Source organism: Salvia splendens, chromosome 12 (assembly GCF_004379255.2).
Source record: "Salvia splendens isolate huo1 chromosome 12, SspV2, whole genome shotgun sequence".
NCBI lineage: Eukaryota > Viridiplantae > Streptophyta > Magnoliopsida > Lamiales > Lamiaceae > Salvia > Salvia splendens.
The window spans coordinates 24129067-24273245 of NC_056043.1; the positions used below are offsets into that span (position 1 = coordinate 24129067).

The 144179-nt window shown below is 40.3% G+C and overlaps 7 protein-coding genes across 7 annotated transcripts; 3 read left to right on the top strand and 4 right to left on the bottom strand.

Moving 5' to 3' along the window:
* The first annotated feature begins 1608 nt into the window (after positions 1-1608).
* LOC121757340 (probable fructokinase-4) lies at positions 1609-3589 on the top strand. Its single transcript, XM_042152887.1, has 4 exons — positions 1609-2073; positions 2478-2810; positions 3215-3331; positions 3414-3589. The coding sequence occupies exons 1-4, from the start codon at positions 1672-1674 to the stop codon at positions 3534-3536; spliced, it is 975 nt and encodes a 324-aa protein (XP_042008821.1). The 5' UTR covers positions 1609-1671; the 3' UTR covers positions 3537-3589.
* A 17474-nt stretch (positions 3590-21063) lies between these two features.
* Positions 21064-23750, top strand: LOC121758532 (fructokinase-2-like). Its single transcript, XM_042153916.1, has 5 exons — positions 21064-21854; positions 21957-22326; positions 22511-22843; positions 23143-23259; positions 23413-23750. Exons 1-5 carry the CDS (start codon positions 21838-21840, stop codon positions 23545-23547), a joined length of 972 nt encoding a protein of 323 aa, XP_042009850.1. The 5' UTR covers positions 21064-21837; the 3' UTR covers positions 23548-23750.
* Positions 23751-38928: 15178 nt separating this feature from the next.
* On the top strand, positions 38929-40367 carry LOC121759583 (RHOMBOID-like protein 13). The gene is made up of 2 exons (XM_042155223.1): positions 38929-39113; positions 39198-40367. The coding sequence occupies exon 2, from the start codon at positions 39315-39317 to the stop codon at positions 40098-40100; it is 786 nt and encodes a 261-aa protein (XP_042011157.1). The 5' UTR covers positions 38929-39113; positions 39198-39314; the 3' UTR covers positions 40101-40367.
* Positions 40368-51946: 11579 nt separating this feature from the next.
* Positions 51947-53389, bottom strand: LOC121757748. The gene is made up of 2 exons (XM_042153245.1): positions 52987-53389; positions 51947-52914 (listed from the first exon to the last, which is right to left on the bottom strand). The coding sequence occupies exons 1-2, from the start codon at positions 53387-53389 to the stop codon at positions 51947-51949; spliced, it is 1371 nt and encodes a 456-aa protein (XP_042009179.1).
* A 2804-nt stretch (positions 53390-56193) lies between these two features.
* Positions 56194-61042, bottom strand: LOC121759560 (probable plastidic glucose transporter 1). Its single transcript, XM_042155194.1, has 12 exons — positions 60759-61042; positions 60545-60647; positions 60177-60371; positions 59653-59752; positions 59181-59293; positions 57947-58040; positions 57692-57848; positions 57399-57545; positions 57242-57315; positions 57004-57092; positions 56721-56835; positions 56194-56503 (listed from the first exon to the last, which is right to left on the bottom strand). Exons 1-12 carry the CDS (start codon positions 60967-60969, stop codon positions 56324-56326), a joined length of 1578 nt encoding a protein of 525 aa, XP_042011128.1. The 5' UTR covers positions 60970-61042; the 3' UTR covers positions 56194-56323.
* Positions 61043-68414: 7372 nt separating this feature from the next.
* LOC121757064 (protein SHORT-ROOT-like) lies at positions 68415-69966 on the bottom strand. The gene has a single exon (XM_042152543.1). The coding sequence runs from the start codon at positions 69841-69843 to the stop codon at positions 68620-68622; it is 1224 nt and encodes a 407-aa protein (XP_042008477.1). The 5' UTR covers positions 69844-69966; the 3' UTR covers positions 68415-68619.
* Positions 69967-108543: 38577 nt separating this feature from the next.
* Positions 108544-109194, bottom strand: LOC121757749. Its single transcript, XM_042153246.1, has one exon. The coding sequence runs from the start codon at positions 109192-109194 to the stop codon at positions 108544-108546; it is 651 nt and encodes a 216-aa protein (XP_042009180.1).
* Between the last annotated feature and the right edge of the window lie 34985 nt (positions 109195-144179).

Sequence of the window (144179 nt, forward strand, 5' to 3'; positions counted from 1 at the left end):
TGGAGGGCCAGAACAGCTGACATAAATAACAAAAAATCACACAACTTAATCATCAAACCTCTACATTCTTTGAAACATTTCTACGAACACATCAAAGACACAATTCCAAGCAACCATCTCTTACCTCAGATTGCCTTCCTCTTCTACTATGTCTCTTCATGCTCCGATCACAATTGAACGCCTACGTTGACCTTCCTCCGCTCTGCTTCATGAACTAATTGAATAGAATCAGAAAAAAAATTAATCAGCGTGCCTTCGTTCGACGAGTTGCGTGTTTCAACCATTTTTGAATCTGTGTCAGATTTGAATTCGCTGCTGCAGTTGTTGAACTCGACGGCTGTAGTTGTCGAACTCAGGAAACTCGATTTGGAGATTTGAAGATAGAGATGAATTCGCTGTTGTAGTTGTTGAACTCGGCGACTGTAGTTGTCGAACTCGCCAACTCAATTTGGAGACTTGAAGATGGAGATAAATTCCCTGCTGTAGTTGTTGAACTCAACGACTGTTGCTATCAAATTCGGCAACTCGATTTGGAGATTTGAAGATGAGATGAATCGGCTCTCGATTTGGAGATTTTGGGAAGAAGAAGAGGCGTGAATGTGAATTAGAGTAAATTGTTTGGATGTGCTTAACCCTAAAATTTTTACCCTCAATGCAAAATGACGTAAATACCCCTCGTATTGAAGTAATTTGTGTACACAATGAACTGAGAAAATTAACACTACAACATTTCATCTAATCCATCAAATTTAAGATCTAAGGGTCCAAATTTGATCTCTAGTTTAATTTTTAAGACTGGATTTGTGAATAATGAGACTTACAAAGGTATTAGATAAAATAGATAACACTAGATCAATAGGACCGAGATACCACGACTAATTGGTGAGGACAAGATAATTCTATAATTATTTTTGAATTACATCATAAGATGCTTTATTTAATCAGTCCATGCATGTCCATCTATATAATTTATCACATCGGGCTTAATAAAGAAAAAGTAATTTAACCGCGATTGCGAGTAACCACTCTCATTATCGATCAACATTAGTCCTTTCTAATTAATTCTAATCCAAACTAGTAACTTCTCTGTCTCCAAAAACTTACTTCCAAAGGAGATAAATATTTGTTCTCACACTCTCTTACCGAACAACCCGTATGCCCCAAATCGGATAACAAACACTTATAATGGATATGATTATAAGATTTTATCGGATAGAGCATATCATTGTAGTACTATATATCGGGATAAAAAATATCTTTAAAAATATCTCCCTTTTGAATCGCATTTAAGCTTATCTTCAACCATGACGAATTATATAATCAAATACAGTACTTTATTTTTTATTATTTAATAGTCGCTAAATTTAATTAATCATTATCCTCCTTACCGTGGAAAACATTAAAGTGAAATAAGCATAAAGGCTTGTTAGTTGTTACCAAACCCTAATCCTATATGGACATGACAAGATTAATTGGCTATAGATCTATGTAGCATTTTAGTGGATATTGATGCAATATTATGTCCATATCCAAATAATAAAAGAATTCTTGTAAAACTCTATATAACCTCGTCTTCCTCTAATATTTTCTACACAACTTTCTCAGCATTCTTCTACTAAATATATAGATATTTACCCAAATTTTTCATAATTCTTCAAAATCATTATAGCAATGGCGACTTCATCAAGCAATGGTGGTTTGATTGTCAGCTTCGGCGAGATGCTGATTGACTTTGTTCCAACGGTCTCCGGCGTGTCTCTGGCCGAGGCGCCTGGATTCCTCAAGGCTCCCGGCGGTGCTCCGGCTAACGTGGCCATAGCGGTGACGAGGCTCGGTGGAAACGCCGCTTTCATTGGCAAGCTCGGCGACGACGAGTTTGGCCACATGCTCGTCGGAATCCTCAAGAAGAATGGAGTTTCCACCGCCGGGGTCAACCTCGATAAAGGTGCGAGAACCGCTCTGGCGTTTGTGACGCTACGCGCCGACGGAGAGCGTGAGTTCATGTTCTATAGGAACCCTAGCGCCGATATGCTGCTCACGCCCGATGAACTCAATCTTGACCTCATCAAATCGGTATGTCTTGTATCGCATTGAATTAGTTCGTTGATTCATTAATATTAATTGCTGACTTTCAATCTCGAAACCCTACTAATATTCGTGAATCGACAGTTTCTCAAAACCCTATTGATATTCATGAATCAACGAACTATATTCAGTTAAGAACTGATATGTTTTATGAGGGCAATATGGTTCTCAGAATGCATATAATGTCTTCGTTCCAATTTTATAGTTTTTCTTGTTTCATGAGAAGTATCTCATTTTTTCCATCTTTAATAATACTCTACAATGTATGTGTTTTATTATCGTAATTAATAAGACTACGAATGTACAATCTCGTGTAATTTGATGATAGAGGACAAGAATTAGGGGAAACTATATAATGATTTTTGACATTAATTGGATGTATATGTATGTAGGCCAAAGTGTTCCACTATGGCTCAATAAGCTTGATAGTGGAGCCGTGTAGATCGGCACATCTAAAGGCAATGGAAGTGGCCAGGGAGGCCGGAGCTCTGCTCTCGTACGATCCAAATCTCCGGCTGCCACTGTGGGCCTCAGCAGAGGAGGCGAGGACCCAGATCATGAGCATCTGGGACAAGGCCGATGTGATCAAGGTGAGCGACGAGGAACTCAGTTTCCTCGTTCAAACCGACGTCGTTGATGATGCAGCTGCAATGTCTCTATACCACGACAAGCTCAAGCTCCTTTTGGTCACCCTTGGAGCCAAGGGATGTAGATACTATACCAAGGTATATATACACTACGGCTTTGTTCGCTTGCTTATACTATAAATTAGTAGTTGGATCGGTTGAAATGGGCTTTCTATAAGGCTTAATAAATATTGGAGAGAGACAATGGGGAACAAAAGAGAAATGCGGAGAGATAAAATAGTCGGAGGGTTGAAGCTCCGATGAATAGTCGGTATTTCAATGCAGAAAATTATATCATGTAGATGGGACGACCACCGGCCTTTATTTGTATTGGGCCGACATAATTTCCAATATTAGCATTTGAACACGTTAAAGGTGTCAGCCAAATTATATCATGCTAATCTCTCCAACCGAACGCCGCCTACTACTACTACTATAGACAAAAAATTAAATTAAATAAATTATGTAGGAGTATAAATAATTTTACTTTGGTGATTTGGCAGCATTTTCGCGGAACAATAGATGGTTTTCGTGTAGACACTGTTGACACGACCGGGGCTGGTGATTCTTACGTTGGAGCTCTCCTGTGTAAGATTGTTGATGACCAGTCTATTATTGAGGTATAATACATTTAGTAGCTAAAATACTATATGTATAGTAAATGTATATTAGTGATAATATAATTGAATAATTTGATTTTAGGATGAAGAGAAGTTGAAGAAGGTGTTGGCTTATGCAAATGCGTGTGGAGCAATTACGACTACTAAGAAGGGAGCAATCCCAGCTCTTCCTACTCCATCTCAAGTTCGTGATCTCATGAACTAGATTTTTGTTTTAGTATTAGTTACCTCTTTTAGTTAATTAGCCTTTTGGATTAATTACTTTTCAGTTTCCGTACATTCTTTTGAAATTTTCTTATTGCTATGGTTTTATTTCTTGTTTAGAAATTAGAACAATGTTCATGTGTTTTAGGATTCTTCTTTCTTTGGTTTAGTTTATTAGCGTTTCAATTACTAATATTATATGGGACATAGATAAATAATTTATTTGAAGTAATTAACTGACCATCTCGTTTCCTAGTATTAAAATTAAATTCTTTACTTACTTGATTCACTAAAAAAATGTATAAGGAAATTTTTTTGTTCCATTAAGGAAGCTAATTTGTGTTTATTAATATACCATCTATATATATTTTAGAAAAACGTCCATTCTTGGGGCATCTCTTAAAATCAATGGCGGATCCAGGATTTAATAATCGTGGGGTCGAATTAAACAAGATAATAAATATAATATTAGATATATTTATGCAAAAATACATAAAATATAAATATCACAATCTTTTGTTATGCGGTATAGTTTACTTTTACGAATATCAATATTTTGAAATCGATTCAAATTTTTTCATTGGGAATAGTTGCAAACGCCCTCCTTCTCATTCTATACCATTAAAATGGCATTCAACCAGTCATCTTTTATCTTATTTTGTAGCTCTGACTTCACAAATTTTATTATTGAAAACACTCTTTCAACATATATTGTGTTGTTTTTTCGTTACTGGTATAAAGTAAGATCATTTTAATCCTTCGACAAACCAATGGGGATTACTAAAAGTAAGATAACACGATCAATCCTCTAAAAAAATTATAATTTATATTCTCTCTTTAATACTCCCTTCGTCCCATAGTAGATGTCACACTTGGGAGATGACACGAGATTTTAGGAGATGTTATTTTGTGTGTTAAGTGGTGAGAGAATATATAATTTTATAATTGATGTGAGAAGGAACTTTTTCCAAAATAGAAAATGTGACATCTTTTGTGAGACAAATTAAAAAGGAAAGTGTAACATCTACTATGAGACGGAGGGATTACTAATTAATCACATTCTATAACATTTTGAATTTAATCTCATTAAGGATAAGGCAAATAAAACAATTAAATCAATACTTTAAAATTTAAATGCTTTATGAATACTTGTTAGGCGTTAAACAATGGGTGGTAGGCCCATTTTGTGCAAACTTAATTAGTACTACTCTTACTATATAAAATATATTGGAACTTGTGCCACCTTAATTAGTATGTGCGGTAGGCCCATTTTATGAAGCCCAATTACTTGGTAAGAATCAATTGTTTCTATCTTCTTCTCCGCAGCAGATTTAGCTCACAGCAGCGAGCCAGTCAGCCAGAGACTTGGGGCAGGGAGTTGGCGCCGCGGGGTCGGCAGTTGAGGGAGGGTAATATCCGGCGATTCTACGACGATGGTGGTGGGGTCGGCCGACCCCATCCGGATCCGCCACTGCTTAAAATTAAGGGACACAAAACGTTCCAAAAATACAAAACATTAAAGTGTAGCGTTTACTTACTCTTTCAACTTTTGTTATTATTCAAAAATTTCTATTGTGTCTCTAATTTGTCTCCCAATAAGTTCTTTTAAATGATTATTCTCTTGAATATAAAATAGTATATCTTGAGTAAATAATTAAAAAGTAGCATTTCACAAACAAATTATTCCTATATCAGTTTCTATGGATGCTCTCGTACTCGATAAAGTGGGATTCCCCATGGCTCATGGCGATTAAAAAACATATTGTACTACTTTAAATGAAGATTAGTTGATGACAGCGAGAGAAAAAAGAATAGAAATAGTAACATCTAATATCTACATTTTGTCTTTAATAAAGATTAACAACTTAATCATTAAGTTATACTCCCTCTGTTTCTATATAGTTGAGTCATTTTTTCATTTTGGGAAGTTTCCTCATAGTTGAGTCATTTCCCTATATCGTAACTTTTTTTTCTTTCTTACTTTACTCTTTCTTACTTTATTCTCTCTATTTTATTTACTTTCTACTTTACTCTCTCTACTTTTTTCCCTCTCCTACTTTTTATCTATTTATTTAACACATTCAACATCCCTTTCTTAAACTCTATGCCGAAAATTTTTACCTCAACTATGAAGAAACAGAGAGAATACTATATAATTAATATATAACCAGTATGGAATAAGTACCTATTACCGAGTAAAATTTACAAGGCGAGAAATCATAAGGTTTATTATAGTACTCCATTTCAAGAGATAAAAGTAAAAGACGAAACGCATCAACAATACTAGGACTATTGTTATTAGAACAACTTTCATCCAATTAAATAGGGATAACGGTCTTAAAAGTCACATATCTTTGCCCAAATTCTGATTTTTCCCACGACCTATAAAATTGGCATATAAAGTCACCAACTTTGCCGGGTTACTGGTATCTCCCAAATTAACCCGACCATGTGTTTTCCGGTAACTAAGTGTCCTATGTAGCATGCCTGAAAGTTGACATGGATGACATCGGAAAATCGTAAAATGATGTCGTTTCTAACACCTAAAACGACGTCGTTTCATCCCTCCAATATGCAATTAGGTTTAAATCAAACCTAAAATTGAACCCAAAATCAAACGCTCATCCTTCACATCGCGATTCATCCACCCACTATCGATTCCCAGAATCAAATCGCGATTCATCCTACAAATCTGCTGCAATCTCGATTTTCCTTCCATCTGTAGCGAACGATTCACCCGTAACAAGGTAAGATCATAGCTTCAATTTTAGGGCTTGAAATCCCGATTTTTGAGACATCACATTTGAAATCCAAAATTTTGAATATGTGATTAATTCTGTTGGTTTTAGGGTTCGGTTTAGGGCTTGCTTGTAATCCCGATTTAGGGTTCAATTTTGAATATGTGAATTTGTGGTTCCCAATTTGTGGTTGGATTGGGCAATTTTGAATGTGCAATTGGCAATTGGTATTTAGGGTTCATGACTATGGTTTTGAAATCCCGAATTTTGAATTTGCAATTTAGGATTGTGTTGGTTTTAGGGTTTAGTTTAATGTTCAATCCATATTTAGGGTTCAATTTTGAATATGCGAATTTGTGGTTCCCTAATTGTGGTTGGATTGGGCGATTTTGAATGTTTAATTGGCAATTGGTATTTAGGGTTCATGATTGTGGTTTGAATGTCCAATTGGGTTAATAGTTCAGGATGATTATGGTTTTGGTGTAGGATGTCCACGTCTTCCCAGAATTCGAGCAGAATGACTTGGCCGATGTTTGAGGCAGTGGTCTGTGATCACGACCTTGAAGCTGATGTGGTGACATCAAATACGGATGCCTTTTCCCGGACGACGCTTCTATCGTTGCTAAGTCTGGAAGGAGGACGATTGCAAATTCTTTTGTTGGATTGATCCATCGTTGTCACCGAATCAAGAGTACTTCTTTAAAAAAATTGAAGATGGATAGGGACAACGTGCAAAGAGCATTGAGAGATAGAGTTGCAAAGCAGGATGCACTTGACGAGAGCGTCCGTTCCAAAACTGCTGAAGTTGAAGCACTCCAAGGTGTTGTCGCAGATTTGCATCGTCAAAACCGGAACTTAAAGGTTGTCATTTACATTTTATGTATTGTCATTTGGATACTGTCGTAGCTTATCTAATAGAACTCCAATGTTATAGACTATGCAAGTTGAACTCCAATGTAATATACTACGGAACCAAGAATATTGTAGTGATTTTTTCCCTATGAATGCATTGAGTTATGAGTTCAAATATAGCTTATTGTTACTTCTGGGTCACTGCTTGGTGGCTACCTTTCTCGATTGTGAATATGCCACCGTTGTTATTTACTCCTATTAGATTTCAATGGAAGATGTTATACCAACATTTACCTGTAAATCTAAATGTGCATACCATTTGAAGCTCTAAGCCTTATGAACTTTGTAATGATGGAAACTGAAAGGAATTGTTGGTATGATGTAAGTTTGCAAAGATAAGGGTTAACCTCTATAGGCTTATGAAGCTTCACATTCGATATTCTACTGGATACAACTCTGATAAGACTTATTTCATGCATCGGTTTATGGGTAAAATGTGTACTACTTGATCGGTTTATCGCGCAAAACAAGTGTTAATTGTGCAGAAATGCCGCTTGACAAAGGCAACGAAGCCAAACTGATCAAGCAAGTACAATCGGCGGAAAAGGCCAATAAATCAGGGGAGTTGATCAAGAGGAGTAATCAAGCAGTTAGGCAGGGACCACTGGCTTCCAGGAGAAGGGCACGTGAGGAAATGAGCTGGATGTGACACACCATTATGTTATCAAGGACAACGTTCTAGAAGGGGACACATGCTGGCATATGAGACGCAAGGACATAGCTGAGTCATGAATCTGTTACTCAAAAACGTCGACATTCTAGAAGAAAAAGCACGTAGCAATCAATGAGTCACTCATCCTCAGCGTGAGTGAATATTCCCTGTCAAGATCGTTATCCAGCTGGAGGGCGAGTAGAGCTTATAAATAGAGGATATGCCATCACAAGAAGGGATCCGATCCTTTACTTTCCGTCCAGTTTAGCTTAGTTCAGTTCTCTAGCTTAGTTCAGTTCTCTAGATAGCTTAGCCTAGCTTAGATAAAGTGTTGTTTAGTTAGAAAGGGCGATTGAAGAAGCGCTACAAAATACTTGTTATCTGTCAGCGTATTCTGAAGTTTCCCGCCGTGATTCTTCTCAGTTTTACTTGCTTTCGTAGTTTCCCAAAGTGTTAGCTTAGTTTAAATTTCTCACTGTACTGTTCTCAGTTTTAGTTTAATCAAAGTTATTTCGTTTCATCCTCTCATTTACTGTTATGTTTTCTCCTGCAATTCACTTGACCAAGTAGTTAAATTTACCTTGATCAAGTCAACAAGTTTAATTCTGCCTAGAGTAAAATCAGTAGTTAAAAACTCCCAAGTTAAAGCGTGGCAGCAGCCAACCCCCTGTTCACTACTCACACACTCGACATACCAACTTCTCTGTGGGATCGACCCCGAACTTGCCGCTTTACTGTTAAAGTAGTGCAAATTGGGAGTTTACAAATTACTTTGATAGGAAACGAGCGAGAGCGATTTTGCATCGATCAAGTGGCAACGACATTTGCTAACTGATCCAATCGGTTCGGTTATCTTCAATATAACTTGGTCCGAATTCGCGCCCCTCTTGTGGTCCCTCCAAAATGGCGCCGTTGCTGGGGAAGCATGGTCTTACTTCATGTTTGTGCGTAGTGTGTAGGAGTAAATAGTTTTCTTTTTTTTCGTTTCTCATTTGTTTTTCCTGCTGTTGATGAGAAGGTACCACCGCGGCGGCCACTGGAATCACCCTCTTATATATAGAGGCGCTAACGCTCATTGGAGAGTCTAGGAAGCCGGCGTTGTCACCACCCGTTTTAGAGCAGCATTAGAAGCAGCAACAGCCGCTGAACAGAACACACTACCACCACCACCAGAACGAACTGAAGCAGAGATGGCCCTTGTTGCTGACGACTCTGGAATCCGCTCTCTGCACGCTCATGATGAAAAGGAGCCCACACATGCCATTGCCGCTACTCCTGGGATGCGGACCATCGCGATCAAATCGGGAGTACTGACCGTTTTGTCCCACTTCTACGGTCTTTCAAAGGAATGTCAGTACGCCTTCCTGGAGGAGTTCTGCCGATACTGTGACATTCAGCCCGTGCTGGCTGGATCCACATCCGAAGATTACAGGCTCTAAGCTATTCCCTTTGTTTTGAAGGGCGATGAAAGTGTCTGGCTGTCAAGAATGCCAGAAGGATCCATTAGAACATGGGCCGAGTTCCGCATGATATTCCTTGACCGCTTCTTTCCAGCATCAAAGATGAGTGCCCTCAAATGGGAGATTACCAAAGCCAGACAGGAGTATGATAAGCCCCTCGGTCAATACTGGGACAGATTCCAAGGGTTGCTTCAAGCATGCCCCAACCACAAGCTGGGCAGCGGGAGATCTACTCGATCTTCTATGGCGGACTTACGGTGGACAGCAAGAACGACCTCAACCGCACAGCTCAAGGGGATTTCTCGAAAACCCCGTTTAGCCAAGCCAAAAATATACTGGAGAGGCTGATCGAGGCTAAGCGGTCGTATGAGACATCTCGAGGCCAGTATAGAAGAGGCGTAGTGCGCGCAGCAGAGACAAGCAATGATGAAAACTTAGAGGCTTGATTTGAGCAAATGGAGAAGAAGCTGCTGGAGGCAGTAGAGAAAGCAAGACCGCCACCACCACTTGCACCAAAGGAGACACAGTATGTGCCGCAACCGTCCCCACCAGAAGAACATCATTATTATTACTGTGAATTCCCCCCTGAGGTAGAGCCGCAAGCCCAAGTGAATGTCGTAGGTCATTGGAATGCAAATGGCAACTGGATCCAAGGGAAGCAGAGAGATGCTCCATGGAGGGACCACCCAAACCTTAGGTGGACTGATCAGAATCAAAGCCAACCAACCTCGACGCAGTCCTTACAACTCACCGAAGGGCAGCCCAACTGGACTGCTCGGAATCAGGAAAGGCCAAGCACGTTCGTCTTGATCTCAATGGACCTCTGTCGTAGATTCATCACTATAGCTTGGGCTGGCTCACCATCTAGATGGGCAGTGAGCGAACCGATCTCCGGATCTGGATCGACTACCTGTGCCATGTCCCCAATTTCTGCCTTCTCTGTACTTGTTTCTGAAGACGATTTAGGATCCTCCCTTCCTGACGAACTCCAACTCTCGTCGCTTTCTGATCCAAACGGAAATAGATCCCCCGTAGATAATCCTGATCTGATGGTAACTGTAGATGTTGTGTCCTTGACTTGCCAAATAAACTGATCGTTCCTCCACTCAGATGAGTCACCCCACTGTCCAAACCGTGAGCCTCTGCTCATATACTGAAATAAAGAAAGAGAAATTAAAAAACTATGTACGCCAAAATCTCTAAACACAATCACAAATTACCCCATCCATCCCCGGCAACGGCGCCATTTAAAAGTGCTTGCGCGAGTGGTGTAGTGTGCGCGTTCTATTGTTCTAGGTCGAGATACTAACTCCAATGAATCCACTAGATCATTAGGTCTAGGAACTCAAGGGAATATAGAAGACTCAGTCGTTGGACACATAATTCTCGCATTTCAATGATCCCTCAACCCGTTATACTACAGACTAGTATAGAGAAGCAGGGGTCGATCCCACGAAGATGGACTCGTAAGAAAGCATCTAAAGATTTTGGGTTAGAAAGCGGCTGCTGCCACGCAAATTGGGTTGAGGTTAACTAGTGCTAGACCTAGGCACGAAATCAAACACTAGACCTAGGAACTGTAAACATCATGCTGACATCGAACATCCTTATGACTACGAAATAACCAACTCTCTTCCTAGACTGAGCAAACAGCTTCCTAATTTAACTAAACAGAAAGCGAGCAACAGTGGGGACCAAATTCCAGAATTAGCAAGTACGGAAGAAAAGCTGCAAATAACAAACTGAAAATATAACTAACAACATCATGCCTCTCATCAGCTGAATCAAACACGGACATGCAGAAAACAGAGCACATACCCAGATTCGAACAGAATATAAAAGTTCAGACGTTGGAAACTTGCGACTAGCCAGAAATAAAACAGATCTACATATACTAGCCGGAATGAAATGAACACACAAAAACTAGGCATAAATCACGATCACTCTATTTCAAATCCAACTCCGGATGCTTAATCCACTCCGGATCCAAGCAATCTGATCCCAACAACAACCAAAATCAACTCTATAGTTCCCGATTCAACAAATCTCCTCTGATCAACACTAGATTCCAGCGATTCTACTCAAACTCAGCAACCAACACGAAAATCAAACATCCAATTCAACAATCACAACTAGATAAAAAATAAATGACATCAATAGCCGAAATCAACGACAGCTCAAATACGGAAAACCGAAATTTCATAAACAACAGAAATTTAGCAGCAAACAGGGCCGAGCTCGGTGAAATTCACGACAGTAAAGTAAAAAGGAAAACGATTAAATTGTATCTTCGCCCTCTGTGAGGACGGTGTTACCCAACTGCCACAAACAAGCGAAAACCCAGACCCCCTAACTTCATATTAATCCCCTAAAGTGCGTAGAAGTGTGTGTGAGCTGAGAGCTAAAATGCCTAAATGCCAGAAATCAGAACCTCCTCTCGAAAGCATGCTTCTTCCTTATATAGGTGCGGGTTTGATCTTCTAGAAGCCTTCGGAGAAATCTCCATTCTGCCCTTCAGCTCCATGATCTCCTCCGTCTGGTAATTTTTCTCCACAACGCTCAATTTTTCGCCAGATTCCTATGGCCATGCAATTATCCTCTCTTCTTCCTAGACCTGGAGAAATCTTCTACACACCTAGCTTAAAACATGTGTTAGACCCCGCAAATGTATGAATTTAACCCCTAGATCTATGCATGAAATTAGCCTTATTAACAATATGCATGAAATTGGATAAGTGGAAGACTTGACTACTTTTTGGAAGAGTTAGAAAAATGATTCAGTATGCTTACATGTAAGAACTTGATTGAAAAAACTTGATCAGTTTGAACTACGCAAGTATGATGGAAACGCTCAATTTTAAACCAACTGTGAAGCCTCTCGAAATGTGAGTTATAAGCCAAAAGTAGAATCTTTCTACTATTTTTTACAGAAGAAAATTTTACGAGAGGCCGACTTTTAATACTAAGATGAAAATTGCACAAGTAGTAAGGACTAAAGGCACTAGGACTTAGCCATTTGAGCCGTTTCTCTTCCTTCGTTCCACGAACCCGCCTCGTTAATCAAGGCACCCCTTAGTTAACCACTTTGAGCCTATACACTCTTACCCGTTCTTTGAAACCTTAAAACCAAAATTCAAGTTTCATATCACATGAGGAAAGGGGTCAAAGAGATGAAATTTTTCAAAAAGGACAAAAAGGGATAGCAATAGAGTAGTCAAAATAAAAGTTAGCCGGGTTGATCAAGTTAGAAAAATCGGGTTGATCAAGTTAAAAAAATTGAGAAAAAGAAAGGGCAGGAAAAAGTTATAACCTGACCCAGAAAATCAAAAGTTAGGAAATAAGCCGAAAGTTAAATGCTAAAGGTCAAAATTTGACCAAGTATCCAGTAGAAAAGAATTAATATCCCACTCTGATCCAGCAAGTTTAGTCAAATCTTTGGTCTTATGACTCATGTGGTTTTCTTTTTACAGTTTAAATTTTTATCTTAAACTTAGAACCCCTAGGACCCTACCCTAATACGTTACTACCCTTGAACCCCGTTACGACCCAAAATAAAGACCTTAAGGAACTATCTTGTGCAGTCCGATTCAAGGTATTAAATTTGTGGCAATACAGAGTGATAAGTCCTAACATCTCTGGTGGGAAATGAGCAACTGAGTGAATCCAACAGTGGTTTAAATTGAGCAATCTTGACAAACTGACACCTTAATCAAGCAAACGCGAAAGAGAAGAAACATAAGCTACTGGCAAATGGATTGACCTCGACCTCGGGTATGACTGTTGGAAATTTATTCGGTCTAATGCATACATGTAAATATGTGTTTTTGGTTTTGAGTCTTGTTTTTCTTTTTCGTCTTCTTTTTTTAAAATGAGCAAACCATGCCTGAAATTTGCCTTTTCTTTTCTTTTTCTTTATACTTGAGGACAAGTATGTTTTAAGTGTGAGCAGTTTGATAAGGCCTATTTCATGCATCGGTTTATGGGTAAAATGTGTACTGCTTGATCGGTTTATCACGCAAAACAAGTGTTAATTGTGCATAAATGCCGCTTGACCAAGGCAACGAAGACAAACTGATCAAGCAAGTACAATCGGCGGAAAAGGCCAATAAATCAGGGGAGTTGATCAAGGGGAGTAATCAAGCAGTTAGGCAGGGACCACTGGCTTCCAGAAGAAGGGCACGTGAGGAAATGAGCTGGATGTGGCGAACCATTCTGTTATCAAAGACAACGTTCTAGAAGGGGACACGTGCTGGCATATGAGATGCAAGGACGGAGCTGAGTCATGAATCTGTTACTCAAAAACGGTGACGTTCTAGAAGAAAAAGCACGTAGCAATCAATGAGTCGCTCATCCTCAGCGTGAGTGAATATTCCCTGTCAAGATCGTTATCCAGTTGGAGGGCGAGTAGAGCTTATAAATAGAGGATGTGCCATCACAAGAAGGGATCTGATCCTTTACTTTCCGTCTAGTTTAGCTTAGTTCAGCTCTCTAGATAGCTTAGCCTAGCTTAGGTAAAGTGTTGCTTAGTTAGAAAGGGCGATTGAAGAAGCGCTACAGAATACTTGTTATCTGCCAGCGTATTCTGAAGTTTCCCGCCGAGATTCTTCTCGGTTTTACTTGCTTTCGTAGTTTCCCAGAGTGTTAGCTTAGTTTAAATTTCTCGCTGTACTGTTCTTAGTTTTAGTTTAATCAAAGTTATTTCATTTTCAGCCTCACATTTACTATTATGTTTTCGCATGCAATTCACTTGACCCAGTACTTAAATTTACCTTGATCAAGTCAACAAGTTTAATTCTGCCTAGAGTAAAATCAGTAGTTAAAAATTCTCAAATTAAAGTGTGGCAGCAGCTAACGCCCTTGTTCACTACTCACACACTCGACACACCTACTTCTCTGTGGGATCGACCCCGAACTTGCCGCTTTACTGTTAAAGTAGTGCAAAATTGGGAGTTTACAAATTACTTTGGTAGGAACCGAGCGAGAGCGAGTTTGCATCGATCAAGTGGCAACGACATTTGCTAACTGATCCAATCGGTTCGGTTATCTTCAATATAACTTGGTCCGAATTCGCGCCCCTCTCGTGGTCCCTCTAAACTCCTATTCTATTTGTTTTCACTTTGAAATATTAATCTCTTTTTTGGTTAAATATACCTTGTTTACACATAATAGTTTGGTGCCACAAAACACATGGTTTACACAAAATTTAGCACTCTATCACATATAGTTTGGTGCTAACAAAACACATTGTTAAGACATAGTTTGATGCTCATAGAAAAAACATTGTTTTCTTCCAAATACATTTCTTAAGGAAATTCCAAATACACATGAGGGGTCTTCAACCATCTTCAACCATTGTTGTTGTTACTTTGCTGCATGGGGATTGAGCCATCACCTATTCCACGGCCTCCACCACGTCCTCCAGTACGACCTCCACCACTGCCTCATCCACGGCCTCTCCTTCTTCCAGCTCTCCCCGTTATTGCGGTGGTACCACTTTCTGCATTGGATGGTGTCTTGCGAAGCCTTCCCACCTTGGCCTATAAGTTGAGTACTTGCAATGTTAGTAATGACTAGTAACAAAATAGGCTTATGAAGTTGAGTAAAACTAGAGTTTAATACCTTTGGCTTAGGTTGCACTTCAACTGGCTCGTTTTTGCAAGTTCTGGAGTTGTGGCCTTCTTGGAAACACTTCTGGCATGTCATCACACATATCTTCATCATTCTATTGGGTTTGGTTGGATCCTTCTCGAATGGATCCCTCCTTCTCACCTTCTTAGGCCTACCGGGCATCTTCTTCACAGGTGGAGGTACAACCGGGTACCCCTCAGCATGAGGCTAGAGCTTCTCACCATTTAATGCTGGCAACCCATATCCATAGGCCAACTTGTACTTGCTCAAGGAGAAGTATTCATGGACATAATCATCAACATTCTGTTGAAGAAATGAATAGCGGCACATGCATGAAGACAAGAGATGCCAGTCAAATCCCATTTCCTACACCCACATTGTCTTAAGGAAGGAGTCACTACAAACATATCCTCAAAGTGACTAACTTCAAATTTCCCCCCAACTGCAGGAATGGTGGTACAGTTTCTACTTTCATAGACCATAACTTCAATTTTTTTCCTCACTTTTGGACACACAGTTGAATTTGATCCCAGCACTCTCCATTTCTACACTCTTTCTATACTGTCTCTCCAAGAGTGTGGTTCTTCTTTCATCTAGCATGTCTAACACATGTTTACTCCTTGCCTCCAGAATATAGGCATTGAAACATTCACAAACATTGTTTAGAATGACATCAGAGAGTTGTCAGGTATTAGAAAAGCCTTACAGAATCTGCTTGGGTTCTTGTACATTAAATCTGCATGTGCCTGTCCATCCTTCTTCTCCAGCTCTCTGCATGCAAACTCATACTCTTCCATGTAAGTACTTCTAACCAGCTTCTAGAAAAGTTGCTTCAAAAGTGGACCTTTGTGTGTTTTTTTTCCAGTTTGCATAGATATGCCTTGCACAGTTTCTATGCTCAGCCAATGGAAGTCGACTTTGTACTGCATTTTCAAGTCCCTATCAAACAACATTGTAAGTGTCAACATAACAAATTAGACAACAAATAACAAAATAGACAACATAACAAATAAATTAGCATAGTATATACCTTTTGCTGATCACTGATAATGGTAATTCCTACTCCTTCACCCAAGGTCAACTCTTCAACAAGAATTTTAATGAACCAAATCCAGCAAACTTCATTCTCAACTTCAACCACTGCCCAAGCAATTGGATACATTTGATTGTTTCCATCAGTCCCTACAGCGGTTAGCAATATCCCAACGAGTTTTTTCTTAAGGAAAGCACCATCTAGACCCGTCACAGGTCTACATCCCTCCTTGAAACCCTTTCTTAGACCACTGAAACCAATGTACACAGCCTTGAATACAACACCTACATCTACATGTAGTTCAAACCTCCCTTCTCTGTCAGACTTACCCAACTCCAGCATATAACTCCTCAGCTTTGCATAATGAGCTTCCACTGTTCCCCTCAGCATGTCAATTGCCTTTCTCTTGGAATGGTATAACCTCCACTTGGTTGCATCAAATGCAAACCGCTGCATCAAGTCCTTACCCAATTCCTCACAACTGAACACTGGTCTAAGTCTAAACACATGCAAGTATTTTCTGGCCATCCAATTAGAGGTCACAATCTTGTTTCTCATAGCCTTAGAACATGTGTGCTCCGATTCAAGTTTCTTAATTACTACAGAACCATTTATCTTCACTAGATTCCCAGAACAGAACCATTTGCAATGACTTTTGCAACCTACCTCAAATGCCTTCCTACTTGCTCTTTTAAAGTGAATCTCCCAACCATTCTCAACTGCATTGTATCTCAGAGCATCTCTTGCTTGGAAACCATCAATAAATCCCATTCCTATACACAATTTCAAATTCTTATGATCACATCGTGGATCATACATCACTTTAGCATGCCTTTCCATCCTTCTTCTCCCTTCATCTTGAGAATCAGTTGAGCTAGAGTACATATCACCTTCTTCAGAATTCTCATCCTCAGACACATAGTCACTTTTCTTCCCTCCACTGACTAGGTCATAGAAGATGTCATCAGTAACAACAAACTATTTCTCCTTATTGTCTTTTGCTTTCTTCCTTCCATGTGTGTATTCCTCATCCTCAGACACTAACTCCTCAGCATCCATGTCATCATCAGTTTTCTCATCTTCAGAAGATGGTATATAACTCCCATCATCCTTAGTATCATATCCCATACCCACTCCCATACTTTGATCAGCCTTATCTCCCATACTCTCATCAGTTCTATCTCTCATTCCCACATATACATTTCGAGCTCCCACATCCTCACCCAAATCCTCAGCATCATTATTCATACCTCCCACTTCCTCACCCAAAACCTCAGCATCAGAATTCCTACCTGCCTCATCCTCAACCACACTCTTACCCACATCCTTAGCTGCATAATCCCTAGCTCTCACATCCTCACCCACTCTTAACCACCTCCTGAGCTGCAGAATTCCTACCTCCCATACTCTTACCCACACTTTCTACCACTGACTTCTGGGAAGACTGGAACAAACTCTTCTTCACACTGCTTTCAACACTCTTCTCCACAATATTTAGGGTAGAAACCGATTTTAACTTGCCAGCCTTTGAAGTTGTTTCCTTTCTACTCCTTGTGATACACTTACTCTTATTCACAGAGTCAACATTACTCCTTCTCATTGACTCAAACTCAACCACTCGATGCCTGACAGCTTCATCACCCATAGTGTCTCCCCCACCCACGAATTTATCTTCATCAATGTGCTCTAGGCCACCCTTCTTCCCACCAACAACATACACATCACATACTTGATCTTTAACTGTGGTTAGAAACTTCAGCATTAACATCACCTCTGCATTACCTGTGATGTTAATAAACTTCATTCCCCATTTTCTCTTGAAGCTAAGTCTATTCCAGCTATCTGACCCTAGTTTGTTCAGTTCATCCACTAAATCGAAGTAACCAAATCTATCTGGATCAAACCCACTGCCTTCCCACATTTCCCCACCTATGTATTTCTCGCAAATCTTCTCATCTGGAATGAAATTCCCCCCATGGTAAATCCGAAGCAGAAAAGGCTTACTGAAAAAATAAAAAACGGAACCAATGTATGTTCAAGATAATGTAAACTAAATTGATGCAAACTGGGGACCAACCAACGCTTTTGCACTAAAAAGGGCAAAGATATACTTACGGGTTCAGATTCGGCTTGTCTGGGAAGAAACCCGGCCACATCTCCATGTTGAGGAAACCTTACGCACAGCTCGTTGTCCGTCCATCGCCGTTGCAGGTAAGCCTATGGACTCGTCGTGGTCTTGCTCGTCGTCGCCTCAACGTCGCTGGTCGATTTCCTCAGACTTCGCCGTCGTCGTCGCTCGCTCGTCGTCGCCTCAATGTCGCTAGTCGATTTCCTCAAACTTCGCCGTCGTCGTCGTCGCTCGCTCATCTATTTAGTTTAATTAGGTTAATTCAATTTGGGGGCGAATTGGGGTGAAATTGGGGGTAATTTTGTTTTTAAATTTATTTTTTTATTTTATTGTACAGTCAATAATTGTTTACCATGTCAGCCGCCACGAGCCGCCACGTCAATTAAAAACGATACATCAGCTCACTCGTTGGCCGGAAAAACCATCATGGGAAATCGGCGACTAAATGCAAAGTTGGTGACTTTATACGCCAATTTTATAGGTCGTGGGAAAAACCAGAATTTGGGCAAAGTTGATGACTTTTAAGACAGTTATCCCAATTAAATACTCATTGCTTAACACACATTTGAAGCAAGAACAATTACCATAGAGTTTTATTCGACTTGAAGGTAAAGCTCATTTTCTATAGTATCTTCATGCTAAAATTAATTCATATCTCCTTGAAACGATTAGAATTGCTGGATTATTTGCGATGAAATAATATTAGTCAATTATGGATATTGTCTCCTAACTGTAAACGCTCCTTAATTAAGTAGTTTAGTTATTACTTTATTTTGTAGTAAATGTGAAAGAATGAGGTACATCAATCATATATAATCGCCCCATTTCCCCTACTATAACCAAATTGTGGAGTAACATTATAGAATAAAATTTCTTGATTGATATAATAAAACAAGATGATGTCATGGACCACAAAAATGCAGAATAACTTGAAGACTTAGAGCATCTCCAATGGTTTTAGGCTAGCCACAACTCCTCCTGCCACATCATCAGAACAAGCAACTGGACAAGCAATAGGCTAGCCACAATAAACAAAATTATAAAAAACAAATAATTAACAATCACACAAAATATGAAATTAAATTTACGACACAGATACGAGAAAATTCAATAATAATAGTAAAATTAAAAAAAGTCACATTAATTAAAAAAATTACATTAATTTAAAAAAAGCTCCTCTTCCACACACGAACCTCTGCCTCCGCCTCACTCCTCGTCGCCACCGCCGTTGTCGCCGCTATCCGGGACCCCCAACTCTGCGGCATCTGAGCCCGCGTATGAGCCCCCCAACCGTGCCGCGGCGGCATCCAAATCGACCCACATACTCTCGAGCATTGAGTGAAGAAACCTCTTCTCCACGGGGTCAGTCGCCGCCCTCCATTCAGCTAAGATCATATGCATCTGTGCCCGCGTTTGTTGACGCGTGAAGAAGGCGAGCTCGGTTGGCGATGAGCCAACAGGGGGGATGCCGACTGGGCCTCCTGGGACCCCTGGGCGACCCCCCTCACTACCCATTGCGCCCGCCTTTGCCCAACCGAGCGAGTGCGGCGAGTTAACGATGGAGGGGACGGGAACTCCAGAACATCCTCGTGGAGGTCGTGGGAACCGCCGCTGCTGCCGCTGTAATCACCGGCATAGTTCAGTCGTTGCTTCTTCGGCCAGCCAGCATCAACACCTGCCCGAAACTTCTCGGAGTCCATCAACACCTCATAGCAGTTCCAGTAGGTGAACTCCTTATAAAGCCCGGGCACGGGGAAGGCTTTCTCCGCTATCCTCCTGCAGTCCTCGTCAGTTTGGCCACTGGTCTGCATGCGGAGGGCGTTGGTGTACAACCCCAAAAATCGGGAGACTGCAGCCCTGATTCGGTCCCACACCTTCCGGCGCACCTCCCCACTGTGTGGCCTCCCCTCCGGGCAAAATGCCTTGTAGGCTGCTGATATTTTAGCCCACAAGTTGACGATCCTCTGATTGTTCGAATGGAGGGGATCATCACAAACACTTACCCAAGCCTTGGACAGCGCGACGTTCTCCGCATCCGTCCACTTCCTCCGTGCCAAGCTGTCGTCATCAGCCGGCTACGAAGACCCGCCGACCACCCTTCTGCCCTTCCCCTTGCCCTTCTTCTTCTTTGGCCGTTTGAACGGGAGTGTCCGCATCCTCGAGATCTATCCCCAACTCCTCTAAGGATAAAGTCTCACACCCAGTGAACTGCGCCTCCGATGGGGTCGATGTGTACGAATAAGCAGTCAAAAAATCAAAATTGGGGCGATAGACATTGTCCCCCCCCGGCGTCCCCTATATCCCGGGCTGCATCCCCTGCTGCCACCCCGGCATCATCTGCATCCCCGGTACCCCCTGCCCGCTCTGCATCCCCTGCCATCCCGGCATACTACCCCCGGCTACCATCTCGGGCATCATCTACTGCCAAGGGTACATGTTATAGTACCCGGCCATCGGACCCCATCCACCTCCCACGGGTACATGTTCTCCATTTTGCTTTATTGCTCTTGTACAAAAATTAAGTGAGAGAGAAAACTCGTTAAAACAAGCGGTGCGAATGAAAATGACGTGCAAATCGCGTATTTATAGTGTTTCGAAAATTTTTTAAAAAAAAGTGCTGGCCGATCGCTCGCCGATCGCCCACCTACAATGACGGCGAGCCGATCAGCGAGCACATCGGCCAGCGCCCGAGAATCGGCGTCCGCTCGCCGATTTTTTTGCCGATTTGGAGCTATCCGGCTACAATGGTTCGGCGAGTGGACCGGCTAGCGCTGGGAATCGGCTAGCTGATCCGCTAGCCGTCATTGGAGATGCTCTTACAATGAGTTGAGAAAGGTATATAATCAATTTTTTCAACACGTATACTTAATGAAAGCCGATAGATTCACGTAAGTAGCTTACAAGTTATTCATATTCCTATAGATATATTTGTGCGCGAGGTTTGATATGCTGCGCGTGTAGCGTGAGCGATATATGTGAGTGAGCGATATATGGGAGCATCATCAATATATTTATTTTATTTTCTTTCTTTCCCTTTTTTTATTCTCCAATTTTCTTTCTCTTTGTCTTCTTCCCAAGCGTTTTCTATGTAATCCTTTCTTCTTCAATTCTCTCTTCTTCTCTGCGACCTCTTCACCAAGCTCCTAATTGGCGGCCTCGAATTCCAATTTAATTTCTCACTTAATTGATTCAGCTCCTCTCCGATCATGACGAGTCCGCTGCCAGAGTTTTTGTCAAAGAGGGGAATATCAGTTCCTTAATCAACTTCCTCCATTTAAATGCTCATTTTTCGAGTCGGGATTTTTATTGAATTGTTCAAATCTGGCTCAATTATTGCTCAATCACATGCCCCTGACGTATGAATCGCTTTAGTACAAGTGGGAGCAACCCCTATTTTTTGTAATTAGGCAAGGGGTAGTTGTTAATTGCATCCACTTGCCGCTTCTAAGTTCTAACAAATTATAAATTTTACAAGGAATTATGTTGCAGTTAGTCTGCGATTGTATTGGAAACAAGATATGTTTGGAATTGGGGAGAAGACGGTGAAGGCAGGTTTAGAGATGAGTTGAAGGAGAGTGAGGTTAAAGTGGAAAGTTTGTTAAAATAGCAGCAGGCTTTTTGTTGTCAACAGTTAAATGTGTAAATTTGTCTTTTTGGGGTCCTAATCTAGCATCCAAATCTTGAATACTAAACACAGACTTTGCATACTCCATCTCAGCAGCTCAAATCTTGGCGGGCCTATATCCTGTGAATGGTGAAACAAACAAGGTGAACACGAGCACCCTATATGAGCCCCCTCCATAGCTAATTTTGACATACAAATACACATTTTGCTGGTGCATTTGCATACATATCCGCGATGACTAACAGCGGCCTTATCGTGAGCTTCGGCGAGATGTTGATCGACATGGTGCCTACAGTGTCGCTGGCGGAGGCGCCGGCGTTCGTGAAGGCACCAGGAGGCGCGCCGGCCAACGTGGCCATAGCCGCGGCTCGGCTCGGCGGGAACACAGCCTTCGTGGGGAAGCTAGGCGACGACGAGTTCGGGCTGATGCTCGCCGGAATACTGAAAGAGAACGGCGTCTCCACCCAAGGCGTCTGCTTCGACAAGGTCGCGAGGACCGCGCTGGCCTTCGTGACCCTACGCGCCGATGGGGAGCGTGAGTTCATGTTCTATAGAAATCCTAGCGCCGACATGCTCCTAACTCCGCCCGAACTAAATCTCCCACTTATTAGATCCGTAAGTATTTTAATATTTCAATAGTTATATATATATTATTTTGATCTCCCACTAAAATTGGTCTTTATATATATTTATGAGAAGATTCTCTCTCCAATGGGACTATTTTTTATTGCTATCTCTTTTTTACTTTATCAATTTAATACTATTAATTAGTCCTAAATCTAGATTATTAGAAATGCAGGCGAAGATATTCCATTTTGGATCCATAAGCCTGATTGGGGAGCCATGTAGATCGGCACATCTGAAAGCGATGGAGGAGGCGAAGGCAGCAGGAGCGCTGCTGTCGTACGACCCGAACCTGCGGCTGCCGCTCTGGCCGTCGGCGAAGGAGGCTCGGGAAGGGATGCTGAGTGTGTGGGACAAGGCTGATGTGATAAAGATGAGCGATGATGAGCTTTGCTTCCTCACACACAACTCCAGCTTCGATGATGAATCTGCATTGTCGCTTTGGCGCCCCAACTTGAAGCTTCTTCTTCTCACTCTTGGGCAAAAGGGCTGTCGATACTACACCAAGGTGAGGTGATGCTAGCTTTTATATATAAATATGTTGGTTGGTTAGTCATAAAATACAAATTCTATATATTGTACAAACTCCTCAACACAGTGTCAACATATTATAAAATTTCAAGATTTTGATGTCTAACACAGCATCAACCGTTGATGACATTTTTTGTTGCTGTTATTTTGTCATCTGTTGATATTTTTTAACGGTCCAGATCATAGTTTGGAATTTGTACAGTATTTAGAGTTTGCATTTGATTACATCACTATGATGGTTTGTTTCAAATTTTAATGAAGTTGATGGTGGTGCAGAATTTCAAGGGAGCAGTGGAAGGTTACAGTCTAAAGAGGGTGGACACAACCGGAGCAGGCGATGCTTTTATGGGAGCCCTCCTTCGTAAGATCGTGGATGATCTTTCCATCATCGAGGTCAAATTCCAACCTATATATACATGTTAAATGATATGTTGGTTTGGTAGGATAGATAACTTCCTTATTTTTGAGTCATACGATCTAAATTGTGTATACTTATCGTGTTTTGTTTTATTTATCTTTCCTATTAAACGGTTAAATTATGGACAGGATGAGGAGAGGTTGAAAGAGGTGGTTCGGTATGCGAGTGCATGCGGAGCTATCTCGACAACTAAGAAGGGAGCCATCCCAGCTCTTCCTTCTCACTCTCAAGTCCTCACTCTTCTCAACCAAGATCATATATAACAGGAAAAACCTTATCGGCTTTACACACTGTTTCCCCTTCGCCAACAAACACAACTAATAAACCAATGATCTACTATTGTATATTTCTTATTCAATATTTTATGTACGTGTGAAATTTATCAAGTTGTAAGTCTTGTTGTGTATTCATCTGCCATGCATCTTCTAATTCAATATACTCACATTTCGTGAGGATTAGTGTATGATCATACGTGTCTGGTTCGAGTCCACTCTAATATTACCTTTAACTTTATGTCCATATATCAATGAAAAAAGAGGAACATGATAGGAGGGTAATATTATGTCGTTCCACCACTCTCACATTCAATTCATCATATCCCCTCAAAAATCAACGTCTCTTGCAAGAACCATCTATGCCTTATTCCAACATGAGCAGATTGAGCCCAGACTCACAATCTTATCCATTAACACTACTTAATTATTTTTTTCTCAAAATCTTTCATACTGTACTAATTTCTCATAAAAAATCATGTCGTTCCCAGAAATCTCTATATGTAGTGTACGGAGGGATCATAACCTTAATTAGGTCATCACAATTCACTCTATGAATTTCAACATTCTTTTTTTTACCGCATCAAATCTAATTGTGTTGATCATAAGAGCATCTCTAAAGGAAAGAGATAAATTGAAAATTTACTTCATATTTACCTCTTCAAAAAAGTAAATATATACTTTCTTAAAAAATGCTAAATTCTAAGAGAAGAGGGTAAATTAGAAAAAGGTCTTAAAAACAATTAACATATTTACCTTTTGTTTGAAGAAGATGTAAATAACTAAATACCTATCACGACCGCACTTTGCTAAGGATAGCGAAAGCGGGTAATCCGCAACTTATAGAGGGATTAAAGAAGCGGGAAAAGAAAAGGGGTAGAACTCAAGGAACTTGCCAAAAAGGCCAAATCGATTGATACCATAAAACAGAAGCCAAATAATCAATTACATGGTCTCAGAAATAGAATAATCATCTCATCAACTAAATCAGAGTTCGATGGTGAGACTTGAAATTCTCACTTAACAAAAGTAAAGCGGAATAAGTCTTTACTAAACGACTTCGTGTATGATGACACGAAACGTCGAAAGATCCACTTGATTAATTAATAACATTGACTCCGATCATACTCCTTCCTCTTGACGTTCAACCTGCACATTTAGAAATACATGCAGGGTTGAGTACATGAGTACTCAGTGGACACGTGCTGAAAAGCAAAACATACAATATATAGTTGTCATCCATTAACAGTAACACATGGGGTTTTTTCTTAAAAAGACCCGAGCTTACTAAATTCTTTTGTGATCTTAAAAGTCTGACTGATTAGTCTAAGTTCTTCAAAACTCATACCATATCTGTAAGTCGTGTACCGTGAAGGTGGCCACCTTCAACGGACACCGTGACCGACCAACCTCTCTAGGATGGCTTACAGCTCTTGTGCACGTTATTTCGAACAGGATTTGTGGTCCCATTGGGAACCGAATTCGTTACTTAGTTTTGGCATCACCAAAACCCTCGGCATATAGCCCCAACAGACAGGCCTCAAAAATAAACATTTTATGGCATGACAACAACTTTAAAAATAATCGCAGCTCCATTTAGAGAAAAGATGATATTTCGTAACATCAAAAGTATTTGATTTATATCCACACTATAATGCTGGATATTAAAAGAAAGCCCACCTGATATGCTTATCTCCAATTAACAACTCTCGTCTGGCCTCACTTGCCCTTGAATAATTTATCCTTTGAAAATAAATAGCGTAACACGCTAATTAGTACTTGAACTATTTTTCCTAAGAAAAAATGCATGCATCCTAAAGGATAGCACCTATATCTTAGTCTTGGCTTATAGGAATTTTCTTAATCCTACCTCGGGCTTCACTGCTCTACAGAGTTTAATTATTCACTTTACTAACTTTGGAGAAATTATATTTTCTCTAAAATAAATATTTGGGCACTTATTTAATAAAATATGGATTCTTGGAAAATCTCTTCTTAAATCCTTTTCCTTCGGATTTTTCTCCCGCGACGCCGGTCGGCCCTTCGCGTCTCCAACTTTAATGTTTCCAATCTTCAGGAATCTTGATAAATTGTTCGGGAAAAATTTTAATTAATTGAACTCCAACTCAACTCTTAAATAATTTTCAGATTTTCTCATAATTAAATCTCGGCCCAATTGATTACAACCTTGGCCATTACTAATTTATTTCTCCACTCATTTCTTCCATCCACCAAACATCGGTCACTACTCGAATTAATTAGATGGAACTAGTCCATGTAATTGAGTAGTATTATTCCGCCACCCAAAATTCATTTAGGCCCAACTATAATTAAATTGTAGTCCAACAACAATTAATAAGCCCATTCCTTCATTCTACAAAATTTGCGCCCAACACAATTAATTCTCGGCCCAGATCACGAATTATTTACTGGCCCAATTCTTTAATTTCAGCTCATGTGTAGAATTAATTCTTTTTGGCCCAACCAAAATTTGCTTACTGGTCCAACTAAAATAAACTGAGTGGAATAGAAGCATGTCCAAATTCTTCTCCTCTAACCCATCGATGCTTCTCTCTCTCTTCCCACTTTCTTCTTTTTTTTTATTCAAATCCCTAATTGGATTCAAAGAGGCAGCGACGCTTCCCTTCCATCTCTCACCTTCTCCGGCGAGTTCGCCACCTCTCCGGCGTCGCCGGAGCTCGCCCCCCCTTGTTCTCCTCCTCCATTCCTTCCCTTATCACCTTCCTATTCCTTCAAATTTCAGCATGAGGAATCCTAGCCAGAAATAGAGAAACAGCCGCTCCTGCTTCCTTCTTCTTCACCTCCTCCGGCATCGCAGTCGACCGGCTCCGCCGAAACTCCTCCGGCGTCGGCTATCACTCCCTCTCTCTTCCTCTGTTCCTTAATTTGAACTCCTCCTTCCCAAAATTCGAAGTCCCTAAATTGGGGATCGAAGAATCAGCGGCGTTCCGTCTCCTCCGGCGAATACATCGCCGGTCGTCGCCACTCGCCGCTGCTTCACCATCGCCGACCGGCCCCGCCGTTCGACAGCGGCCTTCCCGGCTCCAGCCTTTCGACGGGCAGCCGCCTCCTCACTTGTCGCTGAAGTCCAGCGGGGTCATCCTTGCGCCGCCCCTGAGAAGATTATGATCTTAGCATCATCATGCTGGAGAGAAAAGTTTATGCTTCTGTTATTGATCGAATGAAAAGTTGTGTTTACAATAGGAGAGTTCACCTTATATACATAGTGAACTAACAAAAACTATCTACAAATTATCTAGTACCAACTAGGATAACCAAGCATAACAAACTATAACTAACTAACTAATATAGCAATTGAGCTAAGACTCTCGAAGCTTCCATCTTCTCCTTTACTTCACGTGTGCATGGTTGTTGTATGTGATGCTCGATGCGCGATGCTTTCATATCTAATAGCCCTCCTCAAGATGGACTATACACAGTTGTGAAATCCATCTTGGCCAAGAGTGTGTGAAATGGTGTGGAAGGCAAAGGCTTGGTGAATATGTCGGCAAGTTGTAGATTGTTATGGACATGGACAGGCTTAATAACTCCTTCAAGTAGCTTTTCTCGAACAGTATGACAGTCGATCTCTATGTGTTTAGTGCGCTCATGAAACACTGGATTGGAACTAATATAAACCGCAGCTTGATTGTCACAATAGAGAGGAACTGGTTTCTTCACATAAACTCCAAAATCTTTGAGTAAAGCTAAGATCCAAACAACTTCACAACTGCTAAGGCCATTGCTCTATATTTTGATTCAGCTGAGGATCTAGAGACTGTGTGTTGTTTCTTTGAACGCCAAGAGATTAAAGAACTCCCCAGAAACAAGCAAAATCCAGATATACTCCTTTAGTCAGCATCTGAGAAAATGCGTAGAGATGGATTTGCCTTTGCTGAGTAGAAGAGTCCATGACCTAGAGTGCGTTTCAAATATCTGAGAACCTTTTCAGCTGCTAGTATGTGGCCTGAACAAGGCTTGGCCAAGAATTGGCTGAGTTTATTTACTGCAAAAGTGATATCAGGCCTAGTTATGCAGAGATATACCAGACGACCAATGAGTCTTCTATAGGCCGTCAGAAAGAGGCTCCCCCTCATCTTGCTGCGGATTTTTAGACAAATCCATAGGGATATTAAAGGGTTTACAGCCAAGTAGACCTGCATCAGTGACAAGATCCAAGATCCAAGGCATACTTGTGTTGTGAAATGAATATTCCACTGGCATTTCTTGCAATTTCAATTCCAAGGAAATACTTGGGAGTGCCTAGGTCCTTGTATTTGAAATTATTATTGAGAAACTCCTTGAAGCTCACAATCTGTGCATCATCACTCGAGGCAACAAGGATATCATCTACATATATGACTATTCCAAAGTAAGATCCATCAGTGGAATGTCTGTAGAAGTATGAATGATCTGATGCAGATTGTGATAGGCCAAAACCAGATAAAACTTGGGAAAACTTCAAATACCATTGCTTAGAAGTCTGTTTAAGTCCATAAAGAGACTTTCTAAGCTTGCAAAAAAGTTGTTCAGACCATGTTGACCCTCTGAAACAATCAAACCCGGTGGTAATGTCATGTATATTTTTTCATCTAGCTCACCATATAGAAAAGCATTATTGATATCAAGATGAGCAAGCTTCCATCCATGTATAGCAGCAAGAGCAAGAACCATCTTGACAGTAGTGAGTTTTGCAACAGGGGAAAATGTGTCATGAAAGTCCACTCCAGCCTGCTGTGTAAAACCCTTAGCAACCAACCGAGCTTTGTACCTTTCTACTGAAGCATCAGCCTTGAACTTTATTTTATACACCCATTTTCAAGATATAGGAATTTTGCTCGGAGGCAACAGTGTAACCAACCAAGTATCTGTCCTTATCAGAGCTTGTAACTTCTCTTGCATAGCCAATACCCACCCAGGATGTTGGGCTGCTTGTTTGTAGGAGTTAGGCTCAGAGAGGGTGGAAAGGAGAATTATGAACTTGAGGTAAGGTTTAGAAAGCTTAGCAAGGAAGAAATATGAGGAAATGAGATATTTTGAATTGGAGCTCATTGAATTACATATGTAGTCAGTGAGGTGTGCTGGAGTTTTGACAATTCTCTCTGAAGTAGAACGGTGAGGAGCTGTGAATGGCAGAATATTAGCATTATCTGGCTGGAGAGTATCTTGCTGCGGCAGACAGGAAATAGGAGAGTGAGTGTTTGAGTGAGGATTTTGCTGTGGCAGAAAGGAAAGGGGAGAGTGAGTGTTTTGCTGAGGCTGAATATTTTCTGGTCTATGAAGAAGAAAATCTGGAAAGGATGCAGGTTTTTGTTGTGTGAGTGGAAATTCCTTTTCATGGAAGATAACATTTCTGCTGATAAAAATGTTATTATTATCCAAATCCATAACCTTATACCCCTTATAACCAGATGGATAGCCAATGAAAATGTGTTTAATAGCTCTTGGTGAGAACTTATCTCTGTCTTTGTCCAATGTTGAAGCAAAGCAAAGGCATCCAAAAACTCTCGGACTCGAATATGATGGGGATTTATTGAACAAAAGTTGGAAAGATGTCAATTTATCAGGTAGAACATATGATGGGAGTCTGTTTATAAGAAAAGAAGCTGTCAAAATGCACTCCCCCCAGAATTCTATAGGTAGATGTGACTGAAAGAGCAGACTTCTTGCAACATTCAAAAGATGTTGGTGTTTCCTTTATACTCTTGCGTTTTGTTGGGGAGTTTCAACGAGTGTTGGGATATAGTCCCATATGTGGAGAGTAGAGAAGAAAGGTTAAATTCAGGTGCATTGTCAGTTCTCAACACCTTTATTTTCTTAGAGAACTGAGTGTGGATGGTGGAAAAGAACTGAGACATTATAGTGGGAACTTCTGATTTTTGAGTAAACAGAAAAGTCCAAACAAACCGAGAGAAATCATCCACAGTTGTGAGAAAATATTTGAATCCATTGTGTGTAGGAGTATGAAAAGGCCCCCATACATCACAATGGATCAAATAAAAAATGGCTGAAGATCTGTTGTCAGAATCAGGGAAATGTAATTTTCTTTGTTTTGCTAATGGACAAATATGGCATGAAGAAATCTGAGAATTAGAAGGTGACAAAAATTCAGATAAAATCTTGAGTTTATTTAGTGAAGGGTGGCCCAAACGTTGGTGCCATACATCCATACTAACAACAGAATTCACAAAGACAGTATGCTGAGGAACATCAATAAGAGTATGAGTTTTTGCTATACTTGAATCAACATGTGAGGGCTGAGGTAGATCAAGTATGTAGAGGTTTCCAACACGTTTACCCTTCTCAATCATGATCCCTAGTGAAGCTTCCTGGATTTGTAAATGGTTGTGAGTGAAAGTAACAGTGCATGATGAATGTTTGGTTAAAGCACTGACAGAGAGTAAATTGAATGAGAAGGAAGGAACATGTAAGACAAAGTGAGGGTGATTTGTGGAGTGAGAATGACAGTACCTATATAAGTGATATGAGCTGTTTGGCCATTAGGTAGATTAACAGAAGCATTGGCTATTATAGAAGCAGATGTTAGCAAAGATGGATCATAACACACATGGTGTGTGGCACCTGTGTTTAAAATCCATGTAGATAGGCCAGAATATGATGAAGATAAACTGTAAACAGAAGGTGAAAGGCAAACCGTACCAGAAAAAGGAGTGGATGATTCTGCAGCTTGAGATTTTGGCTGTGCAACTTGAGCAGATTCAAAGGAAGTGAGGGAGTTTTGAGTGTGGAATTGGCTTTGCAAGAGATTCACAAGCTGCTGATATTGATCCATGCTAGGCAGGTTTGCAGCAACAAGTTGAGATCCAGGCTGAGATCCTTTCCAATTAGAAGAATCTGAATTATCTTCAATACAGTTGACAGATCTTTGCGTGTATGGACTAGATTGAGTGAATCCAGTAGGTTTAGGTTTATCTCTTCCATATCCTGGAGGAAAACCGTGAAGAAAGAAACATTTATCCACATTATGGTTAGTTTTACCACAATGACTGCATAGAAACTTGTTGAATCCTCTGCCAAAGGTTGACGCAGCATTAGCAAACGGTTGTTCACTTGAAACTGGAACAGGAACTGAAGAGTAGGTTGAAGATATAGCTTTTCCATCTATGCGTCGTTACCTTTCTTCCTGAACAACTAAGGAAAATACCTTAGAAAGTGAAGGCAAAGGAGTATTTGCCAGGATATTAGATATGATCTGTGAAAAGGTAGGATTTAAACTAATCAAAAACTGCATTGTGCATTCATGCTCCTGGTGTTGATTCCATCTAGCCGCACTATTGCATGTGCAGCGATTGCAACTACACCAAGAGAGGTTGAGAATTTTTGAATTCATCCTAAACTGATCTCAAATTGGTAAAATAGCTGCTAACATCAGAATTCCCTTGGTTAAGAGTCATCAACTGCTGCCTCAATTGATATGAACGAGCAGAATCTCCAAGTGAAAACCAATCCTTGAAATCTGACCAGATCTCGTATGCATTGTCCAGAAACGTGACACTTGAGCAAATATGAGGTGAAACTGAGTTGCGCAGCCACGCAACGACCATGCTGTTACATCCGATCCATGCTTGGTGAAGCATATCATCTCCATTCGGTCGAACTATAGATCCATCAACAAAAACCAATTTGTTTTTAGCTAGAAGAGTTGTGATGAAGGAACAACTCCACGTTGAGTAGTTAGATCCAATCAACAATTGTGGAACAAGGACTACACTAGGATTATCACTTGGATGGAGATAATAAGGACTTGAAGTATCATCTGAAGGAGGAATCGGAGCACGATAGCGTCCGTTCATGATGAATAGAATCAAAAAACAGAGAGAGATTTGGGAAAAAATGTTGCACTGGTACCATGAGAAGATTATGATCTTATCATCATCATGCTAGAGAGAAAAGTTTATACTTCTGTTATTGATCGAATGAAAAGTTGTGTTTACAATAGGAGAGTTCACCTTATATACATAGTGAACTAACAAAAACTATCTACAAATATCTAGTGCCAACTAGGATAACCAAGCATAACAAACTATAACTAACTAACTAATATAGTCGTTGGCCGTTGAGCTAAGACTCTCGAAGCTTCCATCTTCTCCTTTACTTCACGTGTGCATGGCTGCTGTATGTAGGGCTGGCAAGTCGTGCGGATTGGGTCGTTATCGGGTCAACCTGATAATGACCCAACCCAATAAGGCCTAACCTGAACCCGACCTGTTAAGGAAACTATAAATCCGAACACAAACCCGACCTGCTACCTTCAAATCCGAACACGACCCGCACCCGACACGAACCCGTTATCGACACGATATAATATGGGTTGACACGACACGATAACAACCCGAACCTGATATTACACGATTAAAACCTAATATTACACGATTAAACCTTAATTTTTAACCTAATTTACACAATTAAAATTCATTTTATACTATTTAAACCTAATTTATAAGAAATTAAAACATTAAAGTAATATATATTTTTTAAATAATAATAAAAATAATAATATATTATTTCTTAATGGGTTACCTGTATCCGACCCGCATCCGACCCGAACCCAACCCGAAATTATCGGGTTCTTAATGGGTCAACCCGATAAGGACACGGATCCAATAAGACTTGACCCCAACCCAATAATTTCGTGCAGATTCGTTTCGGATTATCGTGTCGTGTCGAAAATTGCCAGCCCTAGCTGTATGTGATGCTCGATGCGCGATGCTTTCATATCTAATCCTTCTCGGGCGTTGCTGCCCCGGTAGCGCCGCCTCCTTCGGTTACTCTCCGACTCCGTCGTCGCTCGATTCTCGCTGGACCATCCATGCACTAGCTAAGTCTCTCCCTATCCTTTTTACTCAATTCCCCGAGTCGTGACAGTAGCTATGTGAAATTGTTTCCATTATTCTTTTGGGGATTGACTAATCTTAAGGTGTCGATTAGTGATTGTCGGCGATGGGCTTGATATCTTTGTTCCATGATTAAGTTTTCATTGTTTGATTCGAGCGGCCTATGTGGTTTATGTATTGTACTTGTTTGTTGAGCATTGATCGTCTCTATGTTTCACCCTATCTCGTGAGAATTCTATTGCAAGTCTAAGATCTTGACTACTCACTATGGCTTCTCTACATGATGCAATATATATATGGTGTTGAGGTAACTACCTCGCTTGGTGAATCCTCTCGGTTTTCCCTTTTCACTGTCGCCGCCTTGCACCTCTGCACCTCATTCCGTCTCACTCCTCGCCTTGTGAAAATCTGGTAGAATGTAGGTATGGAGTGGGGAGGGGACGACTGTATTTAGAGCATCCACAATGGCGGCGAGCGGACCGGCTAGCCGATTCCCGGCTCTGGCCGGTCCGCTCGCCGAACCATTGCAGCAGGCGAGCACCAACTCGGTGAGAAAAACGGCGAGTGCACGCCGATTCCCGGGCGCTGGACGATGCGCTCGCCGATCGGCTAGCCGCCATTGTAGGCTCCAGATCGGCGAGCGATCGGCCAGCTGATTTTTTATTTTTTTAATTTAATTTTCGAAACACTATATATACGCGATTTGCAGGTCATTTTCATTCGCACCACTTGTTTTAACGAGTTTTCTCTCTATCTTAATTTCTGTACAAGAGCAACAACGCGAAATGGAGCACAACAACGAGTCTACTCCAGTGACGAGCGGGTCTCAAACTCCCACGGTACCCGTGGAAAGTGGATGGGGTCCGATGGCCGGGTACTACAACATGTACCCTTGGCAACAGATGATGCCCGGGATGGCATCCGGGGGTAGTATGCCGGGATGGCAAGGGATGCAGGGCTGGCCAGCAATGTCGGGCGGGCAGGGGGTACCCGGGATGCAGATGATGCCGGGGTGGCAGCCGGGGATGCAGGGGACGCCGGGGGGGACTGTGACATCCCTAACCCGAAACATGCATTATGTTGCATATTATCATATTATATTGTCACTGCATATTATGTTATTGTTAATATTATAGATATATTAAGTGGGTATCATCGGAAGAGGATACCTTATTATGCTATATCGTATTTATAAGTTGATATATTAATAATTGTGTAGTAAATTAAAAGATAAGAATAGTAGAGATTAAATTCTTATACATGCAGCTGTACACATCTTTTCCCAGTGAAATAAATAGGATACGTATGTGGAATTAAAAGCATCAAGTTATGTTTTTTTTATTAGCTAATATATATATATGGTAGCTTAAATATATTAAATATATAGATAAATAAGAGTGCATGAAAATATGTATATATACACGTGTTGCTTAATACACATCTTATGTAAATGAGATGACATTTTGGTACATGTCTACGTATGCATATTTATTAATTAGTGTCCAATACAAAGTAAGAGTTAATAGATAATCTTGAAGAAAAAAAAATTGAGAGAAGGGTGGAGGGACGAAATTAGAAGGGAAAAACGAAAATTGACAGAGAGAAGAGAAAGAAATAAATTCATGGTTGTAGAATGTGAAGAGAGGTGCTCGACTAGATACTATCAATAATCAGGTGTGTATAAATCACACTTTTAGTTTTACATGTGTTATGTGGTTGATTGTTATATGTTGAATTGGAGTGAATTATTGGATTATATGGTGTGAAATTGATATAATTATGAATTGTTTGATTTTAATGGTCGAATATGATATGCATATTTGATTGCTGAAATGGACGTGTTTGTTTAGATATATTGGATAATTTGATGGAATATGATATGGATATGTTATTGGTGCAAAGGATATGTTTATGATACTGTTTATGTGAATCATTGGATTAAAGAGGATCTGTGACAGCCTTGTACTGGATCTGAAATTTTAGAGGGACCTATGAGTCCAAATACAGAGGGACCTTCGGGTAAAATACAGAGGGACCTATGAGTCCAATTACAAAGGGATTTTCGGGTCAAATACAGAGGGACCTATGAGTCCAATTACAGAGAGGCCTTCAGGTCATAGAGGAATCCCGGGCAGATACCAGGCTTGACTGTTACAGAATAATAAACTGAATAGAGTGGCATATGCATATGTATATGAAATGGTTTGTTTTTAAATTATGATCTATATTGTTCTGATTATATGTATTGATAAAAGAATATGCTTGATGTTTGTATCATGTGAAATTAAAGATGGAAATTTATATACACTGAGTTGTGGCTCATTTAAACCACTAAATTTTTCAGGAATAAGATAGCAGTAAGTTTTGACTGACGTGGGTCATAGGAACTTCACGTGTTATCAGGTTCGGCGTCTGAAACATTTTGGCAACCTTCTCTTCCTCGTCATTTTGCATGTAGATAAATGTATAGTATATAGAGTGGTGAGAGGGTTCCACTACTTTACAGGATATTTTGAAATATGTATCGGATAAGTGTTGGTTTGAACTTATATAATATGGGTGGTCTATGAATTAGACACGTGTATTAATTGTTTTTATGTTAAGGGATTTATTTATTATAAGAGTATACGTCAGAGGGGTTGAGTTGTCACAGGGACAACGTCTATCACCCCAGTTTTGATTTTTTGACTGCTTCTTCGCACACATCGACCCCATCGGAGACGCAGTTCACTGGGTTTGAGACTTTCTCCTTAGAGGAGTTGGGGATAGATATCGGGGATGCGGACACTCCTGTTCAAACGAGGGGAGTAGGGCGGGGTTGGGGCGCGCTAAAGAAGAAGAAGGGGAGAGGTAACAGGGTGGTCGGCGAGTCGTCGCAGCCGGCTGATGATGAGAGCCCGGCACGGAGGAAGTGGATAGATGCGTAGAACGTCGCGCTGTCCAAGGCGTGTGTGAGTGTTGACGATGATCCCCTCACCTCGAACAATCAGATGATCGTCAACTTGTGGGCTAAAATAGCAGCAGCGTACAAGGCATTTTGCCCGGAGGGGAGGCCACGCAGCGGGGAGGAGTGCCGGAAGGGGTGGGACTGAATCAGGGCTATGGTCTCCCGATTTTTGGGCTTGTACACCAATGCCCTCCGCATGCAGATCAGTGGCCAAACTGACGAGGACTGCAGGAGGATAGCGGAGAAAGCCTTCCCCGTGCCCGAGCTTTATAAGGAGTTCATCTACTGGAACTGCTATGAGGTGCTGATGGGCTCCGAGAAGTTTCGGGCAGGTGTGGATGCTGGCTGGCCGAAGAAGCAGCGACTGAACTATACCGGTGATTACAGCGGCGGCAGCAGCGGCGGTTCCCACGACCTCCCCGGGGATGTTCAGGAGTTCCCGTCCCATCCCGCGTTTACTCGCCGCACTCGCCTGGTTGGTCAAAGGCGGGCGCAACGGACTCGCCAGGGGTCCCAGAAGGTCCAGTCGGCATCCCCCCTGTTGGCAAGTCGACAACCGAGCTCGCCTTCTTCGCGCGTCAACAAACGCGGGCTCAGATGTACAAGGTCTTAGCTGACTGGAAGGCGGCAACTGACCCCGAGGAGAAGAGTTTTCTTCACTCAATGCTCGTGAGTATGCGGGTCGATTTGGATGCCGCCGCGTCACAGTTGGGGGGCTCAGACGCGGGCATCAGACGCCGCAAATTTGGGGTCCCGGATAGCGGCGGCGACGGCGACGACGGCGAGGAGTGAGGCGGAGGCGGGGGGGCTCGTTGTGGAAGAGGAGTTTTTTTTTAAAATTAATGTAATTTTTTTAATTAATGTACTTTTTTTAAATTTTAATATTATTATTGAATTTTTCCGTATCTATGTCGTAAATTTAATTCTGTATTTTATGTGATTGTTAATTATTTGTTTTTATAATTTTGTTTACTGTGGCTAGCCTATTGCTTATCCAGTTGCTTGTCCTGATGATGAGGCAGGAGGAGTTTTTAAGTGCTGATGATGTGGCAGGAGGAGTTGTGGCTAGCCTATGGCTGGCCTATTTACCATTGTGGATGCTCTTATAGGCCATTCCCTTGGCTTCTTGTGGCAGTGCATGGGGCATTGGGGTTCCTTTTTTTTGGCTACAAGCTTAGCCCCCTTTTGAGCTTTATGAGTGAGTTAACTATGCCTTCTTGGTGTAACTTGTGGGCTGTTTGTAGGCTGACCTTCCAGCCTTGGATTTGTGGGGATTTGCTTTGCTCCTTTTGAGTTTGGTGATGAGTTCACTCTACTGGGGTCTTTTGTTTTGATTCCCCCTTTGATGATACTTGGATTGAGGACAAAAGTGGCTGATCTCAAGTTCTAAATTGCAGCCTCTTGGCTATTTGTTTAGCCTACTTCATCCCTTTCTTAATTGAGCTTGTGTCTCCTTTCTCTTTAATTTATGAGCTCACCTTCTACCCTCACTCTTGTGTTATTTTTGCAGGTACATGGCGGCCAAAGTTTGGGGTTTTATGGGATGCCAAACCCGAGAGGGAGGAGGGAAGGAGAGGATAGTAGGATTTGACTAGTATGTCACTTTGTCTCCTTGCCAAAAATAGTATAGCCTCCAAGTGTGTAGTGATAGAGTCTTTAAAGTGAAGGTGTTGTATCATATAATTGTTGCACCACATGATGCAAATCATATATGTATAGTCTCTTTCAATTCACCATCCCAAAGATAGGTACAATCCTTTTCACATGGTAATTTACCAATATATTTTCTCTTCCCTTGCATTAATAAAGTCTCACTCTTTATTTTCCAAAACTAGATGCTTATACATTCGGTGTTCAACGAGAGTTCTACTATTACAAAGTAACACGGCTTCTACTAGCGCTTAATAATACTAATTAAATCTGATTTATCTCGAGAGAAGGGAACGAAATTTTGGGGCGTCACAATACCCTTATTTAAAATTAAAGAAGATATAATACCTTCCTAAATACTATTTCCACTGGAGAATAATTTTTTGAAAAATAGGTAAATATGTTATTTATTTCTCTTTTATCTTTATATTTACCTCTTTCATTGGAGATGCTCTAAGTTGTTGATATTGGGACTGTCATCCAAAGTCCAAATTCTCTAGACTTTGGAATCTAAATCTTTGTGGTCCCGATTAAATGTCACATGTTTCCTTATTTGGATGGTCCTCAATAAATGTCTCACTTCACTTTTATTATTTTTGATAAATGGATCTGACATATTTTACTAACTCACTCTACTCACAATTATTATAAAACTAATACTCCATCCGTCCCCAAAGAGTATGAACTTTGAGTTCGGCACGAGTTTTAATGCATTATTGGTAATGTAAGAGAAAGAGAGATAGAAAATGTGTCTCATCTCATTAGAGAGAAAATAGTTTTCAAAATTGGAATATTCATACTCTTTGGTGACGGACGAAAAAGAAAATAGTGCATACTCTTTAGAGATGAAGGGAGTACTATATATCAAAGTGAGGTCCATATTCCACTATTTTTTTCACTCACTTTCCTTATAAAATAAAATAATTTTTAAAACTCACACCTGTTAAATATGAGATATTTAATGGGACTGAAGGGAGTATATTAAATTGACGTTGAATTGGGAAACTGGTTTGAGGGTTTTCATATAAAAGTGCTCTCAATTCCAATGATAAAAAGTGTTTGGTTGAAATGTTTGCAACTAGAAGTGTTTGGTTGAAATTTTTGCAACTAGAAATCAAAGTTGATTAGTTATCTTTTCATAATATATAATTTTTACCAACAATTTAGACTATATAGTTTGTGTATGAATTTATAAGTTGGCATGATTATGGATGGTGACAAAGTTTAAACTTTGAAGTAAAAATATTACTACTACCCCTTGGTGCCAATATTCATGGCTTATTAAAAAATTTAAAATAGTTGTACTACTTGTGAATAATAAATAAATTTATAAATGGGAATTGGAGTTAATCATCCCTCCGACCCGCTTAAGATGATACGTTTTCCTTTTTTATTTGTCTCAATTAAGATGGCATATTTTCTTTTTTGGAAACTTTCTCTCTCCAATTAATACACCAAACCACTTTTTCTCATTTCTATTAAAATATTTTTCTTTTTTTTCTTTCTCTATTTTAATACTTACCCCCACATTTTCTCCCTTCAATTAAATACTCCCTCCGTCCCCCAATTTGAGTCACTCTTTTCCATTTTGGGCCGTCCCCCAATAAGAGTCACTCTTCCCACTTACTATTTTTGGACATCAAAATTACCCTTCATTACACCAAAAGTCAAAGGGGCCCCACATTTCACTACCTAACTCCATTTATTACACCACACATTCAAACTTTTCCTTAAAACTCGTGCCGAGTCAAAGAGTGACTCAAATTGGGGGACGGAGGGAGTACTTTAACGGCCGAAATGTGTTATCTCGATTTGATTTAGCCAAGAAATGTGTTATCTCGATTTGATTTATAATCGTCTATAAGTTGTCTTATCGGCATATCCCTGTGATCCTGTGGGCCCCGGAGCAAGTAGAACCCCCCATATAGATATGTCCATAATTTCGCTCCCTGATTTTACCTTGGAATTAGGGGATCTCGATCACTGTAACTACTTTCTCGAATTTCACACAACTCAAAATTTTAATTTCTATTCTATAAATTGAGGATCCTGGCTCTGCTTGATGCTACTCTATTTGAATTTCGGTGAGATTGGACTTCCGTTATTTGGTTTAAATTTAATTTACTGAATTTGTGAATCTTATACTGGAATTCTGTTTATCCCCATAGTCGTCAATTCATCAAATGCTTCGCCCTCAAAGATTGGTGTTTTGTAGCATATGAATTAGTTGCTATAGAGTCTGTATTTTCGATAGCAGTCGAGTCAGGAAGTTCAATTTGGTGTAGATGGGGAAACCCTTAATCTATGAGATTTGGGAAAAACCAGCAACGAGTTGTATAATTGCGATATGCAGTTTGATTTGGTTCTATATTCAGAAAAAGGGGATTGGGTATTCACATGTGGGGTTGAAGTACGACACTGCATTGGAGGGCCATCATTGGCGGGTAATCACATCTGCATTCTCTCATATTAGCATCCTTCATCTTGTTTTCAATATGAGTGCACTCTGGAGTCTTGGGGTTATAGAGGAGTTAGGGCATTTAGGGCTTGGTGTCGAATACTATCTTCATTACACGATGTTGCTGGTTGTGCTCTCGGGGCTGCTAGTTCTCGGTATGTACCACATTTTGATCAATAAGTTCAAGATTGATTACTTCCGTAGAGTGACTGCTGTTGGATACTCATGTGTTGTTTTCGGGTGGATGACTATACTGTCGACAAAGCAGCCCTCTTCGAAGCTGGAGCTTTTCGGGTTCCTCTCCCTTCCTATCAGTTTTGCACCTTTTGAGTCCCTCATCTTCACGTCTATAATTGTGCCACAAGCAAGTTTTATTGGTCATTTATCTGGGATCATCGTTGGGTACGCCATTGCCTGGGGCGTGATACATGGGATGACCAACTACTGGGCTGTATCGATGTTGGGATGGATTGTTCTTGTTTTCATTTTTAGTTTGAAAAAGTCCGGTACGTACAATTTCAGCTTTCTCAAGATTGAATCCATGGAAGATTCTTCCTTACCATCTGTGCGGTTTCTTTCTTCTAGAAATGGTGGTGTTTTGAATCTTGTGTAGCTTCATAAAGAAATAGGTTCTGTATGTGCAACTATAAGGATGCCACAGAATATTGGATTAAGAATAAGCTTTCTTTGGCATGCTGTTTTCGATGTATCGAAAAGCAGCACTTTTATCTTGGATCTTAGTCCTCACTTGCAGCAGCCGTCATATTCTTGTATCACAGGTTTGTCTTCTCTTACTAGTAAGAAATAGGATTCAAACTGAATTATTATGCATCATATCAGTGGTTATGTTGTACAGATATAATAAAGCACATTTCTTGCATATGGAGTACCTATTTTTTTCTTTTAGAATTGATTGAGTATAGTAACCCTTACAAATGAGCTTTCATAATATAGTGAAACATGGTAGAAGAGAATATTCTGCTATACCAGAATCTGCCTTGACGTGATTAATAGTACTTGTTTTAGGTGGTTTTTGCCTTTGTTAAGAGTTGGTGTGCTCACTTTCTTAAATCTACTATATTCGGAATAACTTTAGTTAGTGTTGTGGCTGCATTTCTTTCAACAGTGAACCTCTATTGTTTGGAATTCATTTAACTCTCACTCATTCCCGTTGAAATGCATGCATACTTCCTGCTTTGGTTTTGTTGTTCTCAGTCAAGAATGCATCTAGTTTTATACTACTACTTAATTCTTTCTTTAGTTACTTGGATGATACTACAGCATTTTCTCTCTTGGCCATGTCAGTTGTTTGTCGATCCTTTTTCTTCATGTCGTGGGTCTGTCTTTTTTGCCTCTGGTTTCTTTAAGTATTACTCCCTCTGTCCGTGAAACAAGTCTCTTTTTTTCATTTAGTCTATCCCGGTTAATTTTTACTATAAATGGTAATATGGCTTCGCATTCTACTACACTAACTAATTCCATTCACATTTCATTGTAAACTAATATATACTTATAGAGTCCTGTTAGGTTGGGATTTTTTAGCTTAATTGAGAATTGAGATGCATTTTCAGCCACTCATCCACGACATTTTCGGAAATGTCAACTGCAAGTAGATTATGTCAACTCGGGGGTATTATCGTCAATAGCCTGCACATCAAATGTCAATAGTCTGCACATCAAATGTCAACAACTTATAGTTGACATTATAGGGTTGTGATCAATTGAGATTTTTAGCCTAATTGAGAATTGAGATGCATTATCAGCCACTCATTTTTATTAAATGAGTGGTCCAGAATTTACCACATGAATAATATTTTTATATTAATTAATTATGAAATGGCGGAATGATAATTTCATGGTACATTAAAAAAAGTATTTATTGAATAAAATGTACCATGAAATTTTCATTCTTCCCTTTCATAATTAATTAAGTAAAAAAAATTTCATGTGGCAAATTCTGGACCATTCATTTAATAAAAATGAGTGGCTGATAATGCATCTCAATTATCAATTATGCTAAAAAATGATCACAACCCTATACTTATATATACAAAAGAGAGATCTATATTCTATTAACCTTTTTCAATCCACTTCTTTTAACATTTTTTAAAACCCTTGTTGGAAAGAAATGAAACTCTTATTGATGGAAAAGCCTAGGACTAGCTAAGAATTGCAGTGCGCAAAGGTGGAGTAATCGTAGTTTCATTTCGGGATTATAGTCACTTTGGCCAAATTTTCCTTACCTAACCAAAGAGCCTTACATTACAACCTTTGAAAAAGACCTTTCGGATCCTAAATCTGTAGTCACAACATAGTAGAGGAGAGTCTAGACTTCGAGCAAGTTTATGGTAAGCTATACATTTTTTATTGATTTGAGAGGTTCATACTATACATATACACTTTGAGAGTGAGGGAAAAATAAAGAAAAAAAAATCACACTATATGCATCTTGTGAGGGCAAATTGGCAAAGTGGAATACGTGCTAGTAGCTTGAAGCAATGCTCAATTGGGTTTACTTGCATGCGAAGTTATTGATACATGATGATTCTGTTTTCTTTTACTGAGGCAGTGATGACAATCCAACATACTTATACGAGTTCCTTTCTCTGTTTTCTACTTCTTGTTTGAGGACAAACAAATGTTTAAGTTTGGGGGAATTTGATGAACTCGTAGTTTAGCAAGTATTTTGGATGTTTAATATGAATATTTCAGTGTTTTGTAGCATATTACTTGAGTTTGCATCCTTTTCCACTATTTAGGTGTTTTGATGAGTTTGTCGGGTGTTTGTAGTTAAAACAGGTGAAAATGAGTTGAAAAGGAGTTCGGGGCTGGAGTACAGAGAGTTCGCCCGACCGGGCGCTCGATCTAGTTAAAAATCGCCCGACCGGGCATTTCGTGACATAAGGGAACCCAACCCAAATTATTAGCTACCAAAGAAAAGGCTTTTAGGCTCAAAGTTGGCTAACAAGAGATTATAATTTGCAATTAGGATTAAGATTAAGATAAGGGTAGAAGGGATGGCCAAACGTCGTCTCCTATTTCTATAATCACTATGTAGATTCAAGGAGACCGCGAGCAAGTTCTAGAAACATATAACATAGTTAATAAAAAATCACACATTTTTGGAAAAAGATATGGGCTCAATCCTCACATGGTATTTTTCGGCAAAAGACAAAGCAACGAGCAATTCACTCTAAGTAAATCACAAGGAGGGAATACAAGTTACTTAGCTAAATCAACAAGTTTTCACAAACATTTTAAGTCAATTCTCATCATAGGCAACTCATCCAACAAACCTACTCAATTCATCTCCAAATGTCTCCAACTCCCCATTCAATTTCACCCAAGAGAATATACAAAAAGAAAACAAGACAAAAAGATAAACACACACTAACATAGCACACACAAGGGAAGCTTCACAAATCATCATATCTTTTAGGATACATGCTGGGGTCACTCAGATCACAACGAATTACACCAACGGGGAATCACATTAATCAAAGAGCAAATAGAAGGGAGAAACCCAAATCCACTAGACACCCCCCAAACTTATTCCAAGCCAAGGCAAGGATAAGTTTGAAAGAATGTGGATGTGGGGTGAACCTCTACTGATCTGGTGGGTGGTGCGGTGGCTGCCAGCGTGCCATGAACTCTTGTTGTTGCAGCACGAAAGTGGCTCATCGCTCATCATGTAAGGCAATGAAACTACCCCATTGTGCGTGTAAATTCCCCCACTGCTCGTTGCTATGTGCAGTCCACTGGGCCCATTGAGCTCCCTGCTCTTCCTGCATTCGCTGCACGTTTACCTCCAAGCTCCCCAATCTTTGGTTGATAGAGGTGATCTCCTCTTCGATCCTATCTTCTCTTCCTCTCCTCCTTAGGTTGCTTGGCCCGGCTCCATCTTCCCCTTGGTGGGTCGGCTCTTCCTCACCTTCCTCCTCATTTTCTTCTTCATCTCGCTCGACCTCCATCTCGATCTCGGGAAATTCCATGTGGGGAGCTTCATCAACACTCGAGCTCGGGCTCACATCCCTAAATTCCAACTTCAGTGGAATCGCCGCCGTGACTTGTTCGTGGACCGCAACCTTCATCTTCCAGCTCTCCTTGCGGAAAGGACCGTTCACATAAGTGTTGACGGTGTCCGGGAGAGGGTAATGATCTGCTGCCCTCTATATCAAATATATCTGCCCTCGTTGGTCCACTCCGACCAACCTTGTTCTCTTCAGAAAGCTGAAGTCCATCAAATTGTCACCAATGTCGGCGACCAAGCCCCTCGTCGACACTCCCAGATGGAGTGCAATAGCTGACACAATTGCACCGACATAGAGTGTGCCGGTTTTCTTCTTCGAAGCCCTCTCAAGATGTTTGATCATGAAGTGGCCCAAATTCAAGGGAGCCTCCTTGTGCAAAATAGTCCATAACAGGAAGAGCTTGTCTCTCTGCACGCTCTCATGCCCATGACGAGCGAAGGGATAACATACACACGCCTTCTGGAGTAAGCGCAAGACTGGGTTCCTAATGAGGGAACCATTTGCCCTGTTGGCGGCGAAGTTGTCATCAACGGTAGTGATGGTCTTCCAGAAGTCATTTGCATTGTGACTGAAGCGAAATGGCTCTCTATACACCTCCCCTGTAAACCCAAAGATCTCCTTGAATTGTGCCATCGACATTGTGTATTATGCATTCCTCATGCGAAATTTGATGGCAACGATCTCCCTCCTGTTCATGATTACCTCAAGGGTAGATAAGATTTCCAGTGTAAGCCTCTGATAGGAGGGGTTCCTCTGTGCCATGAAGAGTCCGTTCAGTTGCCCCTCTTCGCAGAGCTCATTGAAACACTGTTCAATGCCAACCATCGGATTGTGAGAGGGCATGGATATCTAGCTACCCGGTAGGGTAGCCGTGAGAGTGCAGCCCATTTCTTCTTTTCTGCGGCATTTAAGTTAACTCCAGAATGGTTGGGTGCCATCGTTCACTACCTGCTGCTGTGTTTTTAAATCCCGCGAAGAAAACGCTTGGTCGAGCAATTTAATATTAATAAACACCCGGTCGGGCGAAGTTTCTGGATTCCCGACTCCTTCAAAACGCCCTGTCAGGCGATTTTCCCTAGAGAAAGTGCCCGGTCGGGCGAATTCTCTGGACTCCGAGTCTGTTTCGCCATTTCTTTAGTTTTTTGTTCCTTTGTGTCATATTTTCCTGTTCCACTGACTCACACAATAAAACACCCTTCTCAAACACATTTAGGCATCATTTAACAAAGCAAACCGAGCGAGACTCAAACATCAAAATTAAAAGAGAAAGAACACACAAACACAAGGAAAACACGCAAAAACACACCAAAATAAAAAAAAAACAAAATAAAAACACACCCGAACACACAAAAGCGATAAATTTTACCTACTAGGGGTTGCCTCCCCCATAGCGCAATTGTTTAACGTTGTTTGCCCGATGGTCTTCAAGCTTTCACTCAATGATTCAACCTCACTCGGATAATGTCATCGTAGCCCGTCTTTGCTTTAGCAGCCAAATAGAGCTTGTATAGCCGCTTCTTCCACCAAGTGGCCTTCACACCTTCCCCAACAACACTTCCTTTAGATCCTCTACTTTCCAATTTGGCCACCTTCTTCTTTTCATCCCCCAAACTATGTTCGTCTTCAAACAACCTTTAAGGTACAAATATCTCCTCCAGAGGTTTCTCCACCTCATCATCCTTACCCTTCACATGTGCCACTTGTATTATCTTGCAATCTTCAACTTTCAAGGGCACCTCTTCCACTCTCTAGGCCTCTTCCACTTTCTTGGTCTCTTCCACTTCATGGCGTTTCATCTTGTCCAATACAGAGAGAATGGCCGTCTTGTTTCCATGCCTAAGGGTGATTCTCCCTTAGTGACGTCAATTAGAGCTTTCTCGGTTGCTAGGAATGGTCTTCTAAGGATGAGAGGGACATTTGGATCCTCCTTCATGTCCAAAACAACAAAGTCCACGGGGAAGATAAAATCATTCACCCATACCAATACATTCTCAAGGAGTCCATTCGGGAATTTGACGGACTTATCCGCCATTTGTAGGGTAATGGTAGTTGGCTTCAAGACACCAAACTTAAACTTTCGGAAAAAGCTTAAAGGCATGAGATTTATGCTTGCCCCCAAGTCACACAGGGCATTAGTTTGCCTATCATTCTCAATCACAATGATAGGCAAACTAAGGCCTGTGTGACTTGGGGGCAAGCATAAATCTCATGCCTTTAAGCTTCTTCCGAAAGTTTAAGTTTGGTGTCTTGAAGCCAACTACCATTACCCTACAAATGGCTGATAAGTCCGTCAAATTCCCGAATGGACTCCTTGAGAATGTATTGGTAAGGGTGAATGATTTTATCTTCCCCGTGGACTTTGTTGTTTTGGACATGAAGGAGGATCCAAATGTCCCTCTCATCCTTAGAAGACCATTCCTAGCAACCGAGAAAGCTCTAATTGACATCACTAAGGGAGAACTCACCCTTAGGCATGGAAACAAGACGGCCATTCTCTCTATATTGGACAAGATGAAACGCCATGAAGTGGAAGAGGTCAAGACAGTGGAAGAGGTGCCCTTGAAAGTTGAAGATTGCAAGATAATACAAGTGGCACATGTGAAGGGTAAGGATGATGAGGTGGAGAAACCTCTGGAGGAGATGTTTGTACCCGAAAGGTTGTTTAAAGACGAACATAGTTTGGGGGATGAAAAGAAGGTGGCCAAATTGGAAAGTAGAGGATCTAAAGGAAGTGTTGTTGGGGAATGTGTGAAGGCCACTTGGTGGAAGAAGCGGCTATACAAGCTCTATTTGGCCGCTAAAGCAAATACGGGCTCCGATGACATTATCCGAGTGAGGTTGGATCATTGAGTGAAAGCTTGAAGACCATCGGGCAAACGACGTTAAACAATTGCGCTATGGGGGAGGCAACCCCTAGTAGGTAAAATTTATCGATTTTGTGTGTTCGGGTGTGTTTTTTTTATTTTGGTGTGTTTTTGTGTGTTTTCCTTGTGTTTGTGTGTTCTTTCTCTTTTAATTTTGATGTTTGAGTCTCGCTCGGTTTGCTTTGTTAAGTGATGCCTAAATGTGTTTGAGAAGGGTGTTTTATAGTTTGAGTCAGTGGAACAGGAAAATATGACACAAAGGAACAAAAAACTAAAGAAATGGCGAAACAGACTCGGAGTCCAGAGAATTCGCCCGACCGGGCACTTTCTCTAGGGAAAATCGCCCGATCAAGCGTTTTAAAGGAGTCGGAGTCCAGAGAATTCACCCGACCGGGTGTTTTCTTCGCGGGATTTAAAAATACAGCAGCAGGTAGTGAACGATGGCACCCAACCATTCTGGAGTTAACTTAAATGCCGCAGAAAAGAAGAAATGGGCTGCAATCTCACGGCTACCCTACCGGGTAGCTAGATATCCATGCCCTCTCACAATCCGACGGTTGGGCATTGAGCAGTGTTTCAATGAGCTCTGCGAAGAGGGGCAACTGAATGGACTCTTCATGGCACAGAGGAACCCCTCCTATCAGAGGCTTACACTAGAAATCTTATCTACCCTTGAGGTAATCATGAACAGGAGGGAGATCGTTGCCATTTCGCATGAGTAATGCATAATACACAATGCCGATGGCACAATTCAAGAGATCTTTGGGTTTACAGGGGAGGTGTATAGAGAGCCATTTCGCTTCAGTCACAATGCAAATGACTTCTGGAAGGCCATCACTACCGTTGATGACAGCTTCGCCGCCAACAGGGCAAATGGTTCTCTCATTAGGAACCCAGTCTTGCGCTTACTCCAGAAGGCGTGTGTATGTTATCCCTTCGCTCGTCATGAGCATGAGAGCGTGCAGAGAGACAAGCTCTTCCTGTTATGGACTATTTTGCACAAGGAGGCCCCCTTGAATTTGGGCCACTTCATGATCAAACATCTTGAGAGGGCTTCGAAGAAGAAAACCGGCACACTCTGTGTCGGTGCGATTGTGTCAGCTATTGCACTCCATCTGGGAGTGTCGACGAGGGGCTTGGTCGCCGACATTGGTGACAATTTGATGGACTTCAGCTTTCTGAAGAGAACAAGGTTGATCGGAGTGGACCAACGAGGGAAGATATATTTGATACAGAGGGAAGCAGATCATTACCCTCTCCCGGACACCGTCAACACCTATGTGAACAGTCCTTTCCGCAAGGAGAACTGGAAGATGAAGGTTGCGGTCCACGAACAAGTCACGGCGGCGATTGCACGGAACTTGGAATTTAGCGATGCGAGCCCGAGCTAAAGTGTTGATGAAGCTCCCCACATGGAATTTCCCGAGATCGGGATGGAGGTCGAGCGAGATGAAGAAGAAAATCAGGTGGAAGGTGAGGAAGAGCCGACCCACCAAGGGGGAGATGGAGCCGGGCCAAGCAACCTAAGGAGGAGAGGAAGAGAAGATACGATCGAAGAGGAGATCACCTCGATCAACCAAAGATTAGGGAGCTTGGAGGTAAACGTGCAGCGAATGCAGGGAGCTCAATGGGCCCAGTGGACTGCACAGAGCAACGAGCAGTGGGGGAATTTACACGCACAATGGGGCAGTTTCATTGCCCTACATGATGAGCGATGGGCCACTTTCGTGCTACAACAACAAGAGTTCATGGCACGCTGGCAGCCACCGCACCACTCTCCAGATCAGTAGAGGTTTACCCTACATCCACATTCTTTCAAACTTATCCTAGCCTTGGCTTGGAATAAGTTTGGGGGTGTCTAGTGGATTTGGGTTTCTCCCTTCTATTTGCTCTTTCATTAATGTGATTCCCCGTTGGTGTAATTCGTTGTGATTTGAGTGACCCCGGCATGCATCTTAATTGATATGATGATTTGTGAAGCTTTCCTTGTGTGTGCTATGTTAGTGTGTGTTTTTCTTTTTGTATTGTTTTCTTTTTGTATATTCCCTTGGGTGAAATTGAAAGGGGAGTTGGAGATGAATTGAGTAGGTTTGTTGGATGAGTTCCCTATGATGAGAATTGGCTTAAAATGTTTGTGAAAGCTTGTTGATTTAGCTAAGTAACTTGTATTCCCTCCTTGTGATTTACCTAGAGTGAATTGCTCGTTGCTTTGTCTTTTACCGAAAAATACCATGTGAGGATTGAGCCCATATCTTTTTCCAAAAATGTGTGATTTTTCATCAACTATGTTATATGTTTCTAGAACTTGCCCGCGGTCTCCTTGAATCTACATAGTGATTATTGAAATAGGAGAGGACGTTAGGCCATCCCTTCTTCTACCCTTATCTTAATCTTAATCCTAATTGCAAATTATAATCTCTTGTTAGCCAACTTTAAGCCTAAAAGCCTTTTCTTTGGTAGCTAATAATTTGGGTTGGGTTCCCTTATGTCACGTGAAAGAGGGAAAAAGGAGAATTTTGTAGCAAAAGGGAATGAGAGAATAACATGCAAAGTATGTCTAAAAAAAATTAAAAAATAAAAAAAAGAGGAAAAGAAGAAAAAGCGGGAGAGAAATGCGTAGTCTTTGAAAATGAATAAGAGTTGTTATACCAAAAATTCGGGGAATTGGGGGTTGAGAAGAGTCTAGGCAAAGCCTAGGACTAGCTAAGAATTGCAGTGCGCAAGGGTGGAGTAATCGTAGTTTCATTTCGGGATTATAGTCACTTTGGCCAAATTTTCCTCACCTAACCAAAGAGCCTTACATTACAACCTTTGAAAAAGACCTTTCGGATCCTAAATCTGTAGTCACAACATAGTAGAGGAGAGTCTAGACTTCGAGCAAGCTTATGGTAAGCTATACATTTTTTATTGATTTGAGAGGTTCATACTATACATATACACTTTGAGAGTGAGGGAAAAATAAAGAAAAAAAAAATCACACTATATGCATCTTGTGAGGGAAAATTGACAAAGTGGAATACGTGCTAGTAGCTTGAAGCAATGTTCAATTGGGTTTACTTGCAAGCGAAGTTATTGATACATGATGATTCTGTTTTCTTTTACTAAGGCAGTGATGACAATCCAACATACTTATACGAGTTCCTATTCTCTGTTTTCTACTTCTTGTTTGAGGACAAACTAATATTTAAGTTTGGGGGAATTTGATGAACTCGTAGTTTAGCAAGTATTTTGGATGTTTAACATGAATATTTCAGTGTTTTGTAGCATATTACTTGAGTTTGTATCCATTATCCACTATTTAGGTGTTTTGATGTGTTTGTCGAGTGTTTGTAGTTAAAAAGGTGAAAATGAGTTGAAAAGGAGTTCGGGGCTGGAGTACAGAGAGTTCGCCCGACCGGGCGCTAGATCTAGTTAAAAATCGCTCGACCGGGCGTTTTGGAAGGAATTGAGAATCTAGAGAGTTCGCCCGACCGGGCGATCTGGCGACTTAAAATTGCTCGGCTGGGCGTTTCGTGCGGAGCTTTACAATTGCTTTTATTTCCGCCCCGGGTATAAAAGAGACCTAGGGTTTTCGACTCCCACACATTAGACACGCTCCAAAAGCAGCTTTTGAAGGTTTGAGAGCAGATTTGAGAGATAAGGAGTCCCAATCCTCAACAAGGTTGAAGACGAAGACGAATTGTCATTCAATCCATCCTTGAGAGTATTTTCATTAGTTTTTCTGTTCAACTCAATGTTTATGGATTATTCTTGTGTTTCTGAGTTGAATATGAGTAGCTAAATCTTTTGTAGAGTTTTGGTGAAGACTACAATGAACACTTATGATTAATTTAATAGCTTTTGATTACCTACGCTCTTGAGATTATTTTGTTTCATTCTTATGCCTTTTCAATTCAATTGCTTAGCTATCAATTGGATATGTTGACCTAGATTTGTGTAATCGAGAGATACCGATTTAGGATTGATAAAAGAATGAACATCGCCTAGATATATCCTCATGCAAGAAAGACACTAAAACTAAATTAAACTCTAAGATATAAACTTATTCAGTTATTTGGTTGATAACAAAATAATGACCTAAAATAACACTGTAGTTAACAAAATAAAAGATAAAATAGAACAAGGAACGAAATAATGACTATGACTTTAATTGGGAATTTTAAATTGTTCATTGATTTGTCTTGTAAAAATAATGTGCTACAACTCAGAACCTGAAATAATCCATTAAGCTGTGACAGAATTTAATTAGTACTATTATCATTATTTTATTAATCGGTGTGACGAAAGATAAATGCCGGTGAGCACTGCAAAAGTTGTTCCGTTAACAATATATTTATACGTATAAAATAAGGATAAAAAAATTGCGTTGCCGGGACTTGACCCCGTTAACCAACTAAACTACAACGGATTTGTTAATATATTTCTATAAATATAACTAATTACGAGAATAAGTTAAATATACTGCTCAGAAATTCAAAATTAAATTCATATTGTTTGAGCAGCTATATGATATATTATAAACAGATCTAAAATAGAAAACTTTATTTTTATTTTCTTCAATATGCGCCTTCGGAATTAATCACCATTTTTTAATCAATATAAATATAAATAAGATAAAAAGCCCCACTACGAGAATTCCTAATTACTGTAAAACACTGTTTGACAACAATTTCTTTGAAAAAAGAAAAAATGGGAACATCTCTCCATCCGCCCTAAGTACAAAAAAGGAAAACAATAAATAGATTAGTTGATGCTCGGATCAAATCTCACAGATTCTTGCACGACCTTTATAATTTATATTCATTTTTCAATCAAAAAAAAGAAAGAAAGAGAGCCTTGAATTCACTACAGTCAAGCCTCTAAGACTACTTCCATCGGTGACTTTGTAACCAAGGTCACCCATAAAAAGACAAAATAATAACAAATAAAAATAATTCTAAAATCAATTACCTCAACCCCCCTCCTTGTTTGGTGTTGCTCAGTCGACCCATACAAAGAGTGAGGGTCAAGTCCACATGTCACATTTTTATTGGTTGAACATTAAAATGTTTTATTATTTTTAATTATTAATTTGTTTTATTCAATTATTATTATTATTATTATTCTAAAAAAATCATGTGAATTATTCTTCCAAAAAAATCATGTGAACCACTCTTCCAAAAAATGACGTGAACTACTTCATTTTTTTATTTATGTTTAATTTATTATTTTTTATTACTCTCTCTGTCTCATAGTAGATGTCATACTTGGGGATTGGCACTGGATTTTAGGAGGTGTTCTTTTGTATGTTAAGTGGAAAGAGAAAATAATATATGTATATTAATGTGAGAGTGAACTTTTTCCAAAAAAGGAAATGTGGCATCTTTTATTGGACAAACTAAAAAGGAAAGTGTAACATCTATTATGGGACGGGGGGAGTATTTATTATTATTTTTATCATTATTTGCTACTATGTTGTGCTTCATTTTTCTATATATATCTCACTTAACATGGAGAACTGATCACAAGCAAACCAAATTTATCAAACAAAATTTCCATTCCTTCTTGTTTTGATAAATTTGGTTTTATAGATCCAAATCATCTGAATTATCGCCGTTTTTTCCCAACCTATCAAAATTCCCAAAATTCTCAACAATCATCAGAATATCCAAGTTCACAAAATTTTTCAAATTTTGCACCACCTTATCAGAATCCCCAATTTTTTCAAATCCAGAGTATTCACATAACCTTAAATTATCTCCAAATGTAAGCCAAATTCCTATATCTACTGAAATTCCCAATTTGAGTGTGTAAACCACGTTCTTCCAGAATGGAGAATATTGTGTTGTCCTAGCTGCTTCCTTCCCCTTAGCTTCTTTTGAAAGCTTGTTTTGGATCCACGTATCAGAAATAAACATTTTCCTAATGTTATATTTCTCCTGTTGCAACCTTTCTAATGATAAAAAGGATGTAGCAAACCGAGTGATGGCCGGCCTCACCAAGTCCTTCTTCTTTGTGAAAGTTCTCAACAAATGTAAGGTAAAACCGTGGCTATAAATATAGCCAACAAGACTAATGGCCCTTCGAATGGTTCTTTGAATGACGGGAATCTTACCAATGTCCTTAAGCATGAGGTCTATGCAGTGAGCTGCACATGGAGCCCAATAAAGATGTTTTCTCTTTTCCATCAACATCTTTCCCGCGGCTACATAGTTACTCCAATTGTCTGTAACTACTTGGACAACATGTTCTTCGCCGATCTCCTCCACGACGGAATCAAGCAACTCAAACAGTTTTTCCCCTGTTTTCACAAAGCTAGATGCATCAACAGATTTAATAAAGACCGATCCACCCGGAGAATTAACCAAGAAGTTAATAATAGTCTTTTGCCTCCGATCAGTCCATCCATCTAACATGATTGTGCAACCATAAAGTTTCCATTCGTTCTTCTTTTTCTTCATCAATGAATCTGTATATTTGACCTCATTCTCTAAAAGAGGAACTCGAATGTCATGGTAGCTAGGAGCAGGCAAATACTTGCCAAAGTCACCAACTGCATGGAGCATATCTTAAAAGCTTGGCAATAGAATCAAGTTGAATGACAAGCCCGCTTGATACCGAAAACGAGCAATATATTGATGAACTCGGGTTACAGCTTCTTTGTCAACAGATTCCCTCACATTCAGCTGCCTCGGCCTCTCTTTGCTTCGCTTTTGCATCGCTGTCTCGGTATTTCTAGTATGCAAATCCATAGGCCCTTTCAGTGGACGATCTGCTTTCTTTTGTGTTTGACCTACATTAGGTCTCATGTCATCTTCATCTTCATCATCATTAAAACCTAAGCCACCAAGATCAACATGTCTAGCTGAATGACTAGACATAGGAATGTGAGAGGATCCTGCAGCTCTTTTGTCGGTAAAATATTTCCAAAGTTCTTCACGAACACTTTTCGGACACTTCGAGCATGCAACAACTTCTCCCTTCTTCCCCATCAAGTGTTCTTTGCCCCTAGTGATGCCACCATTCATTTGTTAGTCGCAAAAAATGCATGGCACCTTATTAATGGATGCCTTGTCCACTTTAATGCAATACTTCCACCCCGGATCTGTTCTAGTAGCAGAAACATTACTAGAATCTGCTCTACTCACTGCCATTGATGTTGCTTCTTCTCCATGAGACATTGGTAAAATTGTATTAACTATATTTCAAAAGAGAAGAAGCAATTGTATTAACTCGCTGCCCTAAATATTCTGCATTTTTTTTGAATTTGCAATAAATTATGCTTGAATTTACTAACTTATATGAATGAAATGAAATTACCTTAAGAATTTGGGTGGGCGGCGCCTGGCGACGGGGCGGGAGCTGATTGCGACGTGGGGGGAGGGCTAACCGGCGACCGGGGGGGGGGGGGAGGCGGAGTCGTTTGGTGCTAGTGTTTTTTTGGTGGTTGGCGCAGCTAGGGTTTTGTGGGGTGAGAAATCTGATTCTAATTTCTAAGAAGAAAAACCCTAGTTTTTTATTAATTGGGTCGGGTTTGAACCGGGTTAGGGGGTAAAAACAATTGGGCCATCTTATTTGCTAATTGGGTTGAGGATTGGGGGTAGCCCAATCAAAATTGACGCCATACATGCCATGGCGCCTCATTCATGGCGGCAAATGGCAGTCGCCATTAAAAAGTTTCATGGCAGCTCGTGGCGATGGCGTTTTTCTTGAAACCCGCCATGCAATGGCGCCACGGCGGCACCATAGCCAATATTTAATAACATTGCATCCGTCAGAGGGCAATGGAGACGTACTCCAGTGACAATTTGCTGCAGGAGTTCAACTACTACAATGTGTTCGTGCTCATGAAGGATTTCTCAAAATTCATGTCGGGTGGTGAGGCTGGCGGCCCTAAGAGGACCAAGGTGAACACCAACGACGAATACACCTGCAGCGGCGAGGCGATGCCTTCAACTTGAATTGTCCTATGGAGGAGAGCGATGGCACACAAGTGCCAAATGAAAGTCGTCCCATTAACCAAAAAGTTGCCAATACAAAGAGCAAGGACAAGGCTACTGAGCCACCCACGGCAACGTTGATGCCAACATCCAGGCGATCACTGAGGCATCGATGAAGGAGACGTTTATTCACACCATGAAGCTTTTTGAGGAGTCCCAAGACGAGGATATGTGAAAAATGTATGCGACATCGTTCAGAAGCTTCACACAAAATTGAGATATTCTTGATGTGTTCTTTTCTTTGTTCTACTAGTTTTTTTTCATATGTACGTTTTTTAATATCAAGTATTAGTATTGTGTTTAATCTATGTTTTTTTGCTATTATATTTTATTTGCTAACTAAAAAACTTTTAAAAAAGTTGAAATAAGTTATGGCTAATTTTGGGGCAAGCTTATTACGGTTGTTAGTGGCTGAAATTTAAAATGCTATCATGACAAGGAAAAAAATGGATTGTGGCTGATTGTCGATGCCCTAGGATTCTTATAGTCTTTAATGTTTTTTACTAGTCTCTTGTTAATTTCCGAATTCTATTTTTCTATCATGGTATAAGGACAAAATAATCGTTAGTTCGTTCAATAGAATACCTAAATTATGATCCAATACTTTTCGAATTGAGGTGACTATTGGACAGAATAATCGTTTGTTCGTTCATCATATGAAATCCTCGAGAATTTTGGAATTGAGGATCTTTGATATATCCTCAATAAATCAAGTTCGAGTTTGGGTTGAGAGTTTTCTTAACAATTCGTGTCCGAGTTCAAGTTCGGATTAATGGACTAGGTCTTTATTTGTGTATGTGTAATATGTGTAGTGTGTGTTTGGGCAAGTCTGCATTGTGGGTATGGGCGTAGAGAGTGTGTGTGGTGTGTGTTTATTTGTATCTTGTGTGTAGTGTGTTTATTTTGTGGACACTAAATGTGCGTGAAGTTTGTTAATTTTATAATGAATTTTTATTTAAATTTAAATTGTGAAATTAAATGAATTAAAAAAATTTATTCAATTTATAATTCAAGTATTTTTATGATAATAAGCATTACTATTACTATAATTCTAATTTCACACCCTAAATTTTGAATAAGTATACAAGTATGTAATCAAGCAAAATAAAAAATTTGTTGGGCCGAGCCCGAAAACAGTTTGCTTCAGGATTATTTAGGGCTCTAGATTTTATCGCAGGCTTTAGGGTTTTGGTTATCGTCGGTTCTGCAAATTTCATCTGCCAAAATGGTAAATTGTTTCATCACCTTGAATCTTTTTGTATCGTTATAATATGAGCTAGTTTATTTACGTTTAGCTCTCTCTCGTTTCAAGATAGAGTATTGTGAATAATTGCTTAGTTGTTGATTTATTTCTCTGGTTTAGTTTCCGTGTAGATAAAATCCGAAAATTTTGATTTTTTCTTTATGTAAATGTATTTGACTCCCTGTAATCGGTCTCTTTATATTTTCTGATTAAAGAGTTCATTTTTTTTCAGAGTTTCGTTTTCGATAGGTGATACATTTGTTAGCATGTATATTCTGTGCTATGAAACAAGTCGAGTTGATATGTTTAGATGTTCTGTTTCTGTATTTTCAGATGTTTTGTCTAGTTATATTTGTTTCTTAATGATCTAGGAAGATAAGATATACAGGAGTAGATAATCAGGTTCCTATTTCTTTATTAATTACTCAAAGGGTCTGTAGATATTATTACTGAAATTTTCTATATTTTTGTGTATGGTTTTGAGATTATTATCATGTATGATTTGACCTGTTTTTAACATTGTGATTGACAGACTGTTGTTCAATTTTAGTGTTTCTCTCAGTAAGGGTTGGGTACCACTATGCTAACATTTAAGTGTTAAGATAGTTGACTGATTAGGTTTTTGCATCGAACTTTTTGTAACTTGCAGCCAAAGCAAAGCAAAGCAGATTCATGAGATAAAGGATTTTCTGCAGACAGCTAGAAGGCCGGATCTGCTGTCATTTATTCCTCAGTGACATCTCAATTTCTTCTAGAGATCGCCCTTTAGTTTCAACTGTAAAATAGTAAGCAAATGCAGCTGCTACCAACGATACGCCACCGAAACCTGCGTAAACTGGACCCAAACCAAACTTCTCCACCAATTCAAGGAAAAACAGTCCCACCAAGAAGTTGAACACCTGATTTCAGCACATACCCAACTGTTATATTCATATTTCTTCATAGCTTTAGTAATAAAGCTTAGTTACGAGTCTCAATTCAATGGATGCACACAAGTTATCAAATTCATTTTATTGATTCTACTTATCTTTGGAATCCCTTTATAATGACTAATATAGAGAAACTTGAGGAAATAACAATTCTTAATTTGGATGTGTTATGATTTTCTGTACATACCCAGTGAACAGAGAAACTGAAGCCCATGATTTTCCCTCGTGTCCTGCTGCTGCTAAGCTCTGGAATAATAAGTCCAGTAACTGGACCGGCTCCAACAGCAAACGAAAATATATACCTACAAAATTAAACATGACATGCATTGAATTAAAAGTGGTGAAAAATCACCAATATGGAAAAGGACAACAGAAAATCACAAAGCTAACATGGAAACAAAGGTGTAATGCATGAAAAAATAGGAGCAATATCTGTTGTTTCACTTGTGGTATTTTGTTAGTGGACATACATGATAGTGCCCAATATTGATAAGTTGCTGCTGATCACCGGGTCAACAGGAAAGCTGATGGCTCCAGCTGTCACAAACATAGACATAGCCTGCGAAAAAACAGACATGCATGGTTAACTGTAACTGGAGCGGAACCGCCAGTAATTGAACCGGTGGCAGCACGTCTAGTTCTATGCAATAGACATAGACTTAAGTGGCTATCTGAAAATATGCTAATTTGTCACATTTATTTAGATACCATTCCAAGGTAACTTCCAATCAGAAGCACTTGTCTCCCTTGCTTGTCCATCAAGGACGACGCACATAGTGCACCTGAAAATCAGAGCATACCAGAAAAAATGAGGGCTTTACATGAGGTTAATGTGAAAAGCCAACACATTTGGTAGAGTCCACACCTGCAAAGTTCGTAAGTCCAACAAACAAACTTGCTAAAGCGCTGCTTGTGATTCCAACGTCTTGAAAAGTCAATGATGAAAAATATAGAACCCCATTTATGCCAGCAAGCTGCTGCAATATAAAAAGGGCACCTCCAATGGAAGCAACTGCACCACAGCCACAACACATCCAATATTTAATCCCACAAACGATATTGCTAAATTTTTTTCAGACTATTAATAGCATTCAAGTTCTTCAGGCACATAAGCACATGCATTGCCAAACAAGAAATGAAAATACACCTTGTCACCACCTCTAAAGTGGGGCTCCTCGAATAGGTCCAACCAACTGCTATCTAAATCAGCACCATCGTTTCTGATTACGGACTGAATTTCTTCAATAGCTTGATCTACTAAAGATGGCCCCCAGAGGTCACGTATAACTCCTCTAGCATCATCAACTCTCCCTGCCTACAAAGTTTGTCAAGAAATACAAAGTCATGAGCATGAGATCAAAGAGGCCTCTGAATAGAATCACTCGGATAAACAAAGAGAACATTATTTCATACTTTCCATAGCCAGCGAGGGCTGTCAACAGCAAACTGCATGCCAAGTGCCAGAGCAATCCCAGGTACACTAGCCATGTATAATATTATTCTCCACCTAATAATTGACAGTACAAATATCAGCACTGGATTAATGAAGTAATGTCATGGAGCAGATTCTATATGATTACAGGAAATAGATGAGACAAGAAGATAGAAGTAGTCAAGAAGAGGATGGCTGAATACAGACATTTCAAAATATAGAATAGAAAGTAGTTCCATAATTCTTATAATAAAGTGAGAACCCATACAAAACAATTTGACAGGGGGGTGCTTTACTGTCCACACGAACCTGACCAAGCTAGAAGAGTTGGATAGTAAACCCTTCATGATAGGGGTAGGGCTGGCAAATCGTGCGGATTGGGTCGTTATCGGGTCAACCTGATAATGACCCAACCCAATAAGGCCTAACCTGAACCCGACCTGTTAAGGAAACTGTAAATCCGAACACGAACCCGACCTGCTACCTTCAAATCCGAACACGACCCGCACCCGACACGAACCCGTTATCGACACGATATAATATGGGTTGACACGACACGATAACAACCCGAACCTGATATTACACGATTAAAACCTAATATTACACGATTAAACCTTAATTTTTAACCTAATTTACACAATTAAAATTCGTTTTATACCATTTAAACCTAATTTATAAGAAATTAAAAAATTAAAGTAATATATATTTTTTTAAATAATAATAAAAATAATAATATTATTTTTAATGGGTTACCCGTATCCGACCCGCATCCGACCCGAACCCAACCCGAAATTATCGGGTTCTTAATGGGTCAACCCGATAAGGACACGGATCCAATAAGACTTGACCCCAACCCAATAATTTCGTGCGGATTCGTGTCGGATTATCGTGTCGTGTCGAAAATTGCCAGCCCTAGATAGGGGTATTCAAACTCCCTCTGAAAAAACTATACCTAATCCCTCCTCCAGGATAGAATTAGAACCCATTGCATCAAATTACATATTTTCCCCTAATTGAATTGCAAGAATCATTATTAGGTATACAAAAGATGGATTATAATGCAACATGGACGACATGTTACATTATAACCTTGTTGCCATTTTTCCCTCCAATTGTTTCTCCTCAAATAGTTATGAACGAAAACCTTTAAAGAATTTAAGAACATTACATTTTCTTCTAGAGCCAGTGGAGATGCATACATATATGTATACTTACCAATGGGGATCATATTCTGAAGGAATAGCTAGAAATAGTGAAACTATGATTCCAAGGCATGTCCCAATCTGAGAAAAGGTCCCTAAGAAACCCCTGAAGTTTGTTGGGGCAACCTATAAGCAATGTAGAAGTTAACAGCAGAAGTGGAAATCCATATTAAAGCTATTAAACTTGAGTACTGCAATGTAAAATTCGTTTAGGCAGGTTATATTTTTAATTCGCGAGACAAGAATCAATTATTTAGTCTGAGGCTAAAAACTCAAACCCTCAATAGCTCCATATGGATGAAACATAACTCCTCATATGGGGCAGCAAAGAGTCTAAAACATTTTCAGTGAAAAGTGGTAGCATGAAGATACGCATGGAAAATCATTATTATTATTGTAGCTTGCATAGTAAAAAATTACATTTTTTATCCACATAGATAATGCTTGCGACTCCGAAAGTAACCAATTTTAGATGCTAACCTTACCTCTGAAATATAAATAGGAACAAGTACTGTGTTCACCCCAATACCAAGGCCCACTAGAAATCTTCCAAAGAGTATTTCATCCAGGGAATGTGCTTGAGCACTGCAGAGTTATTTGAAACTATTATTAAATATGACAATTCATGATATGAATTGATCATCAATGAGGAGATTCAAGTGTTCTAATTTATTGGTTTTTTCATGTAATATTCCAACCTTATGGTTAAAGTGCCCGTGCACATTCGAAAAGCCTAATTTGAATAAATTACATTATCAGGCGCTCAACGAATCTGTTCCTCATATTGCAGTTATTTCTTTCTTTTTTCTTTTTTACAGAATAAACGCCCAAAGGCACCGTCATGAATCCATAAGAACATTTTGCTTTCTAAAATTTTTGAAGTGCCAAAACATTTCTAGAAACAGATGTACACCAGATCATAGATCATGTGCTTATAGTAATTTGCGAAAGATTTGAGCAATTTTCATGATTAGAACAATACGAAATCATGATAATTGAACAAACTTACCTAACAATTGCACCTAAAATGAGAGGAACAGTATCGAGTTGGAAGGTGCGGCGACAGCCAAGTTTATCGAGTAGGTAGCCACAACTTATGCTTCCAATAAATGCACCACCGATGAATATACTAACCACAAGTCCCGCAAGAAAGGAATTTCCTTCAAATCCGAGCTCTTTGGCTATAGACACAATATTCATTACACTGCACCACAATGAGATCACAGTAACATCCAGATAATCATATTAGGCATATGCATTCCTCAAGCTAAATTCAAGTCTACCAAGTTAACTTTTTTCCAAAGCTAAAATCAGCTATGGTCAACAAAGTAACAAGAAAGCTACATAACAAATAAAGTCGGATCTAAAACACTTTACCCAATATGATAACCGAAGAGAAAATTGGACATGGAAGCAGTTAAAACATGGGGAAATGCAGGCAACCACCCAAAATCCACCTCTTTACCGCCTTTTTCATCATCTGAACATTAACACCAAAGCACATATAACCAATCCTCAAGATGATCCTCATGACAAAAACAAAAATAGCAAAACCCACAACTGGAAAAGGATGGGAAGGTCTAATTATAACCTGGGCTTTTATTGGCGTGGGGATCCAACTCAGGAGGCTGCTCTTGTTTTATACAAGTGATTTTGAAGTTGTTGTTGGGTAATGAGCGAGAAATGGAAATAGAAAATGGGTTGTTGATTGTGTTGGATGAAATTGTGGAAGGATAGAGGGAAATTATTGGGTGACATTTTGAGGTGAGGAGTAATGGAGAAGCCCCTAACATCTGAATCATGAGAAATATCAGTACCGGAGAAATGAATGGAGTGGTATGATGCTGCTGGGATCACGACGATATAGATACTTGTTTTCCCGATTACTACCTATCTAATATCTAATGTTTTAAATATGGAGGTTTGCTATAAATATCTACGAGTAGGGCTGGCAAAATATACCGTAATACCGAAATACCGCACTTATCGTACCAAAAAATATCGAAAATACCGAATTTACGGTATACCACAAGTTGCGGTACGGTATGATACCATACCGATAGATTTCGGTACGGTAAAGGTATAGATTTTCCTATCCCGGGTTATACCTCAATATACCGCATTTACACTATTTGCCAAAAATTTGATATATATGTTGTATTTAAAATTTATATAAAAAATAGTTAATATGTTAAAATTCCTAAACCCTACTTTCATATTTTAGTTCAACCGCCCCCAACTCCAAACACACATATGCAAGTCCATTGTATAGATTTGATTATGGTGTTGTTTTAATCTTTTGGATATTATTTAAATAAGTGAAATTTTATTTTAAATATTTGGCTATAATAGAATTTTTTTAGGTATGAAATACAAGTATTACGGTATGTCATACCTTATTTTGGTATACCGTACTCGGTATGCCATACCTTATTTCGGTATAATGTAAAAGTACGGTATACCGCAATACGGTATGGTATACTGCATAGACGGTATGGTAACGGTATCGGAAATAATCATACCGAATTTTGCGGTATACCGCAATGAGGTATACCGAAAAATTCGGTAAGGTATAGGTATGACATTTTCTCATACCGCAATTTACGGTACGGTATGCGGTATGACATTTTGAGTGCGGTATACCGTACCGTGCCACCCCTATCTACAAGCCCTCCTTTGTTTATCCTAGTACTTAAATTTATGTGTATTGTTTAATTATCGAATAATAAAATAGTAATTTGATTATTTTGTGGTGAATAGAAAATGATCCATTTAGAATTAAAAATAGAACGAAGGAAGTATGAAATAAGATGATTCTTTTTCCTTGTCAAATTCCAAATTATATTTTTTCTTACTCTAGGATTTTAAAAGAACAATGTGTCTCACTCTTTAACTTCTAGATGTGTCTCAAATATGTGAAGGATGCTGTTGGTCTTACCGTAAGTAAGCTTTCATTTTTATCCGGATACTATTAAATGATTTTAATACAATAAAATTCATAGTTCCACATAAATCTGACAAATTTTCAAACACGTTAAAAATCATATTCAGTACTTTTAGATTAGGATTTTTAAGGAGTATATTTTATTAATGGATATTGGTCTCTAAAATTATAAATTTTTGGCTTAAAATTTGTTGGTATTTTTTATGAATTTCAGTTAGGTTCTTAAATTTTGTCATGAATTTCCTAAGAATTCATTTCTTTTCCAAATTGAAACCAAACTTGTGAGAAATTTACTATAAAATCGAAATTCGTGATATTTACTACCAAATTTAGAGTTTGTGGAACATACTGAATTCAATCAAAGGTTATGATTTTAAGAACCAATAGTCTTATTACAAAATTTACTCTTTGTCAATTTTCAAACAAAGTTTTCTATTTTAATTGCTACTTCCTCCGTCCGCAAAATGTTGTCTACATTTGACTCAGCACGAGTTTAAGAAACGTGAAAAAAGTGAGTAAAAAAAGCTATTGAAATGTGGTCCCACATTTATATACTCCCTTCGTCTCACTTTAGGAGTCTCATTTGAGTTCGGCATAAGATTTAAGAAATGTAAAGGAAAGTTGATGAAAAAGCTAGTGGAATGCGAGTCCCACCTTTATATACTCCATCCGTCCACAAAAAAACAAACAAATTTGACCATTTTTGGTCTTCCACCAAAATTAGACTACTTTCTAAATATGAAAAGTTTTAAACATTTAAATATTATTAATAATGTGGACTCAACAATCCACTAACACTACTCATCTCTGACTTTTTCCCCTCCTATCTAACTTTATCAATTTCACATTAAAACTCGTGTCATACACAAATATGTCTATTTTTTGTGTATGGAGGGAGTATTAGTTTTATACTCCCTCCATCCGTGAAATGTTGTCCAGTTTTGTCATTTCGGTCCGTACGAGAAATGTTGTCTACTTTGCATTTTTCCATTTTTGGTAAATGGATCTCACTTTCCACTAATTCATTACCCTCACATTCTATTATAAAACTAATATATAAATGTGGGCCTACATTCCACAAACTTTTTCCACTCACTTTTCTTCGCAATTCTTAAAGCCAATGTCGAGTCAAATGATAAGTCGTATTCTAGGCCTTGGTTATTGGTCAGTATAATGGGTTTAACGTGCATTATTTGCAAGAAAGTTACTTAAGTGTGCAGAAAAAGGGGTATAAGCCAGTAAGAGAGAAACCGGAAGATTCAATTGAGAAAGACACCAGAAGGGTGCAATACTGGTCAGGATGCATGCCACAAGGCTCGAGACGGAGAAAGGAGGATTACTAGAAAGGACCAATTATTCAAAAGGGCAAAAGCGACATACCCACATCAGAAGGCAACCCTAAAGATTAGGGCAAGCCACCCTATAAATAGAAGGTCGCATGAAGGGAGAGAGAGACCTACACTCATACACACTAAAGCACTCACTTCACTCTCGGAAATCCCAAGTTCCTACCGTGGAGACTAGCTCCACCACTTCTCGTTCCTCGCCATCAGTCATAATCACTTGAAGACTCCGGTATTCTGCCGGAGGGAGTTCACCACCGTTCCAGTCAGCAGTTGTAGTCGCAGAAACACTGTTTTATCGCCCGATGGGTCAAACAATCTTTACACTGCCAGCGACACGACTAGGTTTTGGGATCTTTCCCTGATCAGTTGATTACACGACCCTGCATTCACGTGTGTGAAAATAGTAAAACCTGCTCTTTCATCAAACATGGACAACATTTTACGGACGGAGAGGGTAATAATATGTGAGTGAAAAAAGATTAGTATTGAGCGTATTATCATTTAAGGAATATTCCAACCAAAACTTCTAAAATGGGACCAGACAATCAACTCCTACAAGCCTCAGTCATTTAGTTTTATAAGTTGATTGTCAGGTCGATTATGCTGGTAGGAGTTGTAGCTTCATCATGAGAACATGGGTTGTATTTTAAAATAGTAGAAGAGTCGATGTTAGTAGCTTAGTACAGAGTCCGTCCGTCTACGGATAAAATTCACAATATGGATGTGACAGGTCCTACCTACACTAGCGATCATCCTAAGAATTAGCTATTGAGTGAAATCTTCTTATCTTCATCTCGTCTTCATCTTAAAGTTCTTTTGTGTAGTGTTCCATTCCAATATCCACTAGTACTAATTTTTTTAATCACCTTAGGTAATAAAATATTTAAAATACTACCTACTCTCTTCGTTCGTGAAAAGGTAATGAAAGTAGCGTTAGTAGAGAATGAAGTCAACAATATTACTCTCTTCGTTCCATAATAAGAGTTACATTTCACTTTTACCATAGATAGTAAATAGATCTCATATTTCACCAACTTACTTCACCCACAGTCAATTATAAACCAATATAAAAAAGTAAACCTCATATTCCACTAACTTTTTCAACTCATTATTCTTTACATTTCTTAAAACTGGTGCCCACACAAAACGTGACTCCTATTGTGAGACGGAGGAAGTATTAGTTATGTACTTAGTTGAATTTCCAAAATTAGAAAGTTCATACTTTTATGTGACGGACTAAAAAAAATAATTCAGTATTTTTCAGGAACGAAAAGTAAAGATGACCCCTTCTTGGGACGGCACGGGATTTTATGCATGCTAATTTGAAAGTATTTATAAAGGGAGAGAGAAAGTTTGTGGGTGTTTAAAAGTAGGAGAGATGAATAAAGTAAGAGAGATAAGAGGTTGTTGATGTTTAAAAGTAAGAGAGATGAAAAAAGTAAGTGAGAGAAAATATTGTTGGGTGTTTAAAAGTAGGAGAGATGAATAAAGTAAAAAAGGAAAAGATAATTGAGTATTTTAAATATTTCCTAAATAAGAAAGGGGTCATCTTGGTTGGGACGGACGAAAAAGAAAATTGGGTCATCTTCGGTGGGACGGAGGGAGTAATATTTTTTTTATATTTGCGTAACCGCAAGTAGTTGTGGCGTAGGATATTACGAGATATATAGATGAATAATGAGTAACTAATGATAAAATTATGGTGTCAATAACTTCCTTTTTCCCACTTAGGCATGCACAAACCGAACCCACGGCGGTTAACCGACGGTTCGGAATTGCCGGTTCATAACCCGGAATCGGAACCGGAAGTGGCGGTTCAAAATGAGGGACGGTTCGGCAGTTCAGACGGTTCAGTTCAGGTTCAAGAATTTGAGAAACTGGCGGTTCAACAGTTCAAGTAGGTTTTTCGGCCAGATCCTAAGCTTTTCAGGTGTAGTGTTAAATAAAAGTGGTCACAAACCGTTGGTTTTACGTCAGAAACTGGCGGTTTTGGTCATAAAATCGTGGACTGAACTGCTTGTTCAGCCTTCGGTAAACGTTCTGAAATTTCAAATTTTAATTTTTTTTTAAATCTGATTTTTCCCAAATTTTCTCGTATAAATACCTCATTATTTCTACTCACCCAATTCTTGTGTTGACAATAATTTCTCTTCTCAATCTCTACTTTCTACTCTCATTCTCATACTTCAATTTCAATATGTCTTCTTCTGGAAATTTACAAGTATATTTAAATATATTATTTTAGACTTCATTTCTTTTGTAAATTGTAGTCTCGTTTAAATTTAATATCAATAAAATTGTATTTTTTATCGTTGTTGTTTGAATTTTATTTACGCATATTTTATAGATAAATAAAGACTAAAAAAAAAAACGAACCGTCGAACCGGCCCTGAACCGGAACCGGAACCGGAACCGCCTAAATCATTTGTTTTTCGACGCGAGATTTTATTTAGTGTTTATAAGTTAAGTAAAGAAATAATAAAGTAATAGAGAGAAAAGTATAGAGATGATGCATTTCCATTTAAATGGAAAGCATAATAAATAAGGAGAATTTTTTTTATCGCAAAGTATGTGCGAAACAGAAAAAATGAAGTGTGTGCATTTGTTTTTGGCACAAGATTTTTTTAGTGTTATTTTATAAGTTTAGTAAATAAATAATAACGTAAAAGAGAGAAAAATATAGAGAAGATATTGTTATTACTATTTTATTGGGGAGTAATAAATGAGGAGAATTTTTTTTATTGCGAAAGCGTGAAAAAAATGAATTGTGTGCAAGTTTAATAGCTTGTGTAGTTGAAAAAATGGGAAGTAAACAAAATACAAGGGTGCAGTGTGAATGGAAGTATAAATTGTGCATGAATATTTTTTTTAGGAGGATATAAATTGTAAATGAATATTATTCTTAGGAGGATTCGCACTCGAACCTCCCAATTGGTAGTCCTTCAACCTCTCGAGGCTCGAGCTTATGAATGAGTTTTTTCAATTTGTGAAACTAATATATATATAGTTAAACTTAGGAATGTTGGGGGTTCCATGGAACCACAGGCCCCATTATAAGACTGTCAGTGACTATAAGTGGTTCTGAAGGTAGTGGCCGTTGGGGAGAAAACCACCACTTTTACAACCAACGCTTTTTAAACAACTTTATACTCCCTCCGTCCGCCATTAGGAGTCTCATTCTATGGTGGCACGAGTTTTAAGAAATGTTAAGAAAAGTGGGTGAAAAAAAAGTTAGTGGAATATGAGTCTCATTTGTATATATTAGTTTTAAATGAAATGTGAGTGGAATGTGAGACCCATTAACATTTATGGTAAAAGTGAGCCGGGACTCCTATTTGTGAACGAGACTCCTATTCGCGGACGATGGAGTATAATTTTTGCAGTGTTCTTGCATTCATTACTGAACCCAAAATACTTTTCTCTCTTTCCTAAAGGACTAGTCCTCTGACACACCCTCCTAAACAAATCCCTATATTTAATCACGATTAAATGTCAAAATGTTAGATTTGAGAGATTGAAACGATCTGCAGGTAAGCCGAACGTCTGGTCACAAAATAAAATAAAATAAAATAAAATAAAAATAAAAATAAAAATAAAAATAAAAATAAAAATAAAAATAAATAAATTAAAATTAAAATTAAAATTAAAATTAAAATTAAAATTAAAATTAAAATTAAAATTAAAATTAAATTAAAATTAAATTAAATTAAAATTAAAATTAAAATTAAAATTAAAATTAAAATTAAAATTAAAATTAAAATTAAATTAAAAAAAAAGTTTAATAATTTATGTGTTGTACAGTTGGGAAGCAGTTCTAAGTTTGGTGTTGGTATCTAAGTAGGGGTCCTTCTCTAATAGATTATGAATGAAAGGGTCCCTACTTTTGCAATATGATCTAAAATATAAAGTGCAAAAGCAAAAACTATAAAGTGTGCAAAAATTAAAAATCAAGAGTGGTCTTATCCGAAATCTGGAAAAGCATTTACCCACTACATTATGTTGGTGGAAATTAAGGGAAGCTAATATGCTCTTCAACTCATATCACATTTTTCTTTCATACATCTCAGTAGACAAAAAGACAACTCTGGGATTCATTTGGTGTACTTTTGCTTGCCACCCACACCTCCACCCAATGGCCTACTTTGATTAATCAGTGGTGAAGTTCATATTTCATAAGCTTCAATCCTACTACCATACGCATCGATCATTGATATTGAGATTTATTCAATTTCAATTTAGGTTTATTCAATTTTGTGATCTGATGTTCCAGGATGTATGGTAATGTTTACTCATTTTCAATTAGAATTTCATTTTATAATCAACATATGATTAGTGTGGAAGCATTAAAGTCTGCTCCTTCATTAATTATGTAGATGATTACTCCTTCCGTCCCAAATAATTTGTCTCATTTTTCCATTTCGGTCCGTCCCACATAATTTGTCTCATTTCACTTTTACCATTTTTGGTAGTGGACCACATATTCCACTAACTCATTCATACTCACATTTTATTATAAAACTAATATATAAAAGTATGACTCACATTCCACTGACTTTTTCAACTCACTTTTCATTAGATTTCTTAAAACTCATGCCCGGTCAAAGTGAGACGAATTATCCAGGACAGAGGGAGAGGGAGTATTATTTAAAATTATTAGGGTTAATTCTTAATGAGTAGTTCACATAGTATACAAATTAATATCAACTAGTTGAGGGATAATTAATAGCATTAATCCATTTGTACCATGATGATGCATTCATGTAAGCTAGGATGCAAAGATAACCACTACATGAAATAATAAATATTACTACTATACTCACTAAATTACACAAGACACTACAAGATACTCCACTTTTAGAATAGTTTTCAGCGAATAAATATCTAATCACACTTATAAGACAATTACTAGTACTACATAGTACACTACTACATATATATACTATAGTTTACTACAGTATTGAGCACTGGTAGGTTTAGCTACAATAGGTAGCTAGGTTAATTAGACAAAGAAAAAGCGTATCCATCTTCCCAAAACGATTCGTTACACAAGTGCAAAAGCTTTCAAACAAGAACTGTAAAAAGCATAGAATTACAAAAGCAAAGGAGTATATATATAATAGTATGAATTAGAAATGTGATGCTATTATAATTATATACGGCATTTATTTTGATGGTTTCCATACCGAAGCCCATACTACAGGTTCCTCTTTCCATGCCAAAAAAATCCCAGTCTGATCATCCTCCGCCGCCGCCACCAACGACCACCCCGCCCTGTATCTCTTCAGCAGCGCCCTCACGTCATCAACCACGTCCTCGCTGTGAGCCACCGCAGAGAATCCCGCCTCCCGGAGCCTCTCCGACCACTGCCTCCCCCTCTCCCTCCTCTCACTATCATGCTCCTCCACTTTCTCACCATCACACGCCAAAACCCTAACTATGCTCCTCAAGCACTCCCTCTCCAGCATCAGCTTCTCGTTGCTCGTCGCCGCGAAGCTCTCCTCCAGCATGTTGAAATACACCGTGTGGAACCTCAGGCACTCCTCGAAGCACTCCACGAAATCGCGTCTATTGCTCGAGAAATCCGCCTCTTCTTCCACCACCGTCACCACCTTAGGGTTTACCCATTTCATCGTCTCAATAAAATTAGGGCTCAGCGCGCCGACACAGTTCACCGCCACGGCTTCGCCCTCGCGGATAGTGAGAGCGTCGCGGCTGAGATCGGCGACGACGGTGAGCTCGAAGGGGACGCCCATGAGCCTGGAGAATTTCTCGATCCTCGGGGTGATCTCCTTCATCGCGGATTTGGATGCCGCTGTGGCGGCGACGACGGTGAGGCGGAGGCGGGGGGTGTCGTCGGTGCGCGTGGCCAGGGCTTCTAGAAGGGTGGGCCACTGGGTGCAGAGGGTGGTGCTGATGTCGATGATGTGGAGGTTGGGCTCGCCCTCGAAGGCCTCCAGCGTGGCGCCGTTGGACGCCACGTGGCCGAATGTGGTCCAGGGGCTGACCTCTTGGAATTTCAGGATTAGTTTTCTTGATGAGTTAAACGAGTGGCTCCGTTCCGCCACGGAGGCTAGGGTGTTGTAGCAGCGGCGGCCGGAGTCGGTGGCCTTGCAGAAGAGGGCTTGGAGGAAGTAGGCGGCGATCTTCTGTTCGGGGTCGCCATAGGGTGAGGCGAGCTCGTTCAGCATCCAGAGGAGGTGGTGCATCTTGCCGGAGTCCTTTTCCGACATCGCCGCCGCGCACTCGCGGAGGAGCTTCGCCGCCCACTTGGCCTCGCCGCCGCCGCCCTCCGCGGCCGAGTCCGAGGAGGAGGTGGTGGTGGTGCTCGGATGCATGTCTCCGTTAATGTTGATTCTAGGGTTGAGGAATTTGGGATTGGCATCCATGGATTTAGCTAAGGTGCATTTGGCATAGGATAAAGAGGAGAAAACAAAAGAATATGGAGGAATTTAATTTGTATTCAATCAGTTTAGTTTATATATGGTCATTCTCATATCTATATGTTACTTACTATTTAAAGAGGAATGGGTCCATTACTCCATCATCATGCATTCATGCTATTGCGATTGCTATGTTAATTAATTAATTAATTTTATGGTTTTCAAGTAGTTTGACATACTTGCTATATACAAAGATATATGCCCTTTTCGGTGTTATTTAATAATGTGGGAGAAACCAAATTAAATTGAGTATTTGGTGCTTCAATCAGCATTTTGGTTTTGGAATTATTGGTTGAGTTTGCTTCCAAACTTTTATTCTATTTTGGATTCAATAGAAATTAATTATATATATATATATATGCTTCAACTGATAGCCTAGGAACAAACGGGAAGACAAAATGATCATATGTTTATGATGTTAGCCTCTCAGCAAAACACTAATTACTCATTTTCATGGGGTATAAATAACTAAGCATATATTTGAGCTCAAGGGAATCTCGATTAAATAATACTTCTTGGTTTAAGGCTAATTAATTAGAAGAGTCCAGGTAGGACTTGTGCTCTAGGTAGGCTAATGATGACAAGTAGATGATGATAAAAACTATATGCTGAAGAGAAAACGTATGCATAATCCTTCATTTTGACTTGGTTTCTCCAAACTTTGGGTGTAAATATGTTTTTAATTATTTTTTCCTTGTTAATAGTAATTCTGTGTTGTTGAATTTATTAGCTGCACTATCAAAACTCAAAGTGTATGCATAGAAAGCACTTATATCTTTAAATAATTATATTATTTAAATTTATTATTTATATGTTTTCTTCTAATTATATACTATTATTATTAAAAATTACGAATGAAATAAAAAAAATAGTAAGTTCATTAAAACAATTAGAAATACATACTAGAAAAAAAATCATAATTTCAATAAAAAGTTGCATAGTAAATGAAAACACTGTAATTGGATTAATATAAGTTTAATGCAAAAACCTTTGTTATTAATTTACGTACATTACAACATTTTGGAGCAAATTTTATAGAGTTTCAAATCAGTATTAAATTGAACTTTCATTTAATTAATCACGTTGTGAACTTTTGCACAATGCACGTAAACGTAATTATGCAAATCGTCCTAAAACTTGCTCTAATAATTATGTGCTAAATTCGAAGGATAAAAGCCTACTCACCTATAAAAACTAGGCAAAAGTGGATGGAAGAGATAAGAAATGAAGAACTGTAATGAACAGAAGAGCTTCTTTAGGACAGAATGAAGACAACTCTTAGCTATATTAACCGGTCAACACAAATGGGCATCTCAAAACTACTCACATGCACATGGAGTATTTCATTTCTGGGCTCATAAACTCATGCTCGATACAAAAAAGTCGGTATGAATTGATTCTTGTCATGTTTGCTAAAGATATTTTCATTCCGCATCTCATCATTGTTAAACCGAAAAGTCAAGAAAAAATCAACACAAATACTTACTTGCGCATAAAGTTATGGTGCACGCTGACCATAGTTTAGGACGCAAAAGAGTATGTCCTTAAGTTGAAGACAAAGTTTCTTAATCTTTTGTATTTCAAGGACGTTTCCATTTGCGTCTCCTAATTTTAGTTGGGACACCAAGAATGAGGACGTTATTAGAAACGCTGTTGATATATTTAAAAATATAGATTAACATTATTAATTGCACTTAAAATGTCCTTAGTCGTTTTTTTTGTAGTGACTTATGAGTAGAAATAAAAAAAAGTGATAGTACTTCATTATTGTTAAAATTGATATTTTTTTTAAGAAAATTCGAGCTATTGACCTTGTTGCGCCTCAAAAATTAATTTTAGGCTACTCCTAGTGGTAACTCTTAAAACGAAACCATAAGATTGTAATCAATTTAATTTTACAATAAAATAGAAAGTGATTAAATTAATTAATTTACCCGAGCTAATAGCATACATAGGGTAAGGGTTGTATAAATTGGCAAGTGGAATAATTTTATTGATCAGGCTCTTTTTATTTCTTTTACTACTCTTCCCTTTATCTCCTTGTCACTTTAAAATGTTATTTATATATTGTTTTTTATTATAATTTTCAATATATTAAAATTTATAATAATACATATATACTCTAAATATGAAAAAATACTCAATCCGTCCACGAAAAATAGTCTCATTTTGTCATTTTGGGATGTTCATAAAAAATAGTCTCCTTTCTGAGAATGGAAAGTTTTTCTCTCATACTTTATCCACTTTTCTCTTTATCTCTTTTACTGTATCTATTTTTCTCATTCTCTCTTACTTTACTAATTTCTCATTAAAATCTGTGTCGTCTACAAATTGAACTATTTTTTTTTGGACCAAGGGAGTATGTTTTAAGTTGTGTTGATACGTAGATGAAAAATAAATAATTTTTATTAATAAAAATTGAATTAAATTAGATTGAAGGCCATAAGTTAAGATTGCCTTAAGGCACCAAAAATCAAAGGGCACATTAGAGAATTTGTTGGATAGTTAGAAAATTAGAGAATACAACAAACACCAGATAATGGCTTCTCCTTCAATCATTGGAGTCCTATACTATTCTACTCTTATAAAAAATGGGAATTTTAATTCTTGGGCCCATCTAAATCCAATTGAATCGACTTTGAGCCCGATTTATAACGGCAGACATTATAGTACATAAACTAAGCATATCTGATACTGGAATTATATTTAATTATGGAAATATTACTTCGAGCACAAAAGAATACGTGATATCTGAATATTGAAATTGTAATTAATTATGGAAATATTACTTCGAATACAAAAGGATACGTGATATCTGAATATTGAAATTGTAATTAATTATGGAAATATTACTTCGAATACAAAAGGATACATGAATATGAATATGAATATGAATATGAAAACTAGAATAAAAATTTAAAATCTAAAATGTTTAAGGAATAAAAGGCTGCTGGAAACAGGTTTAAAAACAAGTGGATATGGGATCTGTAACATATGGTGCTCGATGGAAAGAGTGAAATTGTAATACGCCTTAGAGCATCTCCAATGCACGGATGTCCCATTCGGACATCCACTAGGACTTCCCAAAAACACCTCCTGCCACGTCACTAGGACTTCCCATCCCACTGCCACTTCACTAGGACATCCCCTTCACAATCCGCCCTTCCCATCGCCTTTTCCACTAGGACTTTCCGCAATAAAAAAAATCACAATTATTTATAAACGTAACGGAATTATAATTTTGACACGGAATACGGGAAAATTGTGAATGCTTCATTAAAAAAAATTACATAAAAAAAGAAAAAAAATTACATAATAAAAAAGAAAAAAAATTACATAATAAAAATAACATAATAGGGGAAAATTTAGACTCGGCTCACACCGCGTTGTCCTCGTCACCCGTGCCGCCCTCGCCCTCGCCCGTGCTGCCCCCGTCGTCCCCGCCGCTAATCTCGGCGCCATCATCTCCAATGGGTGGCATCCCCAAATCGCGCCGACATCCATCGATGACATCCTTCAACATCCTTTTGTACACAGGATCTGTCGTGCTATGCCACCTATGCATGGTCCGGACCAAACTAGTCGTTATTTGCGCGCGGGCGAGACGATCGTACTCTTCTGGGGGAGCAGGGGCCTCCGATTGGACCTCGAACGACCCGCTACCGCTGCTGCTTCCCCTAGCCTTCCGCTGCGCAGTCATTTGCCCAATCGTCTGATTGAGGTAGCGGGGACACTTCCTCGGCTTCTGGGAGCTCGTGTGAACCAGCACTGCTGCTGTATTCACCGGAAGCGTTGACCTTCGTCCGCTTCTGCCAGCCCGATTCGACACCCCCACAAAACTTTTGGGAATCCTTCACCACGAGATAGGCCTCACACTGGTCGAAATCTTTAAACTTCAAGGATCTGTCGGGGTACTGCGCCAAGGCACGGTTCTTCACATCCTCCTCGGACATACCGCTGGTTGCCTGGCGGAGATTATTTTGGTAGAGGCCGGCAAATCGACTAAGCTTAGGCCTCAACCGCTCCCACTGTTTCCGGCATTATTCGGGCACGCGACACTTCATCCCAGCCGGTTTGTGTGTGAGGTAGGCTTTAGCGACGCGATGCCACAGTCTGTCAATATGCTGGTTAGCACCGACATAGGGATCCTCGACTATTGAAACCCTAGCCTCCGAAAGTGCGACGTTTTCCCACACGCTCCAGACCGTCCTCTTTCCCGTCTCCTCATCATCCTCCTCCTCAGCCACCGTTCGCGAGGAAGAGCCTGTGGCTTTCCCCATGCCCTTGCCCCTGCCACGGCCCTTGCCCCTGCCCCTTGCCGCTGTCCCCACATTATCGGGAGTCTCCCTGACTAGAGATAGCCCCAACTCCTCAAAAGAGAAAGTATCCACGCCGGTGAACTGAGTCTCCGGAACAAAATTGGAGGGGGTATCAGTAGACAACATATCGATAACCGGCCGATAGACATCGTCCGCTAGTGGTTCAGGGCCCCTGCCACCCCCTCCCCCAGGCATGGTCTGCATCATCCCCGGCATCATCCCACCCATCCCCATCATATTTGGGGTCATGCCCCCCATCCCCATCCCCATCATATTGGGGTCATGCCCCCCATCCCCTCTGCCGTGGGCATCATACCACCCATCCCACCCATCCAATTGTACATATTGCAGTAAGAGGACATCATACCACTCATCCCACCCATCCCACCCATCCTACCCATTCCACCCATCCCTGACATTGCCGGAACCGTTGTCGCATTTCCGCTAGAGTTTCCCTCCAGTTCGGCGGGAAACGTCGGAGTCTGCGACTCGCTCGTGGCGGGGGAGTTCCTGTCGTTCTCCATTAAGTAGAAATGAAATTTGTAGTAAAAGAAGAGAGAAATTTGTTAACACAAGTGGTGCGAATGAAATGAAGTTCAACGAGCCGTATATATAGAGTTTAAAAAAAAAATAAAATACCGGACGTCCGACCCACGCCACAATGGCGGACGTCCGCCCGCCCGTCGCCCGCACGTCCGAGGACATCCGACGTCCTTACGGGACGTCCGTATCCGAGTTGAAACGCCACAATGGCGGATGTCCCGGTCGCCCGTCGCGAATGTCCGACCGGACGTCCGCCATTGGAGATGCTCTTATGTATACAAGTATCATTTTCTTCACATGAGAATGACATTTTTTTGATGTAGGATTACAGATTAAATTGCCGAGAATGGCCAGTTCTTCGGTAATTACTGACGGATTATCGACGGAAAACGGTGTTACCAACGAAATTTCCTTAGTCCACAACTATAAAATTTTTACCGACATGTAAATTAACGACTACAAAATTTCCGTCTGTAACACTATTAACCGACTGAAAATTAGGAATTACCGCCAGAAATTTCCGTCGATAAAATTGATTTTTTTTTGGTGAAATAACACAATGGAATGTATGGCAACATAACATATAAACAAGATGTTACATAGATTGATCAAATTGGATGTATACATAATATTACTGTTGAAAACAATATCATTTTTACTGAATCCATGTATCTTTTTACATAGATCACATTTTCAAATAAATAGAAAATTATTTTATCTAAGTTTCAATATCATTTTCAGCCTACCTTTTTTTTCTTAAACCAATATAATTTTTTAATCAAAATATCATTTTTTGTGTAAAACAAAAACAATCAGCTCCATAATAGAATAGTATCATTTTTCATGATAAAATATACCCCATCTATCCCAATGTAGTTGAGGCGTGTTCTCTAATTTAATATCTCTTACTTTATTACCTCTCACTTTAACTATTATACTCCATCTGTCCCATAAAAATATGTACACTTTCTATTTATGGAAAGTTCTTCCCAACTCATTACCCATATCAATTTATTTACAACTTATATCATTATGACTCACTATTACAACTCAATAATAATAATAATAATAATAATAATAATAATAATAATAATAATAATAATAATAATAATGTGGGTCTCACTATCAATTAACACTACTTTAACTACCATTCTTCTTCTCTCTCTTACATTTCCAATTGTGCATTAATTCTCATGCAATTTCATATGCCCATAATTTTATGGGATGGAGGCAGTATCATTTTTGTAAAACATGTGCGAAAAAAACGCCTTAACTATCTTGAGATGGAGGGAGTATTAATTTCAATCAAGCCCAATATCATTTTTACAACTCAGAATGTCATTTTTTTTATCAATAAACATAATATTATCATCACAAAAAAACGTTCATATATTACAATATCATTTTTTTATCAATAAACATAATATTATCATCACAAAAAACGTTCATATATTACAATATCATTTTCTCAGCATTGGATATAATACAACGCAATTAGGATTTTGCTAGAATCGTCATAAAATTACTTTTAATTTGATATAAAAAATAATTTAAATTAAAAATCTTGAATTATTTTAGGAAATAAAAATTGATTTCTATATAGTATTTGAGAGATAACTGTTGAGATTTTATATTCAAATGTCAAAAATACATCTTTTCATTTAAAAGTTAATGAAAAAGAGAGATTAATTGTAGCCTCTAAAACCCAAGATTATGGTCCTGATTGAGTTATTAGTTATATTATGGAAGATGTGAGTTATTATTTGATTAAATTCATGGGGTTAATGTGTACTTTGCATAAAATTGAGACGTATTCGTTTTTGGTCGACTCATTCAGTTCAGTTACTCCCTCCGTCCCAGTTTAAGAGTAAGAATTAGTTATGGCACAGGTTTCAAGAAACTGGTGGAGTGTGTAATAATTAAAATGGGGTAGTAGAAAGTGGGACCCTTTTGACTTTTTGTATGTTTAGGATTTTTTTGTGTTTTATTTTTATGAAAGTAATGACATTTGAGGGTAAATTTCATCAACAATGAGGTTAACTTTTATGTCCACATATAAAGAGAAATAACTACCATATTTACCTCTTCTTGATAAAATTTCATGCTCCAATGGAAAAGGTATTTGGGGAGGTATTATACCTTCTTTCATTTTGAAAATGTATCTTTACCTCTTCTTGGAAGAAAATGTAAAAAAGTTAGTTATTTTTGTTTTCCTTCTTAATTTACCTTCTTCTCTTGGAGTTCATTACTTTTTAAGAAGGTATAATTACCTTTTTGAGAAGGTAAATGAGAGATATACTTTCTCAACTTAGAGCATCTGCAGCGGTGAGCAGGACGCTGTCCGTCCGTCCGTGCCAGCGAGCAGCTGACGTGGCGTGTTCTGATTGGCCAACGGCATTTCCGTTGGAAATTCAATTTTTTTAAAAAAATATAAAATAATACCAAAAATTAAAAAAAAATATTTTTAGAATCCCAAAAATCTGGCCGTTTTTTAACCGTTTTTCTGGATTTTTTAATTTTTTTTATTTTTATTATCCCCAAAATCATCTATAAATACACACATTCATCATCCATTTTTAACATCAAATCATCTCTCATTCATATTTTTTCACACAACTTATATCTACATCTTCCTCTCTCACTCAAACCCTCAAATGGATTTCACCCATCTCATTGCGGAAGCGGAGCGCGAAGAACAAGAATATTATGAACAACATCGTGCCGCCTATGAAGCCTATGTCGCAGCGAATACCCCACCCCTCCTCCTCAACCAACTAGATCAACTCGCCGATACATCCATTGTGACCGGGAGGGAGCCAACGAAAAGCTCGTTGCCGACTATTTTTCCGACCAGCCGCGGTTTCTGGAAGATTACTTTCGGCACCGTTTTCGCATGTCAAAACGCTTATTTATGCGTATTGTCAACACATTGTCTGCCCGTGTTGAATACTTTCAAACAAGTACAGACGTAGCCGGTCGGCAAAGTCTCTCGGCGTTGCAGAAGTGTGCGTGTGCCATCCGACAACTTGCTACTGGACAAACGGCTGACCTCTTCAACGAGTATTTGCATGTCGGTGAGTCCACTAGAATCCTTTGCCTTAAAAATTTTTGCGAGGACGTTCGTTCAGCTTTCGGGGATGAATTCCTTCGGGCACCCACCACCGATTATTGCCAACGGTTACTTCGTCTTCACGAAACAGCCCATAGTTTTCCCGGTATGCTCTGCAGCATTGACTGGATGCATTGGAGGTGGAAGAATAGCCCGACTGCTTGGAGGGGGCAACACTTAATGTGATATCCCTAACCCGAAACATGCATTATTTTACATATTAGCATATTTTATTGTCATTACATATTATATTGTCATTAAATATTATAGAGAAATCAAGCATGCAGCAAAAAGAAAATAATTACCATTGTGAGTAACTCAATTAGTAGAATATATGTACAATTTTGATTCATGGGAGTTCTCAAAATTTAATATGCGTAGATTATGTACAATACAAAATATTCTAAATATTAAAATTGTATATGTTGGTGAAACAAAAGAACGATAATATTGTGTAAAAGTGTGTGCATTAATACGTGTAAGTATAATATACAATTATATTCGTAGTGAAACAATAAAGAAACACGTATGGAAGCTATAGTTAGATTTGTGAGTCAGCCTTTTAGATTAAATAATTTTGAATAGTAAAAATATGGGGGCTTTACAAAAAAAATGATACGAAAAAAGAAGTTTCTATATAGAGAAACAACAAGAAGAAGATGAAACTTAGCTCGTAAGGATTAAGAGGTGTGGATCAAGAATGAAATTTGGGTGTTCAATTTGATTACATGTTATCATCATACAGGTGTGTATAAATCACACTTTTAGTTTTACATGTGTTATGTGGTTGATTGTTATATGTTGAATTGAAGTGAATTATTGGATTATATACTGTGAAATTGATATGATTATGAATTATTTGATATAGATGGTGGAAAATGATATGGATATGCGATTGGTGCAATGAATATGATGTTGTAAATGAATTATATGATAGAAATATGTAATTGATGTTTTACATATGGCATTGAAAGTACATGAATCATGTGATTAAAGAGGATCTGTGACAGCCTTGTACTGGATCTGAAATATAGAGGGACCTATGAGTCCAGTTACAGAGAGGCCTTCGGGTCAAATACAGAGGACCTATGAGTCCAATTACAGAGGGACCTTCGGGTCAAATACAGAGGGACCTATGAGTCCAAATACAGAGAGACCTCCGGGTCATAGAGGAATCCCGGGCAGATACCAGGCTTGACTGTTACAGAATAATAAACTGAATAGAGTGGCATATGCATATGAATATGAAATGGTTTGTTTTTAAATTATGTTATATATTGTTTCTGATTATATGTATTGATAAAAGAATATGTTTGATGTTTGTATCATGTGAGATTAAAGGTGGAATTTATATATACTGAGTTGTGGCTCATATAAACCACTAAATTTTTCAGGAATAAGATAGCAGTAAAGTTTTGACCGACGTGGGTCATAGGAACTCCACGTGTTATCAGGTTCGGCGGCTGACGCATATTGGCAACCTTCTCCTCCTCATCATTTTGCATGTAGATAAATGTAAAGTATATAGAGTGGTGAGAGGGTTCCACTACTGTGTAGAATGTTTTTAAATATGTACTTGATAAATGTTGAATTTTAAAATTATATAATATGTGTGTTCTATGAATTAGACACGTGTATTGATTACTTTTATGATAAGGGATTTATTTATAGTAAGTGCATACGTCAGAGAGGTTGAGGTCTGACAGTTTAGGTGGTATCAGAGCAGGGATAAGGATCCCGCTGGGACATTGCATCCATGCATTGCATATGATACGTATTGGTTATAAGTTGCATTTGCATTTGAATTATCAGGAACATGGATATTCCTGAACATATGTCGTCGAGGAGAGAAGGGTCAGCCGCCCCGCATAATTCATTAACTGCAGAAGCATCTCATACACTTGTTGCATCATCTGGGGGTAGCCAGCCAATACATAGGCATGTTGAACAAGAAGTACATGGGCGAGAAATGAGACCAATGGGTAGAAATTTTAAAGAACTACGAAAGATGGGAGCCGTTGACTTTGTTGGGACTACTGATCCTGCCGAGGCTGAGATATGGTTGAAGAGGACAGAGCGTGTGTTTAATCAGATGGTTGCATTGCAGAAGAACGTTTTGATTACGCAGTGTCTCTTCTTCAGGGCGATGCTTAATATTGGTGGGAGACTGTCCAACGAGCTATGATACATCCTCCAGTACTCAGTGTTTCACCTTGGGGAGCGCCAGTATTGTTTGTGAAAAAGAAAGACATGTGTATATTCAAAGACAAAAGAGGGGACCACAAGAGTATAGGGGTGAATCAAGCTCGAGCATTTCAAAAAGGCCTAGTTCTTTTTCTTCGGCATCAGGTTTCAGTAGAGGAGGTCCATTGGGTCAAAGAGGCGGACGTGCACCACCTTTCAGTTATGAGTGGGAACGAGGATCTGGTATGACAGCACGTGCACGACCTTTATGCGTGCACTGTGGACGACCACATACAGGGGAATGTCGAACAATTACAGGAGGTTGTTTTCACTGCGAACAGCAAGGACACTATTATAGGGAATGCCCACTTGGGTCTAATATAATATCAAGTGGAAGAGCAGCGACGAACCCACAGTACAGAATGTGCGACCTGCAGCATCGAGTGCAAGTATTAATCGAGGTCGTGGAAGAGGACAAACTATGAGTGCACCTATGGGTTGAGGGCGAGGACAGTCAGAGGCCCATGGATCTACACCCCAGGGACATGCTCGTGTGTTTGCTATGACACATGAGGAGGCATCTAGAGCACCAGAGGTCATTATTGGTACACTTTATTTAGTTAATGCTATGATATATACATTGATAGATCCAGGATCTACTCATTCATTTATATCACCTGTCATCACACCACATATGCATAAAGAACCTGAACCTCTAGATCACAGACTAGGTGTACACACACCCTTGGGTGAAGTTATTTCAGTATATACAATATATCAAGATTGTGCGGTGAGAATCAATTCAGTAGAACTATTGGCAGATTTGATTCCCTTGTTCATACATGAGTTTGATATTATCTTGGGTATGGATTGGTTGTCACGTCACCGGGCTAAGATAGATTGTTATGCTAAAGAAGTGGTAATAGAGTCACCAGGACGAGATCGAGTGATATTCTACGACAATCGACAGATTGTTCCCTCCAGTCTTATATCTGCTACAACGGCCTTTCAACTGATTCAAAGTGGATGTAAAGCATATCTTGCCCATGTTGTAGATTGTGCTACGGTTGATGATCAAGTTAAAGACATTTCCGTTGTTAAAGAATTTCCTGACGTTTTTCCTGAAGATTTACCTGGATTGCCACCTGATCGAGAAACAGAGTTCACTATTGAGTTGTTACCAGGTACTGCACCTATTTCAATTCCTCCTTATCGAATATCGCCGATGGAGTTACAGGAGTTGAAGAAACAGTTACAAGAGTTGTTGGATAAGGGATTTGTACGACCCAGTGTTTCACCTTGGGGAGCGCCAGTATTGTTTGTGAAAAAGAAAGACATGTGTATATTCAAAGACAAAAGAGGGGACCACAAGAGTATAGGGGTGAATCAAGCTCGAGCATTTCAAAAAGGCCTAGTTCTTTTTCTTCGGCATCAGGTTTCAGTAGAGGAGGTCCATTGGGTCAAAGAGGCGGACGTGCACCACCTTTCAGTTATGAGTGGGAACGAGGATCTGGTATGACAGCACGTGCACGACCTTTATGCGTGCACTGTGGACGACCACATACAGGGGAATGTCGAACAATTACAGGAGGTTGTTTTCACTGCGAACAGCAAGGACACTATTATAGGGAATGCCCACTTGGGTCTAATATAATATCAAGTGGAAGAGCAGCGACGAACCCACAGTACAGAATGTGCGACCTGCAGCATCGAGTGCAAGTATTAATCGAGGTCGTGGAAGAGGACAAACTATGAGTGCACCTATGGGTTGAGGGCGAGGACAGTCAGAGGCCCATGGATCTACACCCCAGGGACATGCTCGTGTGTTTGCTATGACACATGAGGAGGCATCTAGAGCACCAGAGGTCATTATTGGTACACTTTATTTAGTTAATGCTATGATATATACATTGATAGATCTAGGATCTACTCATTCATTTATATCACCTGTCATCACACCACATATGCATAAAGAACCTGAACCTCTAGATCACAGACTAGGTGTACACACACCCTTGGGTGAAGTTATTTCAGTATATACAATATATCAAGATTGTGCGGTGAGAATCAATTCAGTAGAACTATTGGCAGATTTGATTCCCTTGTTCATACATGAGTTTGATATTATCTTGGGTATGGATTGGTTGTCACGTCACCGGGCTAAGATAGATTGTTATGCTAAAGAAGTGGTAATAGAGTCACCAGGACGAGATCGAGTGATATTCTACGACAATCGACAGATTGTTCCCTCCAGTCTTATATCTGCTACAACGGCCTTTCAACTGATTCAAAGTGGATGTAAAGCATATCTTGCCCATGTTGTAGATTGTGCTACGGTTGATGATCAAGTTAAAGACATTTCCGTTGTTAAAGAATTTCCTGACGTTTTTCCTGAAGATTTACCTGGATTGCCACCTGATCGAGAAACAGAGTTCACTATTGAGTTGTTACCAGGTACTGCACCTATTTCAATTCCTCCTTATCGAATATCGCCGATGGAGTTACAGGAGTTGAAGAAACAGTTACAAGAGTTGTTGGATAAGGGATTTGTACGACCCAGTGTTTCACCTTGGGGAGCGCCAGTATTGTTTGTGAAAAAGAAAGACATGTGTATATTCAAAGACAAAAGAGGGGACCACAAGAGTATAGGGGTGAATCAAGCTCGAGCATTTCAAAAAGGCCTAGTTCTTTTTCTTCGGCATCAGGTTTCAGTAGAGGAGGTCCATTGGGTCAAAGAGGCGGACGTGCACCACCTTTCAGTTATGAGTGGGAACGAGGATCTGGTATGACAGCACGTGCACGACCTTTATGCGTGCACTGTGGACGACCACATACAGGGGAATGTCGAACAATTACAGGAGGTTGTTTTCACTGCGAACAGCAAGGACACTATTATAGGGAATGCCCACTTGGGTCTAATATAATATCAAGTGGAAGAGCAGCGACGAACCCACAGTACAGAATGTGCGACCTGCAGCATCGAGTGCAAGTATTAATCGAGGTCGTGGAAGAGGACAAACTATGAGTGCACCTATGGGTTGAGGGCGAGGACAGTCAGAGGCCCATGGATCTACACCCCAGGGACATGCTCGTGTGTTTGCTATGACACATGAGGAGGCATCTAGAGCACCAGAGGTCATTATTGGTACACTTTATTTAGTTAATGCTATGATATATACATTGATAGATCTAGGATCTACTCATTCATTTATATCACCTGTCATCACACCACATATGCATAAAGAACCTGAACCTCTAGATCACAGACTAGGTGTACACACACCCTTGGGTGAAGTTATTTCAGTATATACAATATATCAAGATTGTGCGGTGAGAATCAATTCAGTAGAACTATTGGCAGATTTGATTCCCTTGTTCATACATGAGTTTGATATTATCTTGGGTATGGATTGGTTGTCACGTCACCGGGCTAAGATAGATTGTTATGCTAAAGAAGTGGTAATAGAGTCACCAGGACGAGATCGAGTGATATTCTACGACAATCGACAGATTGTTCCCTCCAGTCTTATATCTGCTACAACGGCCTTTCAACTGATTCAAAGTGGATGTAAAGCATATCTTGCCCATGTTGTAGATTGTGCTACGGTTGATGATCAAGTTAAAGACATTTCCGTTGTTAAAGAATTTCCTGACGTTTTTCCTGAAGATTTACCTGGATTGCCACCTGATCGAGAAACAGAGTTCACTATTGAGTTGTTACCAGGTACTGCACCTATTTCAATTCCTCCTTATCGAATATCACCGATGGAGTTACAGGAGTTGAAGAAACAGTTACAAGAGTTGTTGGATAAGGGATTTGTACGACCCAGTGTTTCACCTTGGGGAGCGCCAGTATTGTTTGTGAAAAAGAAAGACATGTGTATATTCAAAGACAAAAGAGGGGACCACAAGAGTATAGGGGTGAATTAAGCTCGAGCATTTCAAAAAGGCCTAGTTCTTTTTCTTCGGCATCAGGTTTCAGTAGAGGAGGTCCATTGGGTCAAAGAGGCGGACGTGCACCACCTTTCAGTTATGAGTGGGAACGAGGATCTGGTATGACAGCACGTGCACGACCTTTATGCGTGCACTGTGGACGACCACATACAGGGGAATGTCGAACAATTACAGGAGGTTGTTTTCACTGCGAACAGCAAGGACACTATTATAGGGAATGCCCACTTGGGTCTAATATAATATCAAGTGGAAGAGCAGCGACGAACCCACAGTACAGAATGTGCGACCTGCAGCATCGAGTGCAAGTATTAATCGAGGTCGTGGAAGAGGACAAACTATGAGTGCACCTATGGGTTGAGGGCGAGGACAGTCAGAGGCCCATGGATCTACACCCCAGGGACATGCTCGTGTGTTTGCTATGACACATGAGGAGGCATCTAGAGCACCAGAGGTCATTATTGGTACACTTTATTTAGTTAATGCTATGATATATACATTGATAGATCCAGGATCTACTCATTCATTTATATCACCTGTCATCACACCACATATGCATAAAGAACCTGAACCTCTAGATCACAGACTAGGTGTACACACACCCTTGGGTGAAGTTATTTCAGTATATACAATATATCAAGATTGTGCGGTGAGAATCAATTCAGTAGAACTATTGGCAGATTTGATTCCCTTGTTCATACATGAGTTTGATATTATCTTGGGTATGGATTGGTTGTCACGTCACCGGGCTAAGATAGATTGTTATGCTAAAGAAGTGGTAATAGAGTCACCAGGACGAGATCGAGTGATATTCTACGACAATCGACAGATTGTTCCCTCCAGTCTTATATCTGCTACAACGGCCTTTCAACTGATTCAAAGTGGATGTAAAGCATATCTTGCCCATGTTGTAGATTGTGCTACGGTTGATGATCAAGTTAAAGACATTTCCGTTGTTAAAGAATTTCCTGACGTTTTTCCTGAAGATTTACCTGGATTGCCACCTGATCGAGAAACAGAGTTCACTATTGAGTTGTTACCAGGTACTGCACCTATTTCAATTCCTCCTTATCGAATATCGCCGATGGAGTTACAGGAGTTGAAGAAACAGTTACAAGAGTTGTTGGATAAGAGATTTGTACGACCCAGTGTTTCACCTTGGGGAGCGCCAGTATTGTTTGTGAAAAAGAAAGACAGTACATTGCGACTTTGTATAGACTATCGGAAACTGAATCAAGCGACGGTGAAGAATAAATATCCATTGCCAAGAATAGAAGATTTGTTTGATCAACTTCAGGGTGCACAAGTTTTTTCTAAAATAGATCTCCGATCAGGGTACCATCAGTTGAAGATTGCTAAAGATGATATTCCGAAAACAGCCTTTCGAACTCGATACGACCATTATGAGTTTTTGGTTATGCCTTTCGGATTGACGAATGCACCTGCAGCTTTTATGGCGCTGATGAATAAAGTATTTCATCCATTTCTTGATCAGTTTGTGATTGTTTTTATCGACGACATATTGGTCTACTCGCGAAGCACCAAGGATCATGTTAATCACTTGCAGTCAGTATTACAAGTTCTACGAGATAAACAGCTTTATGCAAAGTTGAGTAAATGTGAGTTTTGGTTAGATCATGTGGTATTTTTGGGACACGTGGTGTCGGGTCAAGGAATAGAAGTGGATTCACAGAAAGTTGAAGCAATTGTCAACTGGAAAGTGCCAACTACAGTCACAGAGGTTCGAAGCTTTGTGGGTATGGCTGGATACTATAAACGTTTTGTGGAAGGATTCTCGATTATTGCGTGATCAATGACAAAATTGTTACGAAAGAATGCCCCTTTCATATGGAGTGAATAATGTCAGAAGAGTTTTGATGAGTTGAAGCATCGATTGACTACAACACCCATATTGACTATTCCGACAGGTATAGGAGGATTCGTTGTGTACAGTGATGCTTCTCGGCAGGGACTTGGTTGTGTTTTGATGCAAAATGGAAAGGTTGTTGCTTATGCGTCACGACAGCTAAGAGTACATGAAGTTTCATATCCTGTTCATGATCTAGAATTGGCAGATGTTGTTTTTGATTTGAAGATTTGGCGTCATCATTTATATGGAGAAACTTTTCGAATCTTGACAGATCACAAGATTTTAAAATATTTAATGAGTCAGAAGGAGTTGAATATGAGACAAAGACGGTGGATGGAGTTGCTTAAAGATTATGATTGTACCATTGAATACCATCCGGGGAAGGCAAACGTTGTTGCAGACGCGTTAAGTCAGAAGTCAAGCAATATGGTAGCACACATGCAGATGACTCCATTATCAGAGTTGATTGATCTTCGAAGTTTGAATGTAAAATTACAGCTAGATACGAGTGATGGGTTAATAGCGACTCTTGAAATCCGACCAGTGTTGAGACAACGAATTCAAGATGCTCAAATGAAAGATGAAAAGTTTGTAGAGTTTATTAATGAGATACGAAAAGGTAAAGACACACCGTTCATTCTACAAGATGATACATTGATGTTTGGCACTAGACTGTGTGTACCAGGTGTCGATAATCTTCGGCGAGAGATTCTAGATGAGGCACATAATGCTTCTTATGCAATGCACCTAGGAACAACAAAGATGTAGCATACTATGAGGCAACATTATTGGTGGACAAAGATGAAGAAAGAAGTGGCCGAATTTGTTTCAAAGTGTTTGACGTGTCAACAGGTAAAAACAGAACATCAAGCACCTGCCGGTTTATTGAAACCTTTATCTATTCCAGTTTGGAAATGGGAGCGTATCACGATGGATTTTGTAACGGGTTTACCGAGGACACAGAAAGGGAATGATGCTAGTTGGATTATTATAGAAAGATTAACTAAATCAGCACATTTCTTGCCTCTACGATGGGGTTGTTCGTTAGACCAATTGGCTGAGATGTACGTGAGGGAAGTAGTACGCTTTCATGGTATTCCGATATCCATTGTATCAGACAGAGATCCGCGATTCACATCCCGATTTTGGGAAAGTTTTCAGACAGCCATGGGAACCCGACTACATTTTAGTACTGCTTTTCATCCCCAGACAGATGGTCAGTCATAAAGAACTATTCAGACATTAGAAGAAATGCTTCGTGCTTGTGTTATTGACTTTCAAGGTTCATGGGATAAGTATATTCCGCTAATGGAGTTTGCTTACAACAACCAATATCACAGCAGTATTGGAATGACACCGTATGAAGCATTGTATGGCAGAAAATGCAGAAGTCCGGTATATTGGGACAAAGAAGGCTTGGAGATTCTAGAAGGACCAGAAATTATCCAGGAAACTGTTTCTAAGATTGATATCATTAAAAGCAGACTGAAGGCGACACAAGACAGATAGAAGAGTTATTATGATCAGCATCGGAAAAAGATGGAATATGAGGTTGGAGATAAAGTTTTCTTGCGAGTCTTACCTTGGAAAGGAGTAATGCGATTTGGATATAAAGGTAAGCTAAGTCCTCGTTATATTGGGCCATATGATATTGTCGAAAGAGTTGGACCGTTAGCGTACATGTTAGCATTACCTCCAGAGTTAGAGCAGATTCATAATGTTTTTCACGTCAGCATGCTTCGACGTTATCGGTCTGATCCGTCTCATGTTCTGAGAGATCCTGATATACAGATTTCTGGGAATCTGAGTTACATAGAGGAACCAGTTATTATTGTAGACCGACAGGTTAAACAATTACGAAGAAAAGAGATTCCAATGGTAAAAGTTATTTGGCAAAATCACGGAGTCGAATAAGCGACTTGTGAAACTGAAGAAAAAATGAAAAAGAAATATCCACATCTGTTTACGGGTTAGTGATTTTATTGGATGCATTAACTCATGGGAAAAGCGATTTTGCGGACAAAATTCTTAAAGAGGGGAAGAATTGTGATATCCCTAACCCGAAACATGCATTATTTTGCATATTAGCATATTTTATTGTCATTACATATTATATTGTCATTAAATATTATAGAGAAATCAAGCATGCAGCAAAAAGAAAATAATTACCATTGTGAGTAACTCAATTAGTAGAATATAAAATATTCTAAATATTAAATATTAAAATTGTATATGTTGGTGAAACAAAAGAACGTGTAAGTATAATATACAATTATATTCGTAGTGAAACAGTAAAGAAACACGTATGGAAGCTATAGTTAGATTTGTGAGTCAGCCTTTTAGATTAAATAATTTTGAATAGTAAAAATATGGGGGCTTTACAAAAAATAAATATACGAAAAAAAGAAGTTTGTATATAGAGAAACAACAAGAAGAAGATGAAACTTAGCTCGTAAGGATTAAGAGGTGTGGATCAAGAATGAAATTTGGGTGTTCAATTTGATTACATGTTATCATCAGACAGGTGTGTATAAATCACACTTTTAGTGTCACGACCGCCCTCTAGGGTTAATAAATGCGGGCGATCGTGATTAAAAGGACTTAAATGACAGACATAGAAGACTAGGGTTTTCAACAAGAGTTTGACTAAGAATTTAAGTCTAATAAATGAAACGACCAAAAGTATTTATGTTCAACAAGTAAGTGACTAAGGGTTTAACATTTATTCAAAAAGAGTAACGAGTTTGCAAATATCCCAAATAAAACAGTTTTAGAATTTAATAAAAAGTATATGTAAAGAAAACATCACAGCAGAAGCATCCAAGAGAAGAGTGACGTCATGTGTGAAGACACAACGACACTCGGAGTTTCAAAACGACCATAGTTTATTATAAATTCCTGCTCAACACCACCAACCGCTCGTCGCAGCTCAACCTGCACATAGTGAAAACATATGCAGGGCTGAGTACTATAAAAATAATACTCAGTGGCTCATGCCGAAAACATTTTAAACAAAAGTATATGTTATCATGCCATCCGTAAGTAACCATCGGGGTTTTACTTTTAGAAAGCCCGAGGCACCCAAAAGATTTTCCATTGTTCAAAAATAGTGACTACGCAGTCATTTTCCCATAGATGTCAACCATATCTATCAATACATGACAAGGAATGCGGCCGCAAACCAGGTCACTAGACCGGCCAGCCCGTACGCTAGCACACAGTCTACCATAGGTGTACACTAATCCAAGTAGGGTTTGCAGCCCTACGAGGACCCGAATTCGATTTATATAATAGTGGCAAAAGCCACATCAGATAGGCACGTAAAAACAAATCAAGGCATGATAATCATAGTTATTTCCATCGATAAAATATTAGGACATAGTCCTTATTTAAAAGAGAGCCCACCTCGACCGTTTAGATTTCAAGTATCGCTTTCCCTTCGATATCACGCTTAGCGCACGAATTTTCACCTTTAGATAAGGTATTCCCAATCAGTCACCAACATGGACTTAAAATTTATGCATGTCCCTAACTTTCCCCTTTTCCCCATCAACATATGGAATTCACATCATAGCATACCTCTTTGCATATCACATCACTCCATCACATATATAATTCATGTATGTCATTCATAACTTAATAATATAGTTGTTTTTGTAAAGATAGAAATCTGGCAGCACTGCGCAACCATTTTATAAAAATCTGTATAAATTCACCCGACTTCCGTTGGGGCTAAAACTTTACCACGATACAGTAGACTCATCAAATAACTTCCAGTTTAAATTTCATGTCAAAATACCCCTTTTTGGTCGGTCAAATCAACAACGTAACCTACTGGTCGAGAAAGCATTTTATGGTAGAATTGCACAGTCAACTTTAAAAATTTACCAAAAATTCATATTTTAACCAAATGAGTTGAAATTCACAACGCAATCACACATAATAAAGCAAATTCCCACCGATTAACCCTTGGATTTGAATTCCCTACGCTCTCTACATGCATGAGGGAGTCAAAGAATGTTTAGATGGAGATGAATGAAGAATAGGGTCTGATTTTTACCTTCCTTGAACGAAACAATCGGTAGGAACGAATAAAAGTCTCGATTCTTCAACAATCTCTTGTAAATTCGAAAGGATCTTGAGTAGAGTGGAAGAACAAGTGGGAGAGGAGATGAAAAAGAGAGAATGGCGTGAGGGAGAGGGAGGAGGCGTGTGAGTGTGGCGGCTAGGGTTAGGAGTCTTTTATTTATAGAGTTTAGGGAATAGATTAAACCACCATTAATTCAAAGATTTGGGTAATTAATTTGAGAGGGATTTGGGGAGATTTGATGGGGAGAGTGGCGTGAGTTTTGGGGAGAAATAAGGAGGATTTTCGAAAATCATGGCTATTTAATTAGCCTCTGATTTAATTTGGTGTTTTCACGGAGCAGAATAAAATAATACGGAGCAGAAAAATAAATAAAAATCCTCCCACAAATATAGGAAATAGGCGTGTATTAACCCCCTCAATAACGAATAATTTCAAATCTTTAATAAAATAAGATAAGGCAAGATTTGCTAGGATATTCCAATTGAATCATGGAAAGAAATAATTAAGGGATCAAAATAAATAATGAATAATTTCCTTCTCCCACAAATTAGGAGATTTCGAAATCTCCCTAAGGAAAATAGTAGGGGCCTGATAAGGCTAATTTCATGCATGGGTCTAGGGATTTAATTCGTGATTTTACTGGGGCTAACGCACGTTTTAAGCCAGGTGTGTAAAGGAATTCGCCAGGTCCAAGAAAGAAGACCAAAAAATCACAAGGTCGAGGAACTGGCGATTTAGTGAACGATTATGAAGAGAATTGCTCGACGGAGGAAGCTCTAGAGTTGAAGGGTAGAATAGGGATTTCTACGAAGACTCAAGGGCTATGTCCGCATCTATAAAAGGCAGAAGCATGCAAGCTGGAGGGATCTTCTCGGTGGAGACCTCACCACAGCTTGTTGCCTAGTTCACTTTCCCACACACACACTTGATACTAGTTTGAGGAGATCTCAGTTCACACGTTCGGGTTTCATCTTAGCTTCCGATATGGTGTAACACCGCTCTTGTTAGGAGCGAAGAAACAATTTATTTTCCGCTTTCCGTATTTTACTTACTCTGCCGAGCTTCGTTGTTCGAAGCTCGGTTCTCTGTTTTCACCAAATAGTTTCTGGTTTAAATGCAAGTTTGATTTTCCGTTATGGTGATTGTGTTGATTTCTAGTTTGATTGCTTCGTTTATTGAGATTTTGGTGTTTTAAATTGTCTGAGTTGGATGCGTTTCGCAGCTGTTTTCTGAGTTATTATAGGTTAATGGTCAGATCTGGGAAGTTGGAGTTGGATTGTGGAAGAACTTTGGTTGGATTTGCTGGATTTGTTGGTTGTTGGGTTCGGATGTCTTGGATCCGGAGTGGATCAAGTATTCTGACGTGAATCTGAGTAGTTTCGATCTGATTTTCATGCTTAGTTTACGAGTTTTTCTTTCATTCCGTCTAGTGTACGCAGATCTGATGTGTTTCCGTTTTGTGGCAAGTTTCCGACGACCAAATTTCTATATTCTGTTCGAATCTCGCTTTGTGCTCTGTTTTGTTCATCTGCAAGTTTAATTCGGTTGAGAGGATACATTTCGCTGCGAGCTAGCGTCAGAGTTTGTTATCTGCAGTTTTTTTTCCGTACTTGCCACTTTTGGAATTATGGTCCCCACTTTCAGTTATCTTCTGTTTAGCTAGATTAGGTAGTTGTTTACACTGTCTAGGAAGTGGTTATGTTTCTTGCTGTTGAAGTCTGAATTTACAAGTTTAATATGTCCTAGGTCTAGCATTTACATTTCCTGCCTAGGTCTAGAGTTAGTTTAAAATTCTCAACCCTTTTGCGTGGCAGCAGCCATTTGTTTGTCCAAAGCCTCTGAGCACTACTTTGCGAGTCCATCTCTGTGGGATCGACCCCACTTCCCTATACTAATTCATAGTATTCGGGTTGAGGGATTTATATTATTTTTTGAAAGGGGAGTTGAGAGTGCCAACGACTGAAGCACTGTATGTTCTCTTGAGTTCCTGGACCCTGTGCTCCAGTGGACTTAAGAAGCATGGTGTCTTGACCGAGCGCTTGCATTGATCAAATTCTGTGCATACGTACGAAAGAGCCTCTCTGTTACTTTCATACGCTTTCAAATGGCGCCGTTGCCGGGGATGGATGGCGTACTTTGTGTTAGTGCTTAGAGTAGTTGGTACGAATAATTTTAATTTACTGTTTTTTTTTCGTTTTCTTTGTAGTGCATGAGCAGGAGCTTCTACCGGAGTAACTCGTCTGGTTGGAAACACAGTCAGTCCATTTGGAAGATCAAGGATACAGCCTCCACCGTAACTACCAGATCAGGGTTCACGACGGGAGATCCGTTCCCGACTGAGTTTTTGAGTGACGAATCCTGGGAATCTTCAGGACGAAAGGATCCGGAGTCCCCACCAGAATCAGAAACAGAGTCGGAAACAGGGGAGGAAGAGGAAGTTGAGATGGCGCACGTAGCAGACCCAGATCCAGAAATAGGGTCACTAACGGCTCATCTCGATGGAGAGCCAGCGCATGCAATAGTGATGAACCCACGTCAGAAATCTATTGAGATCAAAACGAATGTGTTAGGCGTCTTGCCAACATTTTCTGGGCGAAGGAGTGAATGCCCGTACGAGTTTTTGAACGAGTTTAGCAAGTTGTGTGGCATTCAAAAGAGGCCTAATGATGCGACAGAGGAGGACTATCGCTTGCGCGCGATTCCTTTCACTCTAAAGGGGGAGGCAAATACATGGTTGTTGAGATTACCCCCTGATTCTATCCGCACCTGGAGGGACTTTAAATTGGAATTCGTAGATTACTTCTTTCCATCCAACAAGACGAACGCTCTGAAGAAGGAGATAGTGGAATGCAAGCAGGATTACGATGAGTCATTGAGCCAATACTGGTCAAGGTTCAAGGGATTGCTGGACGCGTGCCCGAATCATCGGATGATAGAGGCGGAGACATACTCTCTGTTTTATGAAGGGGCAACTCCCGAGTCTAAGGATTTGATGAACTCCTCGAGCGGGGGGAATTTTACAAGGAAGAGAGGAAGCGAGGCAAGAGAGATTTTGGGAAGATTAATCGACGCCAAGAAGGCGTATGACAGCACGAGGAATGCTGTGAGAAGAGGCTCTGCGAATGCATTGAGGGAGCTGGAGGATGACAAAGTTGAAGCAAGGATTGATAGGCTGGAGAAAGCCTTGCTGAATGCTATCGAAAGGACTAATACAGCCGCACTAAAGGAAATGGCTAAGATGTTAGGTCCAGGAGATAATCAACTCCAGCAATATTACGGACCTCAGGAAGGTGGTTACCAGGCCCAGGCGAACGCGATGGGAAGTTGGAATCCTGATGGAAGTTGGAACCAAGGAAGACAAAGAGATGCACCCTGGAGAAATCACCCGAACTTTAGATGGTCTGAAAATGAGCAAAGCCAGCCAGCACCCCAATTGAGTATACAGTCCGCACCGCAGCCCGAGAGGCAGGGTAACTGGAGAAATCATGAGGGGCAAGGAAATTGGAATAACCGTAACCAAGGAGATCACTCGACCTGGGGAGACAAGAATCAGAATTATCAAGGGAACTCTTATGTACCACCACATCAAAGGAATGCCAAAGCACCTTACCCAGGTCAAGGAAGTAATTTCAACAACAATCCAGGAGGTCAAGGGCACATTCGCCCAGGCCAAGGAAGTGGAACAATCCAGAATATAGGGCCAGGTCCCAGTCAGCCAAGCTCTAGACCAAGGAACCTTGATGAGATGGTTCACGACCTCGTCAGTTCCCAGCAGCACATTCAGAACAATTTACAGTCGAACAATGATGTGGTCCACAAGCTTCAGGATGCGCAGCAAGAACAGAAGGCAGCAATGGATATGTTGGCCAAACAGTTGTCTCAAATAGCTACTTCCTTGAGTGATATGCGGGGAAACGAGGGCAAGATTCCTGCATCGGTAAGACCACCTGACAGAGCCAATATTAGCCAGATCACACTAAGATCTGGGAAGGAGTACGAAGGGCCGGTCATGAGGTACAGAGAGGTCACGACCCCCATTAAGGATAAGGGAATAGAGGATACAACCACTGAATCAAGGGACTCGGTTGAGAGCAACCCTGCGGTTAGAGATGAACTTCGGGCAGGAGATTTAGAGAAACAGTTGCCCAGGACAATCGAACCCTTTTTCCTAGATCCAGAGCCGGAATTGGTAGAGAACAGAGGAGTTGATAAATCTTCAGCAGGTGAATGTTCCGGAACCGGGAAACGACCAAAACCTTTCCCGAACCGAGGAGAGGCAAAGAAAAAGAGGGATGAGCCAGTGGATCTTATGGATATTTTCGGGAAACTGGAGATAAATCTACCCTTCTTACAGGCTTTGAAAATGCCAGTTTTCAGCAAATTCATCAAGGAGTTTATAGCTGGGAAGGCTCGACCTAGTGGAAAAATCTTGATAGGCGAGAATGTGTCCGCGGTGACTCAGAAGCGGAGGATGCCCTCGAAGTGCAATGACCCGGGTATGTTCACTTTGCCCATTTCTATCGGCGATGTAAAAATTGAGCATGCTATGTGTGACTTGGGAGCATCCATAAATGTGTTACCCCTGTCCATATACAAGAGGTTAGTGGGAGTAGGTATGGTGGATACGAAGGTTGTGATCCAATTGGCGGACAGGTCATGCATCTGCCCTGAAGGAGTGCTCGAGAACGTAATAGTCAAGGTACACGACTTCCTGTACCCGGCTGACTTCCATGTGATTAAGATGAGCGATAATGAGTCTGAAGAGTCTGGCGGAGTATTATTGGGGAGACCTTTCTTGCGAACCGCTAAGACTATCATTGATGTCTTTGATGGTACTATCTGTCTCGATTACAATGGGGATAAATATACATTCAGCATAGATGAGGCAATGAAGAAGCCACTTGATGTTGAAAATTTGCATTCCGTAGATGTCATTAACCCCTTGGTCCAGGAATACCTCGAGACTGAATTAATGCAGGGACAGATTGAGAACTCAGAGATGAGTCATGCTGTTGATAGGGAAGTGGCCAGTTGGTGCCAAGCAATGAATACGAGCAAGTTGTCGGATGAAGAGCTAGCAGAAGCAATTCTGGAGTTTTGCACCAAGCCCGAGCTAACCAGATCGAGGGAGACACTTTATGGGGCAAGCAAGGAAGATCTTCCTGGATCGACTAAGGGGACGACGACTGGAGCAGCAGAAAAGAACCCCTTGCCTCAGGAAAAAGATGTTCCCAAGAAGGAGTTGAAAACACTTCCGCCAGGCCTAAAGTATGCTTACCTTGAGGCGAATGAGACTTTTCCGGTGATTATCAACAGCAACTTGATCAAGGAACAGGAAGAGGAGCTGCTGAAAGTCATCCGAAGGAACAAGAACGCTATTGGTTGGACACTTTCTGACTTGGTGGGGATTAGCCCTGATCTGTGCATGCATCACATTCGACTAAATGAAGGAGCGAAACCCTGCAGAGACCCTCAACGCAAATTGAATCCCAATATGAGGGAAGAGGTGTTGAAGGAGGTATTGAAGCTGCTATCCCTAGGAATCATTTATTCCATACCAGACAGTGAATGGGTTAGCCCAGTACATATGGTACCCAAAAAGTCGGGAATCCAGGTTGTCAAGAATGACAAGAATGAGTTGGTACCGACCAGGCTAGTCACCGGTTGGAGGATGTGCATTGACTACAGAAAATTGAACGAGGCAACCAAGAAAGACCATTTTCCCCTTCCGTTCATCGACCAGATGCTGGAGAGATTAGCAGGCAAGCAATATTTCTGTTTCTTGGACGGATACAGTGGGTATTTCCAAATTTACGTGGACCCCGAGGACCAGGAGAAGACAACTTTCACGTGTCCGTTCGGAACGTATACATATCGGAGAATGCCGTTTGGCCTTTGCAATGCACCAGACACTTTTCAACGGTGTATGATGAGTATTTTCTCAGACCTGCTGGAAGATTGCATTGAAATCTTTATGGATGACTTCACTGTATACGGGGATTCATTTGATTCATGTCTGGCGAGCTTGGATGTAGTACTGAAAAGATGTCAAGAGAGGCACTTGGTCTTGAATTTCGAGAAATGCCACTTCATGGTCCCTGAAGGAATTGTCCTAGGGCATGTAGTATCGGAAAAGGGCATACAGGTGGACCAAGCAAAAGTGGACGTGATATCAAAACTGCCCCACCCGACAAATCAAAAGGAGGTAAGGGGATTCCTAGGTCACGCAGGGTTCTACAGGAGATTCATAAAGGATTTTGCCAAAATTGCTCAGCCACTCACTCATCTGTTGCACAACGATGTTGAGTTTGTTTTTAATGAGGAGTGCATTAAGGCTTTTCAGCTGCTGAAGGACAGATTAGTATCTGCCCCCATCATCAGAGCACCTGATTGGGGTTTGCCGTTTGAAATCATGTGCGATGCGAGTGACTATGCAGTAGGGGCGGTGCTAGGTCAAAGAGTTGACGGAAAAAGTTACGTGATTTTCTATGCGTCAAAAACGCTAAATCAAGCCCAGAAAAATTACGACACCACGGAGAAGGAAATGTTGGCAGTCGTGTACTCTTTTGAAAAATTCCGACCATATCTGCTCGGGTCAAGGGTGATAGTCTTCACAGATCACGCTGCGATAAAGTACTTACTGGCAAAGAAGGAGTCTAAGCCAAGGTTGATCCGTTGGGTGTTACTGTTACAGGAGTTTAACTGGGAAGTCAGAGACAAGAAGGGAACGGAGAACAAGGTGGCTGATCATTTGAGTCGCATTCACCAAGGTGAGACAGATGAAGCAATACCTGATGCGTTCCCGGAAGAACATCTTTATTATCTTAACGATTCTTCTAGACCTATCGATTTTGAAGAAGTAATGGCAGCGACAGGTCCAGGAGGTGCTGAAAAAGGGAAATGCCAGACGAATGCAGAACCATGGTTCGCTGACCTAGCAAATTACTTGGTCACTAAAGAAGTGCCCAGCTCCGACGAAATTTCCCGGGCCCAGAAGATGAAATTAAAAAGTGAAGCCAAATACTACTTTTGGGACGATCCGTATTTGTGGAAAATGGGAGCTGACCAGGTAATTAGGAGATGCATTCCGGAGTGGGAGCAAAGGGATGTGCTGAATCATTGCCATGCTCTAGCTTGTGGGGGTCACTTTGGACCTAGGAAGACTGCAAGGAAGGTTTTAGACAGTGGTTTCTACTGGCCGACATTACACAAGGATGCATTCGAATTCTGCCAGAATTGCGAAAGGTGTCAGCAGACCGGAGGAATTTCTAGAAGGGACGAAATGCCACAAGTCCCGGTGATTGTTTGTGAGATTTTCGATGTTTGGGGTATGGACTTTATGGGTCCATTTCCATCTTCATATGGGAATACATACATACTTGTGGCGGTGGACTACGTTTCGAAATGGATAGAGGCAAAAGCTACGACCTCCTGCGAAGCTGTAGAAGTAGCCAAATTTCTGCGATCTAACATTTTCAACAGGTACGGAATCCCTAAGGCTGTCATCTCAGACCAAGGAACCCATTTTAAGAACCGTACAATAGAGGCTCTCATGAAAAAATACGGAGTCCACCATAGGTTGTCTACACCTTATCATCCTCAGTCCAACGGCCAGGCAGAAATATCAAATAGGGAGATAAAGGCCATTCTCGAAAAAACGGTGAACCCGTCTAGGAAGGATTGGAGTAAGAGACTGGATGATGCATTATGGGCTTATAGGACAGCTTATAAGACACCTATTGGTATGTCACCATATAGGTTGGTATTCGGAAAAATGTGCCACTTGCCCGTGGGAATCGAACACAGAGCATACTGGGCGGTCAAAGAGATCAACATGAACCCGCAGGCTTGTGAAGAAGAGAGGAAGATGCAGCTCCAGGAACTGGAAGAGTTACGGCTTGAGTCTTATGAATCTGCCATGTGGTATAAGGAAAAAACTAAGCTTTGGCATGATAAAAATCTCCGGGGCAAGGAACTCAGGGTAGGACAGAAAGTCCTTTTGTTTCAATCCAAGCTCAAGTTGATGCCTGGAAAGTTAAAGTCTAAATGGATTGGGCCTTACATCATCGTGGGACTTCGAGCAAACGGAGCAGTTGAAATCCAGGGAAGTGCACCAAATTCCATACCCTTTCTTGTCAATGGACATAGGATAAAGGTCTTTAGGGATAGCTCGGAGTTGTGTGTAGTGGACGAAGTGCCACTACGCGCACTCTTTGATATCACCTAACCAGTCTAGGAAGGAAGTGTTCTTAGAATAACTCCTGGGTCTAGCACTTAAAAGTTTGACCATACCCTGATCCAGGAAATTTTGAGTACACTTAAAAACAAATTTTGTAAATATTTAATTGCTTTCTTTTAAAAAAAAAAAAAAAAAAAAATTTTCAAAAAAATTTTCGAAACACCAGACCCATCGGGAATGATTTTGATGCTGTCATATCCTAGGCCCGGGGAGTTTGGCGTTTCATTCTTTTTAGTTTGATGTTTTCTTTTAGTGTGTTTTGGCAGTAGGGATTTACTTGAGCAAGGAATTGTGGGGTAAAGGAGTTTTGGATTTCACATGGCACTTTATGGGGAGGCGTACGGTCGCTAGCGTCACCACCTGCCACCGCCTGCAAAAGAAAGATGTCCTCTCCCATGCCTACACTATAATCGGTTTTGACATTCTTATCTTCTCTTTACTCATTCTCTCTCCAAATATTCTCTCTCTCAAATCAAAAACCCTAAATTTCGCTCTCTCTCTTTCTAACCCTAACCTGCAAATTTCGCACAAATTTCTTTTCAAAAATTTCTGCAGAATACCATGGATAACAAACAAGAAGCTAGCAGCGCCTCTGGATCCGCCGAGAAGAGTGCGGCGGAGTTTATGAATGAACTATTTCAGAAGTTCGGAGGGGCCGATAAAGCGATGCAGGCGTTCGCGATGTTCGCAATGGGACAAACCATGCCAGCCGGTCCAACAACCACCGTGACACAACCGGAAGCTGTCGAGACACCGCCCACTGCTGTACAAGAAACCGCACCGGAGGCTGCTACCATTATTCCAGAAGAAACCACCTCTGCACAGGACACAGTCCCAGAAACCACCACCAGGCCGGAGGACATTACAGTACCCGCCGTTCCAGAACCTTCCATTGCGGAAATTCGCGAAGTAGAGACAGATCTGGCCGCGGGACTGAATTTATTGGCCGTAAGTGAACCCAGGTTAGTTTCTGCTTCTCAGAGGGAAATCCCCGTTTTAAAGGATGGAGGTGATGATATTTCTGCTGTGGGCTTAGTGGAGAGTGTTGTTGAGGGGGTAAATGTTCTTGTGGCGGTAGTTGAGGACACCGCTATCACTGTTAGTAAGGATGTTGAGGGGGGAACCCCTGTTCTGGAGGCGTCTGTTGAGAAAGATGCCGTTGTTGATGGTGATGATGTTCAAGTGGGCGAAGCCGCCCTAATTTCTGAGAAGGATGTGGAAGGGGAAACCCTAGAAGTAGTTGAGGGCGATGAAGCCCAAATTGCTGAGGAAGATGTTGTTGCGGGAAGGACTCCCGACAAGTCTGTGGGCACTGATGCCCAACTTGAAGGAAATATTAAGGGGTTGGAAACCCCTGTTTATATCGCGGGGGCAACCCCATTATTAGCAGAGGAAGGTGGAGCACTCGATTCTGAGGATGCTCAAGAAACTGTTGATGCAGGACTCAACATGATAGTGGATCTAACTGAGGTCCCTGAGGAGGCCGATTCGCAGCTAAATCTAAGGGGAACAAGGAGACGGACACGTCGAAGTATACTTGATGACATTGACGAATCCGCACAACAAAAGGATAAGGAAACGCTGGACCTAGCGACAGCCGTGTCTGAGCAGGAAGACTCTCCCAGACCGAGTGGTAGGGAGAGTGAAGAGGAAGGGCGCCGCGCGACGGCTAAGAAGAGGAAAGGGAAACAAATTGCTTCCTCCTCGACCAAGAAGGCGAGGGGGAAATCTACTGAATCTCCACTTCCTCCACCCGCCAAGGTACCATACGCCACAGAGCCCGAGAGTCCTGCCAGGTCCAGTGATTCAGAGGAGGAGCAAGAAGAAGATGTTCTGAACTTTGAGCCGACGGAAATTTGGGTTACAAGGGAGCTGCTAGACGATATGAGAAAATTTGACGATCCAAAACGTGTGGCCGTATACAAGGAAAAGAGTGCTGAGGGAAAGGTTGCGAAGTCCGGTAAGATGTACCACCCGGCGGAGCTCAAACATATTAGCTCTAATGATGAGTTCAGGGGGTTTATAGATGCAATCGGTTTTGATTGGTTACTAAAGCACAGCACTTTCGAAGTTCCAGTCGACGCGGCCCGTGAATTATTTTCCACATTCCGGTTCAAATCCACTGCCGACTTGGATACGGAATCCATAACTTTCAGGCTTTTTAATGAAGAACATAGGATGAGTATCCGGGAGTGGACCTTGCGGATGGGCTTGCTAACGAGAACAGAAGATGATGAGGGCCTGTGGAACGACAGAATGGTTGGTCCGCCGAAGTTGACGCCAGGATTTCAGGCACAAGGCGCGTGGGAGTTCTTGACTCACTCAAGAGTGGGTCAATTTAAAACAAGTTTTTCGAAGGCACACCATATAGAGAATCGGGTCCTGCGATTCGCCCAAACTTTTGTCAGCTACAACTTGATGGGCACTGCCAACAACGCCCTGACGACCGCCGACCTATATTTTACGTGGTGCATGGCTACAGGAGTACGAGTTCATCTGGGTTATTGGTTAGCCCAGGCCTGCCATCAAGTCACCTCCAACCCGTCCAGGCATCTGTACACGTGCCATCTTCTCGGGGCCTATTTGCAGCGCAACGTTGTAATCAAAATCAGCAAGGCCTGCCGTGAAGTAAAAATGTGCTCAGCTCCGGAAGTCTTCAATTTCGACTTCTTTTTCAACAAGGGGTAGCTGATCGCCTGAGGGAAGGAGGTGTGTTTTTATGAGGTCGGTAAGTCAGAGGCACAAATTAAGCAGGAACCCGATGGTGTGGAGGTAAAGGATCAAGCCGCTGAGGACGAAGTCAGGCTAATGGTTCAGGGAGTGCAGAAAGAAGTTGAGGAGGTAAGGAAAGGAATCGACGGGGTACGCAAGGAAATGACCGAGATCCGAAGGGAATTCGGAAGAAGCAGGGAAGAGGCCGCAGTCCTGAGGGGACGTATCACCGATTGGGTGGCTTCGTCAACTAAGCAAACCAACAAGATGGCGGAGGGTGTTGCTTTAATGACGACAATGCTGAAATGGCTGCACAAAAAGTTCCCGGATACATCAGAAATTATTCCTGGGTCTAGCGGCAACATTACAACGCCGAGTCCAGGAAGTGTATCCGCGCAGAAGCCATCGCAAGGCCCGAGGCCTCACACCACCCCCTCTTCTGCTAGACCCGTGATCCTGAGAACAGCCATACCCCGACCCACTGATGACAGACCAGAGAAGCCGGAGGTGCCGGCCAGTAAGAAAGCAAAGGTGACCCAGCCGACGGTGCCACCAAAGTTTGGCTCCCGCGGGGGCCAGACACCGAATTGAATTTCCCCTCAAACCCAAGTAACTTTTTCTTTTCTTTTCTTTCAAAGTGCTTTCGTTTTTATTTCTGTTTATACCTGCCAGCATGCTAGGTTCTGTATATACGTGTTGAACCCTTCCACACTTAGCCCAATCTTTGGTCTAAGTGTGAGAAGGGGTTGTATGTCACAACATGTTTCGTGTTGTATGTTGTCCTTTCTCCCACTCAGCCCAATGCTTGGTCTGAGTGTGAGAAGTTTGTGTTTTGTTGTGTTCGTTTCATGTCGCCACTAACTGTCCTGTTTTCCACTTCATTGGGATTGCTTGGGGTCAAGCATGGATGAAGTGGGAGGGGGGGAAACAGTTAGTGTAGTTAGTGTCTTGTACATATTCTGTTAGGCCTAGGAGTTTGCAGTTTTTTTTAGGTTCTGTGTTTGCATAACTAGTATAATAAATAGCAAAAGCCCCTTAGGGAGAGTAATTGAAGAGAAAATACATGCTAATTTGTGAATCCTTTTCTCTTAATAAATCAAAGTCAGTTGGATGAAGTAAGAACGATAGAGGATGCCTTAGATAACCTAGTTGTGCAGCCCTACTATAAAAGTGAGTTATAAGCCAAAACACTTTGAGCTAACATGTATAAAAAGGGGGCCGCCACTGGATGTTTAGGGAGAAGAGTCTGAAGGAGAAAAAATTGGGAATAGGGTTCTGGAGGTATAAGCTGGACGAAGTCCAGGAAAAGGAGGTATAAGCTGGACGAAGTCCAGAGAAAAAAAAAAAATTTAAGGGGCAGGAAGCAGTAGTAACCTGACCCAGGAAATAAAAGTACAAGGAGGATTGTAGGAAGGAGAAACTCTCATAACCCGACGCATCAGTGGTGTAACTTTAACTTAAGAGCGATTCGATCCTAACATCCCTGGTGAGGAATGAGTGATCGAGTGATTCTAACAATTGGGAAGTCAAAAGGCTATCTTGACGAACTGACAACTTGACTAGACAGAAGAAGGGAGGGGGAGGAATCTGAGGCTGTAAACGCTTGGATTGACCTTAAACTTGTGGGGATGGCTGCTAGGAAAATACCAGTTTATGCGCTTATGTGTTTTCTTTTCTTTTGTGATTTTTATGTGTTTCGTGTTGTAGTTGTCTAGGTCTAGGAGCCTGTTTTGTTTGTGGAATAGTACTTGGGGGGACCGTGCATTGAAATTCGCCTTATTTCTTTTTCTTGTCTTTCATACTTGAGGACAAGCATGGTTTAAGTGTGAGCAGTTTGATAAGGCTAATTTCATGCATGGGTCTAGGGATTTAATTCGTGATTTTACTGGGGCTAACGCACGTTTTAAGCCAGGTGTGTAAAGGAATTCGCCAGGTCCAAGAAAGAAGACCAAAAAATCACAAGGTCGAGGAACTGGCGATTTAGTGAACGATTATGAAGAGAATTGCTCGACGGAGGAAGCTCTAGAGTTGAAGGGTAGAATAGGGATTTCTACGAAGACTCAAGGGCTATGTCCGCATCTATAAAAGGCAGAAGCATGCAAGCTGGAGGGATCTTCTCGGTGGAGACCTCACCACAGCTTGTTGCCTAGTTCACTTTCCCACACACACACTTGATACTAGTTTGAGGAGATCTCAGTTCACACGTTCGGGTTTCATCTTAGCTTCCGATATGGTGTAACACTGCTCTTGTTAGGAGCGAAGAAACAATTTATTTTCCGCTTTCCGTATTTTACTTACTCTGCCGAGCTTCGTTGTTCGAAGCTCGGTTCTCTGTTTTCACCAAATAGTTTCTGGTTTAAATGCAAGTTTGATTTTCCGTTATGGTGATTGTGTTGATTTCTAGTTTGATTGCTTCGTTTATTGAGATTTTGGTGTTTTAAATTGTCTGAGTTGGATGCGTTTCGCAGCTGTTTTCTGAGTTATTATAGGTTAATGGTCAGATCTGGGAAGTTGGAGTTGGATTGTGGAAGAACTTTGGTTGGATTTGCTGGATTTGTTGGTTGTTGGGTTCGGATGTCTTGGATCCGGAGTGGATCAAGTATTCTGACGTGAATCTGAGTAGTTTCGATCTGATTTTCATGCTTAGTTTACGAGTTTTTCTTTCATTCCGTCTAGTGTACGCAGATCTGATGTGTTTCCGTTTTGTGGCAAGTTTCCGACGACCAAATTTCTATATTCTGTTCGAATCTCGCTTTGTGCTCTGTTTTGTTCATCTGCAAGTTTAATTCGGTTGAGAGGATACATTTCGCTGCGAACTAGCGTCAGAGTTTGTTATCTGCAGTTTTTTTTCCGTACTTGCCACTTTTGGAATTATGGTCCCCACTTTCAGTTATCTTCTGTTTAGCTAGATTAGGTAAGTTGTTTACACTGTCTAGGAAGTGGTTATGTTTCTTGCTGTTGAAGTCTGAATTTACAAGTTTAATATGTCCTAGGTCTAGCATTTACATTTCCTGCCTAGGTCTAGAGTTAGTTTAAAATTCTCAACCCTTTTGCGTGGCAGCAGCCATTTGTTTGTCCAAAGCCTCTGAGCACTACTTTGCGAGTCCATCTCTGTGGGATCGACCCCACTTCCCTATACTAATTCATAGTATTCGGGTTGAGGGATTTATATTATTTTTTGAAACGGGAGTTGAGAGTGCCCAACGACTGAAGCACTGTATGTTCTCTTGAGTTCCTGGACCCTGTGCTCCAGTGGACTTAAGAAGCATGGTGTCTTGACCGAGCGCTTGCATTGATCAATTTCTGTGCTTACGTACGAAAGAGCCTCTCTGTTACTTTCATACGCTTTCAGGGCCTATTTTTATCAAGAAGGAAATAAGGTAATTAGGCTTTAGGATTTAATTTGGATAATTATCCCAAAGCAAATAATTAAATCCAAGAAATAAAATTCCTCTCCAATAATTGGTAGTGGTCGAAATTTCCACAATAAAAAGAGCAAGGTAATTATTTATGATCATAAGTAAAATCTCACTCTCCTTGGAATATAATTCACCGCAATATATATTATTCCCCATCAATTAATTTAAGCCACGTCATAAAAATCAACGAAATTAACTCGGTCAAATCAAATTAGGTCACCAATTCAAACACGTAGCAATTCATCAATTAATTCGACAATAAAAGAAAGTAAATTTAATCGTCTTAGGGTTTGAAAATTAGGGTTCGAAAAGTGGGGCGTCACATCCTACCACCCTTAAAAGAAATTTCGTCCCGAAATTTGATACTCTCATGGGTAGAGTTCTGGGTATAACTCCATCATCTTGTCCTCTAGCTCCCACGCGGCATCTTCATGCCCCTGGTTTCTCCAATGTACTTTCACGTAAGCAATTGGTTTATTTCTCACATTTTGGACCTTTCGGTCTAATATCGTTTGGGGTCTCTCTTCGTAGCTCAAGTCCGGGTTCAACGCGACTTCCTTGTAGTGAATCACGTGCTTCGGGTCAAACACATATTTCCGCAATTGCGACACATGAAAGACGTTGTGCACGTTCCCAAGGCTTGGGGGTAGCGCCAAACGGTATGCAACAGGGCCCACTCCTTCGAGGATTTCATAAGGCCCAATAAATTGCGGCTTCAACTTTCCCCTGACACCAAAACGCGTTATCCCTTTTGACGGGGATACTTTGAGAAAAACCTTGTCGCCACTTTGAAATTGTAAGTCGGTTCGTCGTACATCCGCGTATGATTTCTGTCTGTCTTGAGCTTCCTTTATCTTCTCGCGAATTTGTCGGACGATTCTAACCATCTCTTCAACTGCATCGGGGCCAAGTACTCTTCTCTCGCCAACTTCGTCCCAGTAGAGCGGGGATCTACACTTCCTCCCGTACAAGGCTTCGTACGACGCCATGTTTATCGTTGCCTGGAAGCTGTTGTTGTAGGCGAATTCGATCAGTGGTAGTGCGGACACCCAACTTCCTTCTCGGTCCAACACCACGGCTCTCAACATATCCTCGAGAGTTTGGATCGTTCTTTCAGATTGCCCGTCTATCTGCAGGTGAAAAGCGGTGCTAAAATTCAAACGAGTTCTTAGCTCACGTTGTAGGCTGATCCAAAATCTTGATGTGAATTTCGGGTCACGGTCAGACGTGATAGTCACTGGGACTCCATGCAGTCGCACTATTTCCTTTATATACACTTGAGCTAGCTTGTTTGATCCATAGGTTATGGGTATCAGTATGAAGTGTGCACTCTTGGTGAGTCGGTCTATAATTACCCATATGGCAGTATTCCCTATTTGCGTTTTTGGCAGTGCTGTCACAAAATCTATGGCAATGTGTTCCCATTTCCACTCGGGGATTTCTAGTGGTTGCAACTTTCCGTACGGTCGTTGATGGAGAGCCTTCACGTGTTGGCAGGCTAAGCAGCGCTCCACGAATGCCGCTATATCCCTCTTCATACCGTTCCACCAAAAGGACTTCTTCAAGTCTTGGTTCATTTTCGTACTTCGCTCATCACTTCGTTTTTGAGCTCCTCGTTGTCCGGCATGCATAGTCTTCCTTTGAAGGTAAGAGCGTTGTCACCTTCTTCACTAAAGTTTCCAGATTCGCCGGTTCGCACCTCTACACGTATTTCCTCTAGTTTCGCATCCATCCGTTGTGCTTCAACAATTCTCGACCTTAGATCAGGTTCAACAACTAAAGTGGCAATTCTCGCTTCCACCGTTTCAGGTGCTCTCACTACTTCCAAACGCATCTTACTAAACTCGCGGACCAGGCTTTCTTCGTTGGTGAGAAAGGTGGCCAGTTGGGAATGACCTTTCCGACTCAAGGCATCTGCCACTACATTTGCCTTGCCAGGGTGGTAGTTGATGCCACAATCGTAGTCTTTCACCAATTCGAGCCATCTTCGTTGTCGCATGTTTAGATCCTTTTGCTCGAAGAAATATTTCAGGCTTTTGTGGTCCGTAAAGATCTCACATCGAACTCCGTAGAGATGATGTCTCTAAATCTTTAAGGCGTGTACCACTGCTGCTAACTCCAAATCGTGGATTGGATAGTTCAACTCGTGCGGCCTCAATTGTCGGGATGCGTAAGCAATCACCTTGTTGTTTTGCATCAACACACATCCAAGTCCCACCTTCGAAGCGTCCGTGTATACCACGTAGTTGACTCCAGGTTCTGTTACAGCTAAGATCGGTGCACTAGTTAGCTTTTCCTTCAAGAGTTGAAAACTTGCCTCGCACTCGGGAGTCCAATTGACTTTCACCCCCTTCTTGAGTTGTTGTGTCATGGGTCTCGCTACCTTGGAGAACCCTTCTATAAACCTTCGATAGTATCCCACCAAACTAGAAAACTCCGAATCTCGTTTGGTGTTGAAGGTGCTTTCCACTGTTGCACCGCCTCAACCTTAGCGGGATCTACTCGAATTCCTTCTGCCGACACGATGTGACCAAGGAAATATACTTCCTTAAGCCAAAACTCACACTTGCTGAATTTGGCGTACAACTTCTCGCTCCTCAAAGTCTCCAAGGTGATTCGCAGATGTTCCTCGTGCTCCTTCTCATTCTTCGAGTAAACTAGTACGTCATCTATGAACACTAAAACGAACTTATCCAGGTACTGATGAAACACTCGATTCATCAAGTCCATGAATACCGCAGGTGCATTCGTCAATCCAAACGGCAACATGACAAATTCATAGTGACCATATCTCGTTCGAAAGGCCGTCTTTGGTATATCTTCTCGTCGGACTCTCAACTGATGATATCCGGACCTTAAGTCCATCTTCGAGAATACACCGGCTCCTTGAAGTTGATTGAATAGGTCATCTATCATTGGCAGTGGATATTTGTTCTTGAGAGTCATCTTGTTCAGCTCCCGATAATCGATACACATTCTCATCGATCCGTCCTTCTTTTTTACAAAAAGCACAGGCGCGCCCCACGGTGAAACACTAGGTCTAATGAAACCCAGGTCCATAAGCTCTTGGAGCTGTATCTTGAGTTCTTCTAACTCTTTAGGCGCCATTCTGCATGGTGCCTTGGACACAGGTGCTGACCCTGGTGCTAGGTCGATTGCGAACTCCAATTGTCGATCTGGCGGTGGTCCAGGCAATGCTTCGGGAAAAACATCTGGAAATTCCCGTACGACGGCTACGTCTTCCATTTTCTATTCTCATGTCCTCGTAGATAGACGAGATAAGCAGGATGTCCTTTCCTCACCATCGTACTAGCTTGAAGCGCGGAGATGATAGAGATTTGCTGGTTCATCGAGATTCCATGGTACACGATGGGTTCCTTTCCCGGGGTTTGTTGAGATATCTGTCTCTCTTTACAACGAATCGTCGCAAAGTTTGAGGTTAACCAATCCATTCCTAAAATTACGTCGATGTCCCCAATTGCCATAACTTGCAGATCATGAGCGACTATCTTAAGGCCTCCAATAACAATTTCTACGTTCAGGCATGTTCGTGAGATTTCTATTGTCCCACCCACTGGTGAAGACACTACCATCTTATGTTCAGATTTACTAACAGGCAAGCTCAAAGTATCCACATACAAATCAGATATGAATGAATGCGATGCGCCCGTATCAAACAACACAACGATAGGAGTGTCGAGGATTTTTCCCATACCTGCCAGGTTTCCGTTTTCTTGATTCCCTTGTTCGATCTTGGGTTGTTTCCGACTCTAGGCATATGCTCTAGCCTGAGAGGGAAGTCTTTGGCGGTAGGGTTGCTGCTGTCGCAGAGGTTGGTCGCGATTTCCCCTTGGTTCTATTTGCGTCGCCCTTGGCTGCATGCGGGGTCCTTGAGTGTTCTGCCTCGACTCCATTGCCACCCTCTTACTAGGACACTCTCTAGAGAAGTGGCCGCTTCCCCCACAGTTAAAACACTTAGCGGTGCTATGGATTCTACACTCTCCAAAGTGATACTTGGAGCACACGTTGCATTGGGGTGGCTTGGGTCGGAAGTCGCCTCTCTCGTTAGATGAGTTTTGACCTCTCCCATACTGCGGTTGGTTCGAGGTGTGCTGATACCTCTTGTTGTCATATGGGATTCTGTTTCCCTCCCACTTCCTCTTCTCTCGGGAGTGGTGTGGTGGAGGTGGTGCCAAAGCGGTGTTATCCTTCACCCTCTCCTGGGCATAGCTGCCTCAATGTCTAGTGCAAGGGCCAAAGCTTCCGCGTAGGGTAGTTTCCCACGACTAGCCAACGACATTCTTATCTCAGGCCTTAGTCCTCCACGGAACTTTTCGGCCAGCTTTTCGTCGGTATCGGCTTGGTCAGGTGCATATCGAGTCATGCTGCTGAGCGCACGATCATACTCGGTCACAGTCATGTGCCCTTGGGTCAGGTTGTAGAATTCAGATGCCTTCGCCTTCCGATAGCTTTTGGGTACATACTTATCGTATATCTCTGTCTTGAAACCCTCCCAAGTCATTCCCGCTGCTTGCTCTCGGGGCATTGTCTTCATCCGTGTGTCCCACCAAAAGTCGGCAGCCTCGGTTAGCTGGTAGGACACACAAGTCATTCGTTCTCTTTCGTTGCACCCCAAGATTGCGAAAATGCGCTCTAATGAGCGTATCCAAGATTCGGCCGTGGCTGGCTCCCCCATTCCATCAAAGACGGGAGGTTTCTGACTTAAGAACAACTTTACGATCTCACGGTCAACCGGAGGTGGAGAAGGTGGTGGTGGAGGGATGGGTTGTGTCACACTTCCTTCTACCGTCTGAGGGGTAGGTTCCGGGTTCTCACATCTTACGTTGCGTCTTGGCGGCATTCTGATTTATCACAAGAATTATTATTATGCATTTATTTGAAATCTCAAGAATAGTTGTGTGGTTTTGGTGGAATGGAATCAAGGGACAATTACATCATAGAATAACAAGGAGCTTTTGCAAGACAAGGCATCGAAATACAACTGCATAAATGATAGTAAGGGAGCAATCATGGAACGGTATAGCAAGAGGCAATTGCATCACAAGGTCGCAAAAGAGTGATTGCTCAACAAGATAGTAAATGATAGGAGACAATTTGTACAATAGAGCGGAAATCATAGGTATTCAAGAGAATGGTAAAAGACAACGATAGTAGGATATGATTGTGCAATAGGACAACAAAAGACAGTTGTATAATGAGATGGTTAGGATGGTTTCAAATTATGGCAAGAAACAATTGTACAATCGAGTAGCAAAGATAGTGTGTCAAAGATAATTGTGCAATTAGGAAAAGGACGATTACAATGTAGTATAGCAAAAGGTAATTGCACAGTTGAATAATAAGAAATGGTATCAAGTTATTGCACAATAGAATAGCAAAAGACAAAAAACGTTGCCTCCAAGAGGTCTTAGTTCCATCATCACGAAAACAAAAGGGTAAAACAACGTGGAAAGAGAAAAACTAGAGTCAAGCAAAAAGGTAAAGTATCAAAAACGTGGGAAATCGAAATAAAAAGTTCTAGAACCATTGTGTCTAATCCTGTCCACCCTCATCCTATTTCTCTTCGGTTTCTCCAACACCTTCCTCATTTGGGTCCTCTTCCTCCTCGGGATCCTCTCCTGACTTTCCTCCTCGGCACCCACGGGTGGAGGGGTCATCCCGAGCATCCCATCAACCTCTCTGTCGATTCTTAGAGGGGCTGAAACACGCATCCCGAGTCTCATTCTCTTAGGAATACGGGAGACAGGTGGCTCCCTGTCGCAGCGATTCCTCCGCATGCGGGCTTGTATCGGCGGATAGATATGTGGAGGTGGAGCACGTGGCGGCCCGTCAAAAGCAGCTGTCATAGCCGGAAGTAACACCTCTATAAGGCCAACCAAATCACCCCGTGCGGTGTATTCGGGCGGGCTATACCATATGAAAGACCGAGATGCATGAGCGGTCCACTCGTCCTAAGGCGGTGGTAATGTGTGGATGAGCTTTTGGATTCCCTCGTGATGGGTGGCTCCCCCACATGCGTAAGTGTTCATCCACTTATCATAAAACCCAGTGACATAGGACATAAGGAAAAGCTTCCCATCCCACTCGTAGTCTCGGTAGCGCTCAACTGGATGGTCCCTATTGCTGGAGTAACGATTTCGCATCGGGGCATAATACTGATGGACCATCTAAAGGGAAAAACAAGGAAAACTCAGCATCAGTCCAAGGATAGAAGGAAGCAATGGGGTTTAAGATTCAAAAAGAGATGCTGAGAACATGATCCCTATGAAGATGGCAATATATATATATATATATATCGAAAGGTTTAAGCATGTGATCGCATCATGTCAAAGTTTTGAATATTCCAAGGTTATTGGTTCGCGCATTTTCGCATTTCGTCGAGTCGTAGTACGCCGACTTCCCCATAGGCTACTTGCCTTGCACTAAGCATTTCGCATCTCTACGTTCATTATTATCGCAAAGTCTTGCATTCATCGCACAATTTACAACTAGGTACAGTAGCATGCTCAAGATTACTATCATAGATATGGTTGTATAATGTAATCGTATAAATCATCATCATATAATTTCATCCAACCCATCGGGTTAACACATACTCGAGTAAATCATACGAGTTCACCTTCATAACAACATTCACCTCGGCATAAGCGCAAATATCAATTTCATATCCATGCCTTTTCATCAATTCATATTTTAAGCAAAATTTTTTTAACATGCTACATAAAATCTCAAATCCCCATAGAAGTACTTTCATGCCAGAGTAATATTCCCATCGATATTTCCAATATTTCACAAGTTCATATAAAAATCCATCAACATACTTGTTACCTCATTCTTCGTGGTTGGGCGGGGACGAGTTGTGGTGTTGAGCTTCCGATGTTTATCATTTAACCAAATTACACATGCATAGATTTTGACTCAAACAAGACTCTTGGGTCCAGAGCGGAAAGAAACTGAGGCTCTGATACCAAACTGTCACGACCGCCCTCTAGGGTTAATAAATGCGGGCGATCGTGATTAAAAGGACTTAAATGACAGACATAGAAGACTAGGGTTTTCAACAAGAGTTTGACCAAGAATTTAAGTTTAATAAATAAAACGACCAAAATTATTTATGTTCAACAAGTAAATGACTAAGGGTTTAACATTTATTGAAAAAGAGTAACGAGTTTGTAAATATCCCAAATAAAACAGTTTTAGAATTTAATAAAATGTTTATGTAAATAAAACATCACAGCGGAAGCATCCAAGAGAAGAGTGACATCATGTATGAAGACACAACGACACTAAACCCTAAACATTTTAAATAAAAGTATATGTTATCATGTCATCCGTAAGTAACCATCGGGGTTTTACTTTAGAAAGGCCCAATGCACCCAAAAGATTTTCCATTGTTCAAAAATATAGCGACTGCGCAGTCATTTTCCCATAGACGTTAACCATATCTGCCAATACATAACAAGGAATGCGGCCGCAGACCAGGTCACTAGACCGGCCAGCCCGTACGCTAGCACACAGTCAACCATAGGTGTACACTAATCCAAGTAGGGTTTGCAGCCCTACAAGGACCCGAATTCGATTTATGTAATAGTGGCAAAAGCCACATCAGATAGGCAAGTAAAAACAAACCAAGGCATGATAATCATAGTTATTTCCATCGATAAAACATTAGGACATAGTCCTTATTTAAAAGAGAGCTCGCCTCGACCGTTTAGATTTCAAGTATCGCTTTCCCTTTGATATCACGCTTAGCGCACGAATTTTCACCTTTAGATAAGGTATTCCCAATCAGTCACCAACATGGACTTAAAATTTATGCATGTCCCTAACTTTTCCTTTTTCCCATCAACATATGGAATTCACATCATAGCATACCTCTTTGCATATCACATCACTCCATCACATATAGAATTCATGTATGTCATTCATAACTTAATAATATAGTTGTTTTTGTAAAGATAGAAATCTGGCAACACTGCGCAACCATTTTATAAAATTCTTTATAAATTCACCCGACTTCTGTTTGGGCTAAAACTTTACCACGATACAGTTGACTCATCAAATAACTTCCAGTTTAAATATCATGTCAAAATACCCATTTTTGATCGGTCAAATCAACAACGTAACCTACTGGTCGAGAAAGCATTTTATGGCAGAATTGCACAGTCAACTTTAAAAATTTACCAAAGTTCATATTTTAACTAAATGATTTGAAATTCACACACAACACAGAAGACATCATGAAGTTCACTCGGAAAAAAGAATCGATCAAATCGGAGTTTATTTGGTCGGTCAAATACATGTCGGAACATACTGTCCGAACTCACAGTTTTTCAGGCCTTTAAAAAATTCGAATTAGGGTTTATCCATATTTATTCAAAATCAACCTTTTCATGGTTTTAACACACAAACATGCTCAAAAGAGTCCTTGTACTCATGCTTTCGTAACATCACATATCATTCACCATAGATTCATTAAATCATCAAACAATTTCATTCAAAACGCAATCACACATACAAAAGCAAATTCCCACCGATTAACCCTTGGATATGAATTCCCTACGCTCTCTACATGCATGAGGGAGTCAAAGAATGTTTAGATGGAGAGGAATGAAGAATAGGGTCTGATTTTTACCTTTCTTGGACGAAACAATTGGTAGGAACGAATAAAAGTCTCGATTCTTCAACAATCTCTTGGAAATTCGAAAGGATCTTGAGTAGAGTGGAAGAACAAGTGGGAGAGGAGATGAAAAAGAGAGAATGGCGTGAGGGAGAGGGAGGAGGCGTGTGAGTGTGGTGGCTAGGGTTAGGAGTCTTTTATTTATAGAGTTTAGGGAATAGAATAAACCACCATTAATTCATAGATTTGGGTAATTAATTTGAGAGGGATTTGGGGAGATTTGATGGGGAGAGTGGCGTGAGTTTTGGGGAGAAATAAGGAGGATTTTCGAAAATCATGGCTATTTAATTAGCCTCTGATTTAATTTGGTGTTTTCACGGAGCAGCATAAAATAATACGGAGCAGAAAAATAAATAAAAATCCTCCCACAAATATAGGAAATAGGCGTGTATTATTCCCCCTCAATAAGGAATAATTTCAAATCTTTAATAAAATAAGATAAGGCAGGATTTGCTAGGATATTCCAATTAAATCATGGAAAGAAATAATTAAGGGATCAAAATAAATAATGAATAATTTCCTTCTCCCACAAATTAGGAGATTTCGAAATCTCCCTAAGGAAAATAGTAGGGGCCGATTTTTATCAAGAAGGAAATAAGGTAATTAGGCTTTAGGATTTAATTTGGATAATTATCCCAAAGCAAATAATTAAATCCAAGAAATAAAATTCCTCTCCAATAATTGGTAGTGGTCGAAATTTTCACAATAAAAAGAGCAAGGTAATTATTTATGATTCTAAGTAAAATCTCACTCTCCTTGGAATATAATTCACCGCAATATATATTATTCCCCATCAATTAATTTAAGCCACGTCATAAAAATCAACAAAATTGACTCAGTCAAATCAAATTAGGTCACCAATTCAAACACGTAGCAATTCATCAATTAATTCGACAATAAAAGAAAGTAAATTTAATCGTCTCAGGGTTCGAAAATTAGGGTTCGAAAAGTGGGGCGTCACATTTAGTTTTACATGTTTTATGTGGTTGATTGTTATATGTTGAATTGAAGTGAATTATTGGATTATATAGTGTGAAATTGATATGATTATGAATTATTTGATATAGATGGTGGAAAATGATATGGATATGCGATTGGTGCAATGAATATGATGTTGTAAATGAATTATATGATAGAAATATGTAATTGATGTTTTACATATGGCATTGAAAGTACATGAATCATGTGATTAAAGAGGATCTGTGACAGCCTTGTACTGGATCTGAAATATAGAGGGACCTATGAGTCCAGTTACAGAGAGGCCTTCGGGTCAAATACAGAGGACCTATGAGTCCAATTACAGAGGGACCTTCGGGTCAAATACAGAAGGACCTATGAGTCCAAATACAGAGAGACCTCCGGGTCATAGAGGAATCCCGGGCAGATACCGGGCCTGACTGTTACAGAATAATAAACTGAATAGAGTGTGATAAGGCTAATTTCATGCATAGGTCTAGGGCTTTAATTCGTGAAATTTCTGGGTCTAACACGCGTTTTAAGCCAGGTGTGTGAAGATTTTCGCCAGGTCCAGCAAAGAAGGGAGACAGTTGCGTGGACCTAGGAAGAAGGCGAAAGAGTGGACATTATGCGGAAAATTGCTCGACGGAGGAAGCCTCGGAGTTGAAGGGTAGAATAGAGATTTCTACGAAGACTCTACAAGGTTATGTCCGCGTCTATAAAAGAGAGAAGCATGCACGCTGGAGGGATCTTCTCGGTTGGAGACCTCGCCAACAGCCTGTAGCCTAGTTCACTTTTCTTCACACACTTGGGTTCTTTCGTGGGAAATTCAGGGCATACTTGGGGTTCACTTCTAGCTTACACACATTTCGATCTGGTGGTAACACCGTCCTACTTGAGGGCGAAGAAACAATTTATTTTCTGTTTACGTTTCTGCTGAATTCGCCGAGCTTCGCTGTTCGAGGCTCGGACCTCTTTATTTTCTGGATATTCTCTGTGTTTATGCAAGTTTCGTTTTAGTTTATGCCGACTGTGTTGATCTTTGTTTGTCGATTATGTTTACTTGAATTCTGAGTTGGATTGTTGGAGTTGGTGGTTTTCTAGATTATCGCAGGTTTGTGGTTGGATCTGGGAGAATGGAGTCTGTTTGTGGATGAATCGGGTTCTTAACTTGTTGATGTCATAGGGTTGTCTGTGATTGTTGGGCTCTGGAGTTGATTTGAGTAGATCTGTGAGAATCAGAGCTATGGAGTTGATTGTGCTGGGTGTTGAGTTCGGATGTCTTGGATCCGGAGTGGATTAAGCATTCGACGTGAATCTGAGTCGTGTTGGTTTAATTTTATGCCTAGCTTACGTGTTTTCGTTTCATTTCGTTCAGTTTATGTAGATCTGATGTACTTCCGATTCGTAGCGAGTTTCCGGCATCCCGATTTCTATATTCTGTTCGAATCTAGGAGTACGCTCTGTTTTCTTCATTTACGTTTCTGAGTTGGATAGGAAATTGATTGAGTTTGTTAGCTGCAGCTTTTACCGTACTTACCTTACTTGAATGTCATGGTCCCCACTTTTTAATTCTTCCTGCCTAGTCATATTTCGTTAATCATTTACACGGTCTAGCGAGTTATTGTTTCTTTCGGTGTTGATGTCTGATTTTACAAGTATTCTGTTTCTTAGGTCTAGCATTTAAATTCCGTGCCTAGGTCTAGTGGTAGTTGTTATAAACCTCAACCCTTTGCGTGGCAGCAGCCGCTTGTTTCCAGAGTCTCTAAACACTACTCACGAATCCATCTTCGTGGGATCGACCCCACTTCCCTACACTAATTTAATAGTAATTTGGGTTGAGGGATTAATTTTTGAAGGAGAGTCGAGCGTGTCCAACGACAACAACACTCTGTGTTCCTTGGGTTCCTGGACCTAGTGATCCAGTGGATTTAAGAAGCGCAGTGTCTTGGCCGAGCACTTGTATTAGTGTTCCCTGTAAGCACACGAAACACACACGATCCGACTCAGCTCCTACTTCAGAGTGGCATATGCATATGAATACGAAATGGTTTGTTTTTAAATTATGTTATATATTATTTCTGATTATATGTATTGATAAAAGAATATGTTTGATGTTTGTATCATGTGAGATTAAAGATGAAATTTATATATACTAAGTTGTGGCTCATATAAACCACTAAATTTTTCAGGAATAAGATAGCAGTAAAGTTTTGACTGACGTGGGTCACAGGAACTCCACGTGTTATTAGGTTTGGCGGCTGACGCATATTGACAACTTTCTCATCCTCATAATTTTGCAAGTAGATAAATGTAAAGTATATAGAGTGGAGAGAGGGTTCCACTACTATGTAGAATGTTTTTAAATATGTACTTGATAAATGTTGAATTTTAAAATTATATAATATGTGTGTTCTATGAATTAGACACGTGTATTGATTACTTTTATGATAAGGGATTTATTTATAGTAAGTGCATACGTCAGAGAGGTTGAGGTCTGACACTTAACCTACCACAATGGCGGCGGCCCAACACTTATCCTTGAAGCGGCCGCCGACTACCGCCTATGGATTTGGCATGCATATTTCGGTGTTGCTGGATTCAACACCGACTTGAACATACTCTATTCTTTACCACTCTTCAATGATGTGTTGAATGGTGTAGCACCGGCGATCGACTACACCGTCAACGGAAATACATACCACATGGGTTACTATCTCGCCGATGGTATCTACCCAAGGTGGTCGACTTTTGTGAAGACGCTCAGCAACCCGCAAGACCCGAGACGGGTTCTTTTTGCGCAGCGTCAAAAGTTCTCTCGTAAAGACGTCAAAAGAGCTTTTGGGGTCCTTCAAGCCCGATTCAACATTGTGAAGACCCCGTCTTAGCTGTGGTACGTGAAAAATATCGCCGACATCATGTACACGTGTATTATCTAGCACAACATGATTATAGCCGACGAAGGATCGAGGGAGGCTAGCTTTTACGACGAGGATGAAGCCGGAAGCTCAACCGCGAGGTCTCCCCCACGCCGAGGTGTGCATACAACGGTGGGTGAGAGGATCGAAACAAGGCACATAATGCGCGATACCCGAACCCACGTTGAGCTACGAGAAGACCTAATCAAACACATTTGGGCAAAATTCGGCCACGAGTGGTGGGTTTTTTAATTTTATAAATTTAATTATGTAATTTTTAATTTTAGGATTTAAATTATGTAATTTTTAATTTTTAAGACTTTAATTATGAAAATTTTAATTTTTAGGATTTTAATTATGCAATTTTTAATTTTTTTAATTTATAATATTATTCCTGTTATTTTTAATGTATTTTAATATTGTGGTAATGTTTTTATTTAAATTGAATAATAGAATAGTGGGACCCTTAAGCTTGTCCTTGCGGAAGAGCACGGATGTGGGTATTGTGCTCTTGTCTAAAAGCAGGGAGTAAAAGTGGGTCGGGCCTACATCCGTGCTCGTTAGCAAGAGCACGGATGTGGATGCTCTTACCTTTTCCCCTTAGAGATGCTCTCATACTTTACTCTATCTCCTACTTTATTTGTCCCTAGTTATCTACATTATTTTTGCCATCCTACTTTATTCGCACTCAACTTAACTCACTTAATATTTCTTCCTTAATTTTCGTGCTCAAAAGAAATGTCACAATACGAATAAAATGGATGAATTACAACTTAAGCCCGAAAAAAAATATAAAAAGTAAATAATCAGATAATTGTTATTTAGGGATCGAAATATAACCCAACCCCAACCCCATTTTTCGGCTGCCACATCAGCTTCTATCATTTCGTCATCCACAAGACTGCAATGCACCCAACCCCATCTTCAGCCACAATGCAATTTCACAACCATTATTCAATTCTATTCAATTCAATTTTAGCTTCATATTTGGCTTTAGTTTTAATATTCTATACTCCCCTCATTCCTTAAAAATAGAGATGATATTAATTTTTTAATATATAATTAGTAATGTAGGAAAGAGATGGAAAGAAAAATGATTGGAGTATGTTAATAGAGAATTGTAACTCATCTCATTAAAAAAATGAGTTATCAAATACTATAAAAGTAGATTATTTTCATAGGACAAATAAAAATGAAAATGGTCTTTATTTTCATGGGATATATGATGGTATAGTTTGTATCCCACATCAAGTACATATACAATCAGATACACAAATCTGTATAATACATATCAAGACAACATATATATTAAAAGTATCTTGTGTTTTGATGTAAACAAAATATTTGATGTTCTCCGAATTTTAAAAAAGTTATTTGAGGTTCCCTCTACAAAAACATTAGGATGTCGCTTATATATATTGGTGGCATTCAATTGCCATGACTAATATAATGAGACTATCCATCTAGGATTAAGTTGTGGGATTATTTTAGTTGAAGGGGGAGGCTATGACTAATTATCATGAGACTATTCATCTAGGATTAAGTTGAAGGGTTCAATCTTATGAACCAAACATGATACATATTTAATCATGAGATTAATCTTGTCAACCGAACACCCCATTAGGTATACTTTTTTTTTTTAGGTATACTATCCACAATATCAAAATAAAATAGAATCCACATTAATTTAAGGTGTAATTAATACATGATAGGAAACCTAGGATTAATTACATTTTAAATAAATATGTTTATGATATAGTTTCAAATTTGTAATAATGATGCCGACTAATAATTGAACCAAATTATATGAGGGATAGGTAATTGAATGATCATCACATCTTTTCAATATAAAGTGATGACAAAGAGAAAATTTCACGCAACCTAAAGATACACATGTCATGTTTCATTAAATTATAACAGAAGCTAGCACAAAAGTTGGTTGCCTCAATAGTGTTACTTTTTAAAAGGATAGCTAGAAAATTTCACTTCCTTTTTAGTAATTTTGATATTTATTCCAATTTGATTTGATACATACATATCTAGATCAAGTCATTTTAATTTCCAGAAATCTCGAGAAAATTACAATTATCGCCTGAACCCAGCGTCTGTTGTTCAGTGTGATTGAGAAAAAAATGAACATCATGACCTACTCTTTTCAAGTGATTTTTTTTAAAACAACGCCCTTTGTGGGCGGGAGGTTTAGGCAGATCCCCAACCCGTAAATAAGATCAAAATGTAATGTTCTAAGAACATGATCTTAGCCCAAAAGTGACTAAGATCTAAACAAGAACATGAAAAAGCAAAGTAGAGGTCCAACAAGTCAGGATCCTTCATTCTCAAATGGAAAAAAGATGACTAAATATACTAAAGGGAGAAACGAAAAAAGACCAGAACCAACCACCAGAAGAGCCAGATCAACCCACATCTCTACGTCGGAAACGGAAGTTAGGATATCCCAGCTGGTTCATCCTAACTAGCGCCTTCATGTACCGAGGCGCAGAGATTGGATCAAAATATGTAAGGGCAGGGGTCTGGACCCCCCTACCTGCGAGAAAATCAGCAGCCCGGTTTCCTTCTCTGTAGATGTGTGAGATTCGAACATGCCGCTGAGCTGTCATGGTCCGGATCAAAGCCATATGATGTCTAAACTCCGCGGAGCCAAGGTGTCCAGCTGACAACAAACTAACCAAAGCCGCTGAGTCCAGCTCTATCCAAATGTGAGTAGAAAGCTCCATAGCCATCTCCAAACCCCGAATTAGTGCCAAAAGCTCCGCCTCAAAGCTCGATGATGCAGCTATCGGAGCACAAAAAGCCCGCAGAAGGCCTCCATCAGAATCACGAACCAATCCTCCCTCCCCCGCCGCCAGTGTGGTTGTAGAGAAGGCACCGCATGTGTTCAGCTTCACCCAAGGTGCATCCGGGGGATGCCATAGGACCATGAGCGACCGCAGAACACACTGTCTGGGGGAGAAAGGCATGAAATCAACCGACGACGAGCATCCCCTCCAATGAGTCGGGGTGATCCTGCCGACATAGAATATAATTTCATGTATTGTAGACATTATTTAATTAGTAGGATAAATTAAATCCCATGCTATTATTCTTCTTCTAACAAAAATGTTGTATATATCAAGCACAAGTGCTCTGTATTTTGTGATTTTGCTTGGTACATGCTCGATAAATCGGTGATGATCATTTCGTTGAGCGCTTCGATACTCGCTAAATAATGTTTTTTTAATACTGTGATCGCGACAACGTGAAAAACAATTGGGAAAAATTCATAATCAATCATGATTCAAATGTACAATTGGAGGAGCCTATAACGAGTCTAAAAAAATTAAAATGGGTTCTATCTAGGTGTAATCCCTAACAATTATCAACGATGGAGTATAGAGACATCATAATAAATATAAGTGGGGTTGGCATTGGAGACCCAAAAAGTTTGAGCATGGATCCCAAGTTGAGAAGGTTAGAAAATGACAGTGTGTTGTGGCAATTTTAAAGTATCAAACTCGATAAATGTCCAACTTTGCTCCAACAACATGTACCATTCTTACTTGCTGCGCTTTCAAGATATACAACCACTGTTCCCATCATGTCTTTACATTATTTTGGTTGGTAACCTCATGATTTTACAATTTATCGTCTATGAGCACTAGGAAGGTGACTTGACTAGCATTGGGCTATAGTGATATTTATGTCGAAATTAAATACTCATACAAAATTATGTAAACGTACATAGAGGTTAACTTATAGTACTCTCTATTTTCTCGAACAAAGAAAGTTACCATCCGCGGCAGTTCAGTCGTTTTATCATTTTGATATATATTCCGCATTAGTTAACTCGTTTCCATGTTTAAAAATAATTAGGAATTTAATGACATTTTGAGATCCTAGTTAAATCATCATGACTAGCTCTTAATTAAATATTTCATCTTATTTTAAGTGATACTTTTTCTTCTTTTTTTTTTCTGGATGTGTCAATCTAATTGACACATTTCTTAATATGTATTATTCTTTCAATAATTACCATGTCATTACATAGGCGAGTTGGTCAAGTGATTGGTCTAGTATCCCGTACGTCACATGTTCAACCTTGTTAGCCAATATTTGTTGATTGGAGTTTCTCGAAGCTAGACAGCTAAATAGAGTCATTTATCCATTAATTTATTTAGGGTTTTTATTTTCTCATAGCTAAATTAATTTATTTGTCTATTAATTAATTTATTTATGTTTTTTCACTAATTTTATACTTATTTGTTTATATTTCTATGTAAATATTGTTATTGTAACATCACAAAGTAGTAATTTTTATAATCTAAGAAAAAAAATAATTATATGCATATTTAATTTTAATGTTGTGCTTTTTATTTAAAAATATATTCTTCAGTTATTTCGACGTTGACGCTGTACTTTAATTTATTTGCTCATTTTCAAATTATTTATCTCACATTATGTGTATTGTTATGTTTGTGATTGTTTATGGCGTTATCGATACTAGCTAAAAATAGACAATTGTTAACGTTAATTTGGATCCTTCAGTTTTAAAATCCTGCGTCCGCCACTGCTTATATACCAGTTCAAGAATAACTGGAAATAGGTTAAGATAATGATAAGCAAGAAAATGAAAACAACTATCCAGAATTGAATATGAAATTAACCTATAGTTTATTAACATGTGGATAATGTATTGCATTGGGCCGTAAGATCATGTCAATATACAAGTCATAATTTCATTATTCTCAAAAGAAGAAATGTGATGAGTTTAATAAGGTTGGCCAGGCCCATAGTTCTCTAGGGTTTCTATAGAAATTAATACTCCATCCATTCCTTGTTAATTAGATAATTTGTTTTGACACGGAGTTTAAGAATTGTGTATTAAATGGATGGTGAATAAAATAAGAGAATAAAGTAAAATAGAGAATTAATTTTTTCCTAAAAAATAGAAATGACTCAATTATTTTGGAACTTCTCTAAATATAAAAATGACTCAATTAACATAGAACGGATGGAGTATAAAGTCCATAATAACAGTACAATCTTGATACTTAAATAGAAGCACGAATTAAGTTTCTATTTCATTCTTAGTCAAAGGTACGTATTTAATTTTTGAGTCCAAAGTACGATAGATTATGGTGATATCCATGTGCAAAAATTGGTCAAATTGGTGCATCAAAAAAATTGGTACATTAACAGTATTAGGGGTGGCGAAACGGGTTACCTGTGGGTATCCATACCCGACAAGTTGGGTACTTGTACACGATTTTAGCCAAATTTGTTGTCCCAATATTTACCCGCAACATATCGAGATTATCCGATAACCGTGTTGGGTATCCCGTACCCAACATTGCGAGTACTCATACACGACCCGAAATCTTAAAAGAAAGTTTGAAAATCTTAATAGCCAACAATGTTCCTGTAACGCCCCACTTTCGGAACCCTAATTTGCGAAGCATAAAATTTTTGCACTTAATACTTTTAATGCCGTGAAGTATGTGAATTAAATGATGAGTGAATTAATTGCATGTTTTCTGTGTGACCTAATTGCATGTTTTCTATGAGTAGTTAAACATCATTTTTAGATTTTTTGGTGAAAACTATTATGAATATGTTTTGATTTATTGAATTGAACATTTTTCGTGCTCTTGTGATTGTTTTGCTTGTTCTCGTGCTTTTATTGTTCTTTTGTCTGGCCAACTTTAGAACTATGTCCGTCTGACTAGAGTAATCGAGAGATAGCTAGTTTTACGTGGTAAAAGGAACGAGTACAACACATAGGTTTATCTGCACTCGAGAGAGGGGATCCTTTGTGAGGACTTGAGTCTTAGGAACTTAAGGAGTTAGAATCTAATCTATTGGAAGGAGACTTTGATAGTTAGAGTCTAATCTACTGGATAGGTGCACTTGAGAGATGGCTTATCTGAAAATCGCGACATTCCTAATAATCTTGGAGACACATTAAGGTAAAGGTTCTATAAGATTAATCATCACTATGTGATAGTAGTTGGATCCTAAAATTCTACATTCTTTTGTCTGCTTTGTATTATTTTATTTTTATGCTTTCTAATTTTTTGTTTGTCTAGTTTATAAAATTCAAAATAAAAAACATCCTAAATAGTATATGACGCTTAGTATATGATAGCCAGTTGCAATCTTATTCCCAGTGTTCGATATCCCGGTACTGACCTTTAGCTATACTAGATCTACCCTGTAAGCTTGCAGGTATTTTTAGTGCTAATAAATAGTGCATCAAGTTTTTGGCGCCGTTGCTGGGGATTGAACCCGGGTCACCCTCGTGACAGGCGGGAATACTTACCACTATTTATTAGCACTAAAAATACCTGCAAGTTTACAGGGTAGATCTAGTATATCTAAAGGTCAGTACCGGGATATCAAACACAAGGAATAAGATTACAACTGACTATCATATACTAAGCGTCATATACTATCTAGAGACACGGAGTATTTTTGGTTTTGGTTTTATAAACTAGACATAAATATAAACAAATATAAAAATAAAATAATACAAAGCAGGCTAAAGAAAGTAGAGTTTTAGGATCCAACTACTACGACCTAGTGATGATTAATCTCACAGAACCTTTACCTTTATGTGTCTCCAGGATTATTAGGAAAGTCGCGATTTTCAGATAAGCCATCTCTCAAGTGCACCTATCCAGTAGATTAGACTCTAACTATCAAAGTCTCCTTCCAATAGATTAGATTCTAACTCCTTAAGTTCCTAAGACTCAAGTCCTCACAAAGGATCTCCTCTCCCGAGTGCAGATAAACCTATGTGTTGTACTCGTTCCTTTTACCACGTAAAACTAGCTATCTCTCGATTACTCTAGTTAGACGGACATAGTTCTAAAGTTGGCCAGACAAAAGAACAATAAAAGCACGAGAACAAGCAAAACAATCACAAGAGCTAGAAAAATGTTTATTTCAATAAATCAAAACATATTCATAATAGTTTTCACCAAAAAATCTAAAAATGATGTTTAACTACTCATAGACAAGTAGTAAAAACAAAAATAAAAGTACAAGACATGAAAGAAATTGATAAAACTCAAGGTTGAATCTTCAATCTTCAGTCTTTTCTTGCCTGGATCTGCAGAGCTCCGCTCCAATGGAAGATGGATGAATTATGTATGGAAGATGAAATGGAAGAATGTGTGGCGGGGGAAGGATTGGAGGCTCTGAGATGGGGATTATGAATTAGGTTTAGGAGTATTTATAGGCTAGAAAAAGGGATAGTCTTGGTTATTTTCGTGCCCTACAAGAAATGAGAGAGATTTTGTTTCACAATTTAATAATTTATTTTCTTTCTTGAATTTCCGCCCAAATTTCCGTCAGCTTTGACTGCATTGCGCAATGTTCGTAGAATTATCACAACTTTCACCACAGAACTCCGATTGAGACGTTTAAGGTATCCACATGAAGATCTTTCGAAGATGAAGAGAATGACATGTAGTAAGCACTGATTGGACTTCAAACTTGCTGGAAGAATGAGCTCGAAAAGAGGCTGCTACACCTTGGCCTTTTTGCATTTTTTTTCTATCTTTTTCTATCATTTATCAACAAACACATTCAAAATACCAAATGTATAATATATGCAATTTAAGAACATAATTTGCATGATTGACATTTAAAACTAGTCAAATCTAGCCCCTAAAAACATGCAAAATCCGTATTTGTCAACTCCCCTAAACTTAATTATTTGTTTGTCCTCAAACAAAACAAGAGAAAAACTAATAAAGAAACACGGATGCTAAGAACTAGACTTCATAGTTGCCTCAAAAATTGTAACAAGAAATAAAGAGTTTGACAATAATACAAATCAAATCAATCAAAGCTTATTAGTGCATTTTCATCACTAGCTCGTTGATCACCTTGAAGTACATGCGCTCACAAGTGTTTAGAATGTGTTTATCACTCACTCTCAAAGTGTATAAGGTAAAGAATATATGCTCTCAGATCATGCAACATGCAAATTTTACCATATGCTTGCTCGATGTCTAATCCCTCCTCTACTTTATGTGATTAAAATAAAAAATCCGAAAGATCTTTATTTTCAGTTATAATGTAGGCTCTTTGGTAAGGTGGGGAAATATGACTAAAAAGTGACTAATCCCAAACATAACAAAAGTGATCAATTTCTATTACATCAAACATAGCACTGCACCAACAATTCGAATCTCAGTAAATTCTAGACTTTGTCTAAATTTCTTCTCACTTCCCAAATTCCTTTGATTTTTTTTTCTTCTCATTTTTTTTTCTTTTGTACATTTTTTTTCTTTCTATGCACAACCAATTATCTCATTCAAACCACAAATGTCTATGCACTTTTCACAAGTAATCACACTACTTTTCTTTCTACCTTATCTCTCCAACTCTTTTAATAAGATATGAACTAACTTTCTCCAAGAGTGTATGAATATTCCCCCTTTATTTAGCTTCCAAAGAAAAAGGCTTTAAAGGCTCAAAATGGCTAGCTAGGGAAAAATATTTTGAGTAAGGTAAATAATTTGGATATATAAAGTAGCTAAGAAGGATGACCTAACGTCCTCTTTTATCATTTAAACACTTTGCAGACTTAAGCAGACTAGGAGCAAGTTCTAGAAACACATACATGAATACAGATAAATCACACAAGAAAGAAATTTATTGCTCAAGTCTCACAAGGTATAAGCAAGATTCAAGGCAAACAAGCAATTCATTATTTATGCACATTTTCACTAAACCTTCAAATCAATGCATCAAGTCAACTCAATCAACACATAAACGAACTTTTAATCATAGGCAACTCAGTCTGATGTTGCTAAACATGAGTATTTCTAAATTTTCTATGTTATGGTCATGACAAGATTCACCTTGGGATTATTAAAAAAAACTAACAAAAATAAGCAAAAACAACTAAACTCACGGTCCACCACTTCATCCCCCCAAACTTATTCAAAACTACGTTAAGAATAAGTTTGCAAAGTCTGTGGAGATGTGAGTAAACTAAGAAAACAAATTAAACTAAAACAAAATTAAATAAAAAAAATTGATACCGATGTTGGGTTGCCTCCCAACAAGCGCTTGGTTAACGTCTTTAGCTTGACGTTCTTTGACGCTCATAAGTTAGCCCCCCATTCTCAGGACTTCCTTTGGAATGCCTTTTGTACCGGAGCGGATGGTAATCCATTGTTGTGCTTCGTGCTCTCCTCAAATAGCAACCCTTGTAAAACAGATAAAAAAATCAAAATAAAACTATACAAAATATTATACTCTTAATTAGTATTATCAACCGTTCTACAATATCAGCTTAAAGCAATAATATTCTCCGGCAACGGCGCCAAAAACTTGATGCACTATTTATTAACACTAAAAATACCTACAAGTTTACAAGGTAGATCTAGTATTGCTAAAGGTCAGTACCGGGATATCGAACACAGGGAATAAGATTACAACTGGCTATCATATACTAAGCGTCATATACTATCTAGAGACACGGAGTATTTTTGGTTTTGGTTTTATAAACTAGACATAAATATAAACAAATATAAAAACAAAATAATACAAAGCAGGCTAAAGAAAGTAGAGTTTTAGGATCCAACTACTACGACCTAGTGATGATTAATCTCACAGAACCTTTACCTTTATGTGTCTCCAGGATTATTAGGAATGTCGCGATTTTCAGATAAGCCCTCTCTCAAGTGCACCTATCCAGTAGATTAGACTCTAACTATCAAAGTCTCGTTCCAATAGATTAGATTCTAACTCCTTAAGTTCCTAAGACTCAAGTCCTCACAAAGGATCCCCTCTCTCGAGTGCAGATAAACCTATGTGTTGTACTCGTTCCTTTTACCTCGTAAAACTAGCTATCTCTCGATTACTCTAGTTAGACGGACATATTTCTAAAGTTGGCCAGCCAAAAGAACAGTAAAAGCACGAGAACAAGCAAAACAATCACAAGAGCTAGAAAAATGTTCAATTCAATAAATCAACACATATTCATAATAGTTTTCACCAAAAAAATCTAAAAATGATGTTTAACTACTCATAGACAAGTAGTAAAAACAAAAATAAAAGTATAAGACATGAAAGAAATTGATAAAACCCAAGGTTGAATCTTCAATCTTCAGTCTTTTCTTCCCTGGATCTGCAGAGCTCCGCTCCAATGGAAGATGGATGAATTATGTGTGGAAGATGGAATGGAAGAATGTTTAGAGGGGGAAGGATTGGAGGCTCTGAGATGGGGATTATGAATTAGGTTTAGGAGTATTTATAGGCTAGAAAAAGGGATAGTCTTGGTTATTTTCGTGCCCTACAAGAAATGAGAGAAATTTGGTTTCACAATTTAATAATTTATTCTCTTTCTTGAATTTCCGCCCAAATTTCCGTCAGCTTTGACTACATTGCGCAATGTTCGTAGAATTATCATAACTTTCTCCACAGAACTCCGATTGAGACGTTTAAGGTATCCACGTGAAGCTCTTTCGAAGAAGAAGAGAATGACATGTAGTGAGCACTGATTGGACTTCAAACTTGCTGGAAGAATGAGCTCGAACAGAGGCTGCTACACCTTGGCCTTTTTGCATCTTTTTTCTATCTTTTTCTATCATTTATCAACAAACACATTCAAAATACCAAATGTATAATATATGCAATTTAAGAACAAAATTTGCATGATTGACATTTAAAACTAGTCAAATCTAGCCCTGAAAAATATGCAAAATCCGTGTTTGTCAGCATGGAATGAAGGGAATATTAAAAGATGGTATATGACTAATACCAATAATATCGGGTATCATCGGTATTAACGGGTATACCCGCAAAACTCTAAAACACACTATCCAATCCCGCCCCGTTATTGTCGGGTATCGGGTCGAGATGAAAATGACTCATATTAACCACCCCTAAGTAGTATGGTAATTTCAGTGTGATTCACGATATAATATTTTCGATACGATATATCGTAACTTCTTATTTTTAGATTGATTCTAGTCCAACTGTTTAAACGTGTGTGTATATTTAGGGAGGGTTAGGAATTAGGATGAAGCAAAATCTTATATCAAAACTAAGGTTAAAAACATCATTAGATATAAAATGGATGGGCCTAGATCGAATTTATTGAGTGTTCATGTGACGCCCCACTTTTCGAACCCTAATTTTCGAACCCTAAGACGATTACATTTACTTTCTTTTATTGTCGAATTAATTGATGATTTGCTACGTGTTTGAATTGGTGACCTAATTTGATTTGACCGAGTCAATTTCGTTGATTTTTATGACGTGGCTTAAATTAATTGATGGGGAATAATATATGTTGCGGTGAATTATATTCCAAGGAGAGTGAGATTTTACTTAGGATCATAAATAATTACCTTGCTCTTTTTATTATGGAAATTTCGACCATTACCAATTATTGGAGAGGAATTTTATTTCTTGGATTTAATTATTTACTTTGGGATAATTATCCAAATTAAATCCTAAAGCCTAATTACCTTATTTCCTTCTTGAGAAAAATCGGCCCTTACTATTTTCCTTAGGGAGATTTCGAAATCTCCTAATTTGTGGGAGAAGGAAATTATTCATTATTTATTTTGATCCCTTAATTATTTCTTTCCATGATTTAATTAGAATATCCTAGCAAATCTTGCCTTATCTTATTTTATTAAAGATTTGAAATTATTCCTTATTGAGGGGGAATAATACACGCCTATTTCCTATATTTGTGGGAGGATTTTTATTTATTTTTTTGCTCCGTATTATTTTATTCTGCTCCGTGAAAACACCAAATTAAATCAGAGGCTAATTAAATAGCCATGATTTTCGAAAATCCTCCTTATTTCTCCCCAAAACTCACGCCACTCTCCCCATCAAATCTCCCCAAATCCCTCTAAAATTAATTACCCAATCTTTGAATTAATGGTGGTTTATTCTATTCCCTAAACTCTATAAATAAAAGACTCCTAACCCTAGCCACCACACTCACACGCCTCCTCCCTCTCCCTCACGCCATTCTCTCTTTTTCATCTCCTCTCCCACTTGTTCTTCCGCTCTACTCAAGATCTTTTCGAATTTCCAAGAGATTGTTGAAGAATCGAGACTTTTATTCGTTCCTATCGATTGTTTCGTCCAAGAAAGGTAAAAATCTGACCCTATTCTTCATTCCTCTCCATCTAAACATTCTTTGACTCCCTCATGCATGTAGAGAGCGTATGGAATTCAAATCCAAGGGTTAATCGGTGGGAATTTGCTTTTGTATGTGTGATTGCGTTTTGAATGAAATTGTTTGATGATTTAATGAATCTATGGTGAATGATATGTGATGTTACGAAAGCATGAGTTCGAACAGTATGTTCCGACATGTATTTGACCGACCAAATGAACTCCGATTTGATCGATTCGTTTTCCTGAGTGAACTTCTTGATGTCTTCTGTGTTGTGTGTGAATTTCAACTCTTTTGGTTAAAAGATGAATTTTTGGTAAATTTTTGGTGAACTCCGAAAGATGAATCCGTTTTCCTGAGTGAACTTCTTGATGTCTTCTGTGTTGCGCAATTCTGCCATAAAATGCTTTCTCGAGCAGTAGGTTACGTTGTTGATTTGACCGACCAAAAGGGGTATTTTGACATGAAATTTAAACTGGAAGTTATTTTGACAAGTCTACTGTATCGTGGTAAAGTTTTAGCCCGAACGGAAGTCGGGTGAATTTATAAAGATTTTTATAAAATGGTTGCGCAGTGCTGCCAAATTGCTACCTTTACAAAAATAACTATATTATTAAGTTCTGAATGACATACATGAATTATATATGTGATGGAGTTATGTGATATGCAAAGAGGTATGCTATGATGTGAATTCCATATGTTGATGGGAAAAAGGGAAAGTTAGGGACATGCATAAATTTTAAGTCCATGTTGGTGACTGATTGGGAATACCTTATCTAAAGGTGAAAATTCGTGCGCCAAGCGTGATATCAAAGGGAAAGCGATACTTGAAATCTAAACGGTCGAGGTGGGCTCTCTTTTAAATAAGGACTATGTCCTAATGTTTTATCAATGGAAATAACTATGATTATCATGCCTTGGTTTGTTTTTACGTGCCTATCTGATGTGGCTTTTGCCACTATTATATAAATCGAATTCGGGTCCTCGTAGGGCTGCAAACCCTACTTGGATTAGTGTACACCTATGGTAGACTGTGTGCTAGCGTACGGGCTGGTTGGTCTAGTGACCTGGTTTGCGGCCGCATTCCTTGTCATGTATTGGCAGATATGGTTGACGTCTATGGGAAAATGACTGAGCAGTCGCTATATTTTTGAACAATGGAAAATCTTTTGGGCGCTGATAAGTCGTATTCTAGGCCTAGGTTACGGGTCAGTATGATGTGCATAATTGAATTATATCTGCAAAACTAGTTGCTTAAGCGTGCAGGGTAAGCGTTCTAGCCAGTAGGCAGAGTTTCAGACACTTCAAGTGAAAAGGGCGTCAGGACGATTACGTACTGACCAGTATACATGCAAAAATGGCTCGAGATGGAGAAGGAGGATAGCTGGGACTGCTCAATCACAATTAAGGGCAAAGAAGTCATTTCACCGCAAGGTCTTACCCTAAAAATCAAGGGTAAGCCTCCCTATAAAAGGAAGCCACTTGGAGAGAAAAAAAGGAAGAACATCGTTCATCATCATCACTTTTAGGAGAGTTCTCTCGGAGTTTAGTCTTTCAGCCCAGTCACTTGAAGAATCTCGTTCCTCGCCACTGCCATGGTCACTTGAAGATCTAGATGTTCCCGGAGTTCCAAATCGTCCGTTCCAGCCAGCAAGACCGTAGCTTAGAGATTTCATCACCCGGAGTGGCAAAACACTTTTATTCGCTTTCGTAGTTTAATTTACTTGCTTTCCTTACGTTGGATCTTTGCTTGCTTTTGGATATTTTCTGCTTTTGAAGTACTTGTTGAAGATCCGAACGTGTTAATGCTAAGAAGTTGATTTCCGTTCAGTTATGGTGTTGATTTCTTTTCCTTCCTATTCCGCCTAGTTAGCTTAGATCTAAGGTTCCTTGGTGTTTTAAGTGCTGAATCTTTTCTTTCCTTGTTTCCGTCGCAATTTCCTTAGTTAAACGTGGAACTGTTCGATCGTGAGTGAATCGCTGCATGTGACGTTTAGTTTGAGTGCGTTTCGTTTCCTGTTGACCAGTACTCGGAGTTGCAGTTTCTGTGTTTTGATTTCAGATTTGGTGTTCTTATTTGTGGATCTGTGTTCGCGAATTGATAAACTGTGTTTCCGTGTTGAATCTGGAATTATTTTCTGATTTTAGTTTGTGTTGTTGAAGAAGATGATGTCCAAGTCTAATGTTGGGGACCACTTTGCTTATTAGATGCTTTTTGTTTTTTTGTCCTTTACTTTTAGTTATAACTTGCAGATCTGTCAGCCTAGTCACCATGACTACCACTACCCTCTGAATATTCTGTCTAACCCAAAATAGAATCCCGTACCTTCCAAATATTTTCTGTTACAAAAATGTCTCCCCATTTCCACGTACACAGCTGCACCTCTACACTACTTTCCCCATTCTAGTCGGTAGGAAATTATCTTTAAGTTCTTGCCTAGGTAGAGACTCAACCCGAGCGTGGTAGCTAACCAAACCATCCAGAATATCACCACAATAGTTTTAACGCACCATCTCTGTGGGATTCGACCCTTACCACCACTATACTGATCAGTAGGAGTGGGTTGAGGAATTTTTGAAACCAGGGCCTAGGTTTAATTAGGATCTCTATCCTGACCAGTAGGATGTATCCTTACTTGAACGACACCTAAGCGCCCTGAGTCCTAACCGTTTCAAATGGCGCCGTTGCCGGGGATGGATGGCATTACTAGTTACTTTTGTGTGTGATACTTTGGCGTATATATTGTGCATAATCTTCTTTTTCTTTTCTTTTCATTTCAGTTTATGAGAAGCAGTTCGGCTCCTGACCAGGGGAGACCGAAGATACTTCAGCGAGGATCTATACTCGTAACCACTCGTTCTGGCCTGTCGACCACCTTGTCTGACCTAGGCACGAGTAGTGACGAAGAGAAGGGCACCATAGAGGGACCGATACCAGAAGAGATACCACGGTTGGAAGGCAACCCAAGGGAAATGGCCAACCAGGGAGATGAGGACCCGGAGATCGGGACGCTGAACGCGCATACTGAAGGAGAACCCCCGCAAGCCATAGTCGTTACTCCAGGGCAAACCGCCTGCGATGTGAAGCCTCATGTGATCGCGATCCTGCCTACGTACTGCGGGAAGAGCTACGAAGGGCCGTATGAGTTTCTTCATGAGTTTTGCAAAATTTGTAGGGCGCAGAGGAGACCAGCAGGAGCAACTGAGGATGATTATAGGCTGAAGGCTTTGCCATTTGTGCTCAAGGGGGAAGCTAACACCTGGTTCATGCGCCTGCACCGATTTCAAGTCAGCATTTCTGGGCGAGTTTTTTCCGTCATCCAAGACAAGCGCGCTGAAGAGGGAAATAACTAATGTGAAGCAAGGGTATGATGAGCCCTTGAGTGATTATTGGGCAAGATACATGGGTCTTTTTGAATCATGTCCCAACCATCGCATGGCGGGCATTGAAGTACATCATACTTTCTACGAAGGCATGAACGCGGTAACCAAGGACCTGGCAAATTCATCATCAGGAGGAAGCTTCACGCAATTACGGGTTAGCGAAGCAAAGAGAGTCCTAAGGAAGCTATTGAATGCAAAGAAAGAGTATGACCATTCAAGGGAAGGATACAACCGAGAGCGGGCTGCCGTTGCCTCGGTTACTGATCAGGAAAATACACTGGAGCAGAAAATGGATTTGAAAATGGATGAGCTGAAGAAGTCACTTCTGAGTGCGATCGAGAAGAGCACTCCACCACCTCCCCCAGCTGGGAATTACAAGGGTGCAGAGCAGGGAAATCAAGGACCGAACTATGATCAGCCTAATGATTTCGGGAATATGGAGCAAGTTAATGCTGCGGGGTACTTCAATTCTAGTGGGCATTGGATTCAAGGTAGGCAACGGGATGCACCATGGAGGGATCATCCAAACTTCCGATGGGGTGACGGGAGCCAAAATCAGAACCAAGGTCAGAACCAGTATAACCCTCATCCGAACCAAAACCCTAACCGTGGACCAGCAAACCCAGACTACCATCCCAACTGGTCAGGAAGAAACCAACATACCCAAAACCAAAACCCACAAAACCAGAACCCGAACCCTGTCTATGTGCCACCCCACCAGAGAAACTTCCAAAATTTCCAAAATCATCCAAACCCAGGACCCCAAAACCATCAGAACCAAAATCAATTCCAAGGCCAGCACCAGAATCAATATCCTCTAGATCAGTACACCCCTCCTGCCCAGTATAACCAATACCCGCCTAATCAAGGCCAGCAAAACTCCCAGAACTATCAATACCAAGGGCCAAGTCATTTCCAAAACTCGAACAGGTCAAGGAGATCCGTTGAGGACATGATGGGTGAAATGCTAGCGTCACAACAGAGCATCAAAGGAGAATTGCAATCCCATAATGAGGTCGTGCAGGGGATGCAAAATGCCCAGAAGGAACATAAGGCGAACATGGATATGATGAATAGGCAGTTAGATCAACTGGCCAGTTCGGTGGGTGATTTGAAGGGAAATGCAGGGAAACTCCCATCTACAGTCCAAATGCCCGAAAAGGCAAATGTGAGTAAGGTTACGTTGAGGTCAGGAACCACTTATGACGCGCCTCAACCGAAACAACCTGGTGGAGGATCCAATGGAACGAAGATAGGAGGTGATACCATTTCAGCGGAAGAATTAGGGAGAACTATGCCTCGGATGAAAGATCCATTCTTCTTGGATGATACACCAAGTGTACGAGGTGAACCCGACACCCTACTGACCAGGAAGGAACCTCCTCAAGAGGTAGAGCCCAAAATGGAGGCTCAGACCCAGGAACTACCCAAGAAAAACTCCAAGAAGGTTGGTGAGGAACCAGTAGAGGAGAAAAAAGGGGAGAAACCATTCCCATTCCGATTTGTTACAAAGAGGAAGAAAGAGAACCCGATTGACTACTTGTCGATTTTTGGGAAGTTGGATGTCACCATACCATTCCTCCAAGCCGTGAAGCTACCCCCTCTTGGGAAATTCATAAAAGACTTTATAGCCGGGAGAACCCAGAAGGGTGGCAAGATTATGGTGGAAGGGATAGCGTCAGCAATAGTGCAAGAGAAGTTGCCACCCAAGAGAGCCGATCCAGGTATGTTCGCTCTGCCTATAGCTATAGGAGATGTGAAGGTCAAACATGCAATGTGTGATTTGGGGGCATCCATAAATGTCATGCCATTGTCTATCTATAACCGATTGAAGGGAGTTAGATTGTCGAATACTAGGGTGTTGATCCAACTGGCTGATAGGTCGTGCATAAGTCCTGAAGGAGTTTTAGAAAACGTGTTAGTAAGAGTGCATGATTTTACCTATCCTGCTGATTTTTATGTGATCAAAATGAGTGAGCATGAAGCTAGGGAATCTAGTGGAGTGTTGTTAGGAAGGCCATTTTTTAGAACGGCTAAGACAATAGTGGACATGGCCGAGGGGACAATTTGCATTGATTTTCATGGAGAGAAATTCACTTTTGATATCAATGAAGCCATGAAGAAACCGATTGATTCTGAAAATTTGTGTTATGTTGATGTGATTGACCCCCTTGTCCAAGATTTTCTTGTGACCGAACTATTGCAGGAGAAACTCCAAGCGTTAGATGTTTATGAGCAGGCTGACGTCGAAGCTGCTGCATGGTGCGATCTGATCAGTAGCCAAGGGTTAACTGATGAGGAAATAGAAGCAGCAATCAAGGAATTCTGTCAGAAATCGGAGTTCATTGGAGCCGCAGGGGTTCAGCTACCAGCCAGTATAGAAGAACCATCGGAGGGAGATTTAGAAAAAGAAGGAGAGATTGAGAAAAACCCTCTACCCGAAGACACACTTTCACCTCAAGTTGAGCTGAAGAAGTTACCACCAAATTTGAAGTATGCCTTCCTCGGAGAGGAGAACTCATATCCAGTGATCATCAGTAGCAGCCTTACGAAGGAACAAGAGGCTAGGCTACTGACCGTGCTGAGCAAGAACAAAAAGGCGATTGGTTGGAGTCTTACAGATTTAGTGGGAATTAACCCTGATGTCTGCATGCACCACATTAGGTTGGAGGAAGGAGCGAAGGCACATCGAGATCCTCAAAGGAAGGTAAAACCTAACATGCGAGAAGAGATATTGAAGGAGATCTTGAAGTTGTTGTCGCTAGGGATTATCTATTCAGTACCGGATAGTGAGTGGGTCAGCCCGATCCACATGGTCCCAAAGAAGTCGGGCATCCAAGTAGTTCAGAATGAGAGTAATGAACTGATCCCAACGAGGCTAGTCACGGGTTGGAGAATGTGCATCGATTACCGTAAGCTGAACAATGCGACCAGGAAGGACCATTTTCCCCTGCCGTTCATCGACCAAATGTTGGAGAGATTAGCTGGGAAGAAGTTTTTCTGCTTTCTAGATGGGTACAGCGGGTATTTCCAAATTTACGTAGATCCTGAGGACCAGGACAAGACCACTTTCACTTGTCCGTTTGGAACCTATGCATACCGTCGCATGCCTTTCGGCCCGTGCAACGCTCCAGGTACGTTTCAACGATGTACGATGAGCATATTTTCCGATTTGATTGAGGATTGCATAGAGATATTCATGGACGATTTCACAGTTTACGGAGACTCGTTCGACTCTTGCCTTCACCATTTGGATATAGTTTTGGAAAGATGTCAAGCAAAGAGTTTGGTTTTGAACTTTGAAAAGTGCCATTTTATGGTCGCCGAAGGGATAGTTTTAGGACACGTGGTCTCAGAAAGAGGTATCCAAGTGGATCGAGCCAAGGTAGATGTTATATCCAAATTACCATACCCTACTGATCAGAAGGGAATAAGGGGTTTTCTGGGGCACGCCGGATTTTATCGAAGATTTATCAAGGATTTCTCCAAGATCGCCTAGCCCCTTACTAGATTACTTCAGAATGACGTGGAATTCATCTTTGATGAGCAATGCAAGGCTGCTTTCAACCTTCTCAAGGAAAAGTTGATATCCGCACCTATCATAAGGGCTTCTGACTGGAACCATCCTTTCGAAGTAATGTGCGACGCCAGCGATTTTGCGGTAGGAGCCGTGCTGGGTCAGAAGATCGACGGGAAGAGGTACGTAATTTTTTATGCGTCCAAGACTTTAAATCAAGCCCAGCGGAATTACGATACCACTGAAAAGGAGATGCTGGCAGTGGTGTATTCTTTCGAGAAGTTCAGGCCATATTTGTTGGGATCCAAAGTCATAGTGTATACTGACCATGCGGCGATTAAGTATCTGATTGCCAAGAAGGAATTCAAACCACGCTTGATCCGATGGGTACTCTTGATACAAGAATTTGACTGGGAGGTAGAAGATAAGCGAGGAGTCGAGAACAAGGTGGCAGACCATTTGAGCAGAATAGTGCAAGATGGAAACGGTGACAAAGTACACGATAAATTTCCAGAAGAACATTTGTGTAAGGTGATTTTTGCGCCCAGAAGAATTGATTGGGAAGAAGTGTTCAAGCTTACTGATCAGAATGATACAGCAAAAGGAAAAGAGAAGGTAGGGCAGGAACCATGGTATGCGGACCTGGCTAACTACCTAGTGACTGGAGAGCTTCCAGAAGTGCCGAGTGTTACCAAGGCCCAAAGAATGAAGATCAAGAGTGAAGCAAAATACTACTTTTGGGACGACCCCTATTTGTGGAGGGTAGGGTCCGATCAAGTGATAAGGAGGTGCATTCCTGACTGGGAGCAGCGGGATGTTTTAACCCACTGCCATTCATTAGCATGCGGAGGATATTTCGGGTCCAAGAAGACGGCAAGAAAGATTTTGGATAGCGGCTTTTATTGGCCAACCCTCAACAAAGATGCGTACGAGTTTTGCAGAAGTTGTGAGCGTTGCCAACGGACCGGTGGAATATCTGCCCGGGATGAAATGCCGCAGGTACCTGTAATAGTTTGCGAGCTATTCGACATATGGGGAATGGATTTCATGGGGCCTTTTCCTTCATCCTATGGGAATATGTATATCCTAGTTGCTGACTACGTCTCCAAATGGGTAGAAGCCAAGGCCACAGGCACGTGTGAAGCCAAGGAAGTGGCCAAGTTCTTAAAGAGTCATATCTTCAGCCGATTCGGTGTACCCAGGGCGATCATATCCGATCAAGGTACACACTTCTGTAATCGCACAATTGAAGCCTTGATGAAGAAATACGGTGTGCACCACAGACTATCCAGCCCTTACCATCCGCAAGCAAATGGTCAAGCAGAAATATCTAACCGCGAGAAAAAGAAAATTTTGGAGAAGACGGTGAACACTTCTAGGAAGGGTTGGAGTGTAAGGTTAGAGGATGCTCTCTGGGCGTATCGAACAGCTTACAAGACCCCCATAGGCATGTCCCCTTACCGGATTTTTTTTGGAAAGATGTGCCATTTACCAGTTGGAATCGAGGATCGAGCATACTGGGCAGTACAGAAAGTGAATATGGATGCTACAGCCTGTGAAGAGGAAAGGAAGCTGCAACTGCAGGAGCTTGAGGAACTTAGATTGGAGTCATTCGACTCCGCCATGTGGTACAAAGAACGAACTAAATTATGGCATGATCGAAATCTGAGAACTAAGGAGCTCCATGTTGGCCAGAAAGTACTACTCTTCCAGTCAAGATTGAAGCTTATGCCAGGGAAACTCAAGTCCAAGTGGACAGGACCTTACATCATAACTGCACTCCGATCTAATGGGGCAGTAGAAATTTCAGGGAGTTTCTCTAACTCTGAACCTTTCATAGTAAATGGGCATATGTTGAAAATATTCAGAGATAATAGCGAGGTGGGTGTGGTGGATGAAATTCCACTACAGCCACTTACATCGGTTTCATATTGATCAGTAAGATAGGAATTTGGAGTTCCGCGCGGCTAGTTTCCCTTTGAAAATAGTTTGCATATACTGGCCAAGTTGAATTCCAAATTGCCTAAGGAAGTTGTAAATATTGTAAATACGTAATTAATCTTTGCACGCTAGATAATTCCTAAAAATCTAAAAAAATTTTCGGGCCTTAATTTTAATTTGAAGTGCACATTGACCAAGGGATTACTTATCTGGTGCTATTTCAAAATTTTATTTAAGTGCCCATTTGAATTAGTTTCTTTTTTAGGTAAGTATAGGAGAAATTATGGAGAGGACGAAAATTTGAATTAAAGCTTGAGCAGCTTTTGCAGGGTGACAGCAGGAAAAATGGCGCGTGAGCAGAGGGAAAAGACGCGCGGACCAATCAGAGGCCAGAAACCTCAACCGCCCTTCCCGTCTGAAACGTCGCGACCGGCTATTCCTGATAACCGGTTACAACCACCTGGAACTGCATTCTCTCTCCCACATAACCATACCGCTTTACCTTTTCCCCTCACAAACCCTCATTTTGCAATTACACTCTCTCTCGAAAAATTCCTTTTTCATCTCCGCCGACTCCCAACCCTAATTTCCAGATCGTAATTTCCGCTTATGGGTTAGAAAGCATTCGCCAAGAAAACCAAACCCAGCCGCCGAGAAACCCCGGAGGCACGACCACAGCCAACCCCACCAGCACCCGTCGCTCAGCCATCGCCCATGGTTTCCTTGGATGCCATGATGGCATTTCTTCGCCAACAGGACCCAACTAGGGACTGGACGACGGCTCTGACCAGTTTCGGCCAAACGGGGGACGTCGGAACCACATCCAGCGAAGCTCCGCCTGCGCTGGTCAGTCATGCAGCAGTTTCAGTACCGGATTCGGCAGAACTCGACGCTATCGCCGCACATTACGACTCCGACTCTGAGGAGCGTAAGAAAAAGTCGAGTCAAGGCAAGACAACTCCGGAGGGGAGCGAAGGAACAGAGAAAACGCCCGAAGCGGAGCCAGTATTTCAAGAAGTGAGAAGGCCGGAAATAGATTTGAATGAATCGGCCAGAAAACAAGGCCTCATGACAGACGAAGAATTTGACTCGATTCTAAACAGGGTCAACCGGAGAGAAGAGGACACTGCACCAATGGCTGAGGGTCTAGACCTCACATTGGGGGCAGTAGGAAACAGGGAGAAAGCCACATCAGGAAACATACCGGAAGGCCGACCTTTCCAGTTGGTAGGAGGGGAAGGAGAAGTACCGAGTAAAGAAAAAGAACCAGTAGACCCCCAAGTGAAAGCCGGGGATGATAGAATACAAGTAAGAGAGGAAGGTACTGCGTCTACGGAAGTCAAGGACACAGGAACAGAGACAGCAGAGCCAGAAGTAGAAGCACCCACCCCAGTGGCACCTCAGGTTGTAAAGCCGATTCCGGTCAGGCGAAAACTGGTGGTGAAAGCAGACCCCAAGGCAGACTCGCCCAAGCCGCAGAGAGTGTCGCAACGTTGTTTGGGTAAGTGGGCCTCCAGCAGGGCAAAACCGAACACGGCGGAGGACCCCATAGAGATCGCAACAAGGAAGAGCGAGCCACTCCGAAAAAAGCTGAAGGTGAACCTGTTCAAGCTACTGATCAGGAAGACACATGGGTGTCTCCAGTACAGAACGAACCGGGCACGACAACGGAAGGAATGGCTGGGGAACCGAACCTCACATCAGCGTCAGGAAGGTCTGATGGATCTGAGAAGGACGAGGCCTTACTCCAAGCTGAGGAGGAAGCTAGGTACCAGATAGAAAGGAAAAGGAAAGGAAAAACCGTTGTGAAAAACAAGCCGAGTACCAAAAAACCGCGTACCGTAAACACATGCATAGTGATCACTGAGGCTGACCCGAGGACCCCATCAAACCGGCAAACACAGAGTGATAGTGAATATGAGATAAGTGAAGAATCTGAATCCGATAGCGATACGACCATGGAAGATGAGGAGTACAAGGAACAGCAACTCCCTAACGATCATCGGGAACTATTGCATCCACCTGCAGAACCACTCCGATATAAGCGTTGGACGGTGGAGCTCACAGATGACGTGGTGGAGGGGATGAAATTTTTTGACTCCAAGGAGCTCCAGTCCATCTATCGCACCAAGAACGCAAAAGGCAAGAAGGTTAAGTGTGGAAAGGTAATTCATCTTCCCTCTTTAGATGAATTGAAGGTTCGGGAATCGTTTCTCGCCCTTGTGCATGAGTTGGGTTTTGAATGGCTGTTAAGAAATGAGAATTTGAATGTTCCGGTCGATTTGGCCAAAGAATTTTTCGCGACCTTTCGATTCAAGGTCACAACGGATTTGGATGTAGAGTGTATCAGTTTCAGAGTATTTGGAGGTGAGATTAGGATGAATTTGATTGAATGGACTGTTCGGCTAGGAATATGTAGTTTGGAGGAGGCCATAGGGCCCGAGTGGAGAGATAGGGAGCGGGGGATTCCCCGCAGGCATGTGGAATTTGAGCCCCAGGTAGCTTGGGAAGAACTTACTCACCCCGGGGTAGGACAGTTTCTGTCCACTATCTCCCGATCTATCCATCTCAACGATCCTAATCTACGCCTGGTTCAACTCTTCTTGGATTACAACCTTTTAGGACAGTCCAATTCGGCAGTCCGGACATCGATGACGGAGTTGTATGTTATGTGGTGTGCCAAGAAGGGCAGGAAGTTGCACTTAGGGTTCTGGACTGCATACACATGTCACCTCATCGCTACCCACCCAGCACGGAATATTTCCCTCTGCCATATATTGGGAATCTTTGTGAGAAACAACATCACCGTTTCGGAGGACGAAGACTTAACCCCCTTGACGATGGTGGACGCCCCAGGATTGTTTGATACCCCCATGTTCGTCCGGACGAATGCGGTATACATGAGGCAAGGCGTGCCACACTTCTATCGATGGGAGAGGAAGCTATACCCATTGCTCGGTTAGCAACAGCTCATGAAGCACCGGCACACGACCAGAGGCAAGAGGGGATGGAAAAAGCTGTGGAGGAAATAGCGGAGGAAAGCAGACAGATAAGGGCAGAAATGATCGGATTGGCATCAGACCAGGAACAGCGTCAAGCCAGAATGGAGAAGGCAATGGACGAAGTTAGAGAGGAGAATAAGCAGTTGAATGCAGAGATGGTCAAGCTAGCGGGAGTAGTGGAACAGATGTTGGAAGGGTCTGCGGAGCAGAGGACATTGGCTCAGAGGAAAGATGCTATGGAGACGTTAGTGACTACTTTAGGAGAGGAGAACCATCGATTGATCACAGAGATGGGCCGAATGGCATCCGTGATAGATGAGTTGTTGAAGGAAGTGACCAGCCGGAAGAAGGAACCAGCTACAGGAACAAGCGGCCATGGAGGCCAAGACGATGAGACCCACCCACCCTGACAAGTTAGTTTTATTTTTAGCTTTCTGTTTGTTTTTAAGTTTTTTTTCATAATTGTTGGTGTTAGTTTTTGTTGTGATAGGTAAACTTCTGTGTTTGTTTCTGTGTAGCATGTTTTTGTTCTTTTTCTTTTTCTTGTTTCGTACGCATGTTGACTCACACTTAGTCCGTTGCACGGCCTAAGTGTGAGGAGTTTTATATATATGTGTGTTTTGTTGGTCTGTTTAGGTTTTCAAACTCTCCCACTTAGCCTATTCCATAGTCTAAGTGTGAGAAGTTTTAGTTTTAATTTGTTATTTCTGTATGTTTGTCTATGTGTCCATCATACTGGTCATTACCTTTTCCATTTCACAGCCTTATCTGAGGGCAGACACTTGTGAAGTGGGAGGGGGGACGCAATGACCAGTATGATGAGTATGTGTATATGTGTAGTTTTTGTGTTCGTGCTTGTGTTAGTGTCCTGTTAAGTTTAGTTTTTTTTTTTAATTTGTGTGTTGATTGGGCTTAAAACTCAACCGTCTTGAGCTGACGGTGAAGGGAACTGAGGGAAATAAGACATGCTGGAAAACCGAAACCACCCTCCCTAGTACCTCCTAGTCAGGATAGATAATGTGAGTATGAGAGAAAAGCCCATACTTAGAGCCAAACGTGAAAGCCCTCTTCAAATGTGAGTTATAAGCTTAAAGTGGAACCACTTTTCACAAATATTGAAAAGAAGGAGAGGCTGCCACAATTTGCCTAGGATGAAGTGACCACGGGTAGCAAACACTGAAGGCAGTAGGAAACCCCCCTCCATTTAAAAAAAAAAAAAAAAAACCACCTTTAGAACCTTTTTTTTCTAACTCTTTTACCCAGATAAATACCCCTAGCCACTGGGGCTGTGTGTGTGCGAGGCATGAGGCGAATGAAGCTTACTGGCCAGAAAGATGTGAAAGAGAGCAGACTCCAGTTGGGCAAGAAAGTTTGGAAGAAAATCGATCAGGGAGTTATCCCAGTTCCACACAAAAAGAAAAAAAGGGGGAGAAGAAGAAGGTATAAGGGTGGCGAAACCACAAAGGGAAAAAAAAGAGAGAAGAATAAAAAAAAAAGAGAAGGAATAAGGGTGGCAAAGCCACAAGATGATACTAACCAGTTGGAAACCCAAGCCAGAAGCGCCAGCTAAGAAGCAACTGATCAGAAGCCTAATGCACACAGTTCCCCCCCACATCAATAAAATAGAAATTTTGAAGACTTAGAGCCTTAGGAACATCTACTGCAAAACACTGCAACCCAATGGCCCTATTAAAAGCTTTTAAGCCCTTCAGTAGCTGCACGTGAGATCTAAGTCCGAAGCAAGTGTGGTTGAGCATATTGAGAGAATGCGGTCCTAACATTCCTGGTGAGGTATGAGAGACCGAGTGAATCTAGTGTTTGACCGAGAGTTTGGGCGATCTTGACAAGCGGATATACTGACCAGGAAGGAATGGGGGGTGGCAGAAGTTCAAGGCTGTCTAAGGCCGGATTGCACCAGATCCCGAGGTAAGGGATGGTTGAAAATATAGCCCAATCTTTGTGTTTTAGTTTTATTTGTGTTTGTGTGTTTGTGTGTTTTTTCTGTGTTTGACCAAGTGTTTTAGGTAGAGTCGGTCAGGGGAGTAACCAGGCTAGAATTCGACTTATTCCTTTTTGTTTGTTCTTCACGCTTGAGGACAAGCATGTGGTAAGTGTGAGCAGTTTGATAAGTCGTATTCTAGGCCTAGGTTACGGGTCAGTATGATGTGCATAATTGAATTATATCTGCAAAACTAGTTGCTTAAGCGTGCAGGGTAAGCGTTCTAGCCAGTATGCAGAGTTTCAGACACTTCAAGTGAAAAGGGCGTCAGGACGATTACGTACTGACCAGTATACATGCAAAAATGGCTCGAGATGGAGAAGGAGAATAGCTGGGACTGCTCAATCACAATTAAGGGCAAAGAAGTCATTTCACCGCAAGGTCTTACCCTAAAAATCAAGGGTAAGCCTCCCTATAAAAGGAAGCTACTTGGAGAGAAAAAAAAGGAAGAAAATCGTTCATCATCATCACTTTTAGGAGAGTTCTCTCGGAGTTTAGTCTTTCAGCCCAGTCCAGAATCTCGTTCCTCGCCACTGCCATGGTCACTTGAAGATCTAGATGTTCCCGGAGTTCCAAATCGTCCGTTCCAGCCAGCAAGACCGTAGCTTAGAGATTTCATCGCCCGGAGTGGCAAAACACTTTTATTCGCTTTCGTAGTTTAATTTACTTGCTTTCCTTACGTTGGATCTTTGCTTGCTTTTGGATATTTTCTGCTTTTGAAGTACTTGTTGAAGATCCGAACGTGTTAATGCTAAGAAGTTGATTTCCGTTCAGTTATGGTGTTGATTTCTTTTCCTTCCTATTCCGCCTAGTTAGCTTAGATCTAAGGTTCCTTGGTGTTTTAAGTGCTGAATCTTTTCTTTCCTTGTTTCCGTCGCAATTTCCTTAGTTAAACGTGGAACTGTTCGATCGTGAGTGAATCGCTGCATGTGAAGTTTAGTTTGAGTGCGTTTCATTTCCTGTTGACCAGTACGCGGAGTTGCAGTTTCTGTGTTTTGATTTCAGATTTGGTGTTCTTATTTATGGATCTGTGTTCGCGAATTGATAAACTGTGTTTCCGTGTTGAATCTGGAATTATTTTCTGATTTTAGTTTGTGTTGTTGAAGAAGATGATGTCCAAGTCTAATGTTGGGGACCACTTTGCTTTTTAGATGCTTTTTGCTTTTTGTCCTTTACTTTTAGTTATAACCTGCAGATCTGTCAGCGTAGTCACCATGACTACCACTACCATCTGAATATTCTGTCTAGCCCAAAATAGAATCCCGTGCCT

Coding starts and splice junctions, on each gene's coding strand:
- LOC121757340 (XM_042152887.1), top strand. CDS start 1,672: ATGGCGACTTCATCAAGCAATGGTGGTTTGATTGTCAGCTTCGGCGAG. Junction 2,074..2,477: donor ATCTTGACCTCATCAAATCG/GTATGTCTTGTA, acceptor ATATGTATGTAG/GCCAAAGTGTTCCACTATGG. Junction 3,332..3,413: donor ATGACCAGTCTATTATTGAG/GTATAATACATT, acceptor ATTTGATTTTAG/GATGAAGAGAAGTTGAAGAA.
- LOC121757064 (XM_042152543.1), bottom strand. CDS start 69,843: ATGGATGCCAATCCCAAATTCCTCAACCCTAGAATCAACATTAACGGA.
- LOC121757748 (XM_042153245.1), bottom strand. CDS start 53,389: ATGAATGGTGGCATCACTAGGGGCAAAGAACACTTGATGGGGAAGAAG. Junction 52,915..52,986: donor AGTTCATCAATATATTGCTC/GTTTTCGGTATC, acceptor TGCTCCATGCAG/TTGGTGACTTTGGCAAGTAT.
- LOC121759583 (XM_042155223.1), top strand. CDS start 39,315: ATGGGGAAACCCTTAATCTATGAGATTTGGGAAAAACCAGCAACGAGT.
- LOC121759560 (XM_042155194.1), bottom strand. CDS start 60,969: ATGATTCAGATGTTAGGGGCTTCTCCATTACTCCTCACCTCAAAATGT. Junction 60,372..60,544: donor CTCTTCGGTTATCATATTGG/GTAAAGTGTTTT, acceptor ATTGTGGTGCAG/TGTAATGAATATTGTGTCTA. Junction 57,849..57,946: donor GCCCTCGCTGGCTATGGAAA/GTATGAAATAAT, acceptor CAAACTTTGTAG/GCAGGGAGAGTTGATGATGC.
- LOC121757749 (XM_042153246.1), bottom strand. CDS start 109,194: ATGCCGCCAAGACGCAACGTAAGATGTGAGAACCCGGAACCTACCCCT.
- LOC121758532 (XM_042153916.1), top strand. Junction 22,327..22,510: donor ATCTCCCACTTATTAGATCC/GTAAGTATTTTA, acceptor TTAGAAATGCAG/GCGAAGATATTCCATTTTGG. Junction 22,844..23,142: donor GCTGTCGATACTACACCAAG/GTGAGGTGATGC, acceptor ATGGTGGTGCAG/AATTTCAAGGGAGCAGTGGA.